General features: G+C 38.5%; 2 protein-coding genes and 1 long non-coding RNA gene across 7 annotated transcripts; 2 read left to right on the top strand and 1 right to left on the bottom strand.

Moving 5' to 3' along the window:
* Positions 1-17,917: 17,917 nt before the first annotated feature.
* LOC121894523 (potassium voltage-gated channel subfamily D member 3-like) lies at positions 17,918-101,753 on the top strand. 2 transcript variants are annotated; one of them, XM_042407169.1, is made up of 7 exons: positions 17,918-18,379; positions 19,744-20,915; positions 82,864-83,026; positions 92,096-92,197; positions 96,678-96,770; positions 98,548-98,792; positions 100,381-101,753. In XM_042407169.1, the coding sequence occupies exons 2-7, from the start codon at positions 19,813-19,815 to the stop codon at positions 100,616-100,618; spliced, it is 1,944 nt and encodes a 647-aa protein (XP_042263103.1). In that variant the 5' UTR covers positions 17,918-18,379; positions 19,744-19,812; the 3' UTR covers positions 100,619-101,753. The 2 variants fall into 2 exon arrangements, with proteins under 2 accessions (XP_042263103.1, XP_042263102.1); XM_042407168.1 differs by having other exon boundaries at positions 98,524-98,792.
* On the bottom strand, positions 99,158-134,897 carry LOC121894525. Of its 4 annotated transcripts, XR_006095558.1 has the most exons (4): positions 134,842-134,897; positions 134,657-134,732; positions 99,424-99,477; positions 99,158-99,316 (listed from the first exon to the last, which is right to left on the bottom strand). It is a non-coding gene; the product is annotated as an uncharacterized LOC121894525 (long non-coding RNA). The 4 variants fall into 4 exon arrangements; XR_006095559.1 differs by lacking the exons at positions 99,158-99,316; positions 99,424-99,477 and adding an exon at positions 112,691-113,190; XR_006095556.1 differs by lacking the exons at positions 99,158-99,316; positions 99,424-99,477 and adding an exon at positions 123,892-123,978.
* On the top strand, positions 111,141-126,552 carry inka2 (inka box actin regulator 2). The gene is made up of 2 exons (XM_042407171.1): positions 111,141-111,581; positions 123,234-126,552. Exons 1-2 carry the CDS (start codon positions 111,510-111,512, stop codon positions 124,479-124,481), a joined length of 1,320 nt encoding a protein of 439 aa, XP_042263105.1. The 5' UTR covers positions 111,141-111,509; the 3' UTR covers positions 124,482-126,552.
* Positions 134,898-135,833: the final 936 nt, after the last annotated feature.

Here is a 135,833-nt window from a genome sequence, read left to right as displayed (position 1 = left end):
TTTTGTTCAGTATTCTACAGGTCTTATATATAATATTCCTATATAACATTTCTATAATGATAAGATGATATTTTGATTTATTTATATGGTTAAGGGTTATGCTGTTAATATTTGTATTTGATGTATGTACAGGATATTTATGTAAAAAGTACTCACATCTTGATTTAAGTGAAAATACTTTCAGTTATCAGTATTGGTAGTTAAATATGCTTAAAAGTATAAAGTTAAAAGCGTTGTATATATTATGTTGTTGGGATAACATTGATGCATTTTAATGTTGTTACTGGTTAAGATGGAGCATATTTTAACTACCTAGTTGGATCTGTAACAATGCATCAAATTTTATAATTTGATCAAGATTTAGGTGTAAAATCTTAATTTGAAAAGTCATTTGCAACTACAACTGTTAGATAAATGTAGTGGTTCTATCCCAGTCTGGCTCTATGTCCCTCCACCTTTTTTCTGCCTGTTTAAGACTGGACTGAATGGGAAGAAGGACAGATAAGAGAAGTTGCAGATTATATTTAAGGACCACTTGAGATATTGTTGCTTTCTATATTGATTCTCACTGGAACTAAGTGCTAAAGTGCTAAACTTCCCAGCCTCCTTTATTGTTCTCCTGTTCCACCTGCACCTCATCCCCTCATCAGTTTAATTTATATGTAAGTCCTCTTTTTCAGTTCAGTTTTGTTGGTTCCTTTGTTCTGCAATGCTTTGTTCTGTATTGTGAAGTTCAGTTCTATTCAGCTCCGCTTGCACTCAAGCCTCAATAAAGAAGTTATTCTTCAGCCTTGCTCTGCCTACAGTCTCCTGCATTCGGGTCCACCTGCTCTGCTCCACCTAACAGTAACCTCTGAAAAGTGGTGGAGTATAAACTGAAAATACTCAAGTAAAGAACACACACCTCAAAATTGTACTTAGGTTGAGTAAAATTTGTACTTTCCACCACTGATAGGATAAATATTTGATTTGATTTGATTCTGTCATAAAACAACATATGCATAACACACTTGCCCAAATATTGACACAAAAAAATAAAGAACAGATTCAGGCCAATACAAGACATGGCCACGCAAAGACCTAAAAAAAAAAAAAGTAAAAAATTGAAGCATGAATAGGATAAAAACATTAAAACTATAAAGGTGCCATAGGTCATTTTCATCTCACATTGGCAATAAAAGATGCATTAAATGTTATTAAATGTTATAAATGTCACCATATAACCCGTCTGTTGACCATTTATCTCCTTATATGAATCATTCCAGCATTATTAATTATTCCAGCAAAAGCATATCTTGCACTGATTCCTGGATTTTGTGGGATTACAGTATTACTGACTGCCATCTGGTGGCATACTCACTGTAAAAGCCAGTGTGACCTATTCTGCAGAGGTGCAAGACATCTCTGTGATTTTTGGAGGAAGCTAGAGAAATGTCAGTGGATTTCTGAGCTCACCTGGGAAATCAAAAGGTTTACAGACTGTAGATGAGCTAATGTGACATTCAGACAGCGTAAAACTCTAAAAGCACTTTTAGCTCTCAGAAGAGGAACAAAGCAATTTCAGGTATTACGGTAACATAATCTGCGTTTTATGTGATTTCAGAGACAGACTTCCCACAACTCCTGTATCTCATTAGTGGCACTCAGAAACGACACAGACCGGAGGTCTAACTCTACAGGGGGGAGGATACAGCTGTGTTGTTGTTTTTGTTGTTGTCGTCGTCAGCTGTTAGGCAAACAGCTCCAGATGACTAAAATCAGATGAGGTATTTGCTATACTGTAGACGAGACAAAATGTAAGGCTGTCTTATCTGCAAGCTGGAGCCCCTCCTGTAATACATAATAGCTGCCAGTAGAGTGCAATGCTCACACAATTCAAGTCAAAGTTAAACCAGTTTTATCATCCAGTTTACAGGGATAGTACTGAAAATGTTGGCTTTTCATAAAAACAAAAACTTTGGATGAGCATAACAGACAATGCAGCACTTTTACTATTACTGGTTGTAATGTTGGCCATAAAGGTCATACTTCTGATGCACTCATGATCAGTCACTTCAGATTTGATCATCTGACAAAAACTCCAAGTGTGATTTAAAAGATAACACTGCAATCTTGCTGCTGGAAGAGAGCAAACACAAGTGCACTTTGGTGTTAGACAGCAATTTCGCCTCAAGTTATAAAACCTGGTGTCAGCACTAAATTGGCACAACGGAGCCTCCTATCTATGACTATGTAGCATCTCTGTGCTATTTGATTTGGTGTCCCTTTTCTTTCACTCTGCTATCTTGAGGGTATAGACAGAGCAAAGTCAGATAATTGCCGCTCCTGATAGGCTGCTGGTGCAGGGAGCCTCTTCAGCCCTAATAGAGAGTCTCTATTTCAGGCTCTTCAATTAAGCCGCTCTGTTCAGCCTGCTGACTGGCTGCTGTGGAGAATCAGTGTCCTTCGAGTTTTTGTCCTGTGTCCTCAGCTACCTTTTCCAAACAGTTTACCATGCTAAAGTTTTCCATTTAGCTTGGTTTAGTCCCCCCAAAAAAGTGGGCACAGAGGTCAGGGGTTTAAAATTTTACAGTCTAGAAAGATTTCCTCAGTTTGGGTCTGCAAAACCAATTTGTAGTAGTTCATGGAAAATGGAATTGTCAGAAAAATATCTGTTTTCTCTGAATAATCAAGTATATCATACATTTCAGATTTCAATTTTAGATTTCTTTTACGGTTGTGTGTTTCTCATAAATAATTTCCATTAATAAGTAATATCATTAAATGTCATGTTTAAACCCTGACATCCTACAAATCCTGTTCAAAAGAATGATCTACACGTCAAAACATCTTTATGTCAGAACATCTTTTTTTGTTGTTGTTGGTCTTTTGTATTTTTTCTCTCCAACGTCCACATAACACCACTTTCTTTCTTACCTCTATTGACATACTCACTAACTGGTGTGTTTTTTTTTCCATTGTTCATTTTTCCAAGGTACTCTGGCTTTCTGTGAGTTCCTGTATTTAAGTCTAAACAGAACATTGACATTTAGCTCAGCGCTGAAAGAACATTTTGAAAAAAGTACACTTTCAGAATAGCTGCTTGAATGATAAAGAATATTTTCCCTAAAGGTTATGGTATGCTCAGATGGGGTCTATGCAGCTGTGACAGTGAAAGCTGTTCTTTCAAAAGAAAAAATGTTTCAAAAGTTCCTTTAAAACTGGATGAAGCCATATTTAATCCCAACATCTGGGGCCCCAATCAAGTTTGAGTGAACATACTACAAAACTTCAATCTCTCTTACTTCTGCCATATCATTCCCTGCTTAAGGGGAAAGTGTTCTGGTATTCAAAATGAATATTTCATCTCCATTTCACACCTGGCACTCCATTGTAGATGCCAGACATAATGTGGAGATGACACACCATAGTGGCACACATGATCAGAGGAGAGATGGAGAGAGGGAGGAGTAAATATAGCATCAGAGTCTTGGCGGGAGCTGATGACAATCTAGGACCTAATCTGAGGCAGTTATCAGCATCTGTTGCCTGGCACCCAGTTCTGTGGGGGTTTTAGTTATTCATCTATTGCTCCATATCTGTCACTTTTTTGCATCTGATTCCCCATACAGAGGATCCATTCCAGAGTGTGGGAGGATGTACCCTCTCAATACTCCCTAGTGAGTCAGTCTGTCAGTAATATACTTGTGTCTTCTTTGCTCACCTCACCTGATTGCATGTGGAGCTGTGAAAGAGATTAAGGTTGAAGAATTGATTCGTTTTGCCAATGGCCATGTTAAATGTAAATTGTCCGAGTGCCTGACCTTGAATCAGTCCTGATTAATCATTTGCATATCTCCAGAGTAGTGATGTGTCTTAAAGCAGTAAGCTGTGTCACTGTTACCAATGTATTTGTTTTCTAATCAAGTGGCAGCAGCTGGCTGCTGCTGCTGCCAAATTTAATATGTAACGACTGCTTTGTTATGCATTTATTCACTGTATATATGGGCAAGTTGCTTACTTACACAGCTTTGATGGAAAGCATTGATTGTACCCTAAAAAGTGTGCAAAACTAAACAAGAGTTCTCTGTTATCTCAGTTATTGTGTATGTTGACTTCAGTCTCTAAAAGATCTCTGGAAGGATTCACTGAAAAATACATAACTACTCTAATTTATGATTGAGACAACACGAAATTTCAGAGCTTAGACAAACTCTGGCCCACTTGGGTATGAGCTGACAAAAATGGTGCCTGCTACAAATCATAGGCTTACAAGAGAACACAGTCAAATAGCAGTTTGGGATGTTAAATGTGATTTATCAGCACCCTGGGTGACCACCTCTTTGACAAAAATCTTTTCTTCCAACTAGACAAACCAACCCCATCAATTTGGATGTCCACTACAGTCTTTGTTTTCAAGGCTTGTGAGTCATCCACCGAGAGCATGTTGATCAGTGTGGGGCTTGGAGAGTTTTATGACTCTGTCTGAGTTGAATATACCTCAGCTCATTTTCCTCAAGGTGATAGGTGAAGGTTTTTTTGTAAAATATGCAGGTAGAAATACATCAGCAGTGTTTGACAGCTATGAGGCACTGTAGGGGCAACAGCGTTTGATTTAATATGTCATTACAATATTAAATGATTGCCATCTTAAACTCAAATACTCTTCAACCTAACTAGCCCTGAAACCTTGAAATGTGACTTACTGAGTCCTTAAAGTTGTTTACAAAGAAATGAAAAGGGTCATTGCTTTCCCTCATCAAAGCAGCTGAGCTAAACCAAGTTTGCTAGACTCAGTACTTCACTTTAATTCTTGACTCCATCTCTCTGAATCTAAGGAAAAGGTCTGGATGTAGTGGCATGAAAAGAAAAATAGTTTCCCCACTGCAGCTTGCAATGCATGATCAATATACATGCAGAAAATTAATAAAATATTGTCAGTTATCTAGGCCATAAAGTCAAAAGGGCAATGTGACAGTGTGAAGATATCATGTCTCTTTCCTGTTGATACTCAAAGTGCTGTCAAAAAAACTGCTATTTGAATAAATATGGCACAAACACATATCTCAGTTGGAAGAGGCGGTCTGTTTATGCAGGCAACCATCCAGGCTAAAAGCACAACAAAATTGTGAATCGTAATTTAATCACATAATGGCTCCTACACTCTCCAAAAGTCTAATTCCTTGTGTCTGCTCCTCTGTAACAAGTATGCAGTGTGAATTTTAATGATGGGTATTGGGGATAATTGTTTTATTCCATCTTAGACAACTCTGTTCATGACTGATGGAAAATGATCTTCGGCGGATTCAGTATAATAACTCAAAGGAGAGCGCATGGATATGAACACTGTAAAACTAAATTAGATTATCTACTTCATAGGAAATATCTAAGTCATAAGAATTCAAGAAAGGCTCTTTATCACTTCTTCTCCTGCTTTACAGTGCACATTAAGCTATAGAGTATTCAAAGAGACGGATGAGTGTTATCAAGCCTTTTAAAATAAGCAGAGAATTCCGCCAGAAGTGACTTTTTATAAAACGTCAGGGTATATATTAGGTGAGTTCATGCAGTATTTGTTATTGATTCAAAACCTTTCAGTCCATCAGTCATGATATTCAACAGCTGTCTGCACAGAAATACATAATTAACACTTGTATTCAACCCAATTGCCACACAAGAAATGATGATATAAATGCAGTTTTCAATGATAATGGTAGCAGATTCACCAGTCAAAATTCTTGGTAGTTTTTGAAACAATGTGTCCTTGGTTTCAAACAGAGATGGACAAAAGCATGTCATGTCAGCTTAAATGACAACTATTACTAGCATATTTTCTGAGCAGTAGCTTGCTAGCTAGCTAACGGAGTTGAAGCTTTAAATAGGCAGCTACATACATGATGTTGTGGTAAAAGACGCAAGAAGTCAGCATCCTCACCAGTTAATGATCCATGTAGAAGACATAGAAATAAAGAAACAATATTGTTCTTTTGTTGCAGCATGGAGCTTATTAGTCCTAATGGTGTTATAAGCATGATGAGGACCTATGTCTAACTGATGTGTTTGGCAAATGTTATTTTATATTGGATAACGTTGGCGTTATAGAGTGTAAATTTCCCCAAATCCAGTAAGTGCAGAACAGAGCTGCTAACATTACCCTAAACTCAGACAGCATCTCTGGCTTCCACACAGTGGGGAAATAATACAGTTTATGTGCTAGTCGTGAAGGAGTCTTTTTTTAACGTAACTTGCAACTGCACAAACTAATGTAAATGATATACTAACTCCAGGCCTTGGAAGTAATGATTGATTACTACTGTAGGTTGTTAGTTAGTTAGCCAGACAACATGCTAACAACTGCAGCCTACATTAGCACAGATAAACACACAGTTAAATCCATTCCTTACACTTTTATTCTTGTGTTTTTGGCCTCTGAAAAGCTTTAATAGAAGACACCACCTTCCAAACCTATACAGTGTATTGCTTAAAGCCCTATGCACATCACTTCAACATACTGAGAAATTAGTTAATTAGTTAATTAAAACTGGACAGGCCAGCTGCGCCTAGTTATGGTTACTAAGGTTTGATCTGACAATTGCTGTTCAGGGGAGTGAACGCTCAATTCACTAAGTGTAAATTGTGAGGCACAGAGTCGTATGATATGAACATAATTACCACAGGGATAGTGAGCTGTTGCTATTATGGCACCATTAAGTCAGTAATATAATATAGTAGTTACCTGTATCAGAATTTGGTCAAGCTGTTTCATGCAAGTTCTGCATGACATAGCTACAGAATAGTTAACAAAAAAAACTATGAAACAAAAAGAACCTTGACTCAAAAAGCAATGCCAGCTTTTTTTCTAAATAAGATGTTCTCTTTAATGTGTATGTTTATCACCCTGGTGAACATAAAATACATTTAGTGGTCCCTTTAGTGGTCACTTCCCCTCTCACAGATTTTGGCTGTAATTAATCAATAGTCAAAGGATAGATTGCTTTTAGAGCAGGTGGAAGTGTCCCATAGGACAAAACGTGGCATGGTGTCATTCAGCCGGTGCGGCTCTGGGAGCCAGGCATTTTACTTTTATGTTGAAATGGTGGCACTATCGATTGAGACACACAATCGGTGAGGGCTTTCAAAGTATCTCTCTACCCCCCTCTGTATCAAAGATCTGTTTGTGGGCATTTGTTGGTGCATTTCTGAAAGAAAACCCAAATCTGGGCAAATACTCCAAGAAATCAATGACAGATTGGTTTTGAGGCAGATGAGCAGCAGGTAGGAAACACTGTCTGAGTAGAGGACAACGATTTTTTTTTTTTGAGGCAAAACAATGCCTGCAAGTCCAAACGAAGTACATTTGTTAGTTTTGTGCCACTTTCTTTACAAGATGTTCTGAACTCACCAAAGTCTGTGAGCTAAACATAATCAAACTGATCTGTTGCTGGCTTTCAGTAAACACCATTTGACTTTTCAGGTGAGTGAAGTAATTCTCTCTCAGAAGTGAAATCACAGGCTGTGACTGCTCATATAGTGCAGTGTTTACCTCCAGCTTTGTCATTATCACTCACCACCAGACAGATTGATTCAAAGGCTCATCAGACCAGTTGAAGTAGATTGTTTGTTTATATGTCTCTCTGGCTTTGGGTAAGATTTGTGCTTTGCCCTCTTTCAGTCTTAGAAATTGGCTACAATTTCTCAGTGTGGCAAAGATCCTTAGTGCAAGCACCATATTCTCTCATTTTCATCAGTAAAAAGAACATTGGAACCTCTGAGATGACAGACAAATTGTAGAGTGCAGTATTTGGAACAGCGACTATGAGAAACTTGAAGAAAATGAAAAAAAGTTTTGTAACAGATTTGAACTGAGTTTAAATGAATTCAAGCATAATAGCAGAGGAGGGATAAGACAAGGCCTTAAAAAAGTCAAACCTAAAACAGAAATGCCATCCAAATAGATGTAGGTATTTAGATAAGGTATTTCCCATATCACACACCACGCCAGTGAGGATACTTGACAGCCAAAAATGTCTGAATCCTGCCTCCCAAAAATTTGAAGTACTCCGTCATACTTCACTCTAATCTAATTGAGTTGGAAATTAAAGCCCCAGAATAAGGTTAGTGACAGAGCTTTTATAAATGAGGTATAATAATAGCCAAAGAAAATTGGATGTAATGATATCATCAAGTCAGTTTTAGGATTGCCAAGTTCTATGGAAGGTAAAATACCCCTAGATGGAGTAATGTAAAGTGTGCATAGTGTTTTTGTTTTTTTGTTTTTTTGTTTTTTTGTGAGAAATGACAGATCAGTTGGAGGACAGTTTGAGAATATAATGATACATTATGTGTGTTCGCCTCGAGTGCATACATTAACACTTAAATGTAAAAAGAATTTACTGTCTTTAAAGAATAATTGCGCATAAATGTAAGAACAGCAATCTTGTTTACCATTAATGTTGTGAATCTTGTACATAATGGAGTCCATTGAATAAATGACTCCATTAATGGCAGGAAGGCAACAATAAAGACTACATGTTGAATAGAGAATTATGTCAGAAACCCACACCTCCCTCATCAAAGTCATTGATTTAAATTGACTTTTAAAGCCCATCAGGTTCAGAGCTGGTATGTAGCTTTCAAGTTAAATTTAACTTTGTCCATGAAAATATCAGCTAAATGTCATCACAACATCATACAGTGCCTTACATCTCTTTGTGGGTGTATGGTCGCTGACCCGTGGCTGATTGGCCACAGTGTTTCACACACTGGTGCCTACTGTACCAGTTTCTTTGATTTTTATATTGTCTGATTTTTGTGTCTCTCCATGTCCCTCACACACCCTTTCTGTTTTAAACCTTCAGTATCCTAGACCTTCCAAGGTGAAGATTGTCTCTTAAAAAATGTAAAGTTTACTGTTTTAAAAAGTTAGTGTTTGTATTTTTTTGTGCACAGCACTCTCCACATTATATCCAAGACAGTTTTTGTTTACACATCTCCGGCAGCATATTGCTGTCACCATGATGAAAAAAAAATTTGCTCAGTTTCTGGATATAGTGAAATACTTTTTCGTTATATCAAGAAAGTTTTCATATTATATTGAGAAACTGAGCAATTTCTTTCTTATCAAGGTGGAAACAATACACCGCTGTACGTATCAGCTCTAGTGGATCACTAAATATAATATTAGGGCTGCAACTAACAATTATATTCAATATCAATTAATCTGTTGATTATTTGTTCAATTAATAAATTCATCATTTAGTGTATAAAATGTCCGAATATTTTGACGAGCGTCCACTGAAACTTCTCAGAGCTCAAGTTAACATCCTCAAATTTCTAGTTTGTCATACCAACAGTACAAAACTCAAATAAATACATTTTTTTTTATGTAAAATATAAAAAACAGCAATTTATCACATTGGAGAAGCTGGAACCAGAGAATGTTTGGCATTTTTCTTAATAAATGACTCAAAATGTTAAACAATTATCAAACTTGTTGCTGATTCATTTTCTGTTAATCGACTAATTGATTAATTGAGTTATTGTGTCAGTACTATATAATATTAGGAATTTTATTGTAGATTTCTTTAAATTTGTTGTTCAGCTTGCCTCCCTACCAGGAAAATCTAGTGGTTATGTGTGTGTGCTTAATGCTTTGAAGTCTTTGAATAACTGTGTTGCAGATAATGATGCAAACCATCATACAGTAACTAGGTCAAGACAGGAGAGACCCAGTTGGACTTTTACCTCCCTCTGTTGTCACATCAGCACAGCATTGTGTGCATGTGTGTGGGGTTGTGTTTTTTTTTTTTTTTTTTGCAAAGGGCATAAATGCAAGCATGAACAAAAACAAACAGAAAACATTACTGGCTTACACAGAACCAATCTGAGCTCTTATAAGAAGTTTGTCTCATTGAAACCCACTGAGGCTTTTTGTCAGCCAGGCCTTCTATAATTGAAAATATTCATTACTGTATGTAATTTATTACTTTGTCATAAATCAGCCTTGTAGTCCTCGGACCATTCACAGCGCTCATTAGAGTTTTAATTAAAACACTGAACTATGCTAACGTTGCTATTTTCTGAAGGGCAGTGAAATATAATGGGAAACATTATATCTTTTTTTGTGTGTTGCACAGTACATGGTGTCACCACATTTGACAATAAAGTACAATCAGCACTTAGGGGCTACTTTACCATGTTGACATATGCTTTTGTGTACATCTTTACACATTTACCTCTTAATTTTTCAAATTGCAAATTTGACTGTCATTCAAGTGATTAGATTAAATCATTTAAAGCCTCATGTAATATGACAGCTCAATGAAATTCATTCATATTCAGTGAGGGACTCCTTTTTAAAAAAGGTTAGTCATTTGCATTTATGTATGCTACAGTCTATACTTTAAAAGCACATGTTTAGCCATTAAATTTTAAAAGCAAAGTGTAAATGTGAACTGAATGCAAAACACCTTCACAGAGAATCATTTATATCCACATGACAGTGCAGGAGCAGCACAGTTTTAATGTATAATTGGTTAAATGCCCCATAACTTTAACATACCTGCATTTTCTGGATCAATTTGCTGTTGACAAATGAGTGTTGAAACTCTGCCACAAGTCTCACTAAAATGATGAATAAAAAGCTTAATGACAAAGTATATATATGCTAATTCATCCTTCTTTCCCTGCGTTTTGTGTGTTTTTGGCTGCTGTGAATTACACACAGGATTTTCATGTGGTGTTTATTTGCTGTGCTTCTCAAAGCTTAAGAGGTTCCCAGAGTCAAAATCATTTCTCTCTAAGTGGTGTGCTACCATGAGCAGCTGCTTTACACAAAAACACAGTTATTGACCATAATGTTGGCCAACACTGCTATCCATCCAAATTTTTGTCTCTGATTTTTTGCATTTTCTCTGCATCTCTGCACTGGATCAACAGGATTCACATGCATGTCACTTTTTAGCGTGCTTTGTGTTTTGGATAATGAAGGCCAGGCTTGGATCCCTTATAAGTGAGTCACATAATGACTGCTCAAACACAATCAATGCTGCTGGCATTCATCTGAACTCATTTATCCACACCCACACTTTCTCCTTGGGTCTATAGTCTGTCAGACGGATGGTCTGGCTTGCTTTTCCCACTTTAAGGCACACTCTTGTGAGTTTTCATTTTACATACAATGATTCAGGCTCCACTGTATTTCTATTAGCTATTCCCTTTGTTATTTTCTTTAAGCCTATCAGGCCCACTGCTTCTCCAGCTGTCCATGCTCTGTAATTGTTCAGAGGACACCTGTGGCCCATGTCCACCCCATTACTTGTACTTCCTTTCCTTGACCATCATGTCCCTGTCTTTTTCTCTCTATCTAGCCATCTATTTCTCTATCTATCTTTCTATTTATAAGAATGTTAAAATGAGATACATTATATTCTGATTTAACAAGAGTGACATCTACCTTCATTCCCAACTGAATCTCCACTGTATCTATCTGATGACTTACAGTATTATATCAGGTTTTACTGATGAATGGATGATGGATAATGGCTGTTGGCTCAGACAGAGAAGGATATCAAAACCTCTATATTTACAGCACTTCTGCTCATTATAAATATTCATTGGGAGAAAGATTTCAGGATACTAAATCATTTGTAATCATCATGGGTCACAGAGTGAGAGATGTTTTATATGTTCGCAGAGTAAATTATGAAGCTACAGGATGTTTTTGGTTTTCATCTTGGCATGGAGACAGTTCTGTGATATTAAAAGCAACTTTGCACCTACATTTAGGAGTGAAGCTCCAAGCCTTCAATTAACAAGACATTACTCCTTTCAGAAGCTGTAGTGTTGTCATTACTGATTTGAATGAATGAACAGGTGAGTGAATTTTTGGAAAAAACACAACATTTATACTTTTGCTCTAAGGTAGATCAATGTATTTAGTTGAGTTATTAGCAAAGATTTATCTAGAAACCAACCAACATCCATTTATTTTTAGACTTGAAACTTTGAATCTGTGTGTTAATTGATTGCTAAATGCTCCTCTGTGTTCACAAGCTTGTTTCTAACCTTTTCTGCTATTTAGTGTTGGGTAGGAACTATACAGCAACTTGCTGGGGTTGAGAACAGGGCTGATGAGAGTGAATCAAAACAGTTAAGATTTTCTTTCTTTTTTTTTTTACTTGAATTTTGAAAGAAGGACATACATAAAGAAAACATGTACACAAAGACAAAACAGTGAAGTTTAGGACGGTAAGGCCAAAATATTGAGCTGAAAGTCCATAAAATGCTCTATAGAGCTGAGGAAAACTGCAGAGTAGGGTAATTATTCTCTATGCCCCACATCTCACAAATTATACAAAGTAATTTCATCTATTGATGATGTAAATTTATTGATTAGTGCAGCTTTAAATGGTTTAGTTTCTTTTAATTCAAATACAATACAAAAAGGTGAACTCCACATTTTCTCAATAGCCTCTGCTAGCAGCATCAGCCCAGAGCGTAAGTTAAGAACAGCCTTTATCCTGTTCTGTCATTAATGAAGGAGTCTGGGATTGCACTGCTAACAACAGTTGGCAGTACAATCAATGTTGTTAATTTGCACCTAAACCATCTCTTTATGCTTTTAAGACTTGGCAGACATTGTGCTTCCCCTGTGGACCGAGTGCCACAACTGAAGCGCAGAAGAAAATGTATGCTCATAAGACCATGAAAACCATGAAGGATGGGGGGCTGAACAGAGAAATAACCCCCGACTAACAGCTTCGGACATAATGATGATCAAATATCTAAATAAAAGATCTTATTGTGGCAGTCTAATCTAATTCAAATGTCTCAATAAAAATGAGAAACACCTCTGATAAATGACAGAAGATGACGGCTGTATGAGGTTCTGTACTCTCATGGAGTTAGTCTTTATGTGTCTTTGTGTGTGTGTGTGTGTGTGTGTGTGTGTGTGTGTGTGTGATTGTGGGGGGGTTGGAATATAATTCATCAAATCTGGCTTTCATCCAATCAATCCAATCAGCAAGTAGTGGCCCCAGGTGCAGGACAGCCAAATGAAAAACACCTTAAAATCTCAGCTGTTGCTTTAGCTCTCTGGTCAAGAGAAATTGGACGATAAACTATTACAGACGTGACATCAACTACCGTGTAAGACGTAAATACAGAATGATGAGCAGTGGTTGTAGAAGCATTTCTAAATGCCAAAGCACTGCAGAGATGAAATTTGGTCTCATCAGTACATATTTAGATGATGTATGCCAGAACCTAAACCCTTATTTATGCGTGTATATGCTTTTTATATAAGTCACAACAATTGAATTTATTCAAAATGTATCCAAACCAGAATTTATTGTAAATGAGCACCAACTAATGTCTTGTTTTTCCTCACACATGAGGAAATATAGTTTGAGATAAAGTTGGCGAGGTACTGTGAAAAACCCCTGATGGATTAGCAAGGATTTAAGAAAATACGCCGCAATAAACAAAACTGCATTACCTCAAAGGACATTGCATTTAAATAATGGTTGACATAATCATTTGGTTGCAATGTTATTTGCATATCAGTTTCCTTCTTTGGGAAAGATGTTTATTCTCTCTCTGTCTCTTCTTTTGCATTTACCCTCCTAACATATTCTCCTTTTTCTGAAAGCCTCTACTGTCACCGTCTCATGCAAAGCGCTGTGAAAAATTGCACGTAAGTGTTCTTTAAAGTTCAACTGCCACCCCAGAGGTTTGAGCGTGTCACAGAAAGGCATAAAAGTGGGAAAAATGATCTGCAGCACAAGATTATACTGGCATTTGGCAGATTGAGGTGATACCTTAAAAAATAAAAAAAATAAAAGATTGAATCTGTTGGAGATGATGGTGATGTCAAAAATTCAGATTTTATTGTTTCATCTCTCCCTTTTTTAGCTGCACGTGCTAATATTTCTCTCAAGTGGGAAAGGCAGGAAAGGCAGCAATGTAAGGAAAGCTGTTAGTATAGTATGAATTTGTGATTTTCCTCATGATATGGTGTCAGAGTTGATATGGCATCACTGAAAAAGAGTAACTACTCAGAAAAGAAAGGGAAAAAAGAGGAAAACATACCTGAAAATATTTCATTCATACACTCAGTGATTCTATAAGACCATAGATAAAAAAAAGAAGTCTCTTTGTGTGAAAACCCCTGCAACTTAAAAAAAAATGTTCAAAGACTCAATTCATGAATATTTTACATGATGTGCCAGAACTTCATCTGAACATCTGAATGAACTGGAGTCCATCAATAGCCTATCTGTCTTAATACCCAGGCCACACAGCCTCTCTCTGCCTCTGCCTCGCTCCTCTAACGGTCATACACAAGGCCATCCATTCAAAGGCTTTCCTCATCCAGCCACAGCAGTCCCCAAAGGTGCCTATGTAGAGACTATGCTGTCTGGGATTGAAGTGAGAGATGGGAGGGAAAGCCAGAGGGGCTCGTTCCGTCTTCCTCTCTGATGATGAGGCTCTATAGGGTTTCCTTTGACACCCACCCTCTGCTTTGCTAAGAGTTTGATGATAAAGGCTTGTTTGAGAAAGGAAATATGGCGGATGTTTTTAGTTGTGGTTTAATACTACTACTTAGCATTGGTGGGAGGGAGTGTGTGGCTAGTTGTTCATATGAAGAAGTTTTATAAAGTAGTTCTTACTAATTGCATTGCGGCCATATAGCTCAAACTCTGTAAAAGGCAGGCCTGAATTTATTTTGTTTCCAGATCAGCTGTATAATATGTTAACTCATATCATTTTTTAAGGAAATTATGGATAAACAAGAATTTGAAAAAAGTCAGTTTGTTTTTCTAATAAATTGCCTCCCACAGCCATCTATTACTCAAAATACATACGATGTTGTTTTCTAATATGATTGAAAATTTGTTGAGGAATATGCACGACTAAAGAGCAATAAATGGCATGAGATGGGTCCTGTTTTAAGTTTTAAGATTGGAATTATTAGTTTTGTACTTGTTTTAAAAGAAGTGCGGGTTGGTTTCCAGGACAAAGCAGAGACAGAGATAAAGCAACCAGTTGTTTTTCACAACAGCAGATATTGTTTTTGAATGGAGTGAATACTGGTCCTTGCATTACAGAGTGAGCATTTCACATTAAGAGAGTGCTGCATCATGTGTTATTTGTAGCCTTGATGCTGCTATTTGCAAGAGAAAATGAGTCAAAAGCATCTAACAGAAGTATTTCATCTTTCACTCTTAGGAGAGAAAAGACGAGGCTTCAAGGACAAGGATTATCTTATTCTTGGACTAATTATATCTCAGGGAAACTTTCCCAGCATGGACTAATAAAGGGTTTTTTATCCTAAACATTTCCCAAAAACAGGTGTTGGAAAAAGGGAGTGTTTGCTTTATAGGGCAGTCTAATAATAATACCAATATGGTATGACATGTCATCACAGCTCATCCATACATGTGTGTTCACACTCTCACCTTTATCTGAGGAGAACCATTACTGGTCGAAACGTTGTCATGTCTTTAAAGGATAAGGCTGGTGATTTTTATAATGACTTTTATATTTGTCTTATTGTCAACAAATCTTATGTACAGAGCCAAACCAACAATGAATTTATCTACTGACAGGTATTATGTGTGTATCCAAAGCCTGATATTATTCCCCTGTGCCATAAACCTCTTTTGTTGTCCAAAAAACAATTAAAAACACATCAATGAGCCACAACGTTGCATTGAGTGACATGTTCCTTCATCCCCAAAGAGTGTGATTACAGTAGTTTGTTTAGAAATGGCTCCAAAGACTAATAACAGTGGTCACATTTCCACTGTCAGGAGAGAAGTTCCTTGTGCTCAGGGACACAGTTCCATTTACGATGCTTCGCTAGTTTCTCATGCTACATATCACAATCTTGACTTTGCGTTACACAATACCTCTGAGTAGGATCAGTTCATTGTTGGTTTTGCAATAAATGAGATTGTTGACAATAAGGAAAATATATAGATTGCAGTGTTTGGGTACTTTTTTGTTGTTTTGTGCAGATTATAGTCATGCAGCATCTGCAAAAACTTGGATGTGCATGTGTCTCCTGATGATTGCCCGGTACAGTATCTGCCATTTTTAAAAAAAGATCTTACAATACATATTACACTGCTCACTTTTATACAAGATCCTCCTAGAGGTTTCATCTGGCAGTGTTAAAATCCCTTATGGAAAATAAGAATGGGCTACTGTACTTTGTGAGGGAGGATGTGTTTACTTAAGTTAAGACAGTAAATTCTGCAGCCTTGGTACTGACAGACGTGGCCGAAAATATTGGTACCCTTCCACCTTTAAAAAAAAAACAACAACAAAATTTTCTCTGTATTAAGTTAACCTAACATATTATTTAATACAATAAAACAAATGAAAATGGCATGGCCAAAAATATGGGTAACCTTAACTTAATATTTGTAGCATAGCCTTTGGAGGCAATAACTGCAGTCAAGCTCTTTCTGTAACTCTGAATAAGGTTTCCACACTTCTCCGCTGGTAGTTCGGCCCACTCTTCTTGCGCAAACTGCTCCAGTTCTCTCAGGTTTGATGGGTGCCGTCTCCCAACTGCAAGTTTCAGCTCGTTCCACAGATGTTCAATGGGATTCAGATAAAGAACCATAGCAGGCCACTTCTTCTCATCCACTTTTGGCTGCTTTTTGATGTATGTTTGGAGTCATTATCCTGCTGGAAGACCATGCTTTCTGACATTGGGCTGTATATTTTACTCCAAAATGCCTTGATAGTCTTCTGATTTCAATGTGCCCCGCACAGATTCAAGGCACCCAGTGCCTGAGGCAGCAAAGCAACCCCAAAACATCACTCAGCCTCCTCCATGTTTAACAGTAGGCATGGTGTTCTTTTACTTGAAGCTTTGTTTTTTCTTCTGTAAATATAGGGTTGGTGTGATTTACCAAAAAGCTCTAAATTTGTTTCATCTGTCCAAAGCACATTCTCCCAGAAGGACTGTGGCTTGTCAACATGCATTTTGGCAAAGTCTAGTCTGGCTTTTTTGTGTCTCCCTCTTAGAAGCGGCGTCTTCCTGAGTCTTCTGCTATGGTGCCCATTTTCAGACAGCGACGGATGGTGTGACTGGAACCTATTGTATCTTGAACTTGAAGATCAGCTTAGATCTGTATTGAAGTTTTCCTTGGTTCTTTCTCAACCATTCAAGCAATCCTTCTGTTCAATCTCGGGCCAATTTTCCGCTTGCGACCACATCCAGAGATGTTGGATACAGTTCCATGGGCCTTCAACTTCTTAATAATATTGACAACAGTGATCACAGGAACATAGAGCTCTTTGGACATGGTCTTGCAACCTTTATGTTGACCATGCTTGGATATTACCTTTTTCCTAATGTCTTCAGACCACTGTCTGATTTTCCTTCTGTTTTCCATGTTTAATGTGATGCACACAGTGGCAGAAAACCGCAGAGTATTTTTCATGAGTGATTATAAGATTGAAAACACGTGTGATAATTAAAACATAATAGTCTGTTTAAAGTATCACTGCAAATCAATTATTTCTTACAATCTATAAAGGGTACCAATAATTCTGTCCAGGCTATTTTAGAATGTATTTGTAGAATAAGCATGAATTCAGTTATTTTCATAACTTTATTGTCCCACTGCAAACCAAACATAGACATGCATTGATGATAAAATACCTTTTAATTTCAACACTGTTCAGGGTGAAAAGTTCATTGTTTTCATAAAATGCAAGGCCACCAATAATTTCAGCCACGTCTGTAACTCACCACAATATGCCTATAATACCAGTGTGCTCTATAGTGAGTTTACTGCACTGCAGTGAGTATTGTTTTGTTTTTTCTTAATCTTCTGTATCACTGTCGTATCCTTACCGTTACCAGACTGTGCTGTGCTCTGCTTTAGTAAGCAGTGCAGCACGAACATAATTGAATTTAGCAGAAGTGACAACAGGGTGAGTCTGTCATATATGATGGTGAAGTGAGGCAGAGGGAAGGAGGGCTGATGACACAGAGCTGGCACAGTGAGAGAGACGCACATTTTACTTTGAGCTGGAGAAAAGGAAGCGCACGCTGCTCCCCACCATCACGTCTCACTTTCCAAACACCAACAGGCAAACAAAGAAGTCAGGATGTAGAATCCGTGCTACAGACAGCTCCCTCTGAGTCCTGTAGTCATTGTGTCCCAGAGAGGCTGATATATTCTGCTCCACCAGCCGCGTTTTGGCGCTCTGCTCGGTGCAGGAGTCTGTCGACCGACCGAGGAGAGAAAGGTGCTGCGCGCTGCTTCATCTTGCTGGATGGATCCGGGCTCTTCTTCTCGCACTTGTAACTGAGGACTCGGTCTTCGTAGAAACACATACCATTTGGGATTTTGTTCCCGCTTCACTTTTATCGGTGAGTTTGTTTGTGGGGTTTTTTGCCAACAAATGCATGTCTGTGTTGGAATATATTGAGTCGCGTTTCAAGATTACCATACGACAGGTGAACAAATCAGTTTTGAGCAGAAAAACTTTGATTTTGTCAAGTAACTTACGTGAATAGAAAAAGTATTTTCAGACAGCCACCTTTTCCCACATGTTGAATATTTTACACTGATATGTGTAAACATAGGCAATTTACTGTACTTCTTATTACAAATAAACTAACCAGTTGATTATTTCTAAAAGAATTCTAGGTCACTAATTTAATTGTCTTTAAATAAAACCACCGAAAATTGTAAAATAATATTTCCACTCAGATAAATCTGGAGCAGGTTACCTCCTTATTCCGATTCAACAGGTTTCAGTAAATGACAGCGCTCCTCTTTGTAGACCAGTCTAATGATGCTGTTCAGGATAGATTGATGTTAAAGTTTACATCCATAGTATTTAGGCTATCGTATTCATTGTATATCAAAATTTATTAATTTATATTTGTAGCAAATGTCAGCTTAGATCCAGTAGAAGTAAATTGGTTCACTATGCAACCCTACAAACTGGTATGAATCACTGTGTGAGAACAAACTTTAGATACAAGAATAAATTCTAAACTCTATGTTGAGATATAATACATTATAACTGAAATTATACTGAACAAAACTGAACAATGTCCTCCCAAGAAAAACAACAGTACAGGTCATAAATTCAGTTGCCAAAAAACGACCTATAGTTACGTTTGAGTGAAAGACGCCATCTAGTGGCTGTAGTAATTATGACCCAGGGAAGTGACGCAGTTCAGATGACATCAGTATGAGGTGACTTGGTTATGATCATTGACTGTCAATGATCAGTGAGTGAGTTGGGACATTTTTTTAAAAACTGTAACATGGTTTTTACTGTTGCCATGACGACAGTTGCCATGTTTAACTACGTTTCAAGTGATCATTTTAACCCAAACCATGAGCGCCTAAACCTAACCAGACCTTAACCACAGCGTTGTCACACCATAAAACATAATTATTTTTTAACAGTGATCTATAACGGTTTTGTAAAGCGGCATATTATGCTCCTATGGGTCATTCTGGAGTGCAGGTACAAATGACCTATGTGGTCATTTAATTAGGAGGACTTGTTACATTTCAGGCAGGTTCTGTTGGATTTGGACTGAAAGCCACAGAGAGTGACTGGAAATTTAATAGAGAGAAAAACTCATTCTGAACTTCAAATGTCAAAAGCTTCATGCTGCTTCATTTACAGTGATAGCAATTTGTTTGATCTTCTAGTGTGCTGCTGTTAATTTTCAGCTTTGTTCCCTCTCTCTTTTTGCCATATATCCTTCAGATGTCAGTTGATCTTGAGGAAAGTCGAGTCTGAAGGTGAGGAGGACTACTTCCAAGACTCTTCTTTACGATGGCAACAGGAGTAGCAGCATGGCTCCCTTTTGCCAGGGCAGCAGCAATTGGTTGGATGCCCGTTGCTAACTGCCCCATGCCTGTTGCACCCAGAGACAACAGTAAGAAACAGGATGAGCTGATCATCCTCAATGTCAGTGGCCGTCGTTTTCAAACCTGGAGAACCACTCTGGACCGCTACCCAGACACCCTGCTGGGCAGCTCTGAAAAGGACTTCTTTTACAACGAGGAAACCAAAGAGTACTTCTTTGACCGGGACCCTGATGCCTTCAGAAGCATCCTCAACTTCTACCGGACAGGGAAGCTCCACTACCCTCGTCACGAGTGCATCTCGGCTTACGATGAGGAGCTGACCTTCTTCGGCATCATCCCTGAGATCATCGGTGACTGCTGCTATGAAGAGTACAAGGACAGAAAGAGGGAGAATTTAGAAAGGCTGCAAGATGATCAGGAGGAGAACAAGGACATGAAGCTACCCAACATGAACTTCAGGGAGACTATGTGGCGGGCCTTTGAGAACCCCCACACCTCCACCATGGCCCTGGTCTTCTACTATGTCACCGGTTTCTTCATCGCCATCTCAGTCATCACTAATGTGGTGGAGACGGTGCCCTGTGGATCCACCGCCAACCAGAAAGACATGCCATGTGGTGAACGCTACACAGTGGCTTTCTTCTGCATGGACACCGCCTGCGTTATGATATTCACAGTGGAGTACCTGATGCGTTTGTTTGCTGCACCTAGCCGTTACCGTTTCATGCGCTCAGTGATGAGTATCATCGATGTGGTGGCCATCTTGCCGTACTACATTGGCCTGGTTATGACAAACAACGAGGACGTGAGCGGCGCCTTTGTGACACTGCGTGTGTTTCGAGTGTTTCGCATCTTCAAGTTCTCCCGTCACTCACAGGGCCTGCGTATCTTGGGTTATACACTCAAGAGTTGCGCTTCAGAGCTGGGCTTCCTCCTCTTCTCACTCACCATGGCCATCATCATCTTCGCCACGGTCATGTTCTACGCAGAGAAGGGCTCCAGCTCCAGCAAGTTCACCAGCATCCCAGCTTCTTTCTGGTACACTATTGTCACCATGACTACACTGGGGTGAGTAATAAACACACACACACACACACACACACACACACACACACACACACAGGTATTATTTATCTCTCGTCCACTCTGTTAAACTGTATTTATATTTATTACAGAACTAAAACAATTGTTTGTGATTTTAAATGATGTTCTAGATGTAATTTCATTGTGGATTTTTAGATAAATTGAATAATTTATGAAAACCACTTTGAATTTCAAATGAGCATTAAGACAGCCTGCCCCCATACTTCAGAACGCTGCAGCTTATTTGAGGCTGCCAGTGTGAGTAATGGTGGGTACTGTAGCATTTATCTCCCAGCACAAACACTCGTGGCATTTTGTTTGCTTTACTTAGAGCTCACCAAATACAGAGATAGAAGTTGAACATACAATACAATGAAAAGATGCCCAGATGCTACAAAGGTTTGTGTGTCCTCTAAAGACTTGACTGATGCAGAGGTACATTTGCATTTCTTTTTTTTTTTTTTTACTTTACAAATAAATGTTTCTCAATAAAAAAATTTCCAGCCTTTTGAGAAATAGATCCAGTAGCCTGACCCAAGACATACAGCACTGCTCGACCAGTACAGTTAAAATCATAACTGATTGTTGGAAACAAACAATTATAATAGCATGGTAAGCCAATTAACAATTATTCAATTAACTGACAAATGTTTTTAATGTTTTCACTTCTGCACCCATGTGATATTTAAATGACGTGACACCTTAATACATTTGGATGAACGGTGGTTCTTTTTGATTGTTTTGCAAAGGAAAAAAGCAGAATTTAGTGTCTTAACGTAAGTAAACACATCTTCCTTCACAAAATACATAAACCCATTCTTATTTTCCATAAGGGATTTTAACAAGGCCAGATTAAACGTCTAGGCAGACCTGGGGTAAAAATGAGGTTCTGGGTGACTATTAACCCCCCATTCCTCTCAATCTCAGTGTAACATGTATTGTAAGATACATTTTTTCTTATTTATTTCTGACATTTCTGACTGATTTGTCTTCTACTAATTGGTGCCCCACCAGAAACACCATATTTATGACCTAGGCCCTCAGTGTAAAAATGCCTTTTGAGGAATTTATTTAACTGCATTATAAAGTCAGATTTCTCTTCTGTGTGCCTGGAGGCAAGGTGTCCCATGAGAGGTCCTGTGTCACCTTTATTATGATTCTACTCCACTCTTAATCTTTTACATAAGCTCCCTGAGATTCAGTGGTATAAATGGCAACGTGAACTTGAAGGTGTTCTCGAAGTTTGGCAGAGTGAAGTACTGTATTATGAAGGCACAGTGAATGAATAATTATGAGTTTCTGAAAATCACCTTTCCATTCTGACTCTCTTTGTACATAATTTTGAATATGTAAATGCAAAACTGCTTTTTGGAATAAAATGACAATGACACAAAATGATGATTCACTTAAGTGAGTCTTAAAACAAAACTCATGTGCTCATATCTATATTAATGGAGTTTTTGATCACTTTAATTCTTCCTCCTGTCCATACTGACTGTGAAGAGATCCCTAACATGACTCCAGTGTAAGTGATGAGGGACAAAATCCACAGTCCTTATGTTGTATAAAATACATTCTAGTACAGGTGAAGCTAGTATGTGGCTTCAGGAGTCTGAATTAGAAAAACAAAAAGTGGATATCTTCCCAAATTAGTCTTTTTAGTTAAAATGTCCTTTTGTGTTACTGTCTCATCACTTTAGCTCAGCTCATGTGAACCTATCCTTTAACTGTTATGGTGTGTTCACGCAGAACACGAAGCGAATTGTAGACGTGGCACGATTACATAATCAATGCAAAGATATGATTAGACACAAATTCGCCTTGGGCAGTGCAAATTTATGCAAATACGCATTAGTTGAAAATGTTTCAAATAAATAAACACAAATGATCCAGTGGTCAAATACATACAAATGATGCAAGGTGGAAATTCGCAAAAATTAAATATCATTTAAGACACTTTTTTCTTCTTTTTTTCTTTTCTTTTTTACAGATGTACCTTTTCGAACAGGCCCAGAGAGTTTTAAAATCAATATATAGTGTATATACAATATATTCATGTAAATACTGTGTCAAAATGCTGCATTTTTGCAGTCATCATTACTGAGAGTGATCTGGTGGAAGACTGGACAGGAGAATGTGTGGGCTGTCATGCTGCACCTCCTTTGACCCTTAACAAGACACCTAATGATGTAAACTTGTGGCTTTTTTCTAACCAAGTATGTTTGTTTCCCTGTTTAGGAGTGACATGTTTGGGCAGCAGCCTTGAAACTTCCTGTCCTTTTTAAAGTGGCATTACAGTAGAAACATCACCTATGGAAAAATAGATTGTTATTTACTCTTCTGGGGCCAGATACATAAAACTCTGTGTAGATTCATGACTAAAACAGTGTGTATGCACAAAGCCAGAAATATGCATATGCATTCTTTTCGTCAGATTTATAAAGCCCTGCATACGCATAGTTCTGTTTTATAAATCTCAGTCGCTGAAGAACTGGGCGCACGTGCACAAGCCTGATTTCCACTCCCACAATTAGCCATAAATGGATGAAGACATGCCGTTAACCAGCTGTTTTCATATCAGTTCGCTGTCTGCTCCGCCAGACTGTACACCTGTCAATGAAACAAATGGGAAAGAAGAAGTGCAGTTTCAGTGTTGTCTTGCACTGGCGAGGTTCTCCAACCACAGAACAGCTGCTATTATACGTGACCATTATACATAGCTGTGGAGCTCTTTATACTGTTTTTAATTCATCACATGGACCTGTAAACCATCGTCAGTAGTGATATCTCAGAAATGCAATCAATGATTAGTTTGTAGCGCTCATATCTAAACCGACTAGGTGTGACACAACTAAAGATAAAATAAGAATATTAAAACCAAAATAAAATGTTGACCCCTATGTAAATTAAAAGAATGATAAAATGAATCACACAAGAGTAATTAATCAATGTTATGTTTATAAATGTGTCTTTTATTGGCATTTTACAAATCTCTGTGTAAACGCAGAAAATCACAATCAGTGTAGCTGGATAATTATCATAGCAATATTGTACTAAAATATTCCATCTCTCACCTTATAGTTCATCTCCACCTCATCACATCACCCTCAGATTTCTTTAGAAAACATGTGTACGCCTGGTTTAAAGAAAGCGTGCACACATTCTCACTGCACATTCTGTATTTATAAATTCCAGTTTATGTGCGGGAAATGGCATATGCATGGTTTTTGTATGTATGCATTGTTTAGGCACCTGGCCCCAAGTCTTTTCACAAATAAAGAAATGGAAACCAAAAGAAAAGTCAACCAAGGTTCTCCAGACCAGAATAGCACAAATAGTCTCTCTACTGTGTAGGGGCTGAAAAGGCTGCCTGACCTTACCTGTGCTACAGTATTTGTGTGTGTGTGTGTTTATTATAAGTGTTATGAGAGAGTCTTTTGTATCACACATACAAAAGGATAGAAATGCCAAGGTGAAAGCATTATGCAAATTGTGAACCCTGAACAATGGGTGTTGAGCTTTTATGTCCAACACACAATAGGCAGCACCACTGAGAGTCTATCTACAGCACAACAATAGTGATCCTCATCGCTAACCAAGGACAGTCATTTGCAATCCGAAAAACTATCAACTGATGCATGTTCAAGGACCATTTCGTGAAATTCAACATGTTTTCTCTTTAAAGCCACATAGGTTTACTCATAGAATTTATTTGCAATGGCAAGACCATTAGAAATATTTCTGTTCCACATACAAGATCTAAAATCCAAAACCAGTTGTTAGGGGATACATAATGAATGTCCCTTCTTTTTGTGCTCTTCTGGATTAAAAATCTGTTAATTTGCTACTTTCCAAACTGATCTCACCACATTCATTTGAGTCCCAGGGTGCAAATACAGATAAACAAGAGGAAAAACTTGATTTTTTTTTTTTTTTTTTTTTTTGGATTTTAAACATAAAAAATTCAGTAGTTTTGCATCTGCACTGCCAACACACATCCAGATATACACACTAGCTGTTTGTAGCACAATGATCTATAACCCCATTTGATCAAAACAGCAAAATATGGGACTCTTTTCCCCACAAACCTACACAAACAGGTACAGTACAATGTTTGTTTTGTAGAACTCCAACCCATGCTAACAAAACAAAAACAAGTGTGTGAAAATAAAATTGTTCAAAGAGTGATGCTAGCGATGCCCCCGCAACATCCTCCAGTTTTGTTTTTTTTATTATACAGTAAGAGAGATTAATCTCTGTATGATTACAACTGTGAACAACAATCTGTTCTTCTGCGGAAGGGACATACGCTCAGATGAGGTCACCAATAAACTTATCTGTCAATGCATATAAGAATCCATAAGGGAAAACATTTAATCTCCATCCAGAATATACTGTAGTACATTAAGGGTATACTATGCAGGATTTTCCTAAAAATCAATGTATAGACTCATACAAAAGTAATCCTTCTCAGTCATCCCTTATGACCCATTAGAAGTGTATGGCGGCGAGTTTATCTGCAGAGACTCTGCCCTCTGCCTGTATTTTCTTTGGGGCAATGGGTATGTAGCCCCCAGCCAATAACAGCGACCAGCTTACATTGCTGTCTCCGTCTCTCTCCTCTGCTCCGCTCTGCTCTCTGTCTCATCTCTCATGGATGTATAAAGAGCTGCAGGTCTGTGTGTCTGCTTGACTGAGGGCGGGGCTGAGCTGCACACACGCAGAGCAGAGAGGCCACGGCAGACAGGATGAAGCGTGCGCTTCAGCTGCATTCACTCAAAATCTGGCAATGCGGCACCTTCCTGTGGGGTTGTGCGGAGGTGTGGGTGTGTTTATTTGTGCTTTAGAATGTAACCGCCATAAAACAATCAGAAAATAATGTTTTATTTATTTGATTCATGGCTTTGTTTTTGCCAGTGCAACTCGCTCTCTTTGTTCACTCTCGAGCTCGCTCGACCATCATTGCTCTCTCTCTCTCTCTCTCTCTCTCACTAGTTGAGCTGGGGAGGAGAGGCCAACTTTGATTGCTGTGTGTTTTCAAACATCAACCAACACATCCTGCATAGTATACCTTAAAGTGGGGTGAAAATATGATGGTAGCATGTTTTTCCTTCTGTGCTTGAGCACTTCTGGTTGTTTTCTTATAGTGATCTCACTTAATTGAAAAATAAAATCTGCACCGGTTTTAATCAACATGTTTGTGTATGTGTGTGTGTGTGTGTGTGTGTGTGTGTGTGTGTGTGTATGGGTGTTTGTGTACTTGTTATTACTACAAATTTACCTGACATGTAAAACAAATCTTAGTGTTTATTTACAATTTAGTTTCTTTTTTTTTCTTTAATTTCATCAGATTGTATATTGATGTAAACAAAGTACTAGAGCCGGTTTTTGGCCCATCTTACACTGTTTTTATTATTTTCATTTTCAGCAACTAACACACATACTGTTGAAAACTTTGCATTGACTATCCATCAACGCCAGCCTCAGCTCATACATCACTAAGCTTAAACCTTACCCTAACTTTAGCCTAAAATATGATACTTAAAGGGGTATTCCAGTGATACGGTATTACCGTTTGATGAAGTTGGGAGACTTGTGAGTGGTAGATAAAATGATGCAACAGAGGCCGATATATCCAGATTAAATCCCTACCCCCAGGCTGAATCAAACTTCAAAATCCCCGGATCCTACACTTCCCATAATACAACTCAATAGCATCTTTTGTTAGACCCTCCCTCCGCCTGGTAAATGCCCACGTCTTTCCATAAATAACTTAAAGTCGCAAGCCCAGTAATAACTGGTGACATCACCGGGGGTAATTTTCTCAGACTTTCTCTCCAGAGAGCCACAGAAGTTCAACAGGTTGTGCTTCCCATGATGAGAAACGGATCTTCATGTTTGAAATTAGTGTAACTATTTATGTTATTCTGAACCACATTCTAGTGAAATGAAATTCCAGTGTTGTCCCCAGTTAGACAAGCTGTTCCCATTAAACCAGTGTGAAGTCCAACATTTATGCCTAAATGTGACCTTTGGCAGAAAGACTCATATACACAAACTAGCAAATGTACAGACACACTGATAACTCAGAGTAATAAGCATAAAAAGAGGGAATTATACCAGATAAGCCACAGAAAAAACACACTTGAGTCTGTCGACTGTTTGATCAGATGCATTTTGGGTTACAGTCGCAATGAGCACGCACACACACACACACACACACACATTTATATGCTGATTCATCCAGACACATACATACTTATTGCCTTTGATCTTGTCTCGCCTTTATGACCTGCCCCCCTGCGTCCTCTCCTTGTCTGCATGAGCCCAGACAGGGCAGCAGTTCTGGGTAATGGGCTGGAGCTGAGGGAGATGAGGGGGGAGAAAGGGACTGACTGGCTGTATAATCAGGCGCTTTCACTGTCCAGGAACAGGGGTGTTAAATCAACCTCAGGTGGCTGATAAAAGGATCTGGATTGAATCTCAGCAAGGTCCGCTCCCCACGGCTGCCTGCTGGCGCTGCCGCTGTCGGAGCTGGCCGGATACCCGGTCATTGGCATCAGTGGGACAGGATCTAAAAGATTGATGAGGAAGGAGAAAGCCCTCTCTCCCTAACTATCTTGCTCTCCCCCCTTCCTCCCTCATCCCCCATGAGTCTCCCAGGGGAATAGCTATTTTGAGAACACAGGCTCTGTGTGTGAAAGGGAGTTATCTGTTTCAACTATAATCTGATACACGATACAGGCACAATGGATGAGAGCAGCCATTTTTACCTGCATGACAGGTGCACTGAAAGCGAAGGTTCACTGGCACGCCAGCGGCTCTCCCAGGTCTCCCACGCCTCTAAAAACATTATTAACCCAATAATGAGAGAAATATTAATGAGGTGTGCATTGAAATCTGACTCCAGTGTTATAATTAGAGTGATTCTCCCAGTTGTAGAGTCCTGGTCCTGGACGGAGGCTTGTTCTGTAGCAGAAAGTGAGAGAAAATGTTGTTATGCATGTAGGTCATGTTCCCATCTCTGCCTTAATCAGTAGCTATATATAATCTGCTTCTTTCTTCAGAGAGACTTTTTGCTCGCCCCCCTCTGTGTTCTCTGCTCAACATCTCTATTAGACAAAGTGGACTGGGCCTAGGGGCCAAAGGCAGGAAGAGAGATGTCAGATGAGTCGTGCTTTGGGTTCACAAGAACTCTGCCATGCAGAGTTGCTCGTAATGAGAGGGAAGTAGTTGAGAAAGACCAAATAAAACTCACTCATTCTTTGATTGTCGCTTCAGTTTTCTTACAGTGTCTGTATGCATAAACCATACTGTTGCACGCGTGCTTATGCGCATACTGGAACTAATGATCATTTTCATCATCAATTAATCTTGTAATTAATTCTCCAGTGAATCCATGAAGCTCAAATTATACTTTCTGTGTCTGTGCAGCCATAAGGGTCTACATGATGTGAATTCTGTCTTCTGCCCATGTCTGCAAAGGTTTGCGCTGACTGTATGGGCCAACACATTTGTGCTGTGTATGCAGACACCCAGTGTGGTATAAACAAAAGAGGCTCTCTCTCCAAGAAAAACAGTACCATCAGTGATTTCAGCTATTTCCCAAAAATGACATGTTTACGTTAAACTGACAAAGCCTTCTAGCAGCCGCAGGAATTGTGACTCTTGTCCATCTGAAGCATAAAAGCAAGTAGTGTGACATTATTATACAGTCACAAGTTTGTAGAGGAGGTTGGGTGGATGGTAGGGTTTAACAAAACAACAGACTTAAACATGGGAGACTGCTGTTCTTTCCATTTTCCTACCAATAGTCAAAACTTTAAAAAATAGTCATTATTTTAACTATGACAACAAAGGTCCACTTACCTTAAATGACAATTCTGGTTTATTTCAAACTGATGTATTTCTCAGAAATGTGGCCATTGTGGCTATCCCTATGCAGTAAACCACAATGGTTGCTTCATGCAGATAGTTTCTGTATTTATTTTCATTCAGACTGACAAGCAATTTATTTAAAAATCATGTTTATGTGGAAAGGTGTAGGAGGCTCGCGCTGCTTGCAACTGTTTTGCCTTAGTCCTTGTCTCCCCGAATCTCTATTACAGAGCTGATGAGTGCAAAGTTAGCATGACCCATAGAGTCACAATGGCCACATAGGCTATAGGAAATACATCGTGTTGAAATAAAATGGAATTATCCTTTAACAAAGTATCTTTTTATCCTAAACCATGACAAGTTATCCAAACCTTAACCATAACAGCCAGTGTGATATTTAAATTTTGCTACACTGATCAGTAATAGTTCTGGGCACTGACAAATATTTAATCCTGCCAATAGGGGCGTCTTTCTGGAACGTAATAAACTACGTATTTGTCATTTAACTTAAAGGGCTTGTGGAACAGAGTTTGTCCACATCCATATAGTATATCTAGCCCTTCAATCATTTAATGAATAGTGTCAAAAATAGTAAAATAAATGTCCATCACAAGTCCCCGGGGCTTAAAGTGACATTATCAATAACTTGTTTCATCCAAGCAACTGTCCAAAACCCGAAGGCTATTAGTTTACAGCAATATGAAATAGAGACTTTACAAAACTATACTTTTATAAGACTTTCCACCTTTTAACTTCCATCTCATCCATCAACCGTCTTTTGGAAACCGACATCTTTGAACAACTAATAAGGATGTGTTTGTCTGTTCTTTGTCTTAACGTTTGTGTCTCTGAATATTTTTGAACATGAGGTTAATTGTCCAACTTGACAGCTGATCCCAATGGCTGTGAAACTACAATAAGCAAGTCTGGAGTTGTGAGTTTGGTGACAATAAAGAAAGCAATAATCTCAGGCCTGGTTTTGATGAAAGGTATTCTTAACTGCATATTTAGCTCGGCACCAGGCTCTGTGTAAAGGGATTAATTAACACTGGGTTGAACAAAGCCTCTCATGTCGGGAGTGAATTAATAGTCTGTGTGAGTATTTTAGGTTTTACAGCATACTTGTAATATCTAAATTAATGTCCATGTGTTTATCGTTTTACCTTTTTTGAACAGCCTCTGGTATCTGGTGTGTGGTCTTTTGTTTGAGTTATATAAATAAAAAAAGTATTTGTGTACTGTATGTATTCTTTTATGTGGTAATAATGGATAATTTGTAACAGAAATGAGGAGTTTGGATGGCGTTTGAAGAAGTAATAAATGCCAATTAATTCTGGGATGACATACATTGTTTTGTTAATAATTCAGGATCTCTGCGCCAAGCTGAAACAGAACTGGGACGTAGTGCTGCATGGTTTATAAGCGGGCATGTTCTTTCACACAATCATCAGAGGTTAGATATTGTGGTGGTTTTCAATGGCAGCCTGCTTTCAAATAGAATTAATGGGCTATTTTGTTGCCTTGCTGAACCCCTGGGGTCAAAACGAGTGCAGCTTGTAGGAAATTAGAAATATTTCTGCCTTTATCAGGCCAAGATGCTCTTGGAGCCAATTTCCCAGCACAAGGCTCTTTAATAGAAACCTTTCTAATGATAGCTGTGGAATTTAATTTAGCTCCAACACGGTTTCATTTAACACCTAAACTCATTTTAAAAGAATTAAACTTGCAAAGGATAGTGGTGTCTGGAAAGCTTAATGACTTCTGCTCTGTCTTCTCTCTCTCTCTCTCTCGCTCTCTCTCTCTCGTCTCTGGTGTGGTAAAATGACCAAAGCTTTATCTCAGTGCACCACGTGCACATGCACATTCATACACTGACCTCCAGTTTCACTAGCAATCATCCAATAATGCAGAGGTAACTGAAAAAAAAACATTTTTTTCAGGAATGAAAACACAAACAAAAGTATTTTTTCAGTCACAGTGAATTTAATCCTGCATCACTTCGTTGTTGGGGTAGAGCAGCAGCACAACGTGTGTGCAAAACTGACCTGTCAAATTATCATATCGTGAACCATGATGTGGGCACAGGACGGGCGGCTGTCACACTGACAAGCTCCAGAAGTAGCTGGGATAGTGGTACAAAAAAATTTCTTTTTCCATTTTAGTTCTTAGGCTGACACTTTCATCATTAGATTGGCTTTACTGTCCCCAGGCATGTAGCGGATGTACTGAGATGACCAAGTAGCCTACGTACAACTTCTATTAAAGGAATACAAAAGTACATTCCATCGTGAAATCAAAACTTACTTTGAAGCCGCAAAATAATATCTTAGAGCATTTTTGTTTACAAAGTTTAACTAGTGTCCTAACAGTAGCTTTAAACTGGTTTCTCTGTTTTTAAAAGTAGACAACATACAGAACACTATTGCCAAGAGAACATAAGATGAACTTATTGATCCTACACAGGGAAAATGTTACAGAAGCAAAAGGAAGTATAAGAACTGATACATAGTTTAGATAAGTAAAAACTAGAACAATATACATTATCATCTACTATATTAAACCATGAAGTATTCCAAATAAAAGTTCAGTAAGTAATGGTAAACTATGATCTTCCATTTTATAGATGTAAATAATTTTAAATAAAGAATATAAATGAATGTGTTTATTTTGCAACTTAAATTTAATATAATCTGATTTTTCTCTGGATCTTCCCTGAAGGTTCCACCTCAACCTCTGAAATAGCTGATGTATCACTGTTCCTTGAATGTACTTTGTCACTGCGCACGACTTTTGAATTTATTTATTTATTCAGTTTATTCCTTTTTGCTCCTGTTCATCTGAAAACAAGCAGTTTTGGCTTCACTCAACAGTCCTTCATCCATCTTCAGAGCATTCTATCTTTAAAAGGCAGAACTGCTCATTCTCATTTTCTGCTGTCACTGGACTCCAATTTTTTTTTCCTTCATCTTCTTGTCTTTCATCTCTTTTCTAGGAACCTACTGTTGCCAGTAAGCTATAATGATTATTTCTCATACTTGATTTGCGATAACACAACACTGAACACGCTTGAGACTGCAGAGTAAACACAAGCAGCTTTAACCGATGGGCGCAAATGTTCTCTTCACATATAGTCTGAACGTGGCAGCCTTCAGTCAGCAGGACCTGTTGAAGTATTTTTCTTCTTTTTTTTTTTTGCCTTAAATCACTTAGTTGTGATAACCTTTTTATTTAAAAAAATACAGAGGCAAGAGGACTCAAGACCTCAGGTGGGATTTTGTTACATGGCAGTTTACCTCAAAAGAAAGTCTTCCAACCGCAATCAGGAGCTGTTAATGACTGATTTTTATTGCTCTCCACTTCAAACACAATGAGGGCGATGTTAATGTGTGTGTTTAGCAGGGGATGAGAACTTTTGTGTGACAAAGCAACAGGAAATTTCATTTTGATGAACATGATGTTTTCTAAGTTACTTTCATTGGTAAGTGTTTGGTTGCCTGCTTTACAAATTTTTGAAAGTGTCCGTGACATGTTGCCTTCGCCTCCTTTATAAAGAGTATCTGGCTAATGAAAGAGTGAAAGAGGACTGTCGCGCTGGGCAGAGTGGCCTTGGAGTGCTGGCACAGAGACTGGCACACAGTGCGTGGGGGTGTGTGTGTGTGTGTGTGTGTGTGTGTGAGAGAGAGATTGAATTTGGCACGCTAAGGTTAACAAAGAGAGGGGAAGTGTAGGGAGAGGATGTGAACTGTAGGCTAAGGGAAAGTCAAGAGTGTATAACATGAACGGGAGAAATATTTTATAATATAAAAATGATTAGAGCTGCAACTAAAAATTATTTTCATTACCAATTAATCTGCTAATTATTTTCCTGATCAATTAATTTCATTGTTTAGTCTATAAAATGTTAGAAAATAGTGAAAAATGACCATTACAATTTCCCAGAGTGAAAGGTGACAAAACCCAAAGATTTTAAATTTACTATCATGTAAGACAAAGAAAAGCATTAAATTATTAGACTGATAAGTTAAAAAACAGAAGATTTTTGGTATTTTTGCTTTAAAAAGTGGCAAAAACAATTATTTGATTATCAAAATAGTTGCTGGTTCATTTTCTGTCAATCAACTAGTTGATTAATCGACTAATTGTTGCAGCTCTAAAAATGATAGGAACATCGGGTATCAATTAACAATGTGACAGTGGAATAAAATGGGAGGAGATGGATGAGAGAAGGCAGGGGAGTAGTGAGAGGAAGGCAAAAAAGTAAAAAGAAGCAGAGAACAAGTGAAAGAACATCAAATCAAAACGTGCAGAAAAGGAAGGACAGCAGCAAGGAAGAGAGAAGACGTGGTGCTATCTGGTACAGTTTCTAACATCCTATCTCAGGATGTTTGTGTCAGAGCACACAGAAGAACCTTGAATGAAACGGCATGCTCGGTACCCCGAATGAGTGGGTTATTTTTAGATGCTTGGCCCTTATCTCACTACACAGCTGGGAAGGGTTTGGCTCAGAGAAAGGTAAAGAAAATGTACTAATAACCTTCAATGTGCTGAAGGATGATACTGAAGGAAGCTTTAGTGAGAGGACAGTCGAGGTTGATTGAGCATACATAGAAAGAGACAAAGAAACTTTTGATTGTCCTTTTTGGGAAAGTATATGTGTCATTGTCTATGTGTATGTGCTGTCATTAGCCTGGGGTGCATATGCCTGACATTATAAATAAGACTAGCATGTTTATTTATATTTTCCATCACAGTCTCAAATGCAGCTCTAGCATACAGTCTCATGCCTCCTTTTTCACCTCACTTTTAAATATCAATTTATATGCAGCCACAGTTCAGGAGATGTAACAAAAATATGCAAAGTATAGATTTTCTTACATTTATTTGAATCAGATATTATTATTTTTTTCTCCAGTAGCTGAATTGGAAGTGATGATTTGGTTATATTTCATTCAATCAATCATGAAACAAGGTATAAGATCAATTAACAAAAGTGAGCTTTCTGATTGGAGCGCAAAAACAATCCACATTTGAGAGTTTGTTATAATACAATACATTCATATTTAAGAAAGAGGGCACATTTATATTGTGTCATCCTCAGTGGATGCTGTGATTGTTGAACTGACAGAAAAATATAGTGATAACAGTTGTTATTAGTATTAATTGTGTATTATGCTGGCTTCATTAAACTGAAAATATATTCATAATATTTCTTTAATTTTACCCATACTAATTTTTCTTCTGTTTGTGGTTTAGTAAAAGGGGTCCAACACTGAACCAAAAAGTATACTGTATCCATATTCATCTCCATACTGTCCCAGTTGTATTGTATGCATATATTGAAACAACCAAAGCAAATGAAATATATTTAAACACATACTTTAGTTGGTTTTCAGAGTGCAGTATAACTCTTCTTCCTCATTCTTGCAACAAGAGTTAATTTAAATATACATTAGGCCTTTAAATTAAGAGCAACAGAATAATACTAATATTTAATATTTTGAAAATGTAGTCGACCAACATTACAACTTTTATGTTTGCCAAATAAGTGTGTGTGTGTATGTGTGTGTGCATGTTTTCTTACAGCAGCAAGTGTAGAACTGTGTAGTCTGCAAAAGCTATAATAGCCAAAATGGCTAAATTGACAGACTAAAATATCATCAGAAGAATATCATAAGGAATCACTAACACAGAGATTAGCATGCTAAACATTTTTGCATGTTGCAAACATTGAAGATCATAAAAGTATGTGATAACTTTTTTTAAATGGATGAAACTTTTTTGGGGTTTAGCATGAGATTGTTTCTTAGCCATGACTGAGGCATGGCTTTAGGGATGGCAATGTCTGTCTGCCTGTCGGTCAGTCTGTCTCAACATCTACCTGATGGATTAGTACAAGGTAGAAGAGGGGGGGTGTTAGCAGCCACACAGTATTCCATTCTGTATAACTCAAAGACTTAAACGTCTTCAGGTTAGGCTAACCCATTGTTACTACCCCTTTTCCAGCAGTTTGGAAAAGAACAGACGAGACATTTCTTGGTCTTGAGAAGCCGCCGCTATTATTAACTGACACACTGTAGTCTGTACTGTATATTTACTGCCAGACTGACAACTTACTGCTAACCTTTTTCTCTGCTCCACTCACATTCACTGTCACTTTTCTGCCGCTCACTCTCTCACTGAACCACTCACTCGCTTACGCACTGGCCTATTCCTTAAAAGGAGATACGCTACCAAGAGTTTCCCAGGCAACGAGACAGATTTTGACCTATGTGTCAAAACAGCGCTGCTCAGAGCCTCCCAAACACTATTGATTTCCAAGTGAATGGATAGTTGGCATGATTTTTGGCATTGAAAAAAGTTTTTCTTGGCCTGACAGCTCTCGTTGGCCTGCCGGCCTGCCAGGCCTGTACTATTACAGGGGAAACACTGGCTAACATACACACATTTATACACTCATTAGGCCATAATTTGGAGAAAGCATTTATGTCCAAACTCTGAAAATAACAAAATCCACTGCTGACAGTACATGGCATTGATGTAAAAGTAACATGCTACTCGCCACACAAGTTGCACTCACTTACAGTTGCCATAGACAGTATGTAAGATGACTGACTGCCTGACCTGAATTTGCTGTTTGATGCCCCCAGCTGTGCTGTGTGAAAAAAAGAGCAACAGTCTGTGAGCCAAAATTGGAATGAACAATGACGCTGCTTTTTCAACATAAAGAGCACTGAAAAGTGAAAAGGTACTGAAGAATGAACCAGATGTGACTCTTGGATTGCTGCTGAATGTAATGATTGCAGAAACAGCCAACAATGGTTAAGCTTATACAATGCTGCGCCCAGAACATAAATAGAATGGCAGCTTGTTTGATAAATTGCACAGAGATAATGATGTTGTAGTGTTAGTGTAGCAATAAGCAGTTGCTGTGTCCTTTGTTTGGTTTGGCTGAGTGTTTGATTATGGCTGTTGACTGTAATACAGTAATAATATAACTAAACAGTTACAAATTGGAGACAACATACCATAAAAAATCTCTGTGATTGCAATTCTAAAATGTGTACTACACCACTTTGAAAGGGTACACAAGACGTGCAGTGAAATAGGAAAACAATAAAAGTCAGAAATTTATCAGTATTCATTCATTTTTAAAAAATGATTGAGAATCAAATGAAAATACAAAGAAACAAAAAAATATTTTAATTAAAAATTCCATCTGCAGTGCAAACACTTTGTAGTTACAACATTTATTGTTGTTTTTCTTTTCTTAATTACCTCAGTGGACTCTGGCGCATGATAAGAAGCTCATTTGTGCTATCTCATTTGCAATTCCTCTCCATTTTTCTTTCACTAGAAGCATTTTATGTGTTTTTTACAGCAGGAGGTTGTTTATTGTAAACAGTACTGGACACTATCTTCTTTCAGCAGGCAACAACTTTTGGATGCATGGAGACACAAAATCTGGGTGAAAATCAGTGTAAAGTCTTGGATTTTTGGCGGTGAAAATCTATAAAACAATGAGCGATAGGTTTGTTAGGCTTGGTAAGTCAACAGCTTCATATCTAATGCATTGAATTGCCATTGATTTAAAAGGTGCCATATAAATAAAATTTATTCACATAGTGCAGACATGAATGTATGTAGAAATAGCTCAGTAATAAAACAGCTCATTATTATTTACGTTTTGAGTGCTGCCATTCACTGACAAAGTTCTGCTAACACTGTTGCCATGAGTTCACTTGTAGCAAGAATAAAATTCAAGGCAAAGATATACAAACAACCATAAGCATCTCACTGATGGGTATTCTAAGAGACTAAAGGCATTCATGAAAGGCTCCATTCAGAATCGTTATCCTACATCAAACGGGCACGCAGCTCCATTCTCGGCCACGTTAACATGGCACGTCTCTCTTGAAGTGAATCAACAGCTCCGGTTGCCAATTATGTCGACATCTCAAGGCTACGATGACCCTCTGTGTCCTCACAGAATAAGAAGCCTCTCTAAGGCTTGTTATCATCTCATGAGCACAGTTGCTTTCTTTGCAACTGCTTGCGTGTTTTGAGTTCAGGTGCTGCCAAGGCGAAGTGCAAAACCATTGTTACAGAACAGAAAAACAGTGAGAGAACTATAGATACATGATAGATAGATAGATAGATAGATTGATAGATAGATAAAAGTCTCTGTTTAGCCTCAGATAGACTTCAAGTTTGTTTTCCTCTTTTCATTTCAGTCACAATAAAGATATAGATTTGCTGAGGATATATACAAATCAGTATAACACGAAAGCATTAAGTAGAAATCTTAATCTTGTCTCGCTTGTGTTAGGGTTAATATTTGGTTCACAGATTAATATTTAAATTTTCTATTCACAAATTCACACGTCTCCTCAATACAGTAGGTGCATTGATTTCATTGGTGATTATGAATGTGGCAGCTGGGCTGAAAGCAGAAGCGTAAAGATTCATAAGTCACACAAACCGCCATTGTTATCTCTCCATCCTGCGGTATTTAAACACCCATATTCCCTGACACTCAACATCTGGAAGGCCTTTTATTTGACTTTTATGTAAATTGCTCGTGCGTAATGATTTTGCTATAATCTTTATGGATGTGTGCTGCTGTTAACGCAGTTTCATTAGGAGGCTGTTTTTTTGTAAAAGATGGCTTCATGTCAGCTGGGCAGCCTGGTCAAAGAACAGCTCATCTATAGAACAACTGAAAAGTCATAAGTGCTGATGCGGGAGTGATGGATGAAAACCTGTCATAATCTGCATATACTGTGTGAATGATGATTAGAAACCATCTTCTAGAGCACTAAAGGCATTGATGATATTTACATAAATTGTTGTCACTCATTGAAAAGGATCCTCATGACAGGGCCAGAGAGATAGAATGAGATTACTGTATATGTATCTCTCCGACAGGCAGGCACACACGCACAAAAGTTTCGTAGACAGAGAGACACTGTGGTGAACACCCTCATGGCACTTGTAATTGCAGGTGCCTTATACTCATCTAATGTCAGTCAGCTAATAACTTGAGTTTGTTGTTGACCCTTTTGATGTTCAGAGATATTAGATAAGAGAAATAGAGAATAATAGCGGTGGACAGATCCTTTGAATTCCTCTGATGATCAAACTTTTGACATTGCATTTATTGAATTCAGCCTGGCAACTTAATCTTGACAGGCTGAAAACCTGGGGAAAAAAATGTAGCCAGAGAGATATAAAATCCCCCACAGGTAGTCAGAGTTATGCCCCAGCATGGACCAAAGATAAAACCAAATGGCACATCTTCACAGCAGCACCAAGCGCCTCCGTTTTCAACAGTGCACCTCATGAAAGTGATCATTTCTTGTTTCTGTTCAATTCCCACACTGGGTTGGACTTGTTTATGAATACCAAAACCTAGCTGGAGAAAAAAGGGGTCATGAAACTCAGAGAAGTGAAATGCAGTGAAATAGAGAACATAGAGAGCAGGCTGTTTTGGGCAATTTCTGTGTATATGAACAACATTACGCAGTACCATTGAACTGTCAAGATTCAGCTCCAGATTCAGTTGAAATCTAAAAGTACTATCCCATGACAGTTGTTCACTTCTATGTTTTCATGCTTTTTTAGCTTTTTGGCTCTCTGTTCTGGTGCCTTGTAAACAGAGCAAAGAATTTTTACCCCAGCAATACTCAGCCCTGCAAGCTTACTTCAAGTTTCCTATGAAAGAAACATTTTGGGGGGAGGGGGTTGGCCTGTTTTTTTATGGTTTTGTTTGCCATCACCATCAGTTAACATGTGGAGGAATATTAGCAAAACAAATATGGATCATAAGACAATCCACAGAAATGAAAACAACCCTTTCATAGCCATTGAAATATGATTGAGCTGTCAATAGGAGATAATGACAAGCCAAACTGGAGGAGTAAATCTAGCAAGTGCATTGCATATCAACTTTGGAAATCAAAGGCTCTCTCCACTTCAAAGCAGTCCATAATAAATAGCAGCTTGGACTGGCAGATTGGTTGTCCTATGAGCAACAGAATAATAATGTGCCATGACTGTCCAGTACATTTATTTGAGTATTAGAAGCCAACAATCCAGTACAACAGGTTTTCACACATCACATGACAGACTTCTGTTTGGCTGCAGAAAGCTGGACCATGATTAATAGAATATCTGAAAGAATAATCATTTACTGCACTATAAAAGCATCCAAGTCTTAATGTTTGTAGACTTTATATTGTCATCAGCTACTTGAAGATGAATCCTTTTGGCTCAAAATTAAGTTGATATTGGACATTTGCCATAATTCTTTGCTACTTATTTCAAGGCAAAATAATAATAATAAAAAAATCAGTGTCCCGTTTAATACAGTACAAAGATACAATAAAATATGGAAGTTGAATAGAGTTGGAGCTGAACTATCTTTAATACATGTTTCATTCAATTTCATTTGTTTACAATATAAAACCAACTATGATAATGTTCCAGTAATTAGTAACATTGAAATCAGATTATACCATCTCGCCAATATTTAAATCCTTATATACTAACTGTGATTGAGTTTGTTTTGTTTGTTTTGATCCAGATTTAGTGTCAAAGTTGTTTGAATTGCGTGTGTGTTTTTTTCCAATTAATTGATTAATTTAATTAATTACATTTTATGTTAGATTTTATATATTCAACATTGAAGTGAGATTCCTGGCAATGTGCACTAGAATATGTTATGCTCTTCTTCTTCTGCTTATCTGTTTTTGATTGAACTGATTTATTTTGTTGCGCCAGTGATCAACAGTTGTATTCACCACTAAAACCCTGCAATAAAGTAGCCATAACTTTCTTGCTTATTCACTGTCATTATATACACATATTTAACTATAGATGCCTCCCATTTTTAATATTTACCGTATCTCACAGTGTACCAGTAGGCATACATACAAATTCACACCAATGAAACCATCATTTCTGAGGAAACCCACTTATCACAGTTTTGTCTCACTTCAGCTACATCAAAATGCCGAAGTACAGCATTGAACTGGGACTCAGTGGAGAGATGATATGACTCCCATATCTTACTTAGTCTCAGGCCTTTGCTTTCAGGGCTATTAAAAATATTATTGGTCTCGTTATCTTATAGTGTATTTGATTTGCTTGTTTTGACACTATGGTTTGTGAATGTTTCTAAGTGGCCCATTACGAGACAACAATTTAAGTTGTACTTTTGGCGTATTTCAATGGCACTTCTTAGCTGCAAAGGGTCAAATATGAAGAGTGCTGCTGCTGCTGCAGGCTCATGACATTGTGTGTGCCACCCCGACCCATTTTACTTAAATTTATTGTGCACATGAATTACTGTCAATTCTTAATAAACCTCTCCAGGAGATTACATAGATTTGTTTTGTACACAGATGTCACCTCACATCTAACAGTGATTGCTGCTATTGATTTCCAGCCTCAGGAGAGCTCATCCCCGCTTGTTGTATCTGAACCTTTTTGTTGTTTTAATAAATTAAGACTGGAGTCAGAGGATGTAACTGAGGTTTGCTGAGGATTAATAATGGTGGTTTCCTGGCAGATGTCACTCAGTCATACGGAAGAGGATCAAAAAAGTTTTGAGTTAAAAAAGTTTGTCTTTGTTGTCCTTCACATTAAATTTATAATTTATAAATTTCCCTGTGGTTTGTGAGTTGTACACTATTAATAAGTAAGCATGAGCAAAAGTTAATACATCTCTGATACAACTGTAGGAAAGCAGGTCAAGTAAACAGTGAAGTACATGCATGCATTGTTTCCTGTTAATCTTTATGCTTGTGTAGGTTATTTCTAAAGCAGACTCTGCCAGTACCAATGAAAACCACTATACAGAAAGGTAATTACAGAATACATTAAATGGCTATTGCAATCACAGGTCTGTTCTGGACCTGCTCTCACCAAACACTCACTCATTATTGAATATTAATAATTATCATGCTAATAGTTGTGGACCTGCATCAAAATATACTAGAGTGGAGTTTTCCTGCCGTCCAGACATCATTTGTGTAATTTCATACCTACACTTTTTTTTTTACCTTCATGCAAGCATTAAATGTAACAGGAAAGTGTTTTTAAACTATTACCTTCTGTAAACTTAATAACTGTGCAGCAATCATAATAATTAATCTTTTTCTTTCCAAGAACCCAATATGCTTTTTCTTTGAACTAATTCAGTACAGCTACCATCTGTACTTTTCATTTGTCTACTGTCACTATAGAATACAGATGAAATGAATTTCTCTTCTTCCATTACAGGCTTCCTTTATTCAAAATTTTAAAAAAAAACTTTATTGTTATCTTATTTAAATAAGACCAGGTGTGCAAAGCTGCATTAAGAATCAGTGACAGTATGCTTGGCCTTGTTCAGTGGGAATGAAAGAGTTTTTTGTAAGTTCTCTTTTTGGCCAGAGGTGCTCTGAAGCGGCTGCCTGATGGGAGTAGCTGAAAGGAGCAGTAAAGGGGATGTGAAGGGTTCTTTGTGATGCATGACTGTAAAGGTCTGAGAGTTGGGTTTGAGTGGTACCAGTGATTTTGATTGTATGCTTAATGATTCTTGTGAGTTTTTTTCTTGCTTTTCTCTGTGAGGAAGTTGTACCGGGATGCAATGTTGAATGTGATGACTGATTTGATGAGTGATCAGTATACTGCTGTTAAAATGTCCTGTCTGACATGAAAACCTTTCAGCCTCCTCAGGAGAGATATGCACTGTTGGACCTTTTTGTCGAGCTGTCCACATGTTGTGTGAAGGATAGATGGTGGTCGATCTCAGTGCCCATGTACTTAAAGATCTTGACCTGTTCCACCACCTGCCCATCCAGCCTGAGTGGTCCAGAGAGAGGTTGTGGGTCAGGTGCCCAGCACCCCCAGCAACATAGGTCTATGGTCTTACTGATGTTCAATTCCAAGGAGCTCTCCTGAAACCAGGGAGTGCTCGTCTGTCAGGTGGGCTACCAAGGCCATGTCGTCAGCATTTTCAAAAAGTGACAGTCCATTGCTATGGCAACACAGCCCTGTGGGACCCCAGTATTTAAAACAATGTTGCTGGATTTAAAACCATTCACTCTGACATGTTGGGGTCTGTCCTTTAAAAAATCCTTAATCCATAAAATCAGTGTTGTGTTGACTTGTAGTCATTGGAGCAGAAATCTGTTTGTGTTTACTGTATTAAAAGCAGATGAAAAGACCATGAATAAAATCCTGACATATGAGTTTGGAATGTCGAGGTGCCTAGCCGCTGTATCCAGAAGAGTAAGGCTGGCATCCTCAACTCCCCATTTCACGTATAGGCAAACTGGAGCAGGTCCAGACTCTTGCCCACCATGGTTGTAAGCTCCCCATCGACGACCCTCTTCATGAATTTGTAGAAGATGGAGGTGAGTGTGACAGGCCTGAAATCGTTCATTGCTTTGGCATGGGGCTTTTTGGGAGCAGGGATGATTGTTGTCTCCTTCCATGCCCTGGGGATGAAGCTGATGTTCAGAAACAGCTGGAAAAGCTGTGTCACCACAATGCCCTGCTGAGCCTCGTACTCTTTCAATATGCGGCCCTTGAGCCTGTCTAGCCCAGGAGCTTTCCTCAGGTGTAGCTTGGAGAGGATGGAAATGACATTCTGCTCCTCCACACTGATTGGTGCAGGGGCGTAGCTTGTTTTGGTCGGGGTCCAGTCCTCCACAGGGTCAGTCCCGTTGAACCTGACGTAGAAGATGTTCAGCTGCTCTGCAAAGGAGGGGGGGGGGGGGTCTGGGCACTGTATCGGGGCTCACTTCTAAGCTCTGCCCATCATAGTGTTGACACCCTGACAGGCCTCCCTCCCATTACCCCTGGTGAACCTCTCCTCTATCTTATTTGTGTAGCAGAGCTTGGCCAGCTTGGTTTTGTGCTTCAGCTCCCTTTTCAGTTCATGGACATATTTTTTGGATGTATGAATGACATTTTGTTGTTTACTTACCTTACTTACCATGTTTACTTCCTTGTCTCCGCAACCTCATTGGAATAATCTCCTCTTGATCCCCTTTCCTCCAAATGCCTTCCCTTAACAGACACTCAGGGATTAGATTCGGGAGTGGCGATGCTAGTATTTTCCAAGAAGCATGTCGTAGCTCCAAAAGGTCAGCCCAGGTATAGGTGAGCGTACCTGGGTTGGTGATGTGTGGATCCGCTGGTGAAATCCAACATGCCCAAGCTGGTTGTAGAATGCATAGCAAAGTCCACAGAAGTAATGTCCAATGTTTCATATCTGAGCACATAATTGACAAACTGCATGTCAAACTCTGATTGTGTGCAGAAAGTCGATAAAACAAACAAAATGCAATGAGCCTCAAACCGCCAGTTGCTCAAACAAGCGGTGATCCTTCACAAACTTTTGCTTGCTTACCAGAGATGGGGAGCTGAACTCTGAAAATTGTGTGAACATTACTAAATCTAGAGGAATGTGTAATCGGCTACACTTAGGATATCTGCACCTGTTATTTGTACAATCTTAAATTAAATGCATATGCATAAAGAAGATCTGTGCACTTCACTGATAGCACACAAAGTGCGCCTCAGATGTCGGGCCAACTGCGTTTCCAGGCTGGTGTGTCTGTTTGACAAGTGACACGCACAGAAGGAGCAGAATGCATCTGAAATGAGGAGCAAAAGGCTCAGTAAATCTGCTCCGTATTGGGCAAATAAAGTAACTACTACTAACTACAATCACAGTTAGGATGAGTAGAGAATACTTTATAATGGGACAGTAATTCAGATGTGCAGTGATGATGATCCAAACAATCAACAAAACATTCCTCAGATAGATCACTGCTGATAGTATGACAACTAATATTGTGGTCTTTCAAATGGCCTGTCAGGAAAATTATTATACAGTATGCTGTAAAAACGACGGCCTGATTTGCACAGCTTATGGTCCAAACATTTGGGGAAAAAAAACAAACAAACAACCTAATTCTTGAATAAATCAAAACTGGACAGATCAGTTATGTCATGCATTCCTGAACAATCTGCTCGATATAGTGCAGTTTTACATAATGTTCATTGTAGTTAGTAGAAAGTCTGGCTAACGCATGGTTTAAAGCATCCCACCTGTTGAAACAGTGACTTGTGAAGATTTCTTTTTCTCATTTCTGGAAATATCTCTCCCCTCCTCATCCTCTTCTCCTCGGTGGCTTTGCTACTTCATCCTGGAAATCCTTGACATCCTTTTTATGAGGTTAGATGAGAGCTTCACTCACCTCTATATTTAGCTGATTCTATAATGACAAATCTGTTGGGCTGACAGAATTCAATTACATAAACATAGCATTTTCAGAAGCACCATAATCTCCAGAGTGATTTCTCCAGCTGTAGGGACATAAATTTCTTACAACTGATAAATAAAGACTCTTGGTGTAGAAAGTTTGCTGTGCTAACAATCTGTAGAGACCATTTAAAGCATCATATGGTGCTCACAGACTAGTTTGCACCTTTCCTGGAGCAACACAACTTAAGCACCATCCATCGTCCTTTCAGAAACGTTTACTTTAAAACCACCAACCTTACATTCGTTGCTTCATTTAAACCACTCTCTAGGGTCATTTTTGTTAACCACTGATGCTCAGAAATCACTTTATTTAAGTACTAAACATTTTTAGATAAATTGTCATATTGTATTTTTGGGGCATTTTATGCCTTTATAGTTGACAAACGAGAGATGGCAGGAAATGACGGGAGTGAGAGAGACATGTAACAAAGGTCCCCAACTGGACTCAAACTGGAGACGTGGTGGTCCAGGGTCAGTATTACAGGGTGTAGTGACTGCAAACATCTCAGGAAGGCTTCAAAAGCTTTTATCTACCAAAACTGTGCCTTTGACAAAAGAGTATGAAGGTCCATCGGAAACAAAAGGACGGGTAGAGAAACAGAGTGATGAAAAATCATGGTCATGTATGGCTTGAGAGTTAAAAAAAAATATTATAAACTGGTATTATCTGATATTTTGGATACAACAGATCTGAAACAAAGTGTAAATACAACACTGACATAATATCTCCATACAGCTGGTATAGTGAATTGGTTCACTAACTTATTTGCACATCCATCAGATACAGAGAGACATAAGCATTCATTTGTAGTTGTGGTTCTGGCAACCTGGAGAATGTAGTAATTTTAATATTCACTCTCCTTTTAGCTCTGTTTTCAACTTCATCAACTCGTGAGGAGAATATCTGGTTCTTTAGTTGCTAAATGCTCCACTGTGTTCACCAGCTAGTCACTAACTTTCTCTGTCTGTAGCTTGGTGTTTGGAAGGTAGTACAAGAAACTGCATTTGTCCTTATTTACCGAAGGACTGCAGCGAAATTTTGTGACAGTTAAATCGAAGAATGGAGGAGAGTACATGGTGGTTTCATGCACTATGTATTATAAGATGTTCCTGTCAGAGGCACAAAATATGGGAGGGTGGAATAGAAATTCATACAAATAGCCACTGCACCAGATTTATCACCGCAGGCTGACCACGGTGGTAGAGGAAATTGCATCTGAAATTTAACATTTGGGAAAAGCAGGTTTAAAAGCAGCTTTATCAGACACGCAATGAGGGAGAGAGACTATAGCAGAGAGAAACAGTGAGAGAGAGAGAAACTCAACTTAAAATATGCATTAAAAGTTACTTTATTGAAGGTCACCGCTCATAACACAAGAGAAAAGAGCAACAATGCAAGACCCTGGTATTTTTCACACAACTTTCTGTTTCCCTCAGTGGCCTCCTGCTTATTTTCCTGACTTTTAATGGCTGGCAGCCAGTAATTAAGTAGGCTGTTATATATATATTTTTTGTGTGTTCACAGAAATGTTGTTGTCAAAGGAATTTAAAAGTTTAACCAAAAAGTCATTCAGTTACTGATGTTTTTGTTGAGCTGACATCAGGCTATTTAATAATTCTCATCACAAAGCTGCCTTCTTGATCTCAAAATGTCTTGTCTTCAAGCAATATTCCAACTTCAGGATTCATTCATTTGGGACCTTGAATGCCTACAAATTCTAATCCATCTAATAGTTAGAGCCAACATATATCAGTGTGGACCAACCAACAGTTTAACCAACTTTGCCATCCCTGGAGCACAATGTATTTTAAGCTCAAGAATTGGAATCTCATAATTCGATGTTGATTCTTGGTGTCCGATCGTTTCTTGGTTGAATGAATAGAAAAGGGGGGCACAATTTTTAGTCTCTTACTTCAGTACACTGTGTGCCAAACCATTCACTGGTGTCCATAGTCCACTGAAATGCAATATGAAACATAACTGGCAGTTAAGAGAAATGATCTTGATGACGGTCACTGTCAGCAGAGAAAAGTGTTAGAGTATGCAGCTTTTTGATTTAAAAAAGTTACATGCATTAATTATATAATTAATTTAGAAGCATTGTACAGTCTTCTGCCTGTATGAGAATAACGAAATGAAAGTGTAATTTACTGACTAAAATCATTGTCACACTGTACACTGTCTGGGTGTTGCACTGCCCTTGCTGTGGAGTTCTGCCTTTTTCATTCAGCCTTTTTCGTTCTTTGAACATAACATTACTAACATTTAAAAAAATCGATTTTTGGTATTTGTGAATCTATTCAGAATCATAGAAGATAAGAATTGTGATTCTTATGTGAATTGATTTTATTCACCCACCCCTGCAAAGCTGCACAGGCTGTGGAAAAAGTACACTGTCACTTCTAGTTGGCAGGTTGAGACACATCATTCCACTGGGTGAAGTTACTCTTCAAGGTGGGATGAAGGAAGCAATAAAAGAGAATAGAAAACCACATGGATGAAGGTGTAATGGGTGGTAGCACGCAGGTGTTGTACATGCAGCAAAAAAACCTGCTGCACAAGGACATTGGTTTTACCTCGGGAGAAGTTGTGGAGTGCAAGGTTTTCAAAGAGATGAATGTTCATGTTTGATGTTCTGATAATGTATTTTTCTTATTCCCATATGTCCACTAGCCCACTTGTAAAGTCAGTTGCCTTGACTCATCATGCCCTGCTGTTGAATCATGAAAAGAGCACAATGAAAGTTCAGCATTCTTTTAAGTCTTTGTCATATCCAGTTGCTATGACAAACTATATAGCAACTGATGCTTTTGTGTTGTCAGAACTGCTGTAATCTTAGAGAAAAAAATCACTTCAAACTTTCAAAGAATGCAATAATGGCATTCTTATACTGTCATTTCTATCATATTTCCATTCTAGAGTCAGGGACAAGCCTGAAATCATTCTGTAACTTGGTTGTGAGTGCACATGCCTGTTGTGTGCTGTTATTTTCACTCTTCTGTCGTATACCTCTTTGGAAATATTTTCCACAACTATAATTCTAATGCTGACAGCAAAGACAGTACCTGTATTGCTATTTCTGCCTACAGTATGTGAAGCATCTGAATAGAGACTCACTGTCAAGTCAGAGATAATCCTTCCCCATGTGTTTTACTATAATGTTAGTTCAATTTATTGTAAAAGTAATTTAGATGTAACTGTAAGCTAAAGGGTTCATTTTACTGAGTGTTATACGACTAACTGTGGCTAAAAGAGTATACTGTAAAGGTTTGTTAATAGAGTATGAGCTCATTTAAGTAAAATGGAGTAAAGCAAAATATGCTGCTTTGATCAACAACGGAGACTGCCAACATGTCTACCCTTTAAAGTTGAAGCCTAATAATAAATGCTGATTTGTCTCAATATTGCCACTGAGAATGGGAAAATATTTTCCTTTCCTTTATTTTGGCTAATAAGACCTCTGCTTATGATGCGTTCACGTCATATGGCATGGGATGTAGTGATGGGAAAGATTCACATGTCAACGATTTGCAAGCACTCATGTTACCAGTTAACTCAAGATGGTTATGATAGCATAGTTGGTCGTGTGAGGGTTAAAAATGTAGTGAATTGACAATAGAACACTACCCTTGTTGTGTCTTTTTATCACCTTTACAAAACCAAAAATACAAGAACAAAATTTTAAGAATTAATTAAACAATATGTTTTTCTGCTCTAACAAAAGTAGCCAACGTTAGCATGCCTGGCTAACTCATTAGCTACAGTACCAACCTAGCATTACTTCCTAGGTCAACACTTAGCATATCATTGGCTAAACTACCTCAATTCCTTTGAGAGTGAAATGTATTGTTTTAAGTGGCTATAATTGATATTTTTACTAATGACAATGTAACAAAGAAAGATGAAGGTCTGTAGCTCCCTTAGATGCGGTTTATTGAGACATCCACAAGTGACGTTCCAAGCTACATGCTCATCTTCAGACTAAACTAATGACAATGTGTAATGTCAGAAGTGTGTCATGAATGAATGTCATGAGCCTACAGAGAATTATCAGGGACTCTGCAGCTCCTCTCGGCTTTACAGAGCTTTATAGTGACTTTCAGCTCATTGTTTATCTTGGGGGGAGGGGGTTGTGGGGGGGTGAAAGTCAGAGAAATAACTTAGTGAGAGCTGGATCCAACCAGATATTGTTCATCCTAAAATGCAAAGTTTAGTAGGGCCTAAAGAATAGTATCATTGTTTCATGTCTTGAAAATTACCCTTCCTTTTATTTTTACCATTGTGATGTAATGCAGGCTAGGCTGGAAATGCAAGAGTGCCAGACCCCCCTACCAATTTCATTTCCTTGTACCTTTTTCTCCATCACCTTCAAATATGATAATCAGTTATAGCAAAGCTTAGTGCCTATGGCATAGTCTATATTACGTATATATATTTTTCGTTAGGCTATAGCTAATATTCTCCAATGCCTAATATGTCTATTAGGCTATAACTAGCATGCTGATAACAAATAAGCTTGGCTTTCTATGTTCATTTCAGATATGGTTGGTTATAGTCTATAATGGTATAATCTTTTATATAGGCTAAATTAGCTTACAAATTGTGCCATAGCCTACTAGCCTATTAGTTCTTTATGTTTTAATGGAGATGGATCAGATAGGCTAATACTTGGCCTAATAAGCGATTTTACTGTTGCTATAAGACTGAGTCTTCTCTTAGGCTACTAATTGAAGCCACAAACTGAAAATCATCACATCATTTCATGACAATATAACAATAATATGTACAACAGCAAAACAATCAAAGATGATAATATAGCCCCACTATAAAGGCTATTAAAGATGAATGAAGATCAGTGAATCAAATCTCGGCAGACGTGCACATTCACATTAGTTGCCTACACAAGCTGACATTAGATTAACACCAAAGTATAGGTTTATAAACGTGACAAAATACCCCTAAACCCCCAAATTACTAGAGTCTTAATGTCCAGCAATCAATACAAATAGTGATAGTAATAGAATAATGTTAATCAAGATTGTATAATCAAACTTAACAAGGAAGGAGCAAGAAGCCGCAGTTCCAAAAGGAGCAACATGTAATTTGACCACTCGGACGAACAAGAAGAAAGCAATCATTTTACAATGACCCATAACCTATCTTTGGTCAGAAATAATCCACAAGGAGCCAAATATTTTTGTACAAAAAAACAGAGCTAAAATAGAAGGAATGTTGGACTTCACCAGGTGGCCAGAAACATGAATGATAGTATTGCTCCGTAACTGCTGTATGTGTAAATAAGCAACTTTGCCAATATGTTCGCCATATCAACTTAAAAGGTGATGATAGTCAGTGCCAGCAAAGTCAACAATGGCTAGCAAGAAGCCTGCTTTTCTCTACTTTTGTCTGAAATCAATGACCTATTGTTTAGAAAGAGTTACCACAAATTCCAAGTAAATCTGCCACCTTTATCACTGTAAACTGCATATGTGCAGACATAACAACAGTAAGTAAGGGGAAAGGGTCTCAGCGGAGGGACAATTGCATAATCAAGCCTGTACATGCCCACAAACACCTGAAAAAAGTCTAAATAGCCAAAATAAGTGAATACACCTTTGGGGCTGTACCTTAAATATACTTTGTGTAATGCAGTGAAAGTAACTCCCCAAGATTAACAGTTAAATGGTTCCAATAACTCGTCCATTGATCCAAATAACACCCCATCACTGTAAGGTGTTGTCTATCTTTAGACTTTGTTAGAAATATCTTGTTAGCACTAGGTCACACTGGGAGAAAGTGACAAAATGAACCATGTCACCATGGAGACGGACCGACTCAGTCTAAATTGTCTCCCGTGGCCTTTTCTCTTCTGTCATTGTCTCTTCAGATGAAGCGACAGCACAATGCGTCATTCCCCTGAGCTGTCAGCAATGTGTTCCTCAACTGTCCTCAACACAATAGACAGGCTGTCTTGTTTGGTGCTTGCCCTGGAAAGCCATGTGGCTGTGGGAGCTTTGGCTCAGATACAGTATCACCATTGCCATAAGAAATGCTCCACTGGACATCCATATTTCACAAAAAATTGGCAATTACCTGGAAAATCTGACAGCAAGTAATTCCTCCACACTTGTAAAGTCTATATTTTACTGTATAAATATGGTCACCTCTGGGCTAGCAATTTAGGAAACCACTTGTTGTGATTTCTGGCTTGATCCTGGCCATGTATCAAGCTATTGATTTCGTCAGTAAATCTCCAAGACCAAACTGAGGCTTCTTTTCTCCACACACCTGTCCAACATTAACTACACTAGAAGGATACATAAAGGATACCTCTTTGTGCAGTTTTGTTGTGTTGCTAGCCATCCATGAGACTAAGGGGGACATTTACAAATCCTGACTCAAATTACTGTCAGAGGTGAAAATTTTTACATCAACTTTTTCAATTTGGTGATGTTTTCAATACGATTACAGCTAAAAAGGAGACCAGTTAATGTGATTTACATAAAGTGCAGCTAAATAAAAGCTGAGGCTGGGATGTTTTGATACATGTTCATTTCTGGAAAGAAACAGTAAAAAAGAGTGTTTTCTGCTGCTGAACTTGGAATATTTTTTGTAAACTGCAAGTTTATAAAAAAAAGTTGGAACTGCAAATTTATATTCTTCCTGCCAGGCGAAGGCTAAGGAAATAGGAAATAGGAAATAGCCTGATGTTTTCAGCTAAACAAAACATTCAATAACTTTTGTCTTGTGTTGTGGTGCTGAGGTGAGAGTTCCTGTAAAGTAACTTTATAATGCATCTTTTTATATCTGTTGGTGTTTCTCACTCACTGTTTTGTCCGCACTACATCCTCCCAGTGTTTTCAATAAAACAGCACCTAAAAACACAGTTTAAGGGCCGGAAATATCTTCTTTAGTTCGATCACTATAATTCTTTACAGTACATATTAAGAGTCCTAGATGTTTGGGGTTTACAGTATTATGACCACTTCAATTGGACCACATGGGTTGCTTGTTAAAAGAATAGTAACACTCAAATGTCTGTCCTTTATTGTGCTGACTTTTGTAGTAGAGTATACCCCACCTACATGTATCTGGTGCTTATGCAGCCAAAACAAACCTTCTAGTGTTGTTGAGCAGCCCATCTCTTCTCACTGTTTCTAAACATCCCTAATTCACACCCTGCAAAGTATCAGCACCCAGAGATTAAAACAAAGGGACTTTATTGTGATAATGGTTGAGTGGTTGATGATGATGGCTCAGTCCCTTTTATAAGGGAGCCATAAGATGACCACTTGTGAATGTTCCAGGCTTTTAAATGAACTCATTGAGCCCACCAACTCCAACTCTCCACACATCTTAGGCTCTCTTTCCGTCTCTTTCCCTCCCACTCTTTCCACTCCTAATTCTACAATTAGACCAAATTTACTCTTTCAAATTACGTATCATCTCTTTGGAAATATATGTAACATGATGAGTCAGTGGTGTAACAAATTCCCATAGAAAACAGGTGGAGAGATAAAGCGGCTGATGTTCAGAAACACATTAAGAAACTGAAGAAGACCAGTTTCAAACAAGCAAACAACAGGACTCCTATAATCACAGCTGTTTCCCCAAACTATCACTTTTGCACTACTGTTACTCCAACAGCAATTAACAGCAGTCAATGTTTCTCAAGTCTAAATAAACAGTGTAGATGGGAGTGATTGTTCCAGTATCTGGTTCCCCATCAGACCATTTAGTATATGTTGCAGGGATCATGGACTGTATATAAAGATGGACGTAGCGAGGTGTGTCGTCACCCATTGGTTTGCACTGAGCCCAGTTTGAAGCCCGGAGTTGCTGCCTATGGTCAGCACCATATTTTCTGTTTGGACCCAGGACCTTCCAAAGAAGGAGTGTGGGTGTTTCCTTTCGCAGCTTGGAAATATGCCCCGCTACCTCAGACACAGACTGGTGCACACATTAAACTACCAAAATATCACGACTCAGCAGGTGTGGAGCGCAGCAGGTGAGCAAACTGTCAATCATAGATGTCCATCAACGCCCACACAGCAGACATCAGAGCCTACTATACATCTTCAGTCTTCAGATGAATGGAGCGATAATTTTCAAAATGACCACCAGCACACTTAGTAAAGGGCCTGAATTTAACAATTGAGACCATAATGACATAATAGACAATAATAGAAATTGATTCTTTTTGAATGGGAGTCAGTTGGAGCCAGGAGGTTTTTTGGAGCTAGCATCTAGTGGCTGTTGGTAACATTGCACTTTAAGGTACTTCCACATTGGCTTCAGTCTCAAACCGTGGTAGCTGCCGCTTGGCAGAGCCTGAACATGTACTGTAATGTATGTCATGGAAGATGAAGATGGAAGATGTCAAAGAATAAAACTTGACAACATCTGTTGTCATACCATTAAAACAGTTTTCCAGAGGAGGATTTTGATGATAATGATGCTGATTTCATCAGTAATGGATCCTCACTCACATCCAAACAGGCTTAGCAATTGCAACCTCATGTCAAACATCAATAACATGTTTGCATTCCATGATGTCAAAGTTATTTGAAAAAGGCATTTTTATAGAAGACAGATGCATAGATGAACCTTACAACAAAGAAGGACCATATTCAGGTATTACCACTTTTGAGATGCTTATGTCACATAGGCTGAGATCTTTAAAAACATCAGACATCGTTAATGCCAAAAGAAGAAATTAATTCTGTGACGATCAGGCGGTTCTGTGGTGCGCTGAGTGAATCAGGGCTTAGACAAATTTGTGTGCTTTACTCTTGGATCTTTGTTTCATTTGATTTTAGAGTGAATATATGTTCTATGTCACGTTTACATTAGTAATTAATTAGATTTATTTTGAGTATAGACTATACAGCAGTGGTTCTGGCCTCAGGGTTCACATTAAGGTCCACATATAGACAAACTCAACACCCATTCAATTTCATTCACGATAATGAAAGGAAACACAAACGCAGAACAACTGGGGCTTAAAACTTAATGAGATAAAACAAGAAATAAAGTGCAATCAGGACTTCAAACTAATGAGAGTAAAAGCCCTGTGACAGCAATTTGAACTAATTCAGTGTTATTCAGGCTTTGTGAACACAGCTTGTTTTACACCACAACAGGTTAATAGGCCTAATAATAAAATAACAGGGCAAATTAAACCGTTGCTTTGCTGAAAAGGATAAAACAAAGGAAATGTTGTTTTGTTCTGTCACTATTAGTACAAGTAAATAAAAACATGGTTGATCCCAATCATATTCCCCCACTTATATTTATAGTCAATCTAGAGTTTTGTTATCCTGATCTTCCATTTTGCTATTTTTGGCTCTTCTGTACACATGACATCTATAGCATGTCTTTTCATAATGGAAAATGATCCCTCCTCTGTTGTTTCTTCCATTTTTCTTCCCAGAAAAATTGTTTTTATTGGAGAGTTTTTCCCTATCCAAATTAGGGTCTAAGTATAGAGGGTGTTGTATGCTGTACAGATTGTAAAGCCCTCTTTGGCAAATTTTTGATTTGTGAAATTGGTCTTTATGAATAAAATTAACTTGACTACATATTCCAGGTCATACTGTCATTTGGTGTTTATGGAGCTGACTAGCTCCTGTGTTTCTGCTACCAGCAAATACCTACTTGGCAGAGTATGACTAGACCGAATGTGGAGAGACTCACTGTGTCTTATAGAAAACACATGAGAGGTGGTGGGTCACCATATGACTGCTGTTTTCACACAAAAAAATCACTTGCTATTCACTCAGAAAGTGGGCTCACCAGTTGAGAACTTCTTGTATAGTGTATACATATAAAAGAAAGAAAAGAAAATTACCCGGTGTCCAGTTAAAAGAGGGGGTATTTAACCATACGGTAACCTTGGAGTCTGTAGCCTAATTATTTCGACAGCGAGTAGACAAAGTCTTTGTCTTTTGTGTTTGTTTTAATGTTTTGTGAGTAGTCTATAGCCTAGGTCTATGGCATAGTAGCTTGGTTTAATATGGCTGCTCTGTTGCATACGTGATGTCAATGAATCAGATAGTGGTAACTCACTGTGTGCCAGAGGCTGCAGCCACCAGGTCCACAGTGTTCCAATTTAATGTTTTAAAAATGATTAATCACTGACAGTGTGGTTACTCTGTAGTGCAGATAGGCCATAATGTTGTTGATGGAAGACTCAGACTGTTGCCTGTATTGTTGAGTCGAGAAAAATAAATGGAGAGACCCTTTGAAGATATATATTTGTTTCAGTCTTTGTATAAGTTAATGTTCTTAAGAGAAAGAAATTAGACTTTTCAGTTGCCTCTCCACTGTCAGGGTTTCAGCTGTTGTCCAGTTCCGCACCGCTGACAGTGCCCTTGTGTCACTATCCCAGCGGCGTACTGAAACAGAGATGAGGGGGAACCTGTTGCAGAGAAACCCTCATTAACAAGAGGCATTTTGCTTATGCAAAGAAATAAATCTATTTAAACGAGATATTTGCTTGCCACAAAACAATTCTCTGAACTGACAATGAATGAAATTAATAAGCTTTGTTAGTGAAATATCCTTCAAAGAGTGAAAACTAATGGCTTTCTATTATGAGTTTTCTTATGTTATGTTGAAAGATTATTGTTCCCCCCCTGAGAAAATTTAATGCCCGTCCACGAATTTGTTTCTCCCATCGGATGCAGCCAAGGTGAGCAGTCCTTTGAGCTTGTGGTGGAAGATTTATGCTAATTTAATTGTAAGAGCTAAAAATAGCCACCTGGTAATGTTTATGTGATAGCAGGAGATGGATGAACCTGGTGTGTTTTACTATTTCCCTCTGCGTAGAGAGAAAGTCAGATATATTTCATAACTATCACAACATGAATTGGCCCTTTGTGATTATTGAGACTTTCTTTTCAGTTTGATTGTTTGATATAAAGTTTAAGAATGTCTGCAGCAATGTTGAATATCTAATGCTTTGAAAATCAGTGACTGGCTGAAGAACATAGATAAGACTGTTAACAAGTAAAATACATTTCCTAGTTTATGGATAATATTACAAATGTAATAAAAAAAAATAAAGTGATTATAATCTAATAGGGGTTTTGCAGAGGTGTGTTTGCAGACAGAATGAGCAGCTCTGTTGATTAATTTATGATTTGTTTTGTGATTACACAATGCAAACTGTGGGAACCTGCATAAATTGTTTTAACTGCAATTTGAAAGATAATATGCTATTTGTATGTAAATTCAGTTGATATTAAAATAAGGATTTTGATACAAAATTAAGCATGCATAGTGTAGTAGATAATATGTATACTGCACTGATTTTCTTTACTTCTAGGTGTGCAACTTGTCCTCTACCCTGTCTCAAGTAGTTAATAATTCTATCACAAATGCCATGTTTGGCCTAAATTTTAGTATGTCTCTGCAGCCGATACAGAAGCCAATCAAAATAATCTTGAATTCCATCAGGTATTTCGAGGAGACAAATACAATCTCAGGGGCCAGATTTAAAACCAGCAAAACAAACTTCCATATGACAACAAAACACACTAGACACACTAAAACTAGACTTCATGGAGTGATCATAGCGTATTAATGGAAACTGAAAGCCTCGTTGGTATTAATTAAAGCACTGCAGCCAAATAGGCCATCTGTTAATGTGAGTTTAAGTCTGTGATGGTGGAGTGTTCATACGCTGTCATGACGTTAACACATGGCTTTGGTCTCCTGGGCTGTGTACAGAGGCTGAGCCAGATGAGTGTCTGATCAAACTGCTCGTTGGTCCTCCCAGGACCTCCATGAACACTTAGTTCAATGTGGTCCGAGTTTTAATGTGCAGTCGTCCTTGACTGCTTAGACTGCTGGACTCAAAACCTTGTGATTCCTTAATGGTCACACACCAGAATTTAGTTTTATAATCATGTGGCCTCATTCTTGTAGTTAATTTCACACATCATACAGCTGCACATCACTCGGACAATAGAGATAAATGTAACAGATCCTGTGAAATACATCCACACACTAAACCAATAGACAAGACTTCTGTCTGAAAATGAAAGAGATACTATAAGAGTCTCAGATGCATTGTGTAATCTCACTTAGAATATTCTATATGTTGTAGTCTAGTGGAAGTTATTCCCAGTTTCTGAATAATTAATATTCCAGGCAGAACTCTTTGGCCATGTGTGAGACAGGCAGGCTGCATCGTAAATGGCTCAGCTGCATAAATCAACGCGCAAATAAAAAGGGTTTGAGTGAAAACTAGGCAATGACTATTCAAAGACAATATTCTCCTTGACCTCAGCCAATTGGCAACTTGGTCAATTGCTTTATATCTCGCAATGTTCTATATTCTATGCATTTATTAATCACAAAATAAGAAATATCAAGCTAGATGCAGAAACCTTTCATTACCTGTAAGCAGTGGTTGAATATATAGAATCATTCAAACCTTTCTGTCTCTAGAATTTGTGATGAAGTAGAGTATCTGATTTAAAGTTTCTTGCAAAAGTGTAGAGCAGATCAATTCTTGAAGAGAACTTAGTAAACAGAAACACATGGCCAGTAGAGAATATAGTAACTCTTGTTAGATCTTATAAAACAGAAAACTAAAACATGTCTCTCTTCTTTTGACAAGTGATAAAAACATACAATACAAACATGGATATTGTGCAACACTTGTCCCTTAATTCTTGACAAAGTGTGTCGAGTAAGGACATTGGTTCTCAGGATGGCAATGTCGGTTTCTTGGTCCGCCGATCACTTAGGTATAGACTAAAATATCTCAACAACTATTGGATGATTGGATGGGCTGCCTTAAATTTTTGTACAGACATTTGTGGTCCACAGAGAATGAATCCTAATGACTTGGGCGATCCCCTGACTTTTCTTCTAGCACCAACAGCAGGGCAACGCTACCTCCATTTAAGCTACCTCTACCTATTTTAAGCCACAACCCGCTCAGCATGAGATTATAGTAGGTTGCTTATAGCAACCTGTGGTGTACAATGCGCTCTGCGGCTGCTATTTCAAAACGCAGAACATTGTTGTTGCAACCACTCACTGTCTGAAAGCACCTTTAGTGTGCAGTTACTTTTTAAAATTAGAAATAAAAAGGATTCTGTCTCTTGGCCTTGTTTGTCATTATTTTCTAATAAAGCTGCTTTATATGGAGTTTGCAGGGGCATGCGGACCTTTGCACACATACAATGTACACTCTCTAAACACTGGAAAATAGAGATATTGGAGAGAGAACAGTATCTGTGAGAAAGTTAATAATTTTGACCACCAAATTCCACAGGGCACATCTTGTATTAAAAGAAAGAATCAATTGAATTCTGAGAAGAGCTGGGCAGGTGAAAAAAAAGGGAAATATTATTTCCCCTATGACTTCTACCTCCTCTGTGCCGTGTGTCCGGAGATTAATTTCTGTTTGCCTGGGTATACAACAAAAAGTAAGTTATTCATTTCTCATCCTCTGCATCCACTAGAGCCTTGATCTCGGTGCGCCGTGTTACTGGGTTTTTTACTTGCCCAATGCAGATAGAGAGAGAGAAAGAGAGTTGCAGCTAAGTGGCTGAATGTAATTTGTTCAATCCGCAGTGCTTCTGCTCACTCTGTATGATTGCAGTAAACAAACATCTCTTTCAGTCACTGACAGCTGGACACCAAAGATTCCCCCAGACAGCAAAACAAAGGTGATTTGTAAATTACAGGGCCTCGTTCTGTTCTATTGTTCTAGGTGAATTGCACTGAGTGCCTGTGAGTGGTGGCAAAGGTTGACTGAGTTATTTGATTTCAGTAGTAACCGCTTGCCTCTCAATAGAGTAGAAGAGAACCAACTTAAAGTTCAAATACTTTTATTTGATGTCATTGCCTGTGTTTCAAAAATGCCCTTTGCATTGTGTGACCATTACTGCCTGAAAGAGGGTCTCTGGTTTTTGTGTATTTGTAAAAACATTTTCCACTTATGAAAGTCCTCATTTAACAGATCACATAATAACTGCATTTAGCCACTCTAGTGGCGTGGCTCTATGGATAGCGATGTCATCTGTCAGTTGGTTGACATTTTTTGTTTTTAGTGAGATATCTTGGTGATTATTGGATGGATTGCCATGAAATTTGGTACAAATGTTTATGGTCCCAAGAGGATAAAATCCTAATGACTTTGGTGATGCCCTAACTTTTCATCTAGCTTCACCAGCATTGTCAAAGTTTTCACTCATCCAGTGAATCAACATCTTCTTGATGGATTGCCCCAACATTTTGTACAGACATTCATGGTTCTCAGATAATGTCTTCACATGACTTTGGTAATCATCTTTTCCTAGCAGCACCATGAGGTTGACTTTTGTGGTTCAGAGTGAAATGTATCAACAACTATTTGTTGGATTGAGGTGAAATTTGGTACAGACATTCATGTCCACCTCAGGATGAATTGTAATAACTTTGGTGATTCGTTAACTTTTCCTTTAGTGACATCATTGGGCCAAAATTTGAATTTGTCCAATACTTTGGTTTATGACCAAAGATCTGCAAAACTAATAACATACCCATCACGTTTTGTTTCTCGTTAATTAGAAATAGTTGCATGCTAAGATATTGAACTTGGTAAACATTATACACACTGATCATCAGCATGTTAGTATTGTCACTGTGAGCATTTTGCCTTGCTGATATTATTGTTTGGCTCAGAGCAAAACTTTGCCAAAATACAGCCTCGCAGAGCCTCCTGCAAGGCTGTAGACACTTAGTTTGGTTTAACCTACAATTGCAGACAGAATGCAAAGTACATTCAGACTACATTCATTGACTACACTGAAAAATGAAAGTTGCTTTGGAGAATGCCTGAGTGGGGTGATCGGATGAGTCGGGCTGTAGACTCTCCTGCTGAGGACCACAGTGGGTGTAGAGCTCTGAATAGCACAAACATGTTCTGTTCTCCCCAGCTTCTATGAGATGAAAGCAGGAGGATGATGGAAGAGACATGGTGTGAGGGGGAGTATAGAGCTTCAGAAGAATCAATACAGTATATTTCTGACTGTTGTGCTGAAATGTTTGTGATTTTATTGCCTTTTGTTTTATTTTTGGCTGTCGGGCAGGGCCATGCATACACACGTGCAACCTTTTCCTTCTTCTGTTACACATTGAAATGCGTAGATGCTCCACTTATCTTTTTCCTGGCAGTCATGTCATATTGCTTATTATTTCTATCATCTGATCTCCTCACGTCTCCATCTATTAAAGAACAGATTTTTATCAAATCCAATCTCACACTGGCTTTTTATTTCCGCCCCATCTCTTCATTAAGCATCGTTTGCATGGCCTTCCAGCTCCCACCTTGTCAAAGAGTTGGGACTGATCTCAAGAGATGAAAATGGACACCTTTTTCCCTGCGACACTTGAAAATAAGAGCCTGGCAAGATACTAAATGAAAGTTTTTTTCTTTCACTCCTCACGTGCCTCACAACAATATAGAGCGAGCCTGCAGGCTCTTTTCAGGAGGTTTATTCTATCCTTAGTGGAATGACTTGGTGCAAACTATTGAGCATATGGGTTTTCACTCTCTAATCCTGACCCAGGGATCATCATCACCTGACCAATGCTCTGTGAGTAAAGATTATACTACTGTTGAGTGACCAGCACTGCTGTTCCTGTGAGAGCTGTGGATGAAAGCTATAGTAAGTAGAAAAATGCAGTAGTTTAACAGTTTTACCTATGATCCATGTGGAAATAAGGATCAACAGACTCATCACAGCAATACTGAAAACCACCTTCATACCTGCCATATATATCTGAATGTAAATGTTCTTAATCTGCTTCTTCCTAAAAGTGATTGTGTACTATATGAACACTCAGCTGCCCTGTTATTTCACATCAGAGTTTGGTGTATTTGTGTTTGGTCCATAGACTGGATGTATCATCCACATGTCGAGGTCCATATTTATATTATAGGGGCTTTATTTTTATCTTTACATTATTTACAATTTAAAAAAAAAACAACTTCTGATTTATCCTATGCTGGATCTGTATGAAGCCCCTCAGTTCAGCCTCTGTCTGAAACAGGTGTCTCCCAATGAGCCCACTTTGTTCTGACTGGTTTGCTTCCTGAAGCTGCCCATCGGTGGTTCCAGAGGCTACATAAACAAACAGTAGTAGTAGGATTCACTTCTTTTTCTCATTCTTTACTCAAAATAAAAACTTTTCCAATACATTCCCACATGTTTGAGCCCAAATCCAATCTGAAATATGTGAGTGGAAAACATGAACAATGTGCGAACAGTGTGACGTCATCATGAGGAGGAAGTAGAGACTACATTGCAAAGAGAGTGGGCTGACTTTTGACTTGCAGGAAGCATTTTTACATATGTTCACCTCCGGTTTTGGAACTTTGATCATGTTTAATTTATTCGATATTATAACAGTATAAAAATCTCAAAAAGAATGATATGTCCCCTTTAAATGCACTTAAGATCATTCAAACAATCTCAATTTGTGGCTCAGAGAAGCTCATCGATATTAAATTCACTGGTTTTCTCATATTTTTATTGTTTGATTAATTGAGGCACACCAGCACAGTTTGAAAAGAAGTCAAATTGAACATGCATCTCAGGTTATAACAACCCCACTGGATGCATTAGGCAGGTCTGTCCATCCTCTCGCCTTTCATAGTTTATGGATCTCACTATGATTTTTACACTTCATCCTGTTTGTGTTCGCCTCTCCTTCCCTGCATTCCTCCAGGCGTCCAAACCTTAACAGCGTCCTGCAAACACATCATGGTGTGTTACCTCTACACAGTGACATTATTGGGTATAATCAGTGTGGAGCTCTGTGAGCATGACTCTCGCCTGCACAGGCACACAGACATGTGCACACACACACACACACATATATATAAACAGTATATCTTCTGTGTAGCTTTAAAGTTACAAAGTTGGCTGATGAGTGTCATTTATTTAACAGCTGATAATGAATTATATGATGGAGATAATTTATCATGTGTAGAGGCATATCCTGACATGCTCCATGGTGCTGTTTGTTTGTCATATGAGGTAAATATCTTTCCGTATCTCACAGTAAGTATGTTTGTCTCCACTGGGGAATTTGGGTTTAAAATGCGGGGGGTTTTTTTCTAATAGAAGACAGACATGCTTTGATTTATTGCAGAATACCACTGCAATGATGAATTATTTTTTTCTGTCGTGCCTAATCTGAATGGAACTGCAGAGAAGCATTTACATTTGCTTTGTTTTGAACAGAGGAGTAAGAGGATGGTTCAACGAGCAGGTCTGACTTTGTTCCACTCAGATGGTATATTTTAATGGCTCTAGTAATTACTTGGAAGACAAAATACTTTGTGATGAAGCGAAAAATGTCAAGCATTTCTTAGATCTGACCTACAGTAACAGCTTATGTCAGTGATCAAACGTGACATCTTTCTCTGTTGCTTTTTTTTCATAATTCACGTGTATTCAAGCAACGTCATATTTTTGTTCTGTTATATATACATTTTTCATAAGAACTATTGTCTTAGCTGTTCTGCAAACTGTGCTAACATTATCAGTTCAAAGTTAATAACTGTTTGATATTAACATGCCATTTTCTAATTTTGAGAAAGCACACTCAATGAGGTGCAGACCAGAGACAAGTCCATTAAAACTGAACTGAAGACACACAGAGCGAGGATAAACCTATAAATGTCAACGTGTTAACATGCATACAGGTTGCATTTTAAGATTCTAACATTTAGTTTGCAATATTTAGAATTATAGTTTGCTATTGCAAGTTACCATGCTATACAGAAGTATGCACATATAGACAAATACATGGATAAACAATAAAACCAGAGAGGCTGGAAGCCATTTTTATTCTACGCATGTACAGAATCAGCTGTACATCATCTTTCCATGTTAGATAGCTCACATTTCCATGCTATTACTGCTCTCACTTCCACTCACAGTTGGAGGGACTTATAGGGAGAGAGTGACTGGGAGATGAAGAAAATGAAATGAAATACAGAGTGAGAGACTGAGTCAAGAGATATGGTGAAAATCACAGGGCCACCAACAAGACTGTTTATATTTTGAGTCCTTTCATTCACAATTGCATTGTAAGATGCTCACATTGAGGAAAAAAGGGAAATCAACCAGTATGTAAATAACACAAGGAATTAAACAGTGTTTTCCAGTTGCACAGAATCCCTGCATTATCACCCCCATGGAAAATGTCAAATATAATTTGTTCTGCAACTGCCAGGTAGCTTGGGGAAGCTTTTCAGCCTGATATTTAAAACCTATCGCAGCTGAGCAGATGTTTGCCCAGGGAAACAGAGAAAATATTGTTTGTTTTAAAGGCCTAGTATACGGAGAGACAAGCACAAACAAATGGTAATAGTCCTGGAATTGCCTAAATGTACGCCCAAAATTGACATCATAGCAAAATCATTGTCTTGGGTGCAGTTGTTCCCCCATTTAGCTGGATAATGCCTTATCACTGCCAACTGACCTAATCTGACGGCGCAGTTTCAGCTTAGTTTTTTCATCTGTGCTGTTCAAGTACAACATGCACTGTGTGTTATCCAGCCTTACTGGGCTTACTTTCCATCCCTCATTAGACAAACCTTCATACATGTATTTTGTCCTTGGTTGAACTACATTGTATCTGGCTTTTCCAAAATTACAAAATGTTATTTATTGACACATTTTTGGAAAAAGATTTTGATCTATCAGTGAAATATTATTCTGCTCGACCTGTCATTATGAAAAGCACTCTTTCTTCCTTCTGAGATCTGGTATTTCAGTATTCATTCTAATTTGTTATATTTAATTGTTTTATTACAGTTAAAGTCTTCTGACGACATGCTCACACTACAGGACAATCTGAATCTGAATTTTGCTTTGATCCAATTTACAGTATATGACTAACAGTCCACATTGGGAGGGATAATTAATCTACATTATCTGCACTGATTTCTGTGGCAAAGATCCATGTACATACTTACAAAGATGTGTGTTTCCACTACTTAACAAAAACAGAAGGATCCAAATAAGAAGAAGACTGGAGATGTATCCTCACCATTTAAAGGACTAGTATGTAAGATTTAGTGGCATCTAGCGGTGAGGTTGCAGATTGCAACTAAATGAATACACCTCACCTTCCCCTTCCTAGCATGTAGGAGAACCTGCGGTGGCTGTGAAACTCGCAAAAAACGAGCGAAAGCAAAAAGCCAGTATTTGGTTTGCCCATTCTGGGCTGCTGTAGAAACATGGCGGTACAACATGGTGGGCTCTGTGGTAGGGAACCGCTCCCTCTGTAAATGGGCTCATTCTACGGTAATGAAAACACAATTCTTATTTCTAGGTGACTATACACTGATTAAAACATACTTATGAATATTATATTCCATTTCTGCCAAGTCTGTTCCACTAGATGCCACTAAATTCTACACAATGGACCTTTAACCATCAATACCAATATCTGATTTAGTTACAGAACTCCAAAATGAATGCAGACTTACTTTTAAAATAAACACATGTCAAATCAAGTGTTATGCATTACATGCTCCCAAACTCTATACAGTTGTGAAACAAATACTTCAGTTACTCGTTTTGTTAGCTTTTAATTACTGGTAACATAATATATCTCTCTACTAAAGAAAGGATGTATCTCTTGAACCATTCATCTGATTGACTCCTCACTTGGTGGGTGTATGGCTAGGGACCCAGGGGAGTGCAGTTTTGAATTTGGTGCAATTTGGACACGCGATACATTTAATATTAATAAACTTTGAAAAAAACAGCAATCAGTGAGCCACTCTGCTCTATGCAGGGGCAGGGCGGAGCCTCAGGGCTCTGTCGCCCTATTTCAACAGGTCAGGGAGAGACCAGAGACGAGGCATGACACGAGTCAGAGAAAAGTGCTCTAAAAAGAGAAAAGTAGACAGCGAAAACTGAGCTTTTCATCAAGACTCTCATACCCTTTGTCAGCACGTTTAACAGATTAGCAGCAGCAACGAGTGACTACACAGGAGGCGTTCAGGTATGTCCAGTTGTTGAGCATACACAATACACAATGACTGTAGTTATGTGTGTAAAACAAAAAAAATACTTTCCACAGGCAGTTCAAAACCAGTGTGTCTCATATACTCTGAGACCATAGTGATTGTGAAGTGCCACTACAGACAAAGCACAAATCTTTGGAGCAAACATACCCACTCAAATCTGAACTGAAGGCACAGAGCCCAATATGATCAATCCACTTTATTTTAGGATGCACATTATTTTATTTTTACATACAGCCCTTATTTTACTTGAAATGGGAAAAGAACATTTATTTACTATTAGAGCACTTATTATCTGTGTATAATAGAATGTTATTTTCTTTCATGTTGTTGGTGTATATACTAATTCACACCTCACATCAACTGTATTAATTTTCTATGCGATGAAATAGCAGCTGGAGACCAAGCAATTGGCCCATTCAGAACAGGCATGTTTTGAAAGGGCACTGCACTAGTATTACATAATAACAGTAACATAATATGTCTACCCTCATTGATGGGGCGGACAAAATATTAGAAACATCTCTCAGTGTAATGTAGCCTCCAAAATAATCTTAAAGTTAAATCAACACCTCTATAAACCAGTTTCAACACAAAAAATGAACCTTATAACCTTCAAGATGGTAGAATTTATAACAGGGTTGTTGTATTGGACTGCATTAGTTTTTAGCCAGGTTATAAACTGGCAACTTAGTATATGTAGAGCAAAAGCTTGCTGGCACCTTTAGTACTCTGCCTAACCCTGCCCGACTGCCACATGTCCCCATTGCCAGACTTAAGCCACCTATGATCACATTTACCCTCAAACCCCAAGCATGAGAGTGAGTAAGCCACTCTGATCTAAGCTCTTCCCTACAGACTACCTTGAAGCTAAAGGGCTTCACTTCAGAGGGACAGGAGAACCTCTCACACACTGACAAGATGGTCCAGACATGTACTGTATAACCCTACTATGCTCACGCACAAACGTAATAAGTTAACACTATAGCCCTGATGACCCTGATCAGTCTGGGTGAAGTCAAGGCTGGTGTGAGTTGGCTACATGTTCAAATAATCCATAAAACTTGTTATGTGTTCATAAAATGCAATGCCTTGGTCTGAATTTCCTTCACAGTTTCAATTTGGGAGATGCACCTGTGACTTCTGCCTACAACACTAGATTTTATAAGGAGGAAAAACATTGCTAGGATTTGTGTTTTATTCACAGAAAAAAAGTAACAAAACACAATGATCACCATCTATTAGACTGGGTAAAGTTGCTCTTTAACATGTCTATCAAATTAATAGCATCAGAAAATGTAATGATATAGATGCACTGTATATGGATGTGTTTCTGTAAGGTCTTTACTGACACCTGTGGAGGAAACAAGATTGTCAACAGGACACAGTTGTTGCAATAAGATCTGAAATAATGAAATGCATTAATAGAGTAACTGTAAGGTTTATGTGAAGGTATGTGAGCAACATATACAACTAAATTGCAAAGTGAGTGATCTGGAGGAAATGTTTCAATTGCACTCTTAAAAAGGGATTCATATCCCAAATATAAACCAGTGCTTGTACTGTACATTTACGTGGGTAAATATAAAATTACATAGATATAGGAATATACTGTATATCAACATATTTTTTAAACTACACTGGATACACTGCCACAGAAAATAAATATCCCCAAATATCCATATTAGCAAAAATGTATGGGACATATAAATATAACATAGTTTGTGATGCTGGTGAAATATAAATTTATTTCTTCTTTTATTTGGTTCTCCAGATTTAAGGTCTTTAAATTAAGGTTTTGTTGTACCACGTACCTCACACAATACATGTATGTGCAGTGTCTCAGAAATACTTTTAATTCATTATTTGCTGGCACTGAATCCGCAAACCAATTTTTTCCTTTGTGTTAAAAAAAAAAAACCTAAATTATGCGCGGAAGGGAGGCCCTATGTTGTTTTTTTCATCTTGGTATGAATTCAATCAGCCCGGGGGCACGGTTTACTGAACCAACAAGGGAAAACAAAGTGCCTGTAGCTCAGATGCCTTAATTAGGGACATCAGAGGGGAGAAAGTCATTGCTGTTGTGAATGAGCTGTATGGATGCCGGTGGGTAGGGTATACATCTTTATTAAGCCACAGCAATGGAAAAAGAGATTTGTTGCATACTCATCAGACATGATTGTGTTCATATTCTGGCTAATTACAAACAGTACGCATGGCCCAAACATATCATTCTCATTAAGCTATCTGGATATCTCTGAATCACTTCCGTTTTTGAAACAATGTCCATGGCACAGTGTCCATGACTCTCTTTGGCAAAAAATGTTTTGACAGTCCTGTTTTTATAGTGTTTGAAGTACTCTGAATCTAATATTAAATGAAAAATCACTGAAATACAGCATATCTTGGAGAGTATGCTCAAGGTTGACTTTATGATGAAATTTCCAGCAACATTTTTCCCATGCATTCTTGGCCCCTGTGGAAGAAACTCGCTTACTGTAGTGATGTTTTGCATTCATGCTGGATAAAATGATACTTCCTTTTCTTCGCTTTTCTCACAGCATTAGTGGACCCAAAGGCCAGCTGCTTTTTAACAAATATTTTGATGTTTGGTTGCTTTTCAGTTTTGTTAAATTCCTGTGGAACAGTGTTTGAATAAGAATTTCACAAACTACCAATAAATGTCTTTTTGTTTTATAAAGCCATCATTGTTTGTGCTGTTCAAGCGTGATGCTCTCATTTCTTTGCGTATATGTAGTTCTGTTTTCTCATTAGTTTTGTCTCCTGTGCAAAATCAACAACTAAACAAATTGTACTGTTATCATTTAATTAGATTCTATCTTGGTCTCAAGACTTTTATTAAGATATCATATCCAGGAGCCTATTCTGTTTTGCTGAATTTTGTTTGGGCAGCTTGTGAAGTGAAATAGAGATACCCTAAACAATCCTGTTGATAAGTGTAGGCTGTTATCACTTATGTCTTATCTGGATTAATGGTTCTCCGAGCTTTTGTCTTTAACATTAACTTGTTCAAAGTGATGAACTGTCTACTGCCACTTTTACGAGAGCTGTATTTATGCCTGGTCACTCAAAACTAAACAGTTGTCTCGGCAAAAAATGATTTGTCATACCTCGCCCCACATTTATACCGTAGAGACAGAGCAATGATGAAACACAGTGATCACACAGTTAACCCTTCCTGCTGTGCTGCTTCTGGCAACACTTATGTAGTTTTAGTCAAGGATGAGCACAGAAATAAATAAGAATCAAACTATGTATATCTTTTGAATGAGTCATAGTGTTTTACTACAGTAGTTTTATCAGCATCGCTTCAGGAAGTTATGACTGTTACCTTGGCAACAAACTGTCCATTTATGCAGTTCAAAGGTTTTTGATGATATTCCAAATTCTACTTAGACACAACAGCAACACATATGCCAGAGTTTTTTTCCTCAGAAATGCTGAATTTCTGTCAATTACTCATAACAGACCCAGAGATTTTATTTACTGTTCTCATTGCATTTGTACTGTGGATTTTTTAAACTCTTTTTAATGTCAGTAATTGATTATTATTTGTTTGGAGTCAACTTGTCCAATGTTATTACCCTGACTGAAGAGACTGTATATGTTGTTGTTGAACTGTTGCATTGTGCAAGTTAAAGCATAGGTTCACAGTTTTTTAAGTCTGTTCTGAAACAACAGTCAGGTGCCTAAATGAATGTCGACATGTTTCTTGCTGTAATCATCCAGCTGCTCCTTTGTTGCAAGCCAAACACCTCTCTCTCTCTCTCTCTGAAGAAGCAGTCAAGCTGTTGCAGCTGTTCAACTCAAACAAAACACGACTGATCACAGACACAGCACAAGTTTGTGCGTATGCATTTTTTTAAGATATAAGAATTATAAGCAGATGAAAGTCTCTGTAATTGCACAAGGCATATATGGAGTTCACAGTGATACAGAACATGCTGAAAGAAAACAGTATTTATTACTTCCAATCACTGTAAGTTTCTATAAAAACATCTTCTCTACATCCTGGTTGGCTGCTGTTCAAATAATGGGAGTTCTGCAATTAAGGCTATGGCTTACTGATGGAGAGTGAAATTCCATTTTTCATGCAATCCTGCTACATAATAGCATGCATCTGCTGCTGCACACAGAAATATAATTATCTATTACAAATTGCACGCTTAATTATAATTTAATTAGTATGGATTATTTCTTGTTATACAATGAGGAAATTAAATTGGTTTAATTAGCCACTGCAGAAATGAAATGCTGCAAATTTAAGGTGTCTGAGGGGATTTTTGTTGTTGTTTTTTTATGATACCCAAAAGAAGGACACAAGAGAAAAGACAGAGGGATTCATCTGTTAAAGGCAAAGACTTCTCCCACTTCTTGGAATATTAAAGTGATTTTTTTTTCCAAGACTAGTTCTAAATATTGCCCTAAAATATGAAGAGATAATAATTATATATTTGTGTATATAATGTTTAACTAGTGACAATGTTAGGAGATAATCCACTTCAGTAGAAAAACACATAACAGAACAGGTGGTGTTTGGGGTTTCATTAGTGCATCTGCATGCGGACGGTCTAGAAGTGTCTCATTTAAGGCTTTGCTTTTATAACACCACTCTAAATGTGCTCCAGGATACATTCGAGGACAGTTATGCTCTATACCCTCTTCATCACAAATACCACATCTCTCCTTTCCCATCATCCTCCTCTTCATGTGGACTCCTGAAGTGGGATGCCACTCCTCTCGAGTGATACAACAGTAGCTCCTTGGGTCTCTTGAGCCTTTCTGGCAGCCTACTTTCTCCTGTAACCTACTTAGGAGGCTTTTTAAAAAGATCCCAAAGAAAGCTTTTTCATTTCTGTTCTCATCTCACGCTCTCTAATGGAGCCGGATGGAGACACAGCTGATTGGGAGTTGGATGTAAGGAGAGATAGTAAGTGAAGGTAAAATAAATAATAATTATACATTTAATTTGTGCTGCACTTTTCATTCATAGTGGATCTCAAAGTGCAACAGCATTAAAAACTTACAACACAGAAATTTAAGAAAATAATAATAGTTAAGATGAAAACATTTTGCTGTCCAGTGGTGCCATGATGACGTGTGGGAAGGTGGTTGGTGGAAGCGTGTGATTGGACAGTAGAAACGTGAACGCAAACAGCAGTAGCTCTCTGCTAGGAATCCTGTCAGACAACTAGAAGTCAAATGAGGTGTCAAATAAATAGTGCTTTGTGGAAATTTACTTTGTGGAACAAGAGCAGTGTGCAAATGTAGCCTGATTTTGCTATCAGTGATCAATGACACTAATTTACACATCAAGCCTTCATCATAAAGAACAATCTCAGTACTTCTGTTACTCACTAAACTAGATGTTTCCACTGTCTATCACCACATCTTAGCAGTTAAACACTTAACTTACGCAGCACTGCAAGTTTTGATCAACCAACAATCTAGTTGACATCACACAGTCATTCTCTTGGTCCTTTATTGTCTGTCCCCTTCCAGGTGTGTACTATTCAGGATAATAAACAACGGATGTAATAGCTTTTTTTCTTTAATCCTTTGTTTAAGTGATGAAACAGTCCCCTAATGTGCCTGGTTATGTTCAGAATCATGAGGATGAAACCTATTCAAGCAGCTGTTTTAAGAGTCTTGTCAAGAAGGGCGGCCATAATTCAGTAAACCACTCAGCACTCTTCTTACCCACTAGTGAGCAGCTGCTTCTGGTTGACCATCTGTGGTGGATAATAGGTCTCTACTCTCTGACTGGCATCATCTCCCGTTTTTAGTTTTTCCTGCCAAAACTTTTTTCCCTGTAAATAGTGTGATGCTCCAGCCATCCATGTTGTGTCTGTCTTGTATTAATGCAGCTACAGTTGCTGTCTGGCAGTAATCTGGGAGTTTAGCAAAAACACTTTTTGGAAACAGAACCTTGATAAATCAAAAACTAAGGCTGCAACTAATGATTATTTTCCTTATCCATTAATCTGACAATCTGACACTTTCTTGATTAATCAATTCATATTTTAGTCTGTATAATGTCAAAAATAGAGAGAAATACACCAATCACCCGGTATCAGACTTAGCTAAGGTGCTGGAGCTAAAAAATATCAGAATGAATGAAAAAAGCATCCACACACTCTAATCTGTGCAAGAATCTTAATTAGTGAGTTTTCAGTCAGAGACCTTCTTCAAGGCATGAACAGGTAGCAAGTGAATGCAGCAGTATTAAGAGCCTAAATGATTAAAGTTGTGTTCTCTAGACCCTTTATACTGAGCCAGGTATTGAACTTATTGAGTAATTAAAGGAAAAGTTTAATATTGTGGGAAAAACGTTAATTCGCTTTCTTGCCAAATGTTAGATGAGAAGACAGAGCTAAAAGAGAGTAGTTATTAGACTTAAATTCATCAAGGGGGACAGAGACACAACTCTACATGAATGATAATGTTGCTTCATAACTGCGGGATGTGTAAATAAACAACTTTGTGCAAAAGTTCACCATATGTCAATGTTGTGTTCACAGCTCGTTTCCACTGACCTCCAAGTCAGTCAAAAAATGAGTTAATGCAACTTTAATTGCATGCCTATGTCAAACAAATTAAGTTTAGCAAGCAACAAAGTGATGGTTGCTTTCATTTTATTTAAATGCAGATTCTGTGTCGAGTGGTGGAGAATGACAAGTGAGCGTCGCTGTAGACTCTCTGTCAGACGGTTTTATTGTCCACTTCCACTCCACACTAGCTGGTTTGTGATGAATATGACAAATGCTCCATGCAAGCACACAGAAACAGGGTTGATAGACTGAGTATGTAGGGACCAAATTAACATCAAGCCTATGTCATATATACTAGCACTGAACGCCTGTTTTGCAAATTTGCTCAGTATCAGTGTTTGCGGCTGGCATTAAATTTTCCTCACAATGCAGTTTCTGATGCAAAATACTTGCATATCAAAGTATTTGTAGGACAGGTTTGGGTGTTATATCCAGCTGTCCTTAAGATATTGCATCAGTTCAATGTGGTTCCAGCACAGTCAGTGCAGAGTTTGATATTGCTCCGGTGATGCAGCTCAATCACAGAATTACCAGATTGGCCCATTAGGGAAGGAATGACAGGGCAGCACTTCCTCCTTATTAATTGCCACATTTTCATTTCCTTGCCCGTGATGCGACACAGGAGGCAAGTTCCCTAGATCCACCGCTAATTGTGTAGCATTCCATCACATCATGGTGGAGGAAATTTGAGTACCATTGATCAAGAACTACAGCTGCTTCCATTGGATACACCCCTGGCGACTGATATTAAGGCCAGGAGGAAGAGAAGCAGAACTCAAGCAGAGAGGAGAAACTAATTGGTTGTGGGTTAAATCATTGGCTGCAATTATGGCTCCTTTTGTCCAACATTAGACTCACCAGATGTCACATATTCTCGAGTTGGAAAGTTTACAGTGAACATCAATTAGAAGGTAGAGTCCATAATAACTTGGCAGTGGGAAAATCTCCTGGCTGTTGGAACTGTATAAAAGTGGAGAGGTCACCTGTGTGTGTGCACAGTATAAAGAAATGATCATTTGGAACCAGATTTTTATTTTTGTTTCATTGTCAGTTCAGAATTTTTTTAAACATGCAAGACCATACAGGACAATTCATTTCACAGTGTTAAACACAGTCTAAACTCAAGCCAGCCTTAGAATTAATAATAGTCAAGATTTCACAGATATACAGTGCATGCCCAATATATCGTATCAAGTCCCCAACTATTGAGCCATATGAGTTTGGTTATTCGTATGCTGCAGTGTGTCTTTGAATGGAGTGACACAGCACAAGGAAACCACTAATAGGTCTGATTCATCAAGCAAGGTGAAGTTTTGTAAAGAAAGGATTTGAAGTATTTCCAATGAAATGCGTCAGTTCTAGATTAAAACACTTACTGAGTCTTTGCAAACATTTGGTCAGTGTTTGCCCAGTATTTCATCATTTTGAAACATTCCAAACATGCAGAAATCTTAATTATCAGGCCCAATAAATCTATCTGCCATTCACTGCAGTCCTACAGTGCAACACTGTAAATCCTCAGTTCACCACAAGGAAGGATAAGAAATAGAACATCTATTGAATGAACTAAATGTTGTATTTTATAGCTGCTTATAATTGATTTTAATCAATTTGGCATCCATTGAAATTCAAGGTTTAGCAAGCTTAATGTTGTTTCATTGTACTCTTTTTATCACAATAAAAAAAAAGTCGATATGAACCCTGTTGCTTTGCTCAGCACTGTTACAAACTTGCTCCTGAATGCTCTGCTGCCCCAGCACTTCTCTGAACTGCAAATGCTGCTATATCTCTGCAGCAAGAGGAAAACACAAAAGACAAATATGCATTTCCTGTCACATCCTCGGGACACTATGCTTCATTACCTCTGATGATTGTGTAGCTGAAATTGTCAATGAAACCTGACAGCATACAGAGAAACTCCATGAAGAAGCCTGTCTGGCCTTGACAAACAGGCAAAGAACCAGAGAGCATACAGAGTGATAATCCATGAGGGGTTACTGGGAGTACATGCAAGCATTGTACTAAAGTTCTCACACTAACACACTGTAATGATCATCTAATTAACAAACACTTTCATCCGTTTACAAGATCCTGAAAGAGTTTGTCAAACTACTTTGCTGATGTCGTCTTTTCCTTTTCACAGACTGTCAGTAAAGATTATTTGGCAATGTTTAACATTAAGCTAAGCAATGGTCACTGCTCCGCTCACATAACTGCAAATGTGGTTAGGTTAAAGATGGACAGTCAATCTTCAGACTAGCAGGGGAGACTATAGCCACACTAGCCATGCAATGAGGCTGTATTTAAGCAATGCGAACATGCTCATAATGGCAATGTTAACTTGCTGGTGTTTAGTAGGTATAAAGTTTACTACTTTTATCATCTTAATTTATCATGTTTGCAGTATAGCATTTGCTAATTATACACCAAACACACAGCACAACTGAGAATGATGTGAAAGTCATAGACCAAAGTAACAGAAAAATTAAAAAATTACCTGATGACATTACATGAAAAGTCAAGTGATCACTTAAGTTATTACAATTGATCCTGTGGGAAACGTGAATGTCTGTACCAAATCCTACTGTAGTCCATTCAATAGGTAGACATAATTCACTGTGAGCTGAAAATTATGATGAAAAGTTGGAATCCCCAAAGTCATGAGGATACATCGTCTGGGAACCATGAATGTCTGTACAAATGTTCTGCCAAACTGTCCAGTATATGTTGAGATATTTCACTGGATAAATAAAAACTTTGACCAGGTCGTGGCACAACATCGAAAAGTTAAGGGATCACCAAAGTCATTAGGATTCATCCTCTGGGGACCATGAGTGTGTATGTGATATTTGTTGAAATATTTCAGTTTTGAGTTAGCTGTGGACCGACCAAAATTGCTTTCACTAGAGCCACGTGACTAGAGTGGCTGAAAATGAACAATGGACTGTTGCTTCACTGGACAGCATGCATACACTGTACAGTAGGTTTATGAATATTAATTAGGAAGTTGAAATGGACGGTGCATGATTGGGAAATTCTCCCCGGATAAATAAATGTTAAGAAAAATGGCCTAATTCACTTTTTTTATTCTCAGCTATTGTGCAAATGTTGGTCTCTCATACATCATCTTTTGTCAAACAATGAACCTCAGTTGAACCTGCTTTTAAATAAACTCCCTATTGTTTAGGTTATTTTCTTGAACCCTCTGTGGCAGGTTTGTTTGCCCTTGATGTTAACTCTCTCTGTTGAGATAAACCAGCCTCTAATTTAACCAGGAGCTCACACAGGTCATGATGGATGGTGCTTTCGTTCCAGTGGCAGCAGGTCACACAAACTAATCTCACACATCCTTCACATGCCTGTGTGTGTAATAACAGACATAAGGTTGTTTCTTTTCCTCTTGTTAAATCTCCTCGTCCTTCCCTCCCTCTTGTTTCCTTGTTGTTATCTCCCCATTCCTCCTTTCCTTCAGCGGAGAACATAAAGGTGAGATTGTGTGTGAATATCAATATAGCGGGTTTTGTACCCTGCAGTCCCCCCAGATAGATGATCTGGTCAGCCATTGCTCATGTTCACTTTTCTTGAGGTTTAGTAAACAAGATTGGTTTCTGTGTTGGCTCTGCAGTGATGAGAGGAAAAGAGAAGGTCGTAATCGTGTCTTGAAGTGTGAAAGAAAGCAACAAACGAGACCCTGGTGGTGCTGCAGGGAGATGGTAGATCTGTGACTACAGCTTTTCCCAAAGGGACAGGAAAGTTGTGCTTATTTTACTCACATTCAAAACAAGGCAGCAGGTTTCACTGGTGTTTTAATTATGTTCGGCATGTGACTGCACTTTAATAAGATTTAACAATTACAGTTGAGGCAATAATCCTGAAAGTTAAGTTTATTCCACAACTATAACTCATGCTGTGACCATTAAAGCACAATTTCATTGAATTACAACTCGGGTCATTTGTCTAGTTTATTGGTATAAAGACACTGATTTCAAGTTAATTGTTGAGTTTGGGGAATCAGGTGACTTGCTAAATAAAGTCAAGGCTGGCAAGAAACAGGAGCAGCCAGATGATCATACAAGTTTTAAACAAATCTAGAGATTAGCCAAACATATTGGAGGAGCAAACAAGGTGAAAGATATAATTATCACCCAACCTGTCTGTTATAAACATCCAGCACTGTTTACAGAACAACTTCTTGGTTCAACTTTGACCTACCGTCTTTAACAACACACTTAAAAACACACAGTTTTCCTGCACAATAAGAGATTACCAACATTTCAGCTGCTCTCACTTTTGTTTTAACCTCCAGAGAAAGTGTTCACAACAATCTGGCTATACTCTCTTGGTTTATTTGCAACCTGTCTCATCTTCTCTTTGCCCCAGGTCTCTGCAAATACTTTGGTTCACTACTTTCATAACTAATAGAAATGATGGCCAAAATTACAAAAATAAGTTGTCATAAGCCAAAATTATTCTTTAAAGTCTTGGGGAGGTTTTGGGGTGACAACTCTCCTCACCTACCATATTTTTTAAGCTAAAAGACACAGAGAGTGAGGAGGTTAAAGCTAAAAGAAAACATCCCTCCAAATGAGACACAATCAATAATAGATCAATTGCTGTATATGATTTTAAAGTCTAATGCAAGTTGTTTCCTTTGTTCAGCACAAGGTTTGACTATGTTACTGTATTGGAAATGGTCATAAGTGGTCGCTTGTTGCTTCTTTGTTTGGGTGTTTGTTTGACTGCCTATCAGACAAAGTGGACTGATATTCTCCAAACTGCACTTGTATCTACAGTACAATGGTATTATCCAACACGGATTCTAGCAGCATACTATTAGAAGCATTCAGATTCAAGGCAGATTATGTAAACATCATGCAAATAGATCTCCTGTTAACCTGCGGTGTCACACAGCAAACGTGTGTTTGTGACAGAAAGCAATCAGGACTCTGCAGCTTAGCAAATATGCAGGAGATTAATATAAAATTGTCATAGTTAATCCTTTAAAGACATGAAAGGATGATCCATCATTTAGCAAATGTTTAAACCTCTAACTTTTCATGTGCATGTGCCATTTCAAAGCAAAGCAAATCCTTTACCTATAACTTTGTCATTGCCTTGTCTTTGATGTTTGTTACTTTGATGAATAAAAGCCAATTAAATGAGCTTTTTGGGATTAACGTATACTTTATTACAGAAAATATTTATTAGCAAGAGAGCACTTTGTGGCACTGGAGTTGCAAGAACTAAACTGGCTCTCTTTATTCACCAAAAGCCCCCATGAGTCCTCTTAAAGCAATAAATCTATCATTTTATTTATTAGCTCCAATTTATTAGCTTCAAATGAATTGAATGAATTTAAACATTTTTTTGCCAATCACAACCATCAAGTCCTTGCTTTGTACTGCAGCCAGTACAGAAGTCTTTATTTGGAGAAGACATCACTGACAATATTTTTTTTAAAAGTCACTCTCTTAATTAACACTGAACAACGTATAGGCTTTTTATAACTTTATGGGCACAATGTGATCCTTTTCTGAGCATTTTGAAAATTTTAATCGCAATTTGAGTTCATATCTGAAGTTTTCTGTCTTAAAAAATAAGGAAAAAACAGAAAAAAATCCTACAAGCTTTTCAGACATTTTGTAGTGTTTGTGTGTGTGTGCGTGTTGATTGATGACTTATATGTCCAGTAACTGGTCATTTATGGGTTTCCAGAGTATTTTCTGGTGCTCTCATACAGGTGATCGATCTTCACGAAATAAATAAAAATGACAAATTACAGTGTAAGCTCTTAACGCCTGTCAAAACAAGAATAACACTGACCCCTTATGATTAAAAAACTAGTTTTGTTCTTTAGTTGCTCTTGTGATAACAGTTTCAAATGTTCTTCATCACAGCGGTAACAAAGTTTGACTTGGTTTGACTCTGCTGCTTTCAATTCCATCTCCCATAAGCAAAAATCATTCAGCTAGGATTGATTGCTTTGGTTTCATGGTGTCTTTTTAATGAGGCACGTCCAATCCAATTCTGTTTTATTTGATGCCCATCACAGATCTATCAAGACCACGCTGTTCCTTCCACATGTTGTGGAAGCAACAGCAGAGGTTCTTTAAATGAAGAGCAAAACAAGAGATTGGGAAGGATAAAACACGACTGAATAAATTCCCCCACAATTGATTTTTCCATTCGCTTAGGTCTGTTTTAAACTGTGGTAGATGGAAAAAAACAAAGTAATGAATGCCTGTAGAAGACCATTTACCAGAGAAATAGCCCTACTGCTGTGTTTTGTACCTTGTTTCGCTGTTTAACTACCCTTCCAGGCTTTCCCTGAACAATTCATTGTTTGCTCAACATACTACACGACCTGCTACTCATGGTTTGTCTATTTTGTACATATATTGATTTGAAAAGGCTAACAGCTGCAGTCTGGCAAACCATATATTCACCACATTTGTTTATTTAGGAGACAAGGACCTTCCTGACCTGCAGTGTTTTGCATTACTCCTACACTAGCATTCATTTTCATACAGAAAGCATTATGAATATTTATGAGTGCTTATAGCTATAATTATACAATGCTATAAGCAGATTATAATGCATTATAAGTATGTTTATAATGCATTATAAACATGGGCATCATAGAAAGTGTTACCAAATAGGTATATTTCTGAATCAGATTGTCACTGACTCATCGACTCCATAATTAATCATAGTTATTTGAACAAGCGGAGGTTTCTAACTCTTGACATTTCACAGCTGTCATTCTCACCTCCTCCCAGCTCCCTGTCTGCCTCTCCTCTGCTTCTGTGTGGAAGTGATGCAAATTTCTATATCTGTTTATTCAAAATACTGTATAGCCATGAGAGTACCAATATGCTTCACAAAAAACTATAGAATGCTGTAAATAAGTAAAAGATATACTGGTTTCATAAATGGTGGTCCTTGGCAAAACAAGCAAATAATGAAAATACGGTATAAACACACACAACATATAGTTGTAGAGGCATGACACAGACAAAAATACATTTTTAGATTATATTGTATTCAACTTCATTGTCATTGCACAAAGCACATGTAGCCCACTGAGACAATGAAATGCAGTTTGGCATCTAACCAGACATTTAAAATAGGGCAAAAAAAAGCATAAATATTCACAAGTATATACATGGCAAAGTAATATAAACAAACAAGAAATATTATAGGTTAGGATGGATATGAACAATAGAATATGTGTAGTCAGGTGATACAGATTACAGATACAGATTGTAATGGAAGAGTTTAGGAAATCCATGTATATGTTTTAAGTACTAGAGAGTCTGTATGGATCCCTTCAGTCAAACAGTTGTTGCTTTTATTTAACCCTTTATCATTCTGCTCCTTTTGGGGATGGTCCACATTAGATACAAAACAGACAAACTTGATCTTTAGATCTTTAGACCCTTGCACTGAATTTTGACATAAGGTTTATTACATTGTTGGCCTGCCAGACTGCTTTAAGGGGAGGGAGACAATAGAGTTTCATTTTGCTGGATTATTTTTATGACATGGTGTCCTTTTTGGAAATGACCACTACGTGCTTATATTCATATGCATTTTCATGGTCCTCTGTACCTGCCCCCTAAAAAAGTCACGAAAAATAGCCTCTACCGTGTCCCTGGCCATTTTTCGCTTTAGGTAAAATATAATTTTATTGCTCTATCTTCAGAAATTGCTTGTTCTAGTTACACACACACACACACACAATCAGACATCACATTACTGCAGTTAAGTGAGCTGCTGCTACTGCAGTAATTACAGTAGCCTAAAGGCTGTGCCAAACGAGCACCTTTAGGCTTACATAACTGCTGCAGTAGCAGCGCAACTGAATTTAAAAGGCAGCTGGTTTGACCATGGTTTTGCAAACAGCGGCTCACTTGACCGCAGTGTCATGGCGGCAGTCACTTTATGTGTGATCTGATTTTGGTAACATTGCCAAGATTGTCATATTTCCAAGTTCACCACTAGCTAGTTGGCAAAGCACACTGTCCATGTAGTAAAGTAACAGCACAACACAGCACCACCACACACAGGCATTCACACAGGTAGCTCACTGCATCCTTACACACTCCACTCAGCTGCCACACAACCACACCTTTGTAACAATTACCAGTGCAAAGAAAGACCAAGTCAAGACTCACAAATCAAACGCACAACAATCGGTGCTTAACAAATTCAAAACAGACATTCAACAGATGCACAAATGCTGTTCCGTGAGCACAGGGTGTCACAGGCTGCGATGAGTGTGAGCTCGACCCTCCCTACGCACACATTTTTTGATTAGATACTGTATATTTGTATTTTATGATGAGAGAAGATGGTTGGTAAGAGCAGGAGCTCACCACTGTGAATAAAGGAACTTCTTCAGAGTGAAAGAGGGAGGACAACCTCTTACATGTGAGTCATCATAACTAACTATTCATCATTTTAGTGTTGTGGCATCCATCTCCTTTAAATCCTGCAAGCTAACACACCGCAAAGAGCAAAGTTTTGAATATTCCATTGTGTCGCAGTTATAATGATGTTTGACACAACATAGTGGGTATGAAGTGTCAAGTATTACAACAAAGCAGTCAGATACACATCCAGGAGAACATAATCTCTCATCGGCTGACAGACAGAAAGAGGAGCGAACTGTGAAATAATTTGTCTGATTGTCTGGCAGCCAAGAGCGGGACTCAACAACAGTAGAGGCAAGCCCCATGGTCAAATCTTCATAATAATCCTTCAAATTTCTGACTCTCTGCCTTCTGTGCGTGCAGTACACATCAGCCTGTCTGTCATGACTTCTAGTGCATCACAAGAAAAAGCTTTACTCAAAGAAAAAGGAGGAGGCTGAGAGTGAGTTTTAGAAAAATGTATTGATTAAACAAGATTAATAGCTCTGAAATCCATCATAATTGACCATTCGCTGAGCACCGCCAACCTTAGTGTTGCTACACCTGTCAAGCTTTCCTTTCTCAAACAGCATATAGGCTAATGCAGTGTACAATGATTTCTGTTGTGAATGCACCACTCATAATTCTTCTTAATTTTTTTAAAAATCAATTTGCCTTTGATTTCACACAGGTAGATAGAAGCAGGCTTCTCCATTCCAGCTGGCAAAATTGACCGTTAGTAATTGTTATTAGCCTATTTTATTAGCCAGGCATGCTAACGTTTGATTTTGTAAGGCTAAAAGAAGACATTGATCTTTAAACTAACATGTGGGGAGATTTGAAGCTTGATAGACCTGCTGTGCCTTTGGTTGCTAAGCCAGTGTCTGTCAGAGTCTTCCCATATTTTATTCTTTTTCCCAATGATCCACTCAGAACAATTTTTTTTGCAGTTCATCAAGTCATGCTAGTTTCTAGCATCCTCGCCCCTGTCACCAGATTCAGGTTGGGTACATTTAAAAAAAACACAGACATATTGGCCTGAATTTCAGATGTTTGAGGTTGACGTCTGTCCATCTTTTGGGTGGTTTACATTAATAAATTACTCTTGTTGTGTTTTTACTTGTGAAACTTTTATTGCACTTACAGTAATGTAACGAGTGTAGTTGTTGTCAACTCAAGTAACGTTATCCTCACCTCACCTGTCTCTTCTCTACTCCGCTCCAGTTATAGGGGAAAGACTGTCAGCTGTAATCAGACATACATTTATATCAGATTTTGCATTTTTATCTTGTAAAGTTTGTATATAGTGTGCTTATAGTTTAAATTTTCAGAGTTTCATATTTAATTCTCAACTTTCTTTGGTTATCTATGGTGGCCAGAAAGGAGAGCAAAGTAAGAATTCAATAAAAATACAATCGCTGCTCATGGGGGAAGTTTAGCAAATGATCAATCTGAGACCTGTACAATTATATTTGATTAACTTGTGTCTACATTGGCAGCCAGGGGGAGCTTTGGCTATATTATGTAACCCCCAGATACATGAGTGTACAGGTATGTCTGTATATGCTATATGTTGTATATATTATGTCTCAACTCCTTAACTGTAGTCTGCATCGTGTGTTCATCTCTACTTTGTAAGAAGTGAATTGGAAAAAAAATAATTTTCAAAGGGGATTTGAGCAACATTGCGTCCTTCCTTCTTGCACATATTTATTCAGGCAGAACAGAAGGCTGGGTTTGTGATAATCCCTCAGCTCTTCAGTCTGTGGGTAGTAAGCAGGAGGTAGGTAAGTCCAGTGATTAGAACTCTTTGCAGCTTGGAGAGTGGGAGCTTTGGGCCAAAAAAAAAAAAACAACAGTCAGAAAAGTGGAGAGCCAGCACCCACCCATGTCTGGGCAGAGAGCGGCCCTCAAGAGGCACAGTGGTTAACAGTGCATGGGGCCTTACCTGTCAAGAGTCTCGGTGTGTCGAGAACGCAGTAGAGAGGAAACTCAGAGGGGCCAAAGAGGCCAAACAGCCAGAGAGGGAGAGAAAAAAGGGTCTTTGACTTTAGTGCTTTAGTGAAACTGTGAGGATCAAAATCAAACCCTGGTGCCCAATCAGTTTTTCAAAGTGGCACTTGAGGAAATCAGTCGTTTGAGGACTTGAACATAAGAACAGTCCCACTATGCAGAATATGCACTCATCTCGCTGTGATGAAAGGAACTTTCCTCCCACTTGTTGTCTCCCCCCTTTTCTAATGACTTTTTCTCTCAAAATGGTAGCTAGTTGTTTTGCATCACAGTACTTAAAGATCTCCTCCAGTCATGCTTTAAGATATATAAAAAATACTCTGCTTTGAATAATATTTTGTGTCTGATATGGGCTTTCCACAAAAAAGTTCAGTAAACTAGTTCCTAATTAAAAACTCCAGAATCTATGTAAATGTAAATGTTTTTTACATTTCAAAAGTTTGGACACAAGATGTCTCCTACGTCACTAAAATGTCAATTCTCAGCATATTTGCACTGGAGGCTTCAAGTTTCCACATCACACCTGTGTAAGTAGCATACAGGAGGTCAGGTGACAACAAGAAAAAAACATATTTGTGACAGAAGGGGGGCTTTAACCTCCATGTCATCAGTTTCTCCAGGAGACAATTCCAGTGTCTTTTCTCAGCCAGTTACAAGCTTGTCCCAGTGGTCTGTGTTTTAAATCAATTTGTTCTACTACACGGCATCATGGCCCACAGCCTTTGCCATTAAGTCAAACCTGGTATCTTCCTGGCCCTGCGTCCCACTGGCATGGCTTTGTCTAAGCCACATAGACAGCAGTGGCCATGTCTCTCTGCCTCAGACCACCTGTTACAGCAGGCATTCACCTGTGTAATCGAAGTATCAGAGGCCAATAGGAAGCAGAAAACAACAGGCACTAAAATGGGGAACAGCAGGAGTTGGTGGAGAGCAAAACACAGCTAAAAGGAGAGTGAATATTGGACTTGGACGTTCATCAGGTGGCCAAACTAATCTTGAAGTTGCTCTGTGTCTGCTGAATGTGTAAATAGGCAAACATTTGCTCACATGTTCACCGTATAAACTTGAAAGGTGGTGTCAGTGTTGTGCAGGTGCTTAGTGCTTGTGTATGGCAATGTTGAGCCAGTAATTTATGTTTCCATTATAAAACAGTACATTTTAAGCAATTTTCTGAAATGTTGGCAAAACATTAAAAGCTCTGATACATGGTGATATTTCACTGCTGCTTCACAACGAAAGTGGAATTTGTTGTTTTTCTCGATTAACTTGTCTCTTCTAATCCGTGTGGACCATGTGGGGTTTTTATCAGCCACTATGCAACAAGAGCCTCTGTCTGGATTTTAGACTTATTGTTACTGCCACTCTTCTTATTCTTTTTTATTGGGCCTTTCTAATGAGCAGCAGGGAGCATAAAATCAATGTGTTGTCTTCAGTAGACAAAAGTAGAGGCAGGCCCTGCAATGTTAAGGTATATTCAAAAGATCTGTACTCTCTTTTTTGATGCAGTATACCATGTTTCCTGCCTCATCCAAGTGCATTTTTTATTTGTTTATGGCATTTCCACTGAGGTTCCTCCATACACAAATTGAAATTGTAAAACTGAAAGTGTTTAAAAACAGGTGGGTGGAATCGTGTATACATACACTCTGTCTAACCTCTTCTAATCCCTTTCATCTGTAGATACGGAGACATGGTGCCAAAGACAATTGCTGGAAAGATCTTTGGCTCCATCTGCTCCCTGAGTGGCGTGCTGGTGATCGCTCTACCCGTCCCCGTCATCGTCTCTAACTTCAGCCGCATCTACCACCAGAACCAGAGGGCAGACAAACGCCGTGCTCAGAAGGTAAAGGTCAACGTCTTTTAACCGTCCTTTCTGCTCCAACAGAGAGAGTCGAGGCTTATGTGTGGGTTGAATAAGTGTGTTTGTGTTGGAGCGTGTGCACATACGTATTACTTGGCCATTAGGGGTGCATGCTCTTGATTTTATAAAGAGCAAAGTGCCACAGGATTATGAGATATTATTAAGTTAATGTGAATGAACTGAAGGTTGAAGTGTAGAGTAAAAGTGACGGGTGGGTGGATACTAATGGTTATGCCTGAAAAACCTTTTGAGGATCTTTTTTGTTTAATTCAGATCATTAAAATAATGACAGCGGGTTAAAAGAACTTGATGACAAATGAGTTTTCGTTTTTTTATGAAAAGTACAGAGGACACATTTTACAAAACTTAAATAAAGGTGACGCTGAAAAGGATTGACCCCAATTAAGAATGGTACGCCTGCACTGCAAATCACTGCCCTTCAACCTACATCATCCAACATTTTTCAATATCATCAGAGATGCACACACACAGGAAATCTGTTGCCCTTCAGACCCACATTATTCAATGTCCTTCTCCACACACATTCCCTCTATCTCTCTTTCTCATACACACACTTAAGATCCGAGTATGAAATGTTAGCTATCCACTCACTACACTCACCCAGTGGGCTTGACCTTTCTATGGGACGAGATAAGAGTGCTATTAAGTTTGAGAGCAGCTGCTGATAGCTAATTGAGTAGGGAAATGTCTAGATTAAATTCATAGTGATATAGGTGACTGGTTTTCTCATTAATGTATTGCTTTAAATTAGCAGAAGTAAAATTTTATCTTCAGTCCATTACAAACACAATGGAGTGAACACATTTATACTTTCATGTGGTCCAATTAGGAACTTGTCAGTTTAAATTCTAAATCCATTTGACTGGTAAGCAGTGAAGACGTTGAGAAAAATTGTGGCTAAATGATTATCCTACTGGTTTGGGGATCAAAACAGTTACAGTTTTCAGGCACAACCCAGCTTCTTTAAAGGACAAAGCTTGACGATTTTTATATTTTTCTTATTGTCAACAAATCTCATGTGCAGAGCCAAACCAACAATGAACTGATCCTACTTACAAGTATTGTCTGTGTATCCAAAGCCTGATATATCTTATTCCTCTGTACCGTGGACCTCCGTCATTGTCCAAAAACTATTAAAAACACATCAATGAGACACACCGTTCCTATCCTTAAATATTTTACGGAACCGATGCACTGTCTCAAGGGAAATGATGTGTTTACCATCACAATGCCATCAAGATAAATCTGAATGATGGTCATCTTTACAAATGGTTTGACAACATACAGCTGCATATGTGAATGTGATGCACACAGTGATGAAAGTGAGAGGCAATGCACTAAAAAAATTCTACTAAATTGTTACTGCAATCAAATTATGTTTCCCACTAATGAAGTGGTGTAACTTACTGTTGAAAATGTTTTTCTATCTACGTTTTCTATTTCTATACAACTTTTCAATTATACTTGTAAATCTATAAATACTAAAATATTTAGTAGCTGTTCATTGACTATTGAACAGTGTTTTGATATCGATATGTTTATGCTGGCATGAATGAACTGTTGCCTAGCAACAGGTACAGTACTGACAGCAGGAGAGACCAAAAGTGCTGGAAGGACAGACGGAGAGGATATTTAAACCTGCAGTGCAGAACTTTAACATATAAATGAACATCCAATACATTCAAGTCCTTGCCAAACCAGTTCACACAATGCTGATAAAGCCTATCACTGTCAGATGAATCTCCTTATATTTTATAGTAAATGTCATTTTGCAGGGTTTTTGTGATGTTAAAACAATTTATCCACTGTTTTACAGCTGCAACAGTAGTGACAGAGTAATGTTAGGCTACGGTGGAGCCTATGATGTAAGCACATCAACAGAGTTTTTGTAATTACTCTCACTGCCAGAAGGGGGAGACAAAAGTCACACACTCAGTGGAGACTAGGTGCTTTTTAAATAGCAAAGATATTTTGATATTTTACGTTTTAATTGTGTTGATTGTGATAGCGCAGTTTATTTAGGAGAAAAATAACATTATCATTTTTTGTTTAGCCAGCATAGTTAAAAAAAGCTTATTTTGTGTCCATCCATTTTTTTTATTTATATATATATATACATATTTGTGGGTTTTAGAATGAATTTCAAAAGTAAAGTTATTTGTGGTGTAATTAATACAAACTGCAAATCAAGTAGGCTAATCCCACTGCCATTTAAAGAAAGCGGTTAGTAATAAGACATTTCTTACTAATAACTATCCAAATACTGATTCTAAGGTCAGGTAGTAGTATTAGTGTACACTGTGGTATGGCAGCATCATTTTTTATTTAGCAACTGCACTAACTGCAGTTCAGACTGGTCTTATTATACATCCAAGGTTGCTGTTGATCGCTGCAAATATACTCAAAATATCACAATATGCCAAGAATATTGTAATTGTAATTGATGATTGGCAACAGCAGTTACACATTTTTTAACATTCAAATATAGATAACACATGTCAGGCTGACTTTCTTTATGTCACAAAAAAACAGCAACAACCTTGTTCAAGTTAGTGGACAAAGTTTATTAGACAAGGTTGCATCTTCACCATCGCATGATGCCAATTTCTGTTGGTCATTTAGCTCTCTGCACTTGGTGGACAAACTGTCTTTGATGCAGATTCTGAAGATATCTCCTGAAGGATTTTTTTTAATTTTCTTGATTCTTAGCAGTGATTGTAAAACACATTTTAGACCACAATAGCACAATAAAACTATTCAGTAAAACTCAACTTATTAAGTTCTTTCAGAGTTTGCGGCTCCTCAGGCTCACTCATCCTATTAAATTAGTGAAAGGAGAAACTCTGGGATACATCTTTCACTTTTACAAGGACGTAATTTACAAAACATTATTGAGTGGAACCTTCCACACAAGAAATGCATCACACCAACAGACCAGTCTCAGCATTTTGAAGATGCTGAAGGCCAGTTTTGTTTTGCAAACTAATACATTAATCTAACACTAGCTCCCCCATATTGTTCCTTGAATCAATAATAAGATTTCTCTAAATGGAGGAGAGAGGAACCAAAACAGTAATGTTGTAGGCTGTAAACCCCAAACAATGACCTGAAAGACAATAAAAAGCTCAGATAACCTGTAGGTTTTTCACTGTGACCCCATATATATATGATCCATTGTTCACTCTCTTTTAGCTCCATCTTTGGTCCCTATCAATCCCTGAGGGAAATATCTGGCTCTTTAACTGCCAAATGCTCCAATATGTTCACCAGCTAGTCAGTACCTTTGTCTCTTGTTTGATGTTAAGAGAGTGGGTTTTTAAAGCTTTTTCTCTGAAAACAGCTGCCTGCTGTGGCCGAAAACGACATAGTGAAAGTGCCAAAAGTGAACTAAAACAGTAAAGTTGTAGCCAGACAGCAAAACATTTAACTGAAACTTGCTGTAGAGCTTCATAAAACCAGGGGAGCTGCAGAGTCGGGTTATAATTCTCTGCAGCTTTTAGGAGCAATGCCTCTGACATTTTAATTTGTCAGTTTTTACATTGTTATTATATATAAAATTGATTATAACCACTTTATAGTGCTAAGAAAAAAAATATTTTAATGTCTATAATTCTGCAATTGTGATTAAAAGCTTCAGAACAGCTATTCAACGGACCTTGCAGAGAGATTGTTTCTCAACTGCTGTTTTCAAGGTCAAGAAATAACCTTAATCCTCGATACTTCATCATCATATCATCATATCATATCAAGGCATCTAAGATAGATAGGATAAGATTTTTTATACCATAGGAAAGAACAGAAATACAGTAAATATACATGTAGAACAAAGGGATGTACAAAGAACAAATGAGCTCCAGAAAATGAATGAAAATGAAGGGCACCACTTTCTATACAGTACTATGTTCTGAATTATAAGCAATTTAAAAACTGTACAGAATGGTGCATCTATTGTTCAATTGGACCAATTATAGTTTGTAAGACCTCTAAATACTTTGTTATCTTCTTACACAGTATGAATGCTGTGCACACCCAAGACACAACAGGAAACCAACATTCACCAATGCACAGAAATGCCCTTCTGAGAGTACTTTTCACCACAATAGAAGTTCAAGAGTAGAAAGAGAATGAAGCAGAAAAATACGTATTTTTATATTAACCCCAGTTCATTTGTTCTCCCACCTTCTCTTACTCAGTTTCTTCTGGCCTTCCCTTCCTCTTTAGGTCTCATTCGTCTTCATTTGTCTCTAACAACAGGCTGCTCCAGGCTCCCATTACAATTATGTAGTCATCTGGGGATTTGACTTTACAAAAAGGTCCTCTCATGTACCCATCGTAGCTTCACAGTCAGAAAATAGAAAGTAGAGAATCTAAATTGGATTTAATAATAGTCATTCCCTTCTAACTACTGTAGTGTATGAGTACAGTGTCTCTTCTTCATGTTCACTCACCCACAGAGGGCATAACTAGCCCTGATACTAATTACCTGATAAGTCGAAAAGAAAATTTCCCCAAGACAGGTTTCTTTTTTTATATTTGCACAAATCAGTGGTGCAGGGTATTCACCATCAGAGTGTTAGGGAGTGTCGAGGCAGTACATGGACTGAGGTCACACCAGTGATGGGAGAGCAAAGTCAAGTGAAGCAACACAGAGATGGCAGGTTGTTGAGGAGGAAGGAGAAAAAAAGGCAGAAGGCCGAAGATTGTAGATGTGAGGCCAAACAAAACGGAGAGAGCAACAGTGGAAATAGAGAAGGAGGGCAGACAAGCGATAAAAGAAAGAGAACACAAAGGAGATGGGTCAGAGAAAGCAGAAGGAGAGAGTCTGACGGAGAGAGGCTGATTGGGGTAAAGGTAAGAAAAAAGAAAGAAGGGTCTCTATGTACAGTAGTTTCAAGGCTCACTTGTGTTAGAGGCGAACATTTCGTGCCTCTTTCCTGAACTACTGCAATCTGGCTGTCTGACTGTCAGTAATGTTGAGGAATATAGGCTTGATTTGCTCGGTCAACCAAGACCAGAGATGAAAAAAAAAAGTAAAATCCTAAGAATCTATCATCACCGGGCCTTAGACAGAGTGTCGAAGAGGCCCATTAGAAGTTCCCTGACTGTCTCTGAACAGACTGTAACTTAAGTGTAATTTACCTCAAAGAAGTTCTCCAGGCATGAAATACATCCTCATCGCTCTTTAGGAGGAATTCACTTTTGGAGATGAATTTTGTGAACCAGTATTGGTTTTCAGGCCACTGATTTGGAAGATTTTAAACTAAAAAGCTGAAACTTTTTGCTCTCATTCAGCAGCCTTACATTGGAAAGGTTTTATTACAAAAATATGGCAAGCTTCACAGTGTCAATGATATAATACAATTACAAGTATTTTCCTGTTTACAGCATTATTATTACATCAATATTACAAAAGTAGTATTGAGCATTTAGACCAAACAGGACACAAAATATCTCCACTGTCAGCAAGCACATTTTGAAGCAAATGATAATAAAAACACAAAGTGACTTTACTTGAAATCAAAACTTACTTCACATAACAATTCTCTTTAATAGAGAACTGACACGATTGTATCGAGAGAATTCAATGAAACTTGACTTTGTTCATGTCAGTTTTCTTGGTTTTAAAATGAATTAATGACTCTTGAAACCTTTTTTAACTATAAACCAAATAGTTTTTTTTAAGTAAATGTCATCAAATCCCATAAAAAATACCAAAACCAGCAAGTGATCCCACAAAGTATTGCCAGTGTAGCCAAAGCCTGAAACATCTTATTCCTCTGTACCATAGACTTTCATTTTTGTCCAGCAACTATTAAAAACACATCAATGAACCACACAGTTGCACCGACTGACACTTTATGTCAGCCAGACCTTTATTATGATGAACATAGGCACTGTAGTTTATTTTGAACCAATCCCACATACAAAGTCCTGCAGCTGTAAATACTGACAAACACACCAAATGTGTATTAATCCACAAGTGAAAATAGTCCACAACAAAAATGCACTGTTAACTCCTATTTGAGTAAAATTGGCTAAAAACTACTGTGCCCAGCCGCTTTAAGATAAGCCACTGTTAAAAACTGAATACTGTATATATTTGTGTCCTGTTTTTAAAAGATGTATTTCTTCTGTAGGGATCAATTGGCTTAGGGCTAAGTAACACAGACAGAGTAGGGAAGTCGGAAAGTATTGAGTGGCAAACTGACATTGTTTGTTTTGGTCTTTTAATGGGATTTTTTTACAAAAGGAAAAATACTTATTATTGCCAGCATTATCCTTTAAATCTAGAGAAAATTGCTTACTTGCTTTCTTGCTGAGCATTAAATTTATGCAAAGCTAAACGGCTGCTAGCTCCAGCTTCACACTGAATGGCAATTAAGTGTATTTCCTACAGACTCTCTTTAAACTTGACCAAACTTGACTTGGACACACCTATAGACTCTAAAAAAACCGAGAATTTCATCAGTTCAGGATCAGCTCGAAGTAAGGGTTTCCTAGACAACCATTTGGGCTCAATAGACCATCAGAGAAGACAGGATGCTCATCAGCACAACCAATTGCAGTGCTCTTGCACTCGTAGTAGAATCAGAGTTAGTAATTCTTTTATATGTTCCTTCCTTGTGTCAAGTAGAGCCTTTGATCAATAAGAAAAGGCAGCACAAGACAGCTCTTTCACTGTCTAATTAAATCATCCTTTAACTGAAGCTACGTAAAAAGAGGCACTCAGCGGCTGCTCACATTCACACACACATGCACTCTTCTCTTTTTTTAATATATTTCTCCTCTTTCTCTCCATTTCATACTGCGCACGTACATACAAAATCATTTTTATTATGACATCTCTGTCTCCAGCATTCCTCACACCTTCACAGGTATCTACAGTCTGACGGACAATTTCTGAAGCACCCAAACTAATTCCATTACTTTTGATTCACGTCGGGGAAGCAGATATTGCTCTGTCTATCTCCTGTTTCTGAAATGCATTTATGTGGGAGAGAGAGAGCAGCAGGACAAGGTTACAGAAATCTCGCACTTTATGTGTCCAGAAGTACTTGAGGCAGCTGTATATCCTATAGACTCGTCCTAATATCGTCTTCATTTTAAGAAATTCCCGATACGATTTCTCTCTCATTTCCCATCTCTTTCTCTATCTGTCTCCCTCGCTCTGTTCAGTTATAAAATCTAATTTTTGGAGGACTAATCTCAATCTTTTTGCTGCACCTCACTGTAGACACAGAGGAGGATATAAAAAAGTTTAACACAAGAACGATTTTCCGTCCTTTTAATGGCAAGAGTGGAATAAACGGATAAACGTTTGCATACAGGCTTTGAAATGGAAGTGATTTTATATTCAGCAGACAGGTGCATTGTCATAAACTCCTCAGCCTTCATTGGCAGAGTCAGCACTAATGCAGTAAACCTGCTGTTTGTCTCAGTCGCTGACAGACTTCATGTTGCATTTATATTTTTCCTTCTTTCAGTGTTCCTCTTTAATTGTTTTGTTTTGTTTTTTTTCTTTTTTTAAGTGTATATCTGATGGTTATGTTCATTTGGGGGTTTAGCTGGAATCTTCAGAAAGGATCCATTTTAATTGGATGAGTCAGAGGAAACCTGCAAAAAATTGCAGGTTCAAAGAGGCATTCTCGAGCCTTTCTTAGTAGCCTCATTAGCTTCCACAAAATGGCTGCTAGTCTTCCTTCTCAAATAAAATAGTAATAAATCAGCAATTTAAAAATCACATCACACAGCATCAATGAAACTAGAAAAGACAAAACAAATCTGTATGAACATCAGAAAATGAGTTTATCGATTTCACCAGTTAATAGATAAATAAGGGGAAAAAATGTTTTGCAGATGTCAATGTGCTGCCCAAAATTTCTGACTGTGCAGACTGTACCCACTACAAATGCACCAACTGTGCCTGTGCAATAAAAGTGCAATGCCTCTCCTCAATGATATTTCTCATCTCTTGCACCAATGTACTGTATTCTCCGTCATAAGCAGTCGCACACACCGTTCAGCCAAATACAACACACAAATGAGGCATTGTACTCGCTGTTATGTGGTTGCCATCTTGTTTGAAAATCCTAAAGCTACAGCATACTTTTTGTTTTGTTTTGTTTGTTTGTTTGTTTGTTTGTAGAAAATAGTGTTCTTCCAACTCTCTGGCAACAGGGAAGCATTTTCTCAGTTTGTTGACTCATCTGCCCAGAGCCCTGATCTCAACTCTATCCAACACCTTTGGGATGGATTGAACACCAACTGTGGGCCAGGCTTTATCACGCAAAATTAGAGCCTGTCCTTAGAAATGCTCTGGTGGCTGAACTGGAGTAAATCCCGGCATCCAGCTTCCAAAATCTTGTGGAAAACCTTTCCAGAAAAGTGTAAGCTGTTGTAGCAGCATAGTAATGCCCATGGTTTAAGAATGAGACGTTCAGCCATCACATGAGTGTAATGTTTGGGTGTCCACACTAGAGCTGAAACAAGTAATTGATTAGTTGATAGTCCCTTTAAGTCATTCATTAAAAAAAAGTATGATTTGTAATGATTTCCTGTTTTCTTTATCCTACATGATAGTAAAGTGAACACATTTGGGTTAAAAATAAGTTAAAATAAGTAATTTGAAGATGTTGGGATTTAGGAAATTGTCATTTTTCACAGTTTTGAGACATTTTATAGACCAAACAATTAATCAATGAATCAGGAAAATAATCAACAGATTAACCAACAATGAAAATAAAAATGTGTCCACATACTTTTTGCTATGTAGCATGTTGGTGAGCAGCATATTCCAGGCAGAAAAAGCTCTATAGAGAACAGTTCTTATCATACATCCTGAAGGAAAGCCTTTGTGGGGGAAAAAAATTTAAATAGTCGAGTAAAATCAGCACAGTAGTAGCTGTAAAGATTACTACAGAGCTTGGGTGATGAGTTGGCAGATTCTCACTATTAAAATAAGGCATTTGTCATCTTGACCTCCCGCCCACCCTGTCTGATGCTGTGACCTCTTCTTCTTCCCACGCCCAGAAAGCCAGACTCGCCAGGATAAGAATAGCCAAGTCCGGCAGCTCCAACGCCTTCCTCCAGAGCAAACACAACGGACTGCTCAACGAACTGCTGGAGCTGACGGTGAGAAAGACCTCTGACCCTCTGAACACTTAAGAACCACCAACAGCAAAGTGGGCGTGATGATTACTAAAGGAAGTCATTTCAAATGTGTTCATTAACAATAACATGAAAAGCCAGCAGATTGAAATTCAGTATGACAGATTAATTATGTTGTTCCTTGTCAAACACCCCTCCGCTAATTATTTCAGTTCACAGCCACTCAATATTTTTGAAGCTGCAATTTTATATCTGTAGTGCACACAAACATCTACACACCCACAAAATGACAATTACTGCCATAAATAACCAAAATAAATTAACCAAAGAACAATTTAAAAGTCATTTGGAAGCTATAAAAGCAGCAGAAGTTGGAGTCATTACATTCCCGTGGTTATAAAGGGCAGGGGTGATAGCAGAGGAGGAGCCAATAATCCTCCATAAGGGTGTTATCAGTGTAATCACACAGAGTACTTTTCTCAGTTGTCTTTCAGTCCTAGACTTGATTTAATCCATGTTTTTGAAACTGACAAGCTCAGACAACAGAGGTTGTTTTTATTTCTGTTGCTTGTTGCATTGCTCTTGGTGATAATTAGATGGTTAGTGCATTAAAAGAGGTGTAAATGGCTCAAACTTCAAAACTGCACCAGTGAACAATGAGGCTGTGGAGGACACAAAAAAAACCCTCACCCAGACCCATTATCCTTTAAAGAGAAAAACTGATTCTGTCGTTCCTCCTCTTTATAGTTATAGACAGCGGCAGTGTTCTTATCTATATATTGTACATACCTTAAAGGGGACATATTGTGTTATTTTATTTATATACTGGTATGATGTCAGATTAGTGTTAAACATAGTCAAAGTTCCAAAGCCTGAAATTAACATATGTAGTAATGCTCCCTGCAAGTCAAAAGCCAGAGCTTCAGCCTGTTCTGAACGCTTCGCTTGCAATGTTTTTTTCTAGTTTGCCGACAAGCTAACATCAACTCGTCATGCATGCCCATAAACGGCCATCTGTTCCGTAACTTTTGTTGCTAAGGTTTTTCCACATTGTCCACTCGCATATTTCCGATTGGATCTTAGCTCAAACTTGTATGGATGTGTTTAAGAAGTTTACAATTTAAGTAAAGAATGAAAAAAAGTGGTGAAATCCTACAACTATTGTTTGTGGCATGGTTTGTTGATGTAGCCTCCAGAGCCGGGGGAAGTCTCTTGAGGGGCAGCTTCCAAGAGCTGGCCAATCAGAACACAGTGGGCTCCTCAGGAGGGGGGCCTTAAAGAAAGAGGAGCTAAAATGGCATGTTTCAGACAGAGGCTGAACTGAGGGACTGTGTAGTCAGTATGAGTTAAATGAGGAGTTTTTTGATCTGTAAATAATGCAGACATATTCCAGAAGAGCCCCAGATTAAAATGTAGACCTGTAAATGTTCATAATATGTCCCCTTTAAGGGTGACCTATTATAAAGTTCAACAATACACCAACCAACACCTGTAAAGCTTAAGGGGCCAGTATGCATCATCAGACCTTCTTGTCGAACAGCTTTGGAAACCCCAACCCCCCACATCTTTCCGATATCGGATTTGAGGGGGGTTGTCTACCAATTTCTGTAACAGAATCTGACTTTCACACAGCAACTGGTCTGGTTAACTTCTTACTTTAGCTCTCTTTTTTTCATTCTTTACAACTATTTCAGTCTATTTTCATGGGTACAAACATATCTCGTATTTAAACAATTATTATGTCTCGAGTGTAGCCATTTTACACAGCTATAACCTTTAGAACCTATAGAAGAGCTTTGCACCTCTACAATATTGTTGGACTCTTTGTGCAGCTCCGTCTGCAGCCACAAAAGGCTTTGCACATGTTTTTTTTCACAAAAATAAGTGTATTTCTCAGAAAAAAACATTCTTATAAATTACATGTCCTCTTTATGTTCACCTGCAGATATCAGCTGACTTTCTGCCTTTTAAGAAAGCATCTAACGTCACCATGTTCTCCCCTTTCACTCATCCCTCTCTTTTTTTTAAACTTGTCATCACCATGGAAAAATGTGTTTGGTAATGCATGAGCAAATTGCATATATCCTTCCCATCCAGTCCATCACTCTTGCTTTCAGTTACACACTCCCCTCCTTGCAGATGGTTACTAAAATCCATTTGGATCTAATCGAGTCCAGTGTGAAAGCTGATGGGTGTCTGGAAGTGGTTAGAATTATCATATAAATGCCATCTGTGAGTGCTGAGCGACCCCCATCCTTCTCTGTTTCTGTGATGAGGCTGCCAGAGTCCTGGCGCATCAAATTACGGTGGTGTCACTGCTGTCAGTCAGTCACTAGCGCTGCGTGGGTCTGAGGTGGGAGTGAGCGGGGATATATGAAAAAATTACTGATTCTCTTATAGACTGTATTTAGATTAGACGTTCATTGTTGGTCTTTTTCAGTTTTCCCTGACGGCTTTTTGTTTTTTGATGGTCATTTTTTTGTTACCCAGATCACATGCTCATCATTGTTGATGGTGATTTATTAATAATTCTGTCAGGTTTTATGATAGCCTTGCAGAAAAAAAAAAGATTTTACAGCTTTACAGCTTACAAAGAGAGGATTTCCTCTCATCTGCCGGCTTCTGAATTTAAGTCAGGTATTGTGCTCAGTGACAGCTATTTCCCTGGTTAGAAAAACAACCAAGCCAATCAGATCTTTGTAAAAGGGATGCAGACTTTCTGTGCCAAAAAAGCTGCCAGATAAAATTGCCACAAAAATAGCAATAAGCCTGACACAGCTATACAGATTGTTGTAAATCGACTGAAAGATAGAATAACTTTTTAATCAGATAAATGAAGTGAAACAAATAATTACGTTTTCCACTCGCTTATTTCGGATCAGATTCGGGCTTAAACGTATACAGTTGTACAGCATTTGAGAAGCTTCCGTTTTGAGTAAAGAAGGCGAAATCAGATCAGAGTGGGCTAATCAGGAGGATGGCCTTATAGAGACAGAAGTTAAAACAGCCCGTTTCAGACAGAGGCTGAATAAAGGCTGCATAAAGGGCAAGTAAAAGATAAATAAGGAGTTTGTTTTTTTTAACTCATGCAAAGATGTTCAAATAGAGCCTCAGAATATAAATATAGACCTGGAAATGTGCATAATATGTGCCCTTTAAAATAAAAAGGTATATAGCATTTATTCATCAGAATTATGTTCCTAGCACTGTGGCCAGGGCTTTTTAAAAAGCCTTAGACCATCACTTAGAGAGATAAAATATACAGAAACCAGAAAACTGCAATGTGCTGTGAATGAGAAAGTAGCTATTATTTTCAAATCCACTTCCAATTTTTCAGTAGAGTGGCAGCTCAGCTGATGTTCACCTCACATTTGGGTCTGTCCCTACCGTCAGCTCATTTCCTCTCTTCATTTATTTAAATATTTGGCATCAAGTCACCTTTTTTATTTTACAGGAAAAGACCCCCAAGCCTTGAATCTTGATACAGGTCTTAGTCTATAGCTATACAGTATAATGTCTTTGAAAGGGTGTCTCCCGGAGGGCAAATCCAAACATTGAGACATCAGAAGGTGTATAGTGTTTTCCTGCCCACATCGTCGCTCTTTTGTTGATGTGTCTAGCATCTGAATGAGAGCCCTTGGGCTGGATCGCCTCCTACCCAAATCTTTTAAGCAAAAGTGTGTGCTGTGGGGAGAGAATTAATTTTGTTTTCAGTTTCCATGTTATTTGGCAATTGTGATTACTTTGAGACTAAGCTATATTGGAGCCTCAGCTTTGAAACCAAGTCCCATTTGGAGAAGTACCAAAAACTGATAAGTTTCTGTTTCTGTTTTCTCAACTCTGCTGTTTTTTCTCTTTATGAAGCATCACACATCCATAACTGCTCAGCTGCCAGGAGCATCAAATAATGCTCTGTGGTACCTATTTAGATGCAGTCATTATTGTAAGTAAGAGAGCTGGCAACACAGTTTTAGAATTTATAGTTAGTTCAATAAACTGAAAGGCAAATTGTTTTGCAGAGTGCTCACAAATATCAGGAACAAAACTAATTCGCAGTATTAATGACACAAAAGATGCACAATGGAGAAAATAACTCACAAACAAATCACTTGCCCAGGCAGACCCGGGGCTGAGGGATCAATTCACACCAAGTAGAAATGTGGTTCATTATGTAACTAATTGACTAGTAAATAATTTGAAAGCAAACAGCAGGCGTTGTTGTCTACCTGCTCATAATGGAAATGAAATCAACAAGCATGAACCAAGATGTGAAAATGGGCAACACGAAGCAGAACAAAAGCATCACGTCACTGACTTTTCATTACTGATGACAAAGTTCATTTTCAGACTGCAGTAAAAATCTCATTTTAGCACTGGGCTCACTACGCACAGAGTCCTCAGTGAGTGATGGGGATGCACCAGTACAACAATGTCATGTGAGTAATTTGTTAACACCTACCAACTGTGTGTGTGTGTGTGTGTGTGTGTGTGTGTTGTTACTCAGGGCACAGAAGAGGATGAGCAGAAGATGACAAAGACCACCTCTCTGTTAGAGAGCCAACACCACCACCTACTGCACTGTCTGGAGAAAACCACTGTGGGTACACATGAACAGCAACACTTTAAAGGGCATAGTATACAGGAAGTGTTTCCGCTATATTCATTCACTGCGGCAGAATTATGAGCGCCACTGCTAAAATTTCATATGATCATTAATATCAGTGGGCTACTAATGATTTTCACTTGCACACTGTGCGAGCACGATAACACCCTACGTTATTGTGGCATTGTTTTGAGTGCATCAAATCCCAGAATCCTCCCTCTCCTCATTATTCAGAGTGAATCTATGTGAAATTTACTGTCATAAGAATAGCGTAGCTCCTTTAGGGCAGCGCGTAATGTGTGTGCGTAGCGATTGTGTGGTTGAGCGAGTGGCAGAAAAGTGATGGTGAATGCGAGCAGAGCAGAGGAAAAGGTTAGCAGTAAGTTGTCAATCTGGCAGTGAATGTGCAGTACATGTTACAGTGTCAGTTAATAAATGCTACAGCTTCTCCAGACCAAGAAAGATTGGTCTGTTGTTTCCCAAACTGCCAGAAAAGTGAAGGGGGTTAGCCCCGAAGTTAGCGACAATGGGTTAGCCTAGCCTGACCAGGCTCACTTAAGGTGGACTGACCTTTAAGGTGGACCAGCTATTCTCATTTTAGTGTCAATATCAGCTGCTCCTACTGTAAACAGAGAATGGAGAAATGTTTGGGTGGAGTTGACACTGACTTACCTTGTAGCTCCTAAATCCTCCAAAGCACATCTAAAAAGAGTCTCCAAGGAGTTTTATTTCTGTATAAGATGTCTATCACTGTGACAGCGATGTTTGTCTTCTTGTCAAATCTGTGTTCAAAACCACATAGAAGTGAGAAACAATTCTTGGCAAAATGTTTCATAATGTTTACATGCTATTTTGGCACTTCACTGACTAGACAATGGGTCTCATGAAAGAACCACTCATACGAACAGATTCGTTCACTCACGAGTGTTTTAAGAAAATATGTGGCAATCATCAGTGTTCTCATAATTAAAATGTTTGTCATGTACAAGTGGTCCAGATCTATCGTACTAGTCATGAGCAGATGTCTCAGCCTTTCTTCACAAGAGGGGAAACACTTGTTTGATTTAGAATTATAATGTCTTAATCTGAAAGAATTTGGAGCTAACATTTTTGCAAATAAAAGTTGCCCACAAATGGAGCAGAACATGTACTTTTATATGTCAATTTGACATATAAATGATGCTAATGATCAAATCTCATGAACATGCACCCACTCATGTACAGGTGGCATTCATCAGACTAAAACAAGCGATTATTGACAGGTTTGAAAAAGTTTGTTGAATCCAACTTGGAACACTTGGAGAGTTTTAGTGTAAGAATACAAAAATGCTCTTGCATGAGGCCCAATGTCTGTACAGTAAGAGGGGATGAATTACAAGTCTGCACTCAGTAGTTTGGATTTTTTTGCAAGTTAACGTGCTCACCAGTGTGTAGAGGTGTGTTTTGGGAGTTTCTGTTTTTGGAAAAGAGTTTGGTGTCAAAAAAAACAACAGAATAGTATAAAACAGTAACATTGAATGTGGCCTCCAGTCAGCCAGTATAATAAATGGACTATGTGCATGAGTTTGTTACTATTAGTGGATTATAATCACTCTTAATTATTTTTCTATGATACAGTGTATTTATTTGTAGAAATTAGAAATGATTTATCACTTCAGGCATCATGTCTCTTGAGTTTGTCTTTTGTTTACTTACATCTTCTCTGTTTCCCCTCTTCTTTCCTGCTTCCTCGCTGTTTGTTTTTAAGTATTATCCTGTTTCTGCTCTGCAGGCTCATGAGTTTGTGGACGAGCAGATTTATGAGCAGAACTGTTTAGAAACAGCGCTGCAGAGCTACCCCTCGCACAGCCCCTCTATATCCAGCCACGGCAGCTCCACGAGTACCTGCTGTGGCCGCAGGGTAAAGAGAAACAGTCCTCTGCCCAATGCCAGCCTGCCACCCACACACCAAGGCCCCCTGCAGGAGCTCAGTGCCATCCACATACAGTGTGGTGATGCACCATCACACACTGCCAGGTGAAAGATACAGACATGCCAGCAGCATCAGAGGAGAGACAGAGGATTAGTATCCAGGATGTTACCTGAACTGTGGCGACTTTGTGAAGGAAAAATATTTACAACTGCCCACAATATTCCCACTTTGCTGCCAAAATTATAAAACATTTCCTAGTGTTGAAAGGCCATGCTGAATGTTTCAGTTTTACCAAGGTTTTGAAATCTTCTACCTCATTAGAAACTACTTTCACAGGAACTATTTCTTCATTAGAAAGCTGTGTTGAAGAATTTACAAAAAATAAAATATAATGAGTTTATTTGATGCGTGTCAGAAGATGGGCATAGAGGAAAAGATGAACACTTACAGTCATATTATCTCAACAGACTATGTCACAGATGGCTCATGATGCATCATGATGTAAGGTACATTTAATCCAAGAGAACAAAATGTGTAGATCAAGGTGCAAAAAAACATTCGTGTGACTCCAGATTGACTGCATCATCCAGAGGAAAAATAGATTTTCTCCCACAAATGACACTGACATCTGTGGATTATTCAAAGTAACAGGACATTATTGAAAGATAATTGATGTAGAGTTTTCAAAAGGTCATATTCCAGTGCTTTCAGCGACACAAACAATATTCCATTCACCATTATTGTATTGGGTTGCAGGCAGTAGCGTCTGACATGGATATCATTAGATCTCTGCAGATAAAAGAGAAAATGTATACATGAATAGATACAACTGGAGGTAGAGAAAAAAATGGAAGAATATCTGTTTTGTAAATTAGGGCGAGCAGACCCTTTAAACACGTCCAAAGTGAACAAACAACAAATTATATGATATGCACCAAAGTCACTAGAAGACACTGCAAGAACGTTGCACAACAAAATGTGTTATCTTTTTGATAAGACCTCATCTCTCTCTCTGATCTTCTCTTTTCACATTCAGTCAGATTTATTGACGCGATGACACATTGTACTTACATAAATAACATTCAGGCAATGCAGATTTCATTATTTGTTATTGTGTTTGTGGAGTAGTCTGGGGGAAAAAAACATGTCTGTAAACTTCATCTTGTGGACAGAATTATCACGACAGCAGTCACAGACAAGATTAACTCTAATGGGTTTTTTATGGCTTTTAAAAGAAATCGTGTTCACCGAGTCTGTGCACTGATAAATAGTCTTTATTTAACCAGGTGGAAGCTTGTTTTCACAGCCTGTTTTCACATGTGCATGTTACACATGAAATATACACATGGTCACATATGCACATATACATTCATGTACCTACTTACATACACATGTACATAAACATGTATAGAAAGATACATAATGCATACAATGCTCAATGGGGTATTTTTATTTGAGGCTGCTGTGTCAAAAAGTATAAAAACTTCTGCCAAAGCAGGCCATCCTCTATTTCTAAGTCCTGTACCTGCGTGAACCTGTCCTTCAAGGTCTGAGAGGTTAAGGGGAAGACAAGCTGATCATTTTTCAGGTGGGATACATGATGCAAACTGCTGGTATGGTCAAGAAGCAGCCTGTTTAGATTTCATTGTACATAATCACAGAGTCTACCTCTCGCTCTGTTTCCTTTTATAGTCGTTCAAACCTTAACCTGAAAACCGATGACAGCGGCAGGATCAACTGCAAAGGCGGCCGGATCACCACGGCGATCATCAGCCTCCCGACGCCCCCTGCTTTGACCCCTGATGGCGATGGCCTCCACGGGCCTCCGCAGCGGAGGCCGCCCCCACCACCGGGTCATCCTGCAACCCCGAGCATCCAGACCACAACAAGCTCAGCTGGCACCAACATCGTCAAAGTCTCGGCTCTGTGACTCTCCGGCTGACGGATGTACATATTTCGGCTCAGCGGGAAGGAAGAAGGAGGAAGAGGAGGAGGGAGGAAGTTACGCTGACTTTGATGGACGCACCGTGTCACATCTCACAGGTTCAGCAGGAAGAGCGATGTACTCCAGAGGAGTCACCAGTTGATGTTTTAGAGAAGACAGACGATGTAGAGACATTACTGAGGTAGAGGATTGTAGATATGTGAACGGAGAATCACGCACTCGCCATGCCGTGTATGTACTGTAGATACGGACAAAATTGCTGAATTTCTAATAGTTTCAAACAGCAGTACAGATGTTTTACTCTGGAAAAGATTGAAAGACATTGGGTAATTAGTATTTCCATCAACAGAGGATGCTGTTGACATACCACAAATTCATAGTAAATTTTAAAATGAATTCACAATGAAAAGGATACTTGACTTTAAATGTATTTGAAGAGAGATAAAGTGTTGACTGTGGTTACTTGAATTTGATTGGTCTTGTTTGTGTTACATGTTACTTGTCTTATATTTTGAAAAAAAAAACAAACATTAAAACCGTTTTCTTTTCTTTACAGCATCATTTTGAAAAGTCACTGTAACCGATGCTGCTAATATCATATCACTGAAATGTGAGTTTGATGTATTTGAGACTGAATTTTGAAAGAATGTTTTTGTTTTTTTCTGTTTGGAAAACTGTACCCGTTCATTGTGTCAAAGATTCAAGCCAAATTGTGCTTTTTAGTTACTTCATGTCCCCGTTTTCTGCTTCATGTTTGAAATTGTGGATTTTAACTGCAGGGAGTGAGGCTGACCTGACACTGTCTTCATGACTTTCACACTGAGATGAGAAAAGGCTGTGATTCTCAACCTGATGGTTAAAACCCTTGAACTAACCACATAATGACTTTCAAGTGAAGGGTTGATATTTTAATTAAAGAATAAGACCGGTGAGTCAACAAATCAAATGAAAAGACCAAAACCAATAATGCTTTCTCACCTCCTCATTTGTCCCTACTGAAGACACATATCTTTAAAAAAGGCATCACAAAAAAGTGTCCTTTTCAAAAAGACGTTATGTAATTTCCTAAAACAGCTACATATTCAGAGCACTAATGAGTATTTACAGCAGCCTGAGGTGTATACAGTGCCCATGTTCATCCTTTATAACAGTGTGGCTCACTAATGTGTTTTTGGAGCAGAATGGAGGTCTATGGCACAGAGGCACATTGTGTTGGGTACACATGAAATATTTATTTGGCTAGTTTACATCTATTTGGCCTTTTTAAATATGAAAAAAACTGATATATATACACACACACACACACACACACACACACACACACATTCACACACACACGTATATCTCACCGGCCTTATCCTTTAAAGGAATGAAATACATAAAGTATTTTGACGATATGAACACATGTTTATACTGTATAAATGTGATAGGTGCTTTTTGTCCTGTGGAATAATAAAAAGCTGCAGCTGTTATGCTGCCTCCACTAGCTGAGTGTCGTAGGCTGAGAGGGGAAATAAGATAGAGAATAATAATATTTGCACCACGTTGTATGTATTCATCATTAACATGAGAGGGCATTTTAGGTATTGAGTGCCAAAAACGTTGAGCACCACTGTGATATCAAACGACCACCTTGAACATTACAAGAATGGGGCCAATTCATGTTCAATTAAGCTTTTTGGACTGGAACTAAAATGATGCTTTATTATTTGTAATGTTTCAAAATGGATAAAAGAAGGGTAAAATATGCAAATATGAAAATGGTTTTGTGCCTGGAGCATCAAGTCACTCTCTTGTGTCATCTTCTCTCTGTCCTATTTATCTTTGGATAATGTGAAAGAAGAAGTAGTGAAAGAAATAATGCAGAGCTGTATGTAAGACATCTGTAACCCATCTGAGTGTCACCGAATTTTCTGCATTGTCAAACAAATCTACCGGTACTGGTGCCCAAATTGGCTGTATTAGGTTGTACTATTTTGTGTCTCAACTCAAACTTATTGTCACTGAAAACATATTTCTTTGCAGAGTACAGTGTGTTCATGAGGTGGCAATTTAAATTGAAAATATGCTTTTCCCTTTGAAATAATTAGAGCTTTTCATACAAAAGTGATAATTCCTACTGAGAGCTAAAAAATGAGTTTTAACTGTATTTTAAAACTTTAAATTTACATTTATAAAGAATGATAAAAGTGTACACAAGCAAGTAAAGAACAATAAACAAATATAGGCTAGTCTGACAGAACAATCCCAACTGAAGGTCTTTGCTGGAGCTTTCAACTATATCAAATGGTCTTCATCAGCGGATGGAGTTTGCTCACTTGTCATAGAGATGAATGTGTTGACCTGCAACAAATTTGATTAAAATTTAAGAATAAAACAGACGAGAAGTCCTAAAAGTGCTTGAGATTAAATCATAATAGCTACTGAGTTCACATGTTAACAGATTCGTCTCCATGACAACTGAGCAAATTCCCTCCGCTGATGCAGATAATGTGATACAGTTGAAAGCTCTGTAAAAAGCTAGTGGAGTGGATCTTGAGTGGGTATTGTTTTACAAATTATTGTCAAAAATCAACTTTGATGGTTAAAAATAAGCTCCCAATAAGAAACTGAATTATTTTCACAGCTAGAGAAAGATGACCACAAGATGGCAGCAAAGATGCATTCTGACACTGAATCAAGACAAGCGAAAATTAAATAAACCCTAGTCTGTTTTTTGTTTTGTTTTTTTTCTAAACCCTGGTCTGGTTTATGGCCTTACTCCTATGTGAATATAATATTTATATACCTACCTGCTACACATCTTCACTCATTTGAAGTTGATAGACGCCTGGTGTTTGGAATAGTTTGTGACTACTTGCCAAGTGTGCTATGGTTATCTGTATCAAATAAGCAATGTGTTTATTTGTCTTTTGGTTTGTTTGTTTTTGCTAAAGTGAAGACTATGATTTAACTTCATGTGTTTTTCAATCATGAAGTACCAAGTGAAGCTGTTTTGGCTGTATCGGTATACTTTGTGTTGCATTTCTGTATTTTGTCATGTTTTAAACCGAAGTGAAAGTATTGTGCCAAAATGGTCACTTTTTCCATCTTCTGTTAGAACAACAGAGTAGTGGTACTTTTTATGCTGCTATTTAAAAAAAAAATACAAACCCTTTAGATAATTTTTCTTCTCACTGTTATTGCTGAAAATAACGAGCGCCCACCCAGTCGTGGTGTTCATAACATGGATCTTGGTTACCACTGATGCAGTATCTACACATTAGGGCTATTTGCAGTATCATAGATCATCATCATGCTTCAACTGTTTTTAGAGAAAGCACCTCTCTCAAGTTCACACCAGTGTGACTAATGATTACTATTTGTCATTATATGATGGACTTGACTTTACAGGCATTGTGGGGGTCACTTTTTTAAAAGTCTTGGCATCGCTGTTTGTGTTGTTTCTTATCTTTTTATCCTTTTGAATTGAGCTTTTCTGTCTGTTTGCTGTGTATGCAGTATTCTGTCAGTTTGTTTGTTATAACAACAATGAAGTGTCAGATGAAAATTAAAATCTGCCACAACAATCACGTGTCATCTTTCTTCTCCCACCTGTCACCAATGTGGAATATATATATATAATTATTTAGTTGGGTTTTTTTTTAACGGTTCACAGCTGAGTTTCAAAACACTAATTTTACAGAAAGCAGCTTTAAAATGTACACAGAGAAACAATGTCAGGTGCCATCTTTCACATTGTGAGAGGACAAAAACACAGAGAGAGAGAGAGCAAATTAAATACTTGAATGAGGAAAAACAAATTATCTTTTCACCTTCACCTTCACTGAGTGTATAGGGCACTAATAACTAAACACATCTCCTATATACCCTTATTAAAGATTTTATTATCAGCTGATTTTAAAGACCCAACAAATCCAATATTTAGTTCAGTGGAAGAATTAATCAGTGATCCAAAGCCGATATGTCTAAATAACACCATTACAGTTGGTATTTTGAACATGACTATTACTTACAGCTGAAGTACTTATGTTAATATCGCTCATCACATTGTTGCACTGTGTTTTACTTCCCACTTTCCCTCTTCTTTCCCAGAGAACAAATCAAGTTTAATGTCACATCTTTACTAACTCGTGTTAAATGGGAACAACTTATTAGAGGATCGCAGGTGTTTCCAAACTCTGACCACATTTAAGAGCAATTTTATTGTTATCTGCTGCCCTCTAATGTTGTGTTTATCAAGTGTATTTAATTATGTCAAATCAATTTTATTTGTACAGCCCAATATCACAAATTTGCTTAAGGGGGCTATAATCTGTAATATCAGCAATACATCATCCTCTGACCCTTAATACAAATATTTAAAATACTTCCTAAAAAAATCCTGTAAGAGGGAAAAAAGTGGAAGAAACCTCCTGAAGAGCAACAGACGAGGGACCCTCTTCCAGGACAGACAGATATGCAATACTGTAAATGTTGTGTGCACAGAACAGACAAAGATAGCACAATTACAATTACAGAAGTACAGCATGGAAACACAGCAAAAAATTATAGATAGATTGATAACAGATTTTTTTTAATGAATCTTCTCCTTGATTGTCTCTTCATCTCTTTTAAACTCTGTTAGATTCACTTTTTCTTTAATACATGTAAAGCACTTAGGACAATATCTAAGTGTATGAATTGTGCTAAACAAATAAACTTGCCTTGCTTTTGTTGTTTTTTTAATGTAGGAAACACAAGTTATGTTTCCCATAGCAAATAATGCAAATTCATCACAATTCAATAATTAATGGCAAATAAATAGATAATTTGAAATACATATAGATCAAAAAACTGAATAAAGACCATTTTATCCTGACATGACACCTTGTGACTCATCACACAATCCTAACTTTTGATTATTATCTTCAATATGAAACAACATCCTAAATGTAGCCACAAAATGAGGACATATTATATTATATGATTGAACTGGTTCTGATATGTAAATCTAGAGCTTTGTAGATGCAGAGATGGAGAACTCAACAAACATCAAGCAAAACCAACACTCACCTGAAGACTGTAAAATAATATGATGCACAACGTCCACAGCAGGTTAGGCTTCTGACACACCTCTTAAACACCTCTTTCATGTTATCAACCAGCTGTTTCACTGTCAGCTCACACTCAGCCACATGAGTGATTCTGACGATCTTTCACAGTTTGTAACCCATCATTAGTGGTTGTCTGGCTGATGACATCACACAGAAGAGCGGGATGACTCAGTGACAGGGGGATAGTGATATAACAAACTGTTTGGAGATAAACACGCTCATATCCACCTACGTCATAAATCAGCTTAATTGTTGGAGACATGATTCAAGCAGAACATCAAAATTAGATCTTTATAACTTTTTTTTCTCAGCAGCAAAATGATGCAGTACTCCGGGAAATGTAAATATCACTGAACTTTTATATGTTTGACCTTTATTAATTGCTGTTACAAAATGAAATGCCTAAAATCCACAACATGAGATTCAAATTATCTTTCAGTGGTTCAGAAGAGCATAAAAGCAAAAGTTAAACTCGTGTTATTGAAGTGGTTGATCAGGCGCCGCGTTTGACTCAAAACCAGATGTCTCTTTTCCCACTATATATGAAAATGTATTACAAATACAGGCACCATATGATTATTTGTTTCTCATCCTCACTGAACCTTTACACTGTTGCACTGTCCCAGTGCTTTGAAAAAGCTGTATTAACCCTTTCAGTCCCAGATCAAAAATTTGCATTTTTGTCTTACTTCTATTGTTCTTATATAGGTATATACTATACAGTATGTGTGCGTATATATGTGTGTGTGTGTGTGTGTGTGTGTGTGTGTGTGTGTGTGTGTCACTTAACAACATCAAATATGAGTGTGTTGCACATCTTTTTTTTTTCAGAATAAACAGAGAAAGATAAAATGTATTACAAAATGCTTTTATTAGAACTCTGAAGGTGTCAACATTGACAGCTCATTTTAAAACTGAAACACAAATGATCAGTGAAATATGTGAAGTTTGTGGTGAAACTGACAACGATGAGCTCTCAACAGCCTCATAATCAATTATAAAAAAAACATATGCAAACATTGACAATGTACAACAACAAACATTTACTCAAAGCAACTGATTTTGAACTCATTTACTCGGGTTTTACTCAACTCAGACCATACCACTGACCTTTTTGACTTTATAGACATCAGGAGTGAACAACCAGAGTGTAAATAGTTCAGTGAAGCATCATATCCAATAAATAACACAAGTAACCATTCAGTGAACTCTTTACAGCCTATTTCTCATTCAGAAGAAAAGGAAACAACCACACTTTGATGCGCTTTAATTTATTCTAGCTTCACCAGCGTTCATATACATGTCACTCGACTTGCCATAACTACTTACAAGTAGAGGTTAAAAATAATTGTGATTGCTACTGTTGTTTGTAAGACAAGACCTTGTCTATTGATATGTTAATAGAGAGCAAGATAGTCGCATTGGTTTGTATCCAAGCCTCGTTTAAAAAGTAGATTGGACACCAGCGTCCTGCTGGGACTGATAGTGTTAAAAATGGAGCCCTGTCTCAGTTTTACAAGTCCTGTGGTGACGCATCCTGAACTTTAGATGGCAGTGTACTAACATCTTTGGTAAATAAAGACTCTACGTCTGCTTGGATTTAACTGTTAAAAGGCCAATAATTGATCATTATTGGCAACATACAGATACACATTAGTCCCACTTTATTCCTTTACGGTAAGCATAGTACAAAAAAATGAAATCACTGTGTTTAGCTTGCAGCAACTGGTGATGTAATCATATCTATACTTGATTTACAACATTAATTGTATGGCCTTACTGGGATTATAACTCCCAGTTTATAATGTTTTAATGGGTATAACATTGTGAACTCTATAAACAGAAAAAAACAATGATGCAGACAAATCATATTTAGTATTATAGTGTAATATATTTGGGGTGATAACATACTGCATCTGTGTCTTCAAAGCACACATGTGAAGCTGTTTTTTTATGTATCTCAATGCAGATGACCTCAGATTGAACATTATAAATCACAATTTGCCTATCTTCTGTCATTCTTTCTATAATTTAATCACTGCTAAATAATGTAAAACCTTCTAAAACTGCAGTGAAAGGTAATGAATATGATATAAAGAACTCTAAAAACTACTTTATACCTGACCGTAATAGCAATTGCCATGATTTAATAAAAAGTACTGTGTAATAATTGTTGATCACATTACGTGGCAGCTGCAGTACATTGATTGGTTTTATTACATATTTAACTGATTAAGAATGACAGTTATTACATTTCTACAAGTTATTACATTAACTGGCAGACGTTGCATCATCACGGTGCCTGGTCTTGTTTCCTCTAAATCTAAAACAGGAAAGTGTGTCATCTCATTCAATTACTCTCACTACTACAGTGCAGAGAAGTGACATAACACAACGAGTTAACTACTCTCACTTGTACAGAAAGACCATTAATAGACCTGATGCATAATTTATATGAACTTAAGGAGTTGACTAGTCTTGAATTCACGATTCCTGGTTCACTATTCATATATTGCTCTGTGAAAGCTCCGGGTTTTGATCTAGTGCAGCTTTTCTTTGCTTTTCAGTTGATTATTTTGAGATGATCAGCTGCTGACATGGCAACTGTAAATAACAGCAAAGTTATTTTGTTCTGTTGTTGGATTCCAAATGAGTTAATTCATTGTTCTCTAAACCTCATAAAAGGCTTGTTAAAGAAGTGATGCACATGATTGTCTTTTAGCCTCGTAGTTCAGGTTTTATCTCTTCTGTTATCTTGCCAAGACAGGAGAGATCTGTAGAAGTTTCTGTTTACAACCAAAACACTGGCAGTGTGTATGTGGGTGACATCTATGATAAAAACTTTTTTGTTTAAAAAGTCAGAACATCAAACAAAGTGATTTCATTGCAAGGACAAATATGTTTTGTCTTTTTTTGATGGTTTGATTCACCCTGGTCGGAACACCCAAATGTCAGGGTAACCAAACAAGTAATAACACTGAGTCACATAAAAGATAATAATACTTTCTGTCTGCAGTGATGTATAGTGAGACAGTTGCTGCTGCTGTGTTTCAGTGCTGAGTGATCTGAGGAGACATTTCCTTATCCAGTGTGTTCATGCCGTCAGCTGAGAGGAAGCGGGCACATGCACAAGAAAGCAGCTGCAGGTCAGGGTCACATTCGGAATAGTGAAGCAGCCTCTCAGTTCAGTCTAGCTGAACGTTTGATGCGTCATCATCACCAACTCAACTGATAGAGATGTACAGGATATTCACGCTCGGATGAGCTAGTTTAAACAGATGTATTTGAGATTTATTTGTATCTGTAAGCATTTACTGTACATTTAAGTTCTCCATGTTTGTAGTGCATACATTTGTGAGTCTGTCCACCTTTACGCTAGCCGTTAAACTATTTTTATAGCCGCTTAATAGTTTAAGTAATTAATCAAGCAAAAATATCAACATTTGTTGGTTCCAGCTTCTCAAAAATGAGGATTTGCTGTGTTTCATATGATAGCAAATTGAATACCTTTGGGTTTTGGTCTGCTAGTCTTACAAAGCAAGAAATCTGAAGATGTAACCATGGGCTCTGGGTAATTGTGATAAGCATTTTTTTTTCAATGTGACATTTAATTGACTGAACAATTAATGGTGCAAAAATTCAACAGATAAACAATGATGCGAACAACTGTTATGCTATAGTAAGTTGCTATAGTAATATCTTGGCTGTATACATGGCTGAAACACTAAAAACTCACTAAAAACTGAGCAAAAATGTTAAGATTATGAAACTGCTTTGAAACTGAGTTCACTTGAATCTTGAATCTTATCTGCAGAAGTGATTTAAGTTTAATAAAAAATAACCAGAGCTGGGGAAAAAGTTCTTAAGCTGCAGTCATGACACTGAAAAGATCCGCTGCTTGAAGAGAGGAGCCCTATCGTCATATAATATTAGCTCTTTGAATATTTACTGTATAAAGTGCAACAGAATTAGACACACAAGTCAGTTAAAGCTCTTCCTCTCTCTTGGAAGTTAAGTTATGCTAAGATGATTTATTCATTTGCCCCATTTCATTTCTTTTGAAATCTGAGTTGGATCTACTTCCTTCTTTTTCCTCTTTCCCTTTCTCTCTCTCTGCATCCGTCCATCCATCTGGGATGAATCACTGACATCAGCCCTGATATTAAAACTTCCAGATGACAGTTCTCAGCACGAGGAGGCAGGTCAGAGGGTCAAAAGCACCAGGGGACCAAGTTTGCAGGCTGTCAACTAAAGGTCTTAACTGTGAGGAACTGAATGAACTGGCAGAAAAAGTACAGTACCAGTCAAAGGTTTGGACACACTTTGTCAGTCAAGTTTACGGGAAGGTATGTCTAAACTATGGACTGGTAGTGTATATCAGAGTTTTATCATGGTTGTTGTGCATTATGTGTAACCTGCATTATAGAGCTGGGTATCTTTTGAAATTGTTTGAAAGTAGTGATGTGAGTGTCTGTGCCAATACCAAATCAATACTTTCATTGAAGTCATTTTAGGTCATTCAGCTAAAGAAATCAAAGTTCCCAAATATTAAATGCTGTCTAAACACAAGCTAAACACAAAACATTATCTTAAATTGGCAATATTTTAAGAATATGTAAACAAAATAACAAATCTTGCCAGATTTTCAATGCCAGCTTTCCATAAGTTTTCAATACTATCATCTTCTTTCCTTTTCTTCTTAGCAGACACAATATATTCTATAATAAACTGACTTCATGTAGTTTCTTTGACTTCTCCAGATTGGAGCAGAACATGTTTTATGCTCTGAAAACTTTAAGAAACATCAAATATATATTGTGATTGACAACTTCCAGATTGGCTGCCTTGTACAGTATATGCAACACTTCCTTCCCTTGCTAATAAAGCATCCGGGTCAAACAACAAAAGCCTGTGGCTCAGGTGTTTCCTGTCTGACCGCAGTGAAGGTGGCCAGGAAACTGTCCCTATGGCCCATTTCATGACACATATGGTTTCTTTTAGAAACATCCTCCTTAAACTTCCTCTTTCAGTCCAATGCACTGCAAAAGTGGCTGCAGAACTTATTCGACTGGTCTGTCAGTGGTGTGGAAAAGAGATGTTAGCTTTATTTTTTATATATATTTTATTGTTTTTGTTTATTTATTTATTTTGCTCTATCAATTATCTGATCATTCAGCCTTGATTCAAATATTTCCAGATGTTTTATCTTTCTCTTCATATTTATATAATCATCTGTGGTGGACAAATCTACTCGTCCCTAATCTATCATAGGTTTTATCCCAGCCTGAATGAGAGTCAGTCTGTCCTATGAGGCTCAGTCATTGGAGGAAATTGGATAGGCAACGTAAGCGCTCCTCTTGAATGGGAAAATAGCAGAGAGGGAGAAAACGGGCTGAGCAACACACACACACACACACACACACACCACACACCGCAGGCTGACAGTAGACAAGCAGCAGCCACTGAGAGACACACACACGGACTGAGTCTCTTGCTGCAGCTACAAGAAGGACCTCATTATCATTTTTTGTTTGGAGTAAATACGTTTTCGCCATCAGGAGTTGTTGTTTTTTTAATTAGAGGATTCGCGTCATTACGAGGCGCGCGCATTCCTCAGCAGGATTTGCGCATCTCCAATTGCAAATTGTTTTCTGCTCTCCACGAGAGCGCTGTTTTAATTTTTCACTGCTCAGGAGAAAGCTTTCATAGTCATGCTCGAGCGGCGACTGACGAAGCGTTTCATCTGAAATTCGTGTAGCCTATTTCCAAAAAAAAAAAAAATGGAACCACAGCTCTCCAAACCAGAATGCAAAAACATGGATGCGTGTCTGAGACGGCTGAAGCAAGAACTGGTATGTTTCTGTTCTATCTACTTCTATTATTATCACTGTAGGATGTTGTTTTACTTTCATAATGTGCATTTTGAACATGTAGCATTAGCATTGTGATCATTTGGCACGCTAATGGACGCGCAAACTAAAAAAAATATGAAAACAATTTCTCATAAATAAATATTCAAAATAACATCAAATGTGGCGCTTTCTTTTGCATGCGTCCTGGCAGACTTCCGTATTCCTGACTTTCATCTGGTTTATAGTTTCAGTTGGGGGTGCATTTGTATTCTTTTAAATCGCATTAATCTGTGTAGGCTTAAAGCTTTGGGCACACCAGAGGCATGTGTACATATCCCTCCTCTCTCGATCCACGCATCTGGGACAGATGTTTTAAGCTTAATGAGCTCAAGACAGTTTTTTTCTTCCTCTCCTAAGCAGGGCTGTTGTTAGTCTGTGGTGGGATGCAAGTTCAGAAAAAGAAAAAGATTCAGTGTGTTTTGGGCTGTTGCAGTAAATTTAACCATGTGTCCATGTGTGTTGCAATAGATTAGAGCTGTAATGATTTGTCAATTGATTAATTGATCAAAACAATTAATTGGCAACTGCTCTGATGACTGATTCGCCATTTAAGTTATTTTCCAAGCAAAAATGCCAAATATTTGATGAGAATTTGCTGCTTTTCTTTGTTACATTACAGTAAAGTGAATATTTTGGGGATGGTCAGACAAAACAAGACATTTGATGATACTCTGATGGGTATTATTTCACTGTTTTCTAATGTTTTACTGTCTGAATTATCAAATAATCAGCAAATTAATTGATAATATTAATAATTATTAGTTGGAGCCCTACAACAGACTGCCAGTTTCACTCACTACACACTGAAAGCAGGACCACTCAGCAGTCACTCTGAGTTCCATCACATTATTATGCCCTAAATGAACTTGTCAGTCTCCCTCATTTAACATGTTGACGTCTCCTCTCCTCTCCTCTAAAAAAAAACAAATTTGTTTGATGGTATCAAATCCAGAGTGCCATTGCTTACCCCCTTCTTTGAAATGTAAAAACAAAATCTGTAAGCTCACCCTCACACCCAAATCATTTGGCAGTGGCACACTGTGTAGACCCATTTTCAAAGGAGCTTTAACTGGCACAGATTTCATTTGGAATCATCTTCAAAGCAGACACAGATTTTTTTTTTCTTTCTACCTAGCCACTGGCCCACAGAAAAGCCTTGCATGGCTGTGTGTTTTGCAACATGATCTGCTCTGTGACTTCTTGATTCGCTGCTCCAAATTAGCCACACGTCTGTGAAGTGGCACTTGAGATTTTAGGGGAGTAGACCTGATGCCAGGGGGACATGTTGTGTCATAGCTGCCATATCGCAGTTTGGTAACATAATAGAAGAAGTGCTGTGCCATGCTGGGGATCAAACAGAGAACAGAGAACATAGAACAGAGAGCAGATGCCGGTTAAAAAGCTGAGGCAGCCTTCCCTGCACAGGACCATGTGGGTTGCAATCTGTTGTTCAGAAGACGAAGGCCATCTCTGCCAAGGTTGTCACTTTTCTTTCTACTGTGACTGATTTTCATCCAGTGCTCAGTGGAGAGTGGTAAACCGGCTCCATCTGCAACACAGAGATCACAAACATCCAACAACCGACTTGCAGCTGCGATGCAGAGTCAAGTAGCTTTTCAGTATCACTTGTGCTTCAAAGACTGATGTAGTTTAAAAAGGCCCCTACCAGTTGTTTTACATGTTTTAGTCCATTTACTACAAATCACATCACAGCCTTCCATTTTGCCAACTGTGTTTTAGGAGTGTGAGTATATTTTTTTGCCAGGCAGCCATTGGTTTTCATTCATCTCTTTACTGTATTAAGTTAAATTAGTAGATTCTTGGAAATTCATCACACTCACTAATGCAGTTTAACTGTGGATTGATTCGACTGAGCTTCATTACTAAGCCATGCAACTTTGACAAAAGTGAATGCTGACTTGATGTTCAGTGGGCAGAATACACAACTTCAGCAAGTTTCAAGTAGCTTTGTGACTCGGTGTTCATGTTAGCTTTTTTCTGTCTGGGTTAGGGGTTGTTATTTTACCAATCAGTAGTGAGGGACGTATCCATCCCACAACAACATTTTTCAGTTGACATGCTAAGCGAAGTTCACGTTTTTGTATGTAGATGTAGATCATGTAGATGAATGAATTATGCAGGTTTAAGAGTTGTTATTTCTCTAAGTTGACTTTTAACAGCTTGTACAGCTGCGTAGAACTCTAACACGCTTGTCACCATTTTCCTGTTTCCTGATCTTCGCAGAAAGATAATGTTCCCATTCTTGAACCTGCCTACAAAGCGTGCAAACAACCATAAATGAGTACAACACCTGTCCAATTTGAAATGCTGAAAAAATCTTACATGTGGACAGTGATTTAGAGATCTAGAGCCAGAAAATGTTTTAACAGTTGGCTTACTGACTATTGTGCTGTATGGAAATACACTGAAGCTAATGTTGCCACAAACAGGTGGAAGAATGCATCCTAAAATGCAGGTCTAAAACTGTGCAGCATTCATTTGAAAATAGTTTTCAACTTTGTAAAGTATACATGATGTTTACCTAAGAAGCTAAAACTTTCAAAAATACTGTTATGATCCTTTGAATCTTCACCATAATACACCCAAATACTGACTAAAAGTCTCTCCAAAAGAGGAAAATGTATGTAGTTTAGTTTGCAGTGCCTTTCGCATTATAGAAATGTGAGTGTGGTATTCAAAGCCTGTGTAAAAGTCATGTAAATTACAACTTTGAACCCAGTGCTCCACAGTAGACACTCTGAAACCCAAGATCTGGTGCTTTATCAGCTCTAAAAGAAGAACAGTGTCATATGAAAGTGTGAACACTGTGTCAGGGGTCCGCAGGGTCAGTCTGTGTGGGGCAGTGTCAGGTCACACTTGAACATTTGACCCTTGACCTGACAAGCTCTGGGGCTATTTCTCTTGACTGCTGAACACATCCAGTGAAACAGTGACACTAAAACCTGACAGATAAGTTTTAACATCAGGAATGTATCATCGTTTTTCATCTTTCTACTTGTGTTACTCTGACTGAAAACAGAGTTTGTCAACAGGCTGCCAGCCTCCATTTGTTCCTTAAAAAAGAACAACAAGGCTCCACAGAAATCCTGTACACATCATGGTAACAATGGAATATTTTTAAGCTCATGCATGACTCATTCTTCAGATAACAGACGTAAGCCTTTCCTGCCTATTTAAGAGTCGAAGATACAAACACTGACACGCCTTTGAGTCATCTTGTCTAAATGTTGGTTTCACACCTGCTTAACAGCGTCACTTCACACACTAAAGCATAAACCAAAGCGTTTGATATCCTCACTGGATAAGCTGATTTCACATACATCATGTTCCTTCATCCCTTTCATACCTGAGGCGAATTTCAAACATGACTATCACCTTGGAATTTAACACCAAAGCCAGCACTCATGAGGTCATGAAATCTGAGAAAATACACACAAGTTTGAAGCCTACAGTATAGCGTCTTCTGGAAAGCTCGTGTGCCTCAAAGTTCCATGTTCTTTGTAACCTTTAGGGTGTGGGATCAGAAAACTTTACACAACACAAAGCAGTGTAGTGATTTAACTTTGAGTTCGTTTGTTTTGTGCCTCCCTCATGGCTCCTGTTCTCCAACCTGCCCTTCCTTCCCCTCGGCTAAAATTGTCCCAACTCTGGTGGCAGCTGCGGGGTTTGAGTGGGTGATTATTGTGTTTTAGATGGACCTTTCACAAAGCCCGTTTATTATTATGCACCATACACATAACCTGCTTTATCGTGGTTCACAGAATGGAAAATGAAATCATTACCCAAGACGTCAAAGTACAGATTGAGGATTTATTGTTTCTGGAGATAATTGAGTGGTTAAGTCTGCTGCTATAATCATTTATGTGACTCCTCTGCTTCTCGTCATTGGAAGAGTCTTGTATTAATCATTTTTATATATTAAGCCATTATTTAAGAAAAAAGTCCAAAATCTCTGGTTCCAGCTTCTAAAATATGAATATTTTCTTCTTTTATAGTAAACTGAATATCTTTGGGTTGTGGACTGTTGGCCAGGATGAAACACGATCTTTGTGGATGCTTTGGAAAACAGTGATTGACATTTTTCACCATTTTATTATATTTTATAAACCAAACAACCAATCAATTAATCAAGAAAATAATCAACAGATTAATCGATAATGAAAATAATCATTAGTTGCAGCCCTACTCTTAGTATTGCCTTCTCTGAGGTTTGGGTCAGTATTGTCTCATCCGGTGTTGTCATCCACCCACTCCGGAAGGAAATATCTGGCTCTTAATGCACCACTTCTTTCACTGGTTAGTGGCTAACTTTGTCTGTCTGCCATTTGATGTTGGACAGGTAGAATATAGAGGATGTATCAGGGCTTTTTGACTGAAAACAGCTGCCTACTGCAGCTGGAAACAGTCAGTGATGGAGGACAATAAGCTGAAAGATGGTAAAACGTCTTGCAGAGCTGAGGGGAACTGCAAAGTTGGGTGTTCATCACTACAAGTGACCCACATTGTCATTTGATCCACTGTTAATATTTATGGACGCCCATTTACTCCCATTGTATTTATAAGTCAGCATGTGCATACAGTACAGACTACAAATTCCAAAATGCTCTGTATTCCATACTGACCATACTGTACATAACACAAGTTTGATAATATAATTCATAAAAGCCTATAAAGATGCACTGACTGTATAAAACACTGAACTCAGTGAGTTCTCAAATCCTCATAATGCTGCCAAAAAAATCAAGACGTCATCATGACAGCTTACAGCAATCACACATTTTCTTCAGAAAATGCTTCCGTTTTTTAGTCTCCATTTGATGTTAGACTAAGAGGGGGCAGGATCTGGAGTCTCTGCAAAATTAACGTCGCACTTGATGTTACCACTGTGGACTGGGGAATTGCCTGTGCACTTTCACTGCCCACACACACAGGGTGCTGACGTCAACTGCTGAGCTATCAAGCATCTATCTAACGACTATTGCTTCCAGTCAAGATTTACAGCCAGGAAGACACCAGATTGGGTCCCAGACTGTCTCCAAATATCATCTGCCAAAAGATGATGATACGGACTCTAATCATCGTGTGTCTCCCACAGCAGCGTCATTTTTGTAACGGCGCAAACGAGCTCTAGCAGGAAACAAGCTATTAAACTACATCCCATCTCTGAAAAGGCTGTGAGGGAGTCTTTGCTGAGCAGCATGTTACAAATAGATGTGAATAGATGTGATTTTAAAGGGTTGTTTCAGCCAGATTATACTAAACATAATCAGTAAACCAGATAGTTTGTGTTGTCTAGTTTGTCCAGGTTTTGAGACAGTCTGAGGTTTCTGATGCCGCTGCAATACGATGGAGGTATATGGAATGGCCTTGATTGCTCACAGCATTTAAGAGTTACATGTTAAAAATGCAACAATAAGATATCTTTCCAGATACAGTGTTCCCATTATTCTGGATAATTCACAGAACTCCCTGTCAGAAGCTTTCACAAAACTATCTTTTGGTAGAAAGTAGCTCCAATGAAAACTGTTCACAGTGAGGTCTGTGGATTATCCAGAGTAATCAGGATATTGTCTCTGAACAGATGTTGCTGTGAAACGTCTTTTACATACAAGTTTTTCAACCCTGTTGCCAGACAAGAATGTTGATATTGGATGATTCTACTAAGCCTTGGAATATTTAAGGTTACGGAAAAATTGTGGTTATAGTTAATGGTGAGGTGAATGTTAAATGCTGGTCTGTGATGGGACACAAACTCTGGTCTCCTTCATGAAACTCAAATGTTTAAAATGGCCATCCACCACCTTAAACATTGCCACTGGACAAAAATTATAAGATGAAGGGTCATCAAATATGGATGAAGGGATACTGGGTTCAATTTTCCAAAGCTGTGCACACCACAAACAAACTTCTCTTTACCTTCATTGTACTGGGGCAGCAGGAAAAATCTCAGAGACAGATGTCCCAACATCTGGGCAAATAAAAACTAAACTATCTGCATGCCACTAGAGGAAAGTGAGAAAATATGGGGATTTTTTTTTTTTTTTTTGCAATTTGGATGAACCAACGCTCTTAAGTCCTACTTTCTGTGAGGACTCATTATATAGACATAGCAAGAGAAGCATATCAACATATTGAATATTACAAGTAAAACATTTGAATGTCAAACCTAAAAAACAATTAGTCATGACATTATACAGAAGGCATTTGTGTCCCATATTCTTACGATGAACATTATTCACACTTTCCCCCTCCTGAAGATGACCTTGAGGGTATTTGGTCGAAACAGAGTCACCATATAACCTCGTCAAAGAGGCATTCATTACCATGTGCACAGTGATTTATTTCTTTTCAGCTGAATGCTGCACAGCTTTATTGCCCTCTCGATCGTGACCTCAGGGCTGTCCATGGCAGTCTGTGGCCTGTCCAGCAGTTTAGTCACAGAGACCCTCTCTGTATCCCCCCGGACAGAAACCCCATTCCTGTCCTTGACCCACACAGCCCACCATTCATTTTTAATTAGGTGTGGAAGGAGGGTGGAGTACACTAGCTGCTGCTGCTGGCCAGCTCCTTCTAAACAGGAAGACCCTTTAGGGTCTGATAACCTTGGCCTCACCATTTCCTCCCCTCCAGCCACTAACAAACAAACAACAACCGTGAATGGCCAGGATTTTAGCCAGAATAGAGCAGCGGTTTGTTTTTTCAATCTCTCGTTAGTGTATTTATTTCTCACCTAATAACCCAGAAAGGTTTTTTTGAACACAACATGCAAGCACACACGTACATGCCTTAAGATAAAAGACAATGACCTCATTCAAAGGAGGCGTGTCTGGACATGTGTGGATGTGTGAGTCGAGTGTGTTTGCACAGTGAATTTATTTTTCCCTCCATAACTGATGGAGGCAGTATCAAGGCCACAAAGAAAGCAGAGAGCTAGATCTCTACAGACAGCAGTGAAGTAGCATTGATTTATTTATACTGTACTTTGTGGTATTTAATTCACTTGCATACATATTGAATGGTTTCTGGATGCATCTTCACAGTAGATGGATCTTGACATGAGGATGTAAAATCACCAATCAACCTTTTTTTTTAATTACAATGGCCAGAACTTTTTAATAAGCCTCCATTCAACATTAATTCAAGACTGTCAGCCATTGTTCTTAAACTTTGAAGCATTCAGCCCTTAATTAGCAATTATGTCTGGTTGGCTGGCATCACTGCAGCCAGAAGAAGAAGAAGAAGAAGAGGAAGAAGTGGGGGGGTGAAGGGGAGAATGTGGACAGTCCCGGTTTGTCTCTCTTTCATTCATTCAGCAGATTTTCACTTGGCTTGCCTTTATAAAATTATCTTTTTATAGAAATACACGCTTGATGGATTAAACGGCTGAAATAGTTGGAGGCTTTGGTTCAAAAAGAAGATTTAACTCAACTTCATAGGACTGGGTTAATGATGCCAGTGTTTCTGGGCAGTACAATTATTCCCTGCAGCCCCAATTTCATCCCAGTTCTCTTTAGTTTTTTATTAAATTAAACTAGACAAGGCATTTTTCCCCTCATCTCCATTTTTTCAGGTTAAGACTTGATGTGCTAGTGTAGGTCGTGTCAGGTCTGCGTCCTCCATCTTTGTCCTAATGAGGCCCTCAGCTGATTCACACATTTTTAAAGTGAGACATCTCAGGATTTACAACATCTGTGCCTTAACTAGAAACTGCCGCGGGTCATTATTTAAAATCACTGTTAGCATCCAAAGCAGACGCCAGAATGAAGGTTGAAAAGGCTGACATATTTGGGCCACAAAGTTCTGCCTTGAAATAGCGGTGGTGGAGTGCCTCGAGTTAGTTGGTATGGTAAAGGTGGAATAATGGGGTTTAGTTTACGACTGTTCCTCTGTTTGTTCCCCAGGGCACAATATGAATTATTAATGTTGCCTCAGAATAGAAATGCCAGTAAACAACTCAGTGTGTTTTAAATAACCACGGCGAACGCATGCGATTTGGGGATAATAGGAAAGTTGCATGTGAGTGTAAAATTAGGGTGTTTTTGGTTAGCATGTGCAAACAGGTGCCGACCTTTCAGACTGCATGAGAATGGTTTGCTCAGAGGATAATATTTCAAAAACAAATTTAATACATTTAAGTGGCACAAGTTTCACGAGTAGCTCAGAGTGCAGTGATCCCTCCACTGATCCCTGCATAAACTTCACTGAAGCCAGATGTCTGCATCTGAAGATGTAACAACAATAACCGCACGTTATCCTGTCATAAGACTTGTTGACCTTTGATGTGGAGGAAAGTAAACCATAATTATGCACTCTTTCCCAGCCTCTCCCAGGACACAGGCAATTACAGCTAATGAAGTCAGCCATATGTGTAAGGCACAAAGACAAGAGACAACCTGATTGTGCTAATTACATGTACCTTCGCTGCCTAATTTAGCGAGCCAACGAGAAGCTCTGAAGGCTTTTGTTCCCCAGCATGTGCATTGATAGGCTTATTATCTGATCTTGGAGGCTATTCACGCCCCTGTGCACCTACTCAACCATATGTTACTGACAAGCAAAGTGTTTTAACCTGCAGCTTTAATGTCAATGGTGCAGAATATTGGATAAGTGTCTTTGAGTGTATATCGTAGTGTTAGAACGATTAGTCAATCGATAGAAAAAATTAACAATTCTGATGATGGTCCCAGTGTCATAAATGTGAGGATTATCTATCTTCTTTTATATTTTGTGTATCTTTGTAAACTGAATATTATTTGGTTTTATACTGTTGGTCAAAAAAAAGGTATTTGTACACATCGCCTGAAGTTGAAACAATTGGCAGATTAATCTGTAATGAAAATAATTGTTAGTTTCAGCCGTATTATGTAAGAGTATGTATAAGAGAATATGTGTCACTGTTCTAGAAAGTTAAATTTAGGTGCTTAAAGAAAAAGTCTTGTGATATTCTGTATTTTTCTAATTGTAAATAAATCCTATGCAAAGACCAAAACCCACAACAAATTGATCCTGGTAACAATAAAACCTGATATATCTTATTCCTCTGTGCCATAAACACCCACCGTTGTCCAAAAATTTTTCAAAACACATCAATGAGTTGAATTGGGTGACAAGTCTGTCATTATAATAAACAACTATAGTTTATTCTGAGTCAATCCCACAAACACCGTCCTGCTCTGCTACCACAAATACTCACTGGTTCACCAAATCCACAGCTGAAATTGTCCCCAAGAAATGCATTATTTACTCCTGTTTGAGTTACATATGCTAAAATCTACGGTGCCCTGCTGTTTTAGGGAATTATTTAGCCATTTTTAAAAATTGAAAGTACATATTCATGACTTGTTTTTAAAGATTCACGTCTTCAGTAGGAACAAAATGTACCTGGGAGACACAAACAGGGCAAATCAGAGGTATTGTTGGTCTTTTCATGGCACTTGTTGACAGTAACAAAAATATAGAATATCACCAGCCTTATCTCTTAATGTGGATTGAGTTTGAGTGAAAGAGTATATGGATCATAAGATAGATATGTGTTGTTGCTTTTTAGGAATTTTTGGATATTTGCCCATTTTTCTTGTGGGTAGATAGAACTTTATTTTTCATCTAATTTTTAAACCAATTTTAGTTTGAGAATGTTTGTTATGTGTTGCATCTGTCTGTTCTCCCATAAAACCCACAGTCTGCAACATTTCCCTCTCTCACGGTGCTTAAAGGTTGGTTTGTTTATGATGCTGTACTGTCAGTTGTCCTATGCAGCTACTTTTCCCACCCTGGGGGTCTACACAATCACTGCTCCCCGAAGATTAAGTATCACAGCCTGGTGTTGTTACACCTACAACCGATCCCCCCCCTCTCCCATCTATACCCATCTACAACCCCCCTCCTGTGTTCTTATGGTGTCATCCATAATTGAATCCATCAACAGTTCTCTCTTCGACATCTAAACATATGGCGAGGGATCCCCATCACACATATACAACCCTCCTCCCCCCCTTCTCTCCCTCCATCCCTACTCATCCGGCTGACTCTCACCGCCCCTTAACTCCCTCTCACTCACTGCCCCCCCCCCCCTCGCTCATCTCATTGTCAGTCCGTTTCCGCCTGAGTGACCTCATACCCCCGCCGTTTGGGGATTATGGTCTAGACGGGCAGCGCTGATTGGTTGTCATGCTTGGTGGTGTCCCCCCATTGGAGAGAGATACATATAGGGGCAGTCAGACTGATCCGTTTGAAAGGTGAGAGACAGTGACAAGCTGGCAGACGTGTAGACTAACAAGAACAGAGAGTGATATCAAGGATATCTATACCTCCTGCTTTGCTACAGAAGGTGAGCAATTTCTAAAGATTTATAATATTTGTTTCATAGAATGAGCTGTGAGTCCTGCTTTTCATTTTTGGAGGATATTTAACTTTAAAGTACTGAAATAAAGTAGCTGCTGTTTGTTGTTATGATAGAGGCCTGATTTATGCGCAGTAAATTACATTTATGAAGAGCTGACAGATGATACTGCATTTTAACTGACTGACAGCTTGGATTACAGGAAACAGTAGTTGTTGATCAGTGTAGTGTGCTACTGTAGGTGTTCCTTTATAGGTTTCTCACCAACATTTTCCCACAGACTCTGGCACATTTTTCAAAATTCCTTGCATGCTTTCTCTCTCCTCTTCCCACAGACATTTTTTAAAAAAGGGAGGGCTTCTGGCAGGTTCCCTCATCAATCAGTTGCTACTTTTCCCAGTGTGTGCATGTTCTTAGATAAAGATAAACCTGTTGTTATATTGAAGAGCACGATTCAAAGTCTGGGTCAAAGTGTGTAATGATTCAGGGTTGTAAGTTAAGACACAGGTCAGGATGTTGCCTTTGGGCTTTCTGTCTGCCTTCAGGCGAAGACGGTTAGCCCGGGTCACATGACACTGGCTCTTGAACAGATGAGAGCAGAAAGTGAGGAGGAGGTGGTGGAGGAAGATGAAAGCAGAGTGTATGACTACTGCAGCACAGAGGAAAGCAAGAGTGAAGACAAAAAGGGCTCAGAGGAAAAAGCAAATATGGATGAATGCAAAAAGGAAAATATAGATAGAAAGTGGGGATTTGAGTGAAGAAAAAAATGGCAAGCTAGTCTGTTTTACAGCTGTCATGGGTTGGATCCTCTCTCGTACGGAGGCCATATGGGATCCTGGCCTGTCATCCAAAACTAGGTCACATGACCAATAATTAAAACAAGGTGCGCAGCCTGGAAAACACAAGAGAAGAGCATAGTCTAACCGACAAAAAGACAAAAAGCTTGCCTGTTACTATTGCATGTTTTTATTCATTACTTTATGTATTTAATGCCTTTGACATTGTCAGTTAATGATGTGTAATTAGATTTTTGCTGGTGCTGAGATAAATGATGAACATGAAGGGGGGGCAATGAGGAAATCAGTCTTTGATGGACGAGATAGGTCCTGCAGGAGGCCGGGAATCAAATGCTTGAATTGATGAGCTCTACAGGGTCTTTTACTGTTACATTTGCGGATTTATTTTTTTTGTCTCATCTTTGTCTTTTTATTGCTCTCTCCCTCTCCCTGCAGCTATCGATGAAAGAAGCAGGAGATGGCCTCCACGCTCAGATGAATTCAATGATGGGAGCCCTCCAGGAACTCAAGCTCCTCCAGGTTCAGACAGCGCTAGAAAACCTTGACATTTCGGGTCGGCCCATTAACCGGGGACTCCCTCATCCTGCTCCGCCAGCTTGTTCTGACGCATCAGCTGCAGCAGCTTCAGCATCAGGCGAGAATCACATGTTGAGCACAAGTAATACCATGTCTGAGGAGGCCAGCCCAAATCCAATGCCAAGTCCAAGGCCATCTTTGGAGAGCAGAGCCACCTTCAGTCAAGATGACCACAGCCCATCCCGAAACAGAAGCAGCCTGGGAGCCTCGTCTTCCTCGACGTCCAGCCTAGAGAGTGAAAGTGCGACGAGTGAGAGAAGTGAAAGAGGTGCAAGAAGCGAGAACGACCTTGAGTCTATACCCAGGAGGTGGTCAGGATACATGGCACCACAGGTGGACTTCTATGGACCAATGGTGGGTAACCCTCCACCAGAGCCCTACCCTCAGCCACAGCCTCCCCGGCGTGCTCAGGTGGTGGACCTGCCTGGGATCCTGTACAGCCTTTCCAGAGAGGGTCCTTCACTGGACAGCGACTACTCCCAGGACAGCACAGACGACGCTAGTGACTGGACGTCTTCACTCATGAGCCGCAGCCGCAACCGTCAGCCTTTGGTGCTGGGCGACAACGTCTTCGCTGACCTCGTGGGCAACTGGCTGGACCTGCCTGAGGTGGAGAGGGAGGAAATGGAGGAAGAAGAGAAGAGGAGAGAGGAGAGGACAGCGGATGGTGGGGCAGACAGACCGGACACCCCGGCTCATCCTCTCCGCCTCAGTCGCTCACAGGAGATCTGCAGGAAGTTCTCGCTCACCACAAACATCTTCAAGAAGTTCCTGCGCAGTGTCCGGCCTGACAGGGACAAGCTGCTCAAGGAGAGGCCCGGCTGGATGGCGCCTGAGCTCTCGGAGGGCGACCTCTTCAAAAGGCCGAAGAAACTGGTTCCAAAAAGTTCAAAAGGCAGCTTCTATCTGCCGTTCTGGGCAAACGGACAGCAGGGGAAAGGCAGACCGTGTCCGCACCCAGCTGAAGCAGAGAGCAACCAACACCATCACTTCCACCAGCTTCACCAGCAGCCATTTGCAGGGATTTATTTAGACAGGAGACAGCCAGAGACTGGTCTGGAGAAAATGCAGCCCTTGTTTGACTATAACACAGCTGTGTGGGTCTGACAGTCAGTTTCAGGCCAACAGACTGCCAGTGATGCCAGATTGAGTGAGTGACAGGTGCTGGGGGATTTGGCCGTGTTGGAAGGGAATGAATGAAAGACTGAGAGGCTTGGATACAGTTATCTTCCAAAAATGAACTTCACATCCACCACATCCTGCGACTGAGAGATTATCAGGGCAACATTTTGTCTGACAATCCTAAAACTTAAACCTCGTTTGCTGTGTGTGTGTGTGTGCGTGTGTGAATGTGTGTGCGTGTGTGTGCTGGAGGGTGTCTGAGACAGAGTCAGAGAGAGACATTTCTGAGGATTTATGCTGCAAGTTTTATATTATTCAAATTTCTTTTCATGTGTGTGCGCATGAATAACTGTGCTCTCTGGATGTCTTAAAAGACGGTACTGAAATGGACATTTTTCTCAGAATGTCTCCATTACTTTACTTATATCATTACAATTCTTTATAAAAACACCCGCAAACTTCTTCACTTCTGTGCTACAGGACACAATCTCATATATCTCACTTATTTGCATCTATTAATAGAACACCAACTGTTGGATTGCATGGTTACCATTTTATAAATGATGCTACAAACAGCTGTTACTGAACGCACTGCCACTAAAAAACACAGTCATATGCTCCCTTTTGTTTCCAACAGCCCAGGAAGCCTTGGAAACTCAGGTTTAACTGAACCCATCAGTCTCATTCACCTTGCTCAGGGACTGAATGTTACACAGGAGGAAACTATGAGACACTGCCACATTTAAAAGGGTTTTACATAGAGTTTAGAGAAGTCTAGTCTCATCTCATCTTGCCTAGTAGGACATAACAGCAATACAGTGCATGACTAGATCACACCATCAAAGATTGCACATTAAACTTTGAGATTTGTCCCTCGTAATCAGCGATGTTGTGCTTGCCGTCATGTTAGAAATTCTCATTGTTTCTCTGCTGTGTAGACACGGCACATGTTGAGTCAACTGTCAGTCCTCCTGGGCTGTTACGCCATGAGAGGAGGGTGGAAAGATGGCACAGCCAACCACGAGTACTGACTGACTGACTGCCATCTGGTACCGGAACATTATGTAAAGCTCGTTCACTACAGGCTCAGCGAAGATGCAAAACAGGCTCATTTAATCCCAAAGCTTTGTAGATGAACTGAATTATGACGATGGTTGCACATGCTGTATATACACAGGTGGATACATTACAGGGCTGTAACAGTGATGAGACAGTTGAGAGGAAAGTTATCTTTATCAGACAGGATTCAAGTTGCAGACTAAATGTACAGAGCATTGTACATATTTGTCATCAACCAAGCAGCAGCAATAACAAGCATTTACTATAATATGCCATTGCATGATTTTCATTATTCTGCACACATAAATATTTCAAACTAACTTTACAGTTCTTACCAGAATATGTCAACAACGCCACCACATGTACTGAAACCACAAACTGATGAGTTAATCTTTGACCTACAGTATCTGTTCTCTTGTATCATATAAACTGTTTCAATGGTTTTCATTTCGAGATGCATTATGACAAAAAAAAAAAAAAACTACAGCTTCCCTCACAAATTCCCTCAGGATTTCAGATGACACTGCCCACTCTGACTCAAAATACTTAGTTGTTTTTATAGAGGAACACTGTTATGCAAGGACAATCTGATACTCTTAACTTATCATTATGAAAAAAAACAGTTAATTTCACTCAGTTTTAACATAATACCAGACCAATCAACTTAGCCAGCAGGGATTAGGCCTTCGGTCTTTTGAGTGTCTTGGCCAGTCAATCCATATGGTGTTGTCTCAGTATTCAGGTCAATACATACTGCACGTTCTGAGGGTCCAATATACACACACACACACACAGACAGTTTCTGCTGAGACAGTTGTGCCATAAGGCACAGTCTGAGATGTCATATCACACAGTATGTGTATGTAAATGTAACGTTTATTTCTTCCTATTTACAGTTCTTTAAGTGTAATTTTCTGCACTGTTATTGATATTTTTCATCAGGGTTCTGCGAACCCTCAGTAGTGATTCTGTGTCATGTGCACTGTAAAACTGTCACTGACTCTTTGTAAATTAAATCTGTTTTCAGAAAGAAATGTTACTCTGTGTCTTGACTTTAGTTTTGTGCATCGGTTTGTAAAAATCTGTTGATTTATTGGTTTGTGGAACACTTTCACAATTGTTCTTGTGTGGAGCTGAAACATTACAGCAAGTTGTAATCAATATTATAATATCCATAACAATATTCATAACTACAGTATATTTTCCTAATTCTACAAATTTAATAATATGGCAGAATTATTCAAAATCACATATACACATTGTCACCAACTTGAAACAAAAATGTATTGATAGAAAATTACATTTTTGATCATTTATACTTTGGAGATTTGTTATAAAAAACCAATAAAAAGTAAGAATTACCCAGGCACAAGAGGAAAACATCAGACCATAGCATCAAGCTTGTGCTCTCAGCTGCAGCTCTTAGTGTGATTTGTTTTTGCTCTGCAACAGCAAAGTGCTGCTGCATGACTAACAGGTTCACTGAGGGCAAAGCCAGCAAGTCACTCACTGCCTGTGCATCGACTGTGCACTAAATTGATTCTAAATCTGTAGCACAACTCCATCAGTGTCTTCAATAAATAAACAACAAGAACACAAACTGCGCTGCCCTGCGGTTCATCACAGGCACTTCATGACACTCAATCCCTGAGATGCTTTTTATGAGATACACATCAAACTACATCAATCAGTTCATCTTTCTGTCCCCCGAGGAAAGCAAGTAAGCCTGCGACGGTACAGGGGTTTCGTAAAACATCTCTGGTTTATAGTGTAGAAATAACTCTGAGACATAATATTCTGTGACGTTTAGTCTGTTTCTGTGTTTCATGTTGCTTACTGCATTGCGTCGTTTTATTGTTTGATTGACAGGCTTTTCTTTCTGTGTAAAGTCCTTTGAGTCATACTTGTGATAAACAGCTACATAAGTGAACTTGAACTTGAAATAAGGCGGCCCAGAACAAAGATGCTTTTAAGACGAAGCAGAAAGTGATGTTACTGTAACATCAGCATAATGGCTATCCTTTTAATTCAGACTGACATTCATCATTAGCTGATTAATCAGCTAGTCAATCAGACAGAAAAACAATTAATTAACAGAGACTCAATTAATAATTTAAGTCATTTATCCGTCAAAAATGCCAAAACTTTCACAAGTTTCAACTTCTCCAATGTGTTGATTTGCTGTTTTTATATAATTGTAAGTTGAATATCTTTGGATTTTTACTGTTGATCAGAAAAAACAAGCAATTCAAAGACATTATTTTCACTATTTTCTGACATTTTACAGATTAAACGATTCAACACATTAATCAATACCGAAAATAATCAAAAATAGTCCATTTATACAGGAGAGAAAAGCCACAACTTGCCACTGATGTTAGTATCTCTACTCATACTGAAACTTATGAGAGAGAAGTCTAACTTTTTCCCCCACAGTAAAATGTAACTTATGCTGCCAAATGTGTTTTGATCAATATTCTCTCAGTTTTAACTCCATCTCCCAAGAACTTTACATAACACTCTACCAACAGGTCAGTGAGCATCCTAGATTAAAAAAGACGCTGGGCTCATTTAGAGACAGGCTAAGAATAATCTGTGTGTGTGTGTGTGTGTGTGTGTGTGTGTGTGTGTGTGTGTGTGTGTGTAAGAGAGAGAGAGAGAGAGCAACAACAGCTGCAACTGTACGGCCTTCTCTTCTGGCTCAGTTTCCCCTGGGATCCCAGCAGTGGACGCTGACTGTCTGACCACCACCTCCCCCTCCTCCTCCATCCTCCCCCTCCTCCCAGCTAGTCCCAGCTAGTCAGCTGTCGCTCTCTCACAGCCTTCCAACACTACTCCCACCCCAAATCTGGGGCATGCAATGCCAGAGTGCAGCTCAGTTGTACAACTTTACAAGTCATAGATTCTGTAGCGCTTAGATTTATACAACAAAGACATCAGGTCATGTTACAATTCAGCAGTCCGTTTACCGCCTAAACATAATCATGGGGACTGGTATGATGATCATTTTATGAGTCTGAAGAGGGGCATAGGGGAAAAAGGACGCATGCACTTATGTGTGTGCATGTATGTTTCTGTGACCCCTCTGGATCCTACTGTGGGCTAATTTCCTGCTAAGCACTCATCTTTCAATAAGCCCTCAGCTGTGTAGCCACACAGCTCTACCTTGACCCTCAGGAATGCGCTCACATTTCACTTTTTATAACCGTCAGCAACTAAAAGTCCAGAATCGTCACTCAGTGCAGCTTTCTGCATGAAGTTCCCACAGGAAACATGAGACTTCTTCACATACACAAACTCACACGTGCTAAAGCTAGCAAAACCATAGGTCATTTGTAGTAGCATATAAACATTCTCACTTTTGGAAATGAAAGACTACATCTTAAAGCCACAAAGCAGAGCCAGATTTGGCAGAGAAATAAATGCAAGAGTTAAATCTAGGGCGAATTATTTGGGATTTAACATCTGGCCGCTTTGCAATGCAATGCTTATCGTACAAGATAAGTCTCACACTCTCTTGTTCTGCTAATGCATGCAAAGTGGAACTTCACAGGCATGAAATGATGTTGCATTAAACATTATTAACCTGGACTTGTAATGAGGTGAAAGAGGAGCAGCATTACACACAAAATGCATTCATAACGCTTGAAAAGCTACAGTGCTCACTATATCCCATGTGCTTATGAACATACGCTCATATTTCACATGAGGATAGTTATAGACAGGGGTGTAGTATATACATGCATGCCATAAACAGATGTACAATGTGAATTTGTACAAAAAAATCATTTAAAAATTATATAGAATATCACAGAAAATACTAAGCAGCAATTCATATTGTGTAAATGTTTCTGAATGTACTCTTGGCCCATACAGTAGGCTATATAAACTTGTTGAGGCATTAAATGCAGATATTAAATAGGTCAACACATGTTTGAAACAAGAGTCGTGCAAAATAGACTAGTAGTACAGTACAGTGTGTAGACATTTACATTGTGGTATGTAGAAGCCTATTTGAAAGTAGTGGGAAAAAAGGTTGGGTGATCCGACTGAAATCAGTATCACAATAACCATTTTTCTGATATACATAGAAATCACAACATGTTAAAGGGATGCAAAATTGCCAATTAATTAATGAACTGATGCTCCATGCAATAGACTTTTCTCCACATGTTACATCCTGCAAAACACTTTTTTTATAGATGTAAAACCTTAACTACTTATGTTTGAGTTTTTAAATCACAATTTGCTCTAAATCATTCATGTCAGTGTCATAATTCTGTAAAAGTTTATGATTAAGGATTATTAATAATGGGGATTAAGGGAATTATAAAGTTCTTTCTTATCTTAAGATTCCACCAAAAGATGATATACGATAACATTGAATTATTGCCCAGCCCTGATTGTGCATAGGCAGCATTTTAGGTATTTCAATTGGCACATTTTACATAGACAGTAATGTAAGTAGTAGTACAGTATATCTACATCGTGCTGGACTGCCAGTTGAGAGCAAAATTTTAACCCTCACAAATATGATAAAGTGCACCAAGATGGTTTTCTAATGTTTTCCATAAGTGAGAGAAGTTTCTGAACATAGAACCTGTGTTAACAGACTGATCCCAGCAGTGCTGAATGTTTCTATCTGACAGTGCAGCACCAATTTTTCTCCACTACCACTACAGAGAAGACGTCGGCCATACTGCAACATGAAGCTCCCTGCAGACCACCCTCCTCTGAAACTATGATTGATGTCTTTAGATGCTCTGACAGGTGAACCTAATACACAGGAATGTTTCCACACTTTGATCTCGTTCCTGCCTGCCCGTCTTTTGTGAATCTGAGGAATTCAACGTGTATTTGTACAAATGCAGTCTTGATGTTTCTCTTACTCTACCACAGACTGGCAGAAATGCTGTTAGTGCTGTTGTTTCAGGGCTGTTGGCTCTCTGACTCCTGCTGTGTCCGTCTCATGTTAACTTCTTGGGGGGTAAAATCTGAAACGTGATGGTTTGATCCTGGTGCTGAATTTGCTGTTGGCTTTTATTCTAGAGCTGAAACTAATATATCTTTGCACTGTTGTTCAGAAAAAACAAGCAATTTGAAGACATCACCTTGAAGTTGTGACATGCAATTTTCACTTGTTTCTGACATTTTAAGCTTAATGGTTGTCAATAAAATTACTAGCAGAATAACCTATAAAAACATAATCATTAGATGCAACTCTAATGTAAAGCCGGGTACTGTTTGCATTTAGTACTTGATAGTATTTGGACATTATAACTAATTTTAGATTGTGGGTAAGTCTAAAAGCTCAGGGACAGCTTCTTCAGTCCAACTTGTTCTACTTTAATGATCACTACAAAACTACAACAGAAACCTGACAGCAGCTGTAACACATCACTTCAGTGTCGTCTTTCTTAAGGCGTATCACCCTGGCTAAACAGTTACTTACAGATACAGGCAATGTGCACGATGTTATGTAGTTCCCATAAAAACATAAATCAATAGAAAATAAGGACATTTTTACTATGCAATATATACAATATAGTTATTTGGGAAATACGTTTATTCACTTTCTTGCTGAGAGTTAGATGAAAAGATCAATACCACATACGTATCTGTTCCCTCTCAAGCTGAAGAGAGGAGAATTTTAGCTTAGCTTAGCATAAAGACTGGAAATAGGGTGAAACAGCTAGCCTGGCTCCGTCCAAAGGCAGCAAAATCCTACCAGCACCTCTAAAGCTCACTGATTGACACGTTACATCTTGTTTGTGTAATCTGTACAAAAACTAAAGTGTAAAAATGACAAATTGCAGAACATCATTTCTTGGCCTGGAGCAGTGACTTCCTGGAGCCTCAACCGGTTTCCAGCAACCTCATGGAGACAACAAGTCTCCCTGCTCCCAGCCAAGAAATGAAATATTAGAGCTGAGACGATTAGGTGGTTAAATGATTTGATCAGCAAAAAACGCCTTGGAAAAAATTGAAATGTTTACATTCTCACCGTTTCAGCTTGTCAGATTTGAGGACTTGTTTGTTTTCTTTTTCTTCTATGATGGTGAATTGAATGTTTTTGGGGTTTTGGACTGTTGGTCAAGTCAACTTGGACTTGGGACTTGGAAACTGTCCACTATTTTCTGATATTTTAAAGACCAAACAATTCATCCAGGAAATAATTGTTGGATTAATCAATAATGTAAATAATCTTTGGTTGCAAACCACACCTTCCATGTAACTTTATATTGGCCACAGAAACAATGTAGAAAAAGACAGCAACTAATTTGCTTCTGTTTATTCCATTTCTGTCAACACAAGCAGCATGAAGTCTCCCACAACATCACAACATATCATTAAGTGCTGTTTCCATTCACCACTTCTCAGCAATAATTTAAGAGATCATCTCAGCGCAGCAGATTCAGATCTGAGCGCCAGCAGAGACACAGAATGGAGCTTTTTTTTCCCCTTCAAGAGCGTCAGATCGTTCGTCATCATTAAACAGAAGCTTGTTTCCTCCTGCCAGTCATGGCAGCCGCCCCAGTCAGGGGGAAAGAGTCTTCAGCCGCCAACATGACCAACATACACTCAGATCAGAGGTGACCCCGCTAATGGCTCAGCAGCCATCGTTTAAACTTCACCACCCCCTAAACCAACAAAAGCATCAATTTTCATGAAGCTCCTCCAATCCCCTCCAATTCTCTTAAACCCTTCAAAGAGTGAATAATTGAGCCTTGTACTTAGCCGGTCTTATCTCTGCAGGGTGTTGCTCTCATGAAGTGGCTGTTTGCACTCACACTCTTTTAAACACCAATGGACAGACACACACACGCACACACACAAATCTACATGTATGTACCCACTTCCTCCCTCCTCCACTCCTTGCTCTATTAATTTCTTTCTCTATTCCTGTCTTTCCTGCACACACACACATCGCCCCAGGGGGTCTGCGTCCTCCCTGCTTTCATTAAATCATAAACTGTGGGCCAATGGGGGCTCTTCGTCATCGTTAATCCAGATTAAACACAAATCTCCAGTTTCTGACTCACACCCACAGAAAGTTATTTAACGCTGCCTCCCATTACTCAACATAAGTCATCATCGACAACCATTTTGTATATGTCGTGTTATTGGGACATCTTTTCAGTCAACAAAGATGGTTTTTTTTCTCCACAGTCTGGGGTTCGGACTTTCTGTTATAGGGTTAATTTCTGCTATCTGACATTCTGAAAGTCTCATCAAACCCGACTAACCACTGTCCCTGCTGTCTCCCCACATTTTCCTCCACATCTGTCTCAATGCCAGAATAGATTTTTCAAGACAGGATTGTATAGTGTAGGAGAGAGAGAGAGAGGCCTGTACTGTAGTTGACTAACTATGCAGTTAATGTATTTCCAGGCTGAAGTTGAGTCCTGCAAAAGGAAGAGGAGGTGCTGTTTCCTCTATCAATAACAACAATCTGCTATATGGATTCTAAACTAGGTTGTTAGTAGGAGTTTACTTTTAACAGGAAACAGAGACATTTGCAACGGGTAGATAGTTAGACCTTATCGCTCCTTGAGTGTGGTCATTTCCCAACAAACTACTTCCAACCATTGCAAGGAATATACTCTAGTGAATTAAGAGGGATACGTCTTAATCCCAGACTCTAACCAATATACAGCAGCAAGGTATGACACCTAAGCTTTCCAGCAGCAGATACTTATTAAAGGATATAGCTGGCAATTTTCTATATTTTTCTTACTGTCAACAAATCTCATGTGCAGAGCTAAACCAACAAAGAATTGATCCTACAAGTATTGTGTGTGTATCCAAAGCCTGATATGTTATTCCTCTGTGCTGTAGACCTCCGTTATTGTCCAAAAGCTATAAAAAAAAAAAAACATCAATGAGTCACATCGCTGCACTGGGTGACATGTTCCTTTGTTCCTGAAGATTATGGTCAGTTTGTAGTTTGTTTAGAAACGGAGTAATAACAGCAATCATCGCGTCCAGAGACGAGTTTCTTGTATGGCAAACGCCACTGTGCATGCGCAGGACCATATTTCAGTTTACAGAGCTTCGCTACCTCGTTGTGCTACATATTACAACTTCTTGACATTGTACTGAATTTCTTTGAGAATTTAAAATGTAGTATAAAGTCAAGAGGTTGTTGTTATTATACAGCCTAATGTGTCCATACTCTTTGTGACGAAGGAACATGTCACCTAGTGCTGTGGTGTCACTCAGTGATATGTTTTTAATAGTTTTTGGACAACAACAGAGGTCGACGACACAGAGGAATAATATATATCAGGCTTTGGATAGACACAATACTAGTAAGTAGATCAATTCATTGTTGGTTTGGCTCTGCACATGAGATTCTTTGACCATAAGATAAATATAGAAAATCACCAGCCTTATTATTTAACTTCAACAACAAAAAACAGATGATATAATAGGAAGAGTAGAAAATGAAGTACACATTGATGGTACGAATGTAATGAAGTCATTACCTATGCATTAGATGACCAGCAGTATACGGATACAACTACACTTGAGTGTAGCAACAGAATAAATTTTAGAAAAGGAACTCCACAGTTCATTATGAAACCAAGCTGCCACAAACACCCATTGCTTTCAAGTTAAAATGTCTCTTGTGCTTAGCTGAATATAAAGAGTGCAGATAAAGTGTAAATGTGTGAGACAAAACTATGTTGAGTGTCCCATCAAGCCAGTATTACAGTGAAATTATGTTGTGAGTGAACTGTGTGCAAGACAAAAGTAAGGTGTACATCTAAGCTCTACTACAGCTCTTGATTACAATTGGACAATATAAAACCACCTAAAAAAAAAAACTCAACAACAACAATTCAGTCCATAACACTCATAATACATAAATACTCACACTTCACCACTATGTCATTCATCAGCATGTAACCATAACTCAAGTGTGGCATAAACAACAGCCAAAATAAAAACAAGCTCAACTACAAGGAAGTAATCCACAACCATTACTGCAGCAAATACAGATACTAAGACATCAGCTTAGGCAGCCTCTTACTGTACCTTTAATACCATCAAACACACATCACCTGCTCACTACATGCATGTTGACAAGTTCTTACCTTGGTGATGTGAAGCAGTGACACACAATGATCCAAAGCTGACAGCAGGACAGGTAAACTCCACTTCCAGCAACAGCTGATGCACAAGCAGAGAGCAAGCAATCAAAATTATTCGCCCAAAGAGTCATCCTGAAGTTACATGATGAACATATGATGGCAGGTTAGCTTCTTTATAAAGACCTAACTGAGCAGCAGGTAGCAGCAGGTGTCTTCAGCAGTTAGCATATTAGCAGTGCAGCAGGCTAAACCATTCGGCGGGGCACTGACAGTTTAAATACCCCTCCTCATGGTAAAGGGTATGTTGGATTTATGTTGCAGCAAGTAGTGTGTCATGTGTGATTGTAGCAAGTCTGGCTGAATTGGCTTGCAAGCTTTACTCCAATCTAACAGTGAAATGAAAACAATTTAGGTCTCAAACGATGTGTTCACAATCTTTTCCTTTCAAACAGTCAGAATGTAAACGTGCAAATTATTCCAATTATTATTTTTTTGTTTGAAGATTTTTGTTACAAATTACATTTTTAAATAATAGACTATTAAATAATTTGGAAGACATTTTTCATTACATTTACATTCAATCATTTGGCAGACACTTTTATCCAAAGCGACTTACAAGCGAGGTAAGACAATCAAGCATTAGAGGACAATGAATCAATAAAAGTGGTACAGAGCTACAAATTCTCAAGTAGCTGACCAGGTACAAGTACAATCAGACAGAGTGCTAGAAGAGAATTATTCTTTTTTAAAAAAAAAACTTTAATACATGTCATCCCAATACAATTTCACTGCAAGTCAATAAACAATACAATAATTTCTCCCTTAACTTCTTACATTTCAGTGCACAAGCACTTTTTTTTACAGCAGGAGCCCTCAGTGATCAGCAGGCCTACCGGATTGTGGCCTTTTGCAAGGCAGGAAAGTGCTTCTCTTTTCCTCAGCTCTGCTTTTACCTGTCCTTCCACAAGGTGGGAACCTACTTCCCTTCTGTTCTTCCCATCTTATAAATATCTTCAGCTCTCAACTGCACTTTGCAATAAAAGTGAGAACCTCAATCATATTTTCCCCTTTTCTACAGTCCTTAATCTTTCTTCTCTACCAAGCATAAAGCCAACCATATCTCCCATGGCTTGGTTATGTTTACATGCAAATATTTTACAATTAGCGAAATCCATGTTGA

Source organism: Thunnus maccoyii, chromosome 3 (genome assembly GCF_910596095.1).
Source record: "Thunnus maccoyii chromosome 3, fThuMac1.1, whole genome shotgun sequence".
NCBI classification, from domain to species: Eukaryota; Metazoa; Chordata; class Actinopteri; order Scombriformes; family Scombridae; genus Thunnus; species Thunnus maccoyii.
The sequence above is the reverse complement of the archived record's forward strand: the minus strand, read 5'-3'. Positions and strand labels throughout refer to the sequence as shown.

Coding starts and splice junctions, on each gene's coding strand:
- LOC121894523 (XM_042407168.1), top strand. CDS start 19,813: ATGGCAACAGGAGTAGCAGCATGGCTCCCTTTTGCCAGGGCAGCAGCA. Junction 83,027..92,095: donor ACAAACGCCGTGCTCAGAAG/GTAAAGGTCAAC, acceptor TCCCACGCCCAG/AAAGCCAGACTCGCCAGGAT. Junction 96,771..98,523: donor ACTGTCTGGAGAAAACCACT/GTGGGTACACAT, acceptor TTTGTTTTTAAG/TATTATCCTGTTTCTGCTCT.
- inka2 (XM_042407171.1), top strand. CDS start 111,510: ATGGAACCACAGCTCTCCAAACCAGAATGCAAAAACATGGATGCGTGT. Junction 111,582..123,233: donor GACGGCTGAAGCAAGAACTG/GTATGTTTCTGT, acceptor CTCTCCCTGCAG/CTATCGATGAAAGAAGCAGG.